At 37.3% G+C, this 144,179-nt stretch overlaps 1 protein-coding gene across 1 annotated transcript; it reads left to right on the forward strand.

Moving 5' to 3' along the window:
- The first annotated feature begins 28,416 nt into the window (after window positions 1–28,416).
- Moxd1 (monooxygenase DBH like 1) lies at window positions 28,417–107,730 on the forward strand. The gene is made up of 12 exons (XM_047557751.1): window positions 28,417–29,153; window positions 49,799–49,945; window positions 51,558–51,725; window positions 51,861–51,944; window positions 85,067–85,246; window positions 85,535–85,637; window positions 87,177–87,343; window positions 88,369–88,560; window positions 90,041–90,100; window positions 92,461–92,603; window positions 104,688–104,856; window positions 105,328–107,730. The coding sequence occupies exons 1-12, from the start codon at window positions 28,890–28,892 to the stop codon at window positions 105,490–105,492; spliced, it is 1,842 nt and encodes a 613-aa protein (XP_047413707.1). The 5' UTR covers window positions 28,417–28,889; the 3' UTR covers window positions 105,493–107,730.
- Window positions 107,731–144,179: the final 36,449 nt, after the last annotated feature.

Here is a 144,179-nt window from a genome sequence, read left to right on the forward strand (position 1 = left end):
ATTTGTAGTTGACATGATCCTGTATTTAGAAAGCCCCAAGGATTAGGCAGGAGGTGTAGCTCAGTGGTAGTGTTTGCCGTGCATGCAGAGATCTATGGGTACAATCCCTAGAACTGCCACCAAACAACAACTAACTTCAAGGATCTACAAAGAAAATCTTTAAAACTAATAAACAAATTTGGGAAGTTGGTTCAAAATCAATATACAAAAGTCTATTTTATTTTTACAATACTAGGAAAAATCTGATAATTAAGAAAATTCTTCCATTCATAATTGCATTAAAAAGAATTAAATAGGAGTAAATTTAATAAAAGTGCAAGGTAAGTACCCTGGAAAAATTTTTTAAATTGATGATAGAATATAGAAGTAAACTGGAGAGACAGTTCATGTTTATGGATTGGAAGACTATTAAGATTACAATTCTCTTCAAATTCTCCCTAGCAGAAAAATTGCAGAAGCTGACAAACTGACCTTAAGATATATATGGAAATACTAAGAAGAGAATAGTTAAAACAATTTGAAAAAGAATAAAAGTCCTGAGTTTATTCATTCATTCCCCAATATCTATCTGTAAGAAAGAGGAGAGAGGGAGAGCGTGCAAGCGCACGCGAAAGAGAGAGAGAGAGAAGAGAGAAGAGAGAGAGAGAGAGAGAGAGAGAGAGAGAGAGAGAGAGAGAGAGAGAGAGAGAGAGAGAAAGGTTGAGAAATTTGGAATTCCTGGCTTCAAAAACTAGTATAAAACTACAGTAACCAAGACCATGTAGTATTGGCATGAGAATAGGCTTGTAGATGAATGAAAGAGAATTTAAAGTTCTGAAATGAGCCCTTACATTAATGATCAGTTGATTTGCAGCAAAAGTACCAAGGCAATTCCTTGGAGGAAAAAGGATAGTCCTTGCAAAAGAAGAATTCTAGGACAAATGGTATCTCCATGGGGGGGAGGGAGAGGAATTTAGACCCTGAACTCATAACATGCACAAAAAATTAATTTGAATAGGTATAGAACAATAAGTGTAAGTGCTAAAATAATGATCTTTGCTCTGTGTTTCCTTCATTTTATACATATTTGGCATATATACCTATCCTTAAACCTTCCCACATGAGTAAAGCACTGCAAACACATCAGTTACTCTGTCAGTTAGCATTTTGGAAGTTTTTCTGCAGTCCTCTGGTCTGTACCAATGTGGACTGACTTCTTTCTGTTTCTGAGCTGTCATCTTTGAATCACCCTCCATCAAATTCTCTGACCTCTGGACCTCCCTCCATCATATTCTTTGTCTTTCTCCTGTCTAAGACCACAAATCATGACTCTGTAGGTACCGTCTTTATTGCTCCAGCATATTCCTGAGAACAGATGCATAGGAGATAAGTTTTTGAGATTTTGCTGGTATGAAAATTCTATCCTTAATTGGTAATTTAGCTCGGTATAAGTTTTTAGGTTGGAAATAATTTTCTTTAAGAAATGTAATAACTTGTTCCAAATGACTTCAGACTTCCAGGGAGCTATTGCAAAGTTCAACTTCAATCTGATTCTCACTTCTTATGTAAATATTTCTCTTCCCTGGCAAATTTTCAAATTATTTTCAGCCAGGTGCAGTGATTTCATGATGATAGTTCTTGGTGTAGTTTTCTTTTAATCCTGGGTCCAGTGGACTCTATTCTACAGTTCTGGTTACTTTCTTTGTTTATTGATAACTTAGAAAGTTATTTGATATTTTGAGATTTATTTGATAACTCTCCCCTCTTCTTAGTCAAATTACTTCACTTTCTCTTTCTGGAATTTATTTTATTTAGTTAAGCCCTACTTGACTGCTTTGGTATTATTTAAAATAGTCATTTTGGAGAAATCCAAGATGGCAGACTAGAGGGAGGCTGCATTCCTTGTCTCTCGGTAACTCGGGATTCAAGCAGAGGAATTACTGTTTCTCTGCTAGGCAGTCATTGCTGCCCACCAATCCCCTGCTGTTTACCCCATTCATTCACTGTGATCACCCACCATCTGCCAGCATATCACCTGCCTTTTGAGTGCAGATAGCTCAGTGCCTGCCATCTATCATCCTCCATTTACCAGTTTGCTTCCCTCTTGCCTGCCCATTGTCTGCTTTCACCTACCTATCACCCATCTCTTGACATTCACCTGCCGATCATCCACCGTTAGCCTGCAGACAGCCAGCAGTATCACCTGCTTCCCACTGTTGCTTGGAAGTTCATTGTCACAGTACCCACAGTTTTGGTTACACGTGTCTGTTGCCATTTTGGGACAACAAAAAGGATCTGTAGGTTTGCTGCCACAGCCACTGCCATCTCAGGGTATAGCCACCTCAGTCTGGTGACTCAGGTCAGGGCCTGGAGATATATTGGGGTGCCTGCAGGTCTGCTTGCACCTGAGGTCTTTCTGCTCAGGTGTGGTAATGGCTGCCATCTGGCTGCCTTTTAGCAGGATCACTCCTTTGTGTGGATGCATCCCTGGTGGTCTTTCCTCAAGTTGGAAGGACATTGAGATCTTGGGACTGCAGAAAGACAGGGTCTGAGGAAGCTGAAACCCAGGTCCATCAGATTGCAGCTGGGTTTGTGTGGGCCAGTCTGGGTCTGGCAAGCCTGTGGAAAGCTGAAGAGTAGGGGCAGCTGCCTGAGGGGAGCAGAGGCTGAACTGGAGACAGAAGGGGCCAGCTACAGTGGGTGGGAAGACTGTAAGAGGGCGTGAGGGTATCTTACTATCGACTTACCCACCCAACAGTCTGGCATCCACTGGACTGGAGCTAACATCAAACTTCAGACAACCCCACCTATCAGCAGGGAAGGGAAGCTGAGAAAATATTTGAAAGCCAACAGAAGCAATCATTTAATTCATTCAATTTTCCATTGAGATGTTCCTCCTTTTTTTTTTCTTTCTTTTTTTTTTTACCCTCTCTGTCATATCTCTACCATCTTTGAATCCAAATATTTTTCATGCATCAATTTACTGATGGATGAATGGGATGTCTGAATAGTATATGATAGTTTTGTTGTGTATTTTTATATTTTTACTTTAAAAAATATCTGTACATATTTTTTTCTCACACCCACCTGTTTCCTTGGATTTTCTTTCTTACTTCTTTCATACTACAGCCAAGAACTATTAATTCCTTCCTTACTCTTACTATAGATTTTTACCTCTATCTTCTCTTCCTCTCCCTCACAAACATCACGTCTTACGCTACTTCTGTTTCCTCACTGTCTATCATTTGAAATGGTAAATCCATTTAGCAAACTTACTGTTTATATTGTAGACAATAATTGAACACTTCATTTCTGTCTATTGTGACAAAACTGTAAATGCCTTAATAAGAGCCATTTGGTTTAAGGTGTATATTGTTTGCATTATGTGCCATTAATATTGGTCTGCCCCTTAACTGTGAGGTACTAGAAGCCTTCAGGGACACTAAAAGACTGCAGGGTAGAATCTGTACTGCCTCAGCTCCATACCTCTAGATGAGAAGACACACAAATGACATTAAAAAAATACAGGAACAAAATGCCTCCAACAAACCAAGATGTTCCAACAATTGAATCCATAGGTAGAAATGTCAGAGAAGGAGTTCAGAAAATACATAGTTAGATTGATCCTTAAAATAAAGGATGGTATTGGAGGCAAAATACAGGAAGTGAAAGGACACTTCAATAGACAGGCAGAGATTATAAAAAGAAATCAAGCAGAAATCCTTGAAATGAAAGAAACGATAAAACAAATTAAAAATTTAATGAAAAGTATTACCAACAGACTAGATCACTTGGAAGACAGAACTCAGACAATGAAGACAAAATATATACTTTTGAAAATAAAGTTGACTACACAGAGAAGATGGTAAGAAATCATGAAATATGGGATAACATGAACAGACCAAATTCAAGATTTATCAGAACAGAGGAAGGTGTGGAGATACAAACCAAAGGAATGCACAATCTTTTCAATGACATAATATCAGAAAACTTCCTGAATCTAAAGAACAAAATGGAAAATCAACTACAAGAGATTTGCAGGACCCCAAATGTACAAAATTACAGCATACCCACACCAAGACACTTTATAAGGAGAATGACTAACATTCAGAATAAGGATAGAATTTTAAAGGCTGTGAGAGAAAAAACTCAAATTACATATGGGGGAAACCTAATTCGGATCTTAGCTGATTCCTCAATCAGGACCCTCAATGCCAGGAGATCCTGTAATAACATACATCAAGCTCTGAAAGAAAATGGTTGCCAAGTGAGAACTTTATATCCAGCAAAATTAAGCTTCAGATTTGAAGATGAAATAAAAAACCTTCCATGATACACAAAAGTTAAAAGAATTCCCAACTAGAAAGCCTGCACCACAGAAAATTCTCAGGAAAATATTCCATGGGGAAGATATGAAAAAAAAAAAAAAGAAAAGAAAATCAGCAAAGGAAGGAACTACACTAAAGGAAAGGTCAATCAAAGGAGAAACTAAGTCAAGTTAAAAACCAAAAATAAACCAAAATGACCAGGAATATGAGTCATATCTAAGTAATAAACCTGAATGTTAATGGTCTAAACTCATCAATCAAAAGACATAGACTGGTAGATTGGATTTTTAAAAAAGACCCAACAACTTGCTGTCTTCAAGAGACTCATCTCCTAGGAAAAGACATCCACAGACTGAAGGAGAAAGACAGGGAAAAAACATATCAGTCACATGAACTGCATAAATAAGCAAGCAGGAGTTTCCATTCTCATATAAGACATAGTGGACTTCAAACCAAAGTTAGTCAGAAGGGATAAAGTAGGTCAATTCATCCTGCTTAAGGGAATCATACACCAACAAGACATACATAACAATCATAAATATATATGCCCCAAACAATGGAGAATCTACATACATCAAACAAACCCTTCTCAATTTCAAGAATCAAATAGACCACAACACAATAATACTGGGTGACATTGACCCACCTCTTTCATCACTGAATAGATCTTCCAAACAACAACTAAACAAAGAAACTATAGAATTAAATAGTACAATCAATGATTTAGACTTAACAGACATATATAGAGTATTTCATCCATCATCAAGTGAATACACTTTTTTCTTAGCAGCACATGGATCCTTCTCCAAAATAGACTATATGTTATGCCACAAAGCAACTCTCAGCAAATACAAAAGAAATAGAAATACTATCTTGCATTCTATCAGATCATAATGAAATGAAACTAGAAATCAATGATATAATAAAAATAGAAGCTACTCTAACACCTGGAGACTAAATAGCACACTATTGAATGATGAATGGATAAAGGAAGAAATCAAGGAAGAAATAAAAAAATACTCAGAGGTAAACGAGAACACCCATACAATCAAAATCTCTGGGACACTAAGAAGGCAGTGCTAAGAGGAAAGTTCATTGCATTGAGCTCATACATTAAAAGAATAAAAAGCCAACAAATAAGTGACCTAACAATACATCTCAAAGCCCTAGAAAAAGAACAAATCAACACCAAAAGCAGCAGAAGACCGGAAATACTTAAAATCAGAGCTGAAATCAATGGTATTGAAACAAAAGAAACAATTTAAAAAATTGACTAAACAAAAAGTTAGTTCTTTGAAAAAATAAATAAAATTGATAAACCCTTAGCCACAGTTACAAAGAGAAAGAGAGAGAAAATTCAAATTACTAAAATTCATGATGAAAAAGAATATATCATGATGGATACTACTGAAATACAGAAGATAATTAAAAACTATTTTGAAAATTCATAATCAAATAAAGTAGAATAACTTGAAGACATCAATAATTTCTAGAGACATATGATCTACCCAAACCAATGCAGGAGGACATACACAATTTAAACAGAACAATTTCAGGCAAAGAAATAGAACATGCCATCAAAATTCTATAAACCAAGAAAAATCCAGGACCAGATGGATTCTCAGTCAAGTTCTACAAAACCTTCAAAGAACAATTAACACCAATACTCCTCAAATTATTCCATGAAATAGAAAAGGAGGGAACCCCTCCAAATTCATTCTATGAGGCTAGTATCACCCTTATACCAAAACCAGACAAAGAGACATCAAGGAAAGAAAACCTCAGACCAATATCCCTCATAAATATAAATACAAAAATTCTCAATAAAATTCTGGCAATTGCATGCAAAAAGTATATTAAGAAGATAGTGCACCATGATCAAGTGGGGTTCATCCCTGGAATGCAAGGTTGGTTCAACTTACATAAATCAATGAATGTAATACATCATATCAATAGACTTAAATACAAGAATCATATGATTATCTCAATAGACACAGAGAAAGCATTTGACAAAATACAGCACCTCTTCATGTTCAAAACAATAGAAAAACTAGGGGTAGTTGGAACATACTTGCCCATGACCAACATCATTCTAAATGGAGAAAAATTGAGAGCATTCCCTCTAAGAACTGGAACAAGATAGGGATTCCCTCTTTCACCACTTCTTTTCAACATCATCCTTGAAACTCTAGCCAGAACAATCAGACAGAAGAAAGAAATTAAAGGGATATGAATGGGAAAAGAAGAACTCAGACTATCACTATTTACCCATGATATGATTCTATATTTAGAGGATCCAAAAAATTCCACCAGAAAAATTCTAGAACTCATAAATGAATTCAGCAAAATGGCAGAATATAAAATCAATATGTATAAATCAAATGCATTTCTATACACAAGTGACGAATCCACTGCAAGAGAAATTAGGAAAACTACCCCATTCACAATAGCCTCAACAAAAATAAAATACTTGGGAATCATCTAGCAAAAGGTAAAGACCTTTACAATGAAAACTAGAGAACTCTAAAGAAAGAAATTGAAGAAGACCTTAGAAGATGGAAAGATTTCTCATGCTCTTGGATAGGCAGAATTAATACTGTCAAAATGGCCATACTGAAGCCAAAATTATAGGTGATTGGGCCAAATCAAGGAATGGAGGTCAGTCTGGATCTGGGAAGTTGGAGACCACACCTGGGAGATTGGAATATCAATGTTACAGAGCCTGTTGATCACCAAGTTTACCTGCCTCCTCCCAAAAGACTGCATGCTGGGAATTCCTAATTAATGCCCCCTGGGCCCCTACCTGCCTGAATCACCACTTGGCCCTTCCCTTTGCCCATCTGCTTCTCAGTTTTTGGCCATCTCACCAGCATCTCCTAGTCACATAGGCAGGAAGGAGAGAGATAAGAGGAGAGAGAGCAGGAAAACAAAGGAAACTTTAAATCTATAGAAAGGGCAAGACTCTCACTTCTTGGGATACCAGAATACCAACTATGGTTCCCTTCTCCTTCCTGGTAGAAGTCTGTATTACTACCTTTAAATAAAACCTACTTTATATGCTTGCCTCATCGTGCTTCTCTGATATTCAAACTTCAACATTTGAGCAAGCAGACCTCGTCACTGATAAACAGCAGCATCGATGCCATCAAAAGTGTTACACAGATTCAATGTAATTCTTATTAAAATCCCAATGACACTCTTCATAGAAATAGAAAGAGCAATCATGAAATTCATTTGGAAAAATAAGAGACCCAGAATAGCCAAGGCAATCCTTAGGAAAAAGAGTGAAGCAAAAGGTATCACAATACCAAACCTTAAATTATACTACAGAGCCATAGTAACAAAAGTGGCATGGTATTGATATTGGCACCAAAATGGTACAAAATGGAAGACACAGATTCAAACCCACACACTTACAGTTATTTCATACTAGACAAAGGTGTCAGATATACACATTGGAGAAAAGATAGCCTATTCAACAAATGATGCTGTGAAAACTGGAAATCCATATGTAACAAAATGAAATTAAACCCCTATTTCTCACCCTGCACAAAAATCAACTGAAAATGGATCAGTCTTAAGCACTAGAACAGAGACCCTGTGCCTAATAAGAAAAAGTAGGTCCAAATCTTCATCATATCAGCTCAGGATCTGACTTCCTTAACAAGATTCCTACAGCACAAGAAGCAAAATTAGGAATCAGTAAATGGGATGGATTGAAACTGAAAAGCTTCTTCTCAGCAAAGGAAACAATCAATATTGTAAAGAGAGAGCCTACAGAATGGGAAAAAATTTTTACCACACATACCTCAGATAGACCACTAATCTCCAGGATATATAAAGAACTCAGAAAACTTAACACCATAAAACCAAATAACTCAATCAATAAATGGACTAAGGAACTGATCATACACTTCACAGAATAAGAAATACAATTGATCAGCAAACATATGAAAAAAATATTCAGTATCTCTTACAATGAGAGACATGCAAATCAAAACTAAGATTTCATCTCACTCCAGTCAGAATGGCAATTATCAAGAATACAAGCAATAAGTGTCAGCAAGGATGTGGGGAAAAAGGTACACTCATACATTGTTGGTGGAACTGCAGATTGGTGCAACCACTTTGGAAAGCAGTATGGAAATCCTAAAAAAACTTGGAGTGGAACCACCATTTGACCCAGCTGTCCCACTCCTCAGTCTATACCCAAAGGACTTAAAATCAGCATACTACAGTGATGCAGCCACATCAATGTTTATAGCAGTTCAATTCACAATAGCCAAGCTATAGAACCAACCTAGGTGCACTACAACAGATGAATGGATAAAGAAAATGTAATATATATACACAATGGAATATTACTCAACCATTAAAAAGAATGAAATTATGGCATTTGCTGCTAAATGGATAGAACTGGAGAATACCTTGCTAAGTGAAATAAGCCAGTCCCAAAAAAACCAAAGACAGAATGTTCTCTCTGTTTGGGGATGCTAACCCACAACAAGGAAGGGGGAAGATTAGAAGTTCATTGGACTAGAAAAAGGGGAATGAAGGGAAGGGAGGGGGGAAGATAATAGGTAAGACACTGCAATGAATCAGACATATCTTTCCTATCCTCATATATAAATACATGACCAATGTAACTCCACATCATGTACAACCACAATAACGGGATCCTAATTGAAACAAGTTATACTTATTCTATGTATGCATAATATTTCAAAATATACCTTCCTGTCATGAAAATATAATAAAAAATTGTAAAAAAATAAATAATAATAAAAGAGAAGGAACCATAATTTGACAGTTCTTCACTCATTCCATTGTAGGACTCCTGCCCTTGGTCTTGCCTGGTGTCTTTTCTCCCAATTAGAGTTGCTGTGTTACCTTTTCTGCAGAATAATCCCTTAGTGTCTGGTGGGAATAGAAGTGGTTACATCTGAGGAGCTGAGTTTAAAGAGAGGGATTTGGTTGCCTAACTGCTTCCTAAATTTTCAAACTCTTCTTATGTTCAATATCCTGTCCACCACATCACCTTCTCTTGCAGGGGTGCCTGGGATCCCTGGTGATTCTGTGATTTAAATCATCTTCCTCCTGAATAGTGTTCCTATTCAGATTAGTGTTTTATTTTTGTTTTTTTCAAGTTTGGCAAGCTAGTTGCCCTTAGTCCATTGGCATCATAGTTTTCCAAAGTTTACTGCTCTTTCTTGCCTTATCTTCTCCTTGTCTTTATGGATTTACGGCTCTGGAAATTGGTGTTAGTGGAGTTTGGGAGGGAGGTGAGGCAAATCAAACCCAAAGGTGGCTCAATCATCTCCCTTTAGTTACAAGCATGTGATAGTAGTCCTTATATCTTTATATGTCGAAAAGTTTTTTTAATTTAAGTTAATTCAGTGGAAACTTTTATGCTTAGAAATGTAGCTATGTTCAGGGCAAGGCCAGAGGTAGTCTGTTAGTATGGGGAGTTACACATTTCAAGAATGACACTGTATTGTCAGCATCATGCTATGGAACCACCTTTCTCTACCACAGAGAAATTACATTTTCTCCTAATCTCAGAGGAAATTACTATCCTTTTCTTGAAAAAATGTAAACAAAAATACTTCTTGGTTTTTTCCTCTTGCTCTACTTTTTCACATTTCACTATTCTTTTTTTTTGTTTGTTTGATTACATATTGAACAATGATTTAGTAGATTTATCAATTTTAGAGCAATAAAAATAACAATTTTCACATTTTAAATTCCCAGAATGAATAACTAGTTCCAAATGATTCCTTAGTCCCACAGACTTGTGTTTTAACTTCCTTACAGATGAATAGCTATCTCAGAACTCTCTCAGGAACTAGATCTTTCCATGTGGTCAGAGGTCAACATGGTGCAGCTCATTGAAGGCGAGTGCTTTGTGGGTGATGTCAAAACCCTTAGGGGGAATCTGCAAGTCTGAGGGGCTTTATTCATCCAAGTCAAATTCAAGGTCCCATGCAGTCACCATCTGAGAAAAGGGGAATAAAAAGTCTGGTTCTAATTTTAGCAGGCTCCTTGATCCCCAGGAGTGGCTGTTTATAACACCACTTGGAGGCTCATGTGGCAGACTTGGTGAAAAATTCACACTTAGTGCCGAAGCTACTGGTTTGGTTAGTATGCTGGCAAATCACATTAAACCCAGCTTATACAGGGGGACTGGGTGGGACTCGCTGGCCCAGTCACACTTTCCCTTTGCCTTTGATGTTATTTGCCCTGGAACTCTTCACCTCTGTATTTATGACTAATGACATGTAGGAGCAGACCGTTTCTCCTGGAACCCTGCTAGAGGAGTCAGCCGAGGTGAAAGGACTCTTCAAATGCTTTCCATCTTTGGGTTTGTGAAGGTTTCCTTCTGCTCTCCTGCCTTTCATTTGTAGTTGGTTGTCTGTCTGTCCACATTCTCCACAGTCACAGAATTTCAGAAGAAATCCTGCCTTTCGTTACTGGCCCATGCAAGAATGGAAACACTAGCATCTTCTAGAATGTTTATTTTCAAATATGAATTAGATGGACACAAAGGAATATTTTCAACTTCTTGAAAGAGAATACACAGAACAGAAACCATGTGGTGTGGGTAAGCAGAAAACTAGGTTCCTTTGATAATTTTGCATGTTTTTCCCCCCTGGAGAAATTATTTCTAGGAGTAAAGAAGAGTTTTATCTTTACATTATTTATTTTATTTATCACATCCTTATATGGGCACTTTGTAGTGCCTGGCTCTAAGGACCTTGCAAATTATGAGCTTACCTAATCCTAATAGTTCCATGAGACATTTATGAATTTTATCCATACTTTATAAGTGATAAAAAATGAGTCACAGAGAAATTAACTAGCTTTACTAAGGTTGTAGAGCTGATAAGTGGCAGGGAAAAGATTCAATTCCAGGAAGTCCACTATTCCAAAGTTCATGTTCTTTCTTTAAAAAAATTGATATTGAAGCCATATCTTGTTACCTCTCAGCTTATAGAGACCAATTAGAGAAGGAAAGGAGAGGGAAAGGGTGAAGGAATGGGAGAGAGAGGGAATAGGAGAAGGAGAAGAGAGAGAGAGAGAGAGAGGGAGAGAAGGAGAGAGAGAGAGGGATAGAGAGAGAGGATAGAGAGAGAGAGAAAAGAAGAAGAAGAAGAAGAGGAGGAGGAGGAGGAGGAAAGATAGTAAATTCATAAATTGTAAATGACAATAGTCATCGCCATCATCACAAGCTGAGTTTATTTCAACAGTATATGTTTAAAGAATGTTCCATTTGACCCAAAAAACTCTACACCAAGAATACAAATAATCCAATCAACAAATGGGCTAAGGAAATGAACAGACACTTCACAGAAGATCTAGAAGCAATCAACAAACATATGGAAAAATGTTCAACATCTCTAGTAATAAGAGAAATGCAGGGTTTTTCAAGATGGTGGACTAGAGGGCAGCTGCATTTCACGTTGCTCCAGGACGCAGGATTCAAAAGAGGAGATAGTGAGAGACTTGGGACCAACTCAAAGCCGCCGGGTGAGTCTCTCTCGTTGGGGAGGCGTCCTGGATGGGGCAGTAGCCCCGGAACGCAGGGAACTTTGTGAAGTAGAGTTGTTCTGCGAGACGCCCCTCCCCCCGCTGGAGCAGTAAACATGGACAACTGGAATCATCGTAGAGGAGGCGGCTCAGCACAGTGCTTGGACTCGGAGCAACCACTGGGGCTCCGGGCGGCTTCCTGAGGAGGAGCTGCGTGGCGAGCTGTTTGGACTCAGAACGACCGCTTCTGAACACCAGGGGGCTGCCCAGAGGAAGAGGAGGAGCACAGAGGGTCGCTTGGTCTAGGAGTGACTGCATCAGAGCCACAGGCGGTTGCCAGAGGAGAAGCTGCGTGGTGAGCTGTTTGAACTCAGAACGACCGCTCCTAAACACCGGTGGCCTGCCTGGAGGAGGAGAGCGGTGGGTCACTTGGTCTAAGGAGTGACCGCATCAGAGCTACAGGCGGTTGCCAGAGGAGGAGGCGAGTGGTGAGTTGATTGGACTCAAAGCGACCGCTCCTGAACACCAGTGGCCTGTCTGGAGGAGGAGCACAGTGGGTCACTTGGTCTCAGAGCCACCGCTCCTGAACAACCGGGGGGCTACCCTGAGGAGGAGGAGGAGGAACAGGGCGGGTCACTTGGACTCGGAGTGACTGCCTAGGGCTACAGGCAGTTGGCGGGAGGAGGACACGTGAAGTGAGTTGCTTGGTCTCCTAGTGACTGCGTCCGAAACCGGGCGGTTGTCCGGAGGAGGAAGTGTGTGGCGGGTCTCTCGGTCTCGGAGCTATTGTACGGGGCTCCAGGTGGCGGCTCAAAGGAGGGGCCGCATAGCCAGGCGATTAGGTGCAGAGCAGGGTCCCAGGAGCTAGGTGGCTTCTTGCTGGAAGAGCCGCACAGAGACATGCCTAGGGGCGGAGTGAAGTTTCCAGGACTGCGGGCAGATTCTCTGAGGAGAGGAAGCCCAAGGACACTCGCCTGCGAAGGGTGAGGCTCCCAGGCCCAGGAGGTAGGTCCGGGCCCCTGGGAATGTTGCAGAGGAAGACAGCCCAGCCCAGGCGGTAGTTGTAGATTCAGGGGAACCTCTAGGAGGGGAACTGACCAGCGAGACCTCCCCACCAGGTGAGTCTTCCCTGCCAGGTGAGGTTTTCCCACAGGGATGGTAAAACCAGAGACACAGGCACAAACAGGCCTTGCCTCAGCCTGCAGCCTAGTTCCCCGTTGGATGACCATTGGTCAACAAGTGGAGGCACCTCTGCCCACTAGCAGGGAAGATATCCCACCTGAGGGTCACCACCCCTAGAGAGGCAGCTTCTTTGTGGAACTCCGCATTATGAACTTCCTCCAAGACTTCAGGCTACAGAAGGATAAGAGGGGATATACTAGCAATCTTCAGGGACTTTATAAGTTGATAGAGGAAATCTGCAATATCTTAATGACCCACTGATTCCTGAACAATATGAGAAAACAAGGGAAGAAAATGCCCCAAACAAATCTAGATGTTACATCAATAAAATCCAACGACAGCATGGCAGAAGAAATGACAGAAGGGAGTTCAGAATGTACATAATTAAATGATTAGGGAAGCAAACGATGAGATGAAAGAGCAAATGCAGGCATTGAATGATCGTACCAATCAACAGTTAACAGAGCAAATACAGGAAGCAAAAGATCATTTCAATAAAGAGTTAGAGATATTGAAAAAAAACCAAACAGAAATCCTTGAAATGAAGGAAACAATAAACCAAATTAAGAACTCCATAGAAAGCATAACCAATAGGATAGAACAGCTGGAAGACAGAACTTCAGATATTGAAGACAAAATATTCAACCTCGAAAACAAAGTTGAACAGAGAAGATGAAAACAAAGTTGAACAGAGTTGATGAGAAATCATGAACAGAATCTGCAAGAACTATGGGATATCATGCAAAGGCCAAATTTGAGAATTATTGGAATGGAGGAAGGCTTAGAGAAACAAACCAAAGGAATGAACAATCTATTCAATGAAATAATATCAGAAAATTTCCCAAATATGAAGAATGAAATGGAAAATCAAGTTTAAGAGGCTTATAGGACTCCAAATACACAAAATTACAATAGACCCACACCAAGGCACATTATAATGAAAATACCGAACATAAAAAATAAAGACAGAATTTTAAAGGCTGTGAGAGAAAAGAACCAAATTACATTCAGGGAGAAACCAATACGGATATCAGCAGATTTTTCAATACAGACCCTAAAAGCTAGAAGGGCCTGGAACAACATTTTTCAAGCTCTGAAAGAAAATGGATGCCAACCAAGAATCTTATACCCAGCAAAACTTACCTTCAAATTTGACGATGAAATAAAATCATTCCATGATAAACAAAAGCTAAAAGAATTTACAAAAAGAAAGCCAGCATTACAGAACATTCTCAGCAAAATGTTCCATGAGGAAGAGATAAAAAACAAAGAAGCAAATCAGCAAATGGAGGAATTATCCTAAAGGAACTGTCAGATCAAGGAGGAACCAAGTTGTGTCAAAAAATAAATAAATAAATAAATAAAATTTTAAATATGAACCAAATGACCGGGAATACAAATCATTTCTCAATAATAACTCTGAATGTTAATGGCCTGAATTCATCAATCAAAAGACATAGACTGGCAGATTGGATTAAAAAGAAAGATCCAACAATATGTTGCCTGCAAGAGACTCACCTCATAGAAAGAGATACCCATAGACTAAAGGTGAAAGGATGGGGAAAAACATACCATGCACATGGACTCAGCAAAAAAGCTGGAGTATCCATCCTCATTTCAGAAAATGTGGACTTCAAGCCAATGTTAGTCAGAAGGGATAAAGAAGGACATTTCATACTGCTTAAGGGAAGCATAAATCAGCAATATATAACAATCATAAACATCTATGCCCCAAACAGTGGCTCATCCATGTATGTCAAACAAATCCTTCTCAATTTTAGAAACCAAATAGACCATAACACGATAATACTTGGTGATTTTAACACGCCTCTCTCACCACTGGACAGATCTTCCAAACAAAAATTGAACAAAGAAACCACAGATCTCAATAACACAATCAATAATTTAGACTTAACAGACATTTATACAATATACCATCCAACCAAGAGCGAATACACTTTCTTCTCAGCAGCACATGGATCCTTCTCTAAAACAGACCATATATTATGCCACAAAGCTAAAGTCAGCAAATACAAGAAGATAGAGACACTACCTTGTATTCTATCAGATCATAATGGATTGAAGTTAGAAATAAATGAAAGAGTAAAAAACAGAAACTACTCTAACACCTGGAGATTAAACAATATGCTATTATATGATGAATGGATAACAGAAGATATTAGGAATGAAATTAAAAAATTCTTAAAGGTAAATGAGAACAAAGAAACATCATATCAAAATCTGTGGGACACTATGAAAGCAGTACTTAGAGGAAAATTTATTTCATGGAGCGCATTTAATAAAAGAAGTCAAACTCAAAAAATAAATGACCTACCACTACAGCTCAAAGCCCTAGAAAAAGAAGAACAGACCAACACCAAAAGTAGTAGAAGGCAGGAAATAGTTAAACTCAGAGCTGAAATCAATGAAATTGAAACCAAAGAAACAATACAAAAAATTGACAATATAAATAGTTGGTTCTTCAAAAAAATAAACAAAATTGATAAACCTTTAGCCACACTAACAAAGAGAAGACGAGAGAAAACCCAAATCACTAAAATTCGGAATGAACAAGGAAATATCACAACAGACACGACTGAAATACAAAACATAATTAGAAGCTATTTTGAAAATCTATACTCCAACAAAATAGAAAATTTCGAAGACATCAACAGGTTTCTAGAGACATATGAATTGCCTAAACTGAACGAGGAGGACATAGACAATTTAAATAGACCAATTTCAAGTAATGCAATAGAAGAAGTCATCAAAAGCCTACCAACAAAGAAAAGTCCAGGACCAGATGGGTTCTCAGCCGAGTTCTACAAAACCTTTATAGAAGAGCTCCTTCCAATACTCCTCAAAGTATTCCATAAAATAGAAGAGGAGGGAACCCTCCCAAACTCATTCTATGAAGTCAATATTACCCTGATACCTAAACCAGACAGAGACACATCGAGGAAAGAAAATTTCAGACCAATATCCTTAATGAACATCGATGCAAAAATTCTAAACAAAATTTTAGCAAATTGCATACAAAAACATATTAAAAAGATAGTGCACCATGATCAAGTAGGTTTCATCCCAGGGATGCAAGGTTGGTTCAACATCAGGAAATCAGTAAGTGTAATTGACCATATTAATAGACTTAAAGTCAAGAATCACATGATTATTTCAATAGATGCAGAGAAAGCATTTGATAAAATACAGCACCCCTTCATGCTCAAAACACTAGAAAAAATAGGGATACTGGGAACATTCCTTAACATTGTAAAGGCCATCTATGCTAAGCCCATGGCTAATATCATTCTAAATGGTGAAAAACTGAAAGCATTCCCCCTAAAAACTGGAACAAGGCAGGGATGCCCTCTTTCACCACTTCTTTTCAATATCGTCCTTGAAACTCTAGCCAGAGCAATTAGACAGACCAAAGAAATTAAAGGGATACGAATAGGAAAAGAAGAACTCAAATTATCCCTATTTGCTGATGATATGATTGTATACTTAGAGGAACCAGGAAATTCCACCAGAAAACTTTTAGATCTCATTAGTGAATTCAGTAAAGTAGCGGGATATAAGATCAATGCACATAAATCTAAGGCATTTTTATACATAAGCAATGAATCTTCAGAAAGAGAAATTAGGAAAACTACCCCATTCACAATAGCTTCGAAAAAAATAAAATACTTGGGAATCAATCTCACAAAAGAGGTGAAAGACCTCTACAATGAGAACTACAGAACACTAAAGAAAGAAATTCAAGAAAACCTTAGAAGATGGAAAGATCTCCCATGTTCTTGGATAGGAAGAATTAATATTGTCAAAATGACCATACTACCAAAAGTTCTATATAGATTCAATGCAATTCCAATTAAAATCCCAATGATGTACCTTACAGAAATAGAGCAAGCAATTATGAAATTCATCTGGAAGAATAAAAAACCCAGAATAGCTAAAGCAATCCTTGGCAGAAAGAGTGAAGCAGGGGGTATCGCAATATCAGTTCTTCAACTCTACTACAAAGCAATAGTAACAAAAACGGCATGGTATTGGTACCAAAATAGAAAGGTGGATCAATGGTACAGAATAGAGGACACGGATACAAACCCAAATAAATACAATTTTCTCATACTAGACAAAGGGGTCAAAAATATACAATGGAGAAAAGATAGCCTCTTGAACAAATGGTGCTGGGAGAATTGGAAATCCATATGCAACAGAATGAAACTAAACCCATATCTCTCACCATGCACGAAACTAAACTCAAAATGGATTAAGGATCTCAGAATCAGACCAGAGACCTTGCATCTTATAGAAGAAAAAGTAGGTCCAGAGCTTCAACATGTCGGCTTAGGACCAGACTTCCTCAACAGGACTCCCATAGCACAAGAAATAAAAGCAAGAATTAATAACTGGGATAGATTCAAACTAAAAAGCTTTCTCTCAGCAAAGGAAACTATCAGCAATGCGAAGAAAGAGCCTACAGAGTGGGAGAAAATCTTTGCCAATCATACTTCAGATAGAGCACTAATCTCCAGAATCTATAAAGAACTCAAAAAATTCTACACCAAGAATGCAAATAATCCAATCGACAAATGGGCTAAGGAAATGAATAGACACTTCACAGAAGAAGATATACAAGCAATCAACAAACATATGGAAAAATGTTCAACATCTCTAGTAATAAGAGAAATGCAAATCAAAACCACCCTAAGATTCCATCTCATCCCAATTAGAATGGCAATTATCAAGAATACAAGCAACAACAGGTGTTGGCAAGGATGTGGGGAGAAAGGTACATTCATACAGTGCTGGTGGGGCTGCAAATTAGTGCAGCCACTCTGGAAAGCAGTGTGGAGATTCCTTAGAAAACTTGGAATGGAACCACCATTTGACCCAGCTATCCCACTCCTTGGCCTATACCCAAAGGACTTACAATCAGCATATTACAGAGATACAGCCACATCAATGTTCATAGCTGCTCAGTTCACAATAGCCAGATTGTGGAACCAACCTAGATGTCCTTCAATTGATGAATGGATAAAGAAAATGTGGTATATATATACAATGGAATATTACTCAGCCATAAAGAATGATAAAATTATGGCATTTGCAGGCAAATGGATGAAATTAGAGAATATCATGCTAAGTGAGATAAGTCAATCTCAAAAAACTAAAGGACGAATGACCTCGCTGATAAGCGGATAATGACACATAATGGAGGAGTTAGTGTTAGGGTTAGGGTTAGGTTTAGGGTTAGGGTTAAGGAGGGTAGCAAGAATGGAGGAAGGAAGGACTGTATAGAGGGAAAAGAGGGGTGGGAGGGGTGGGGGGAAGGGAAAAAATAACAGAATGAATCAAACATTTACATTATGTAAATGTAAATGAACATTTACATTATATTTACATTACCCTATGTAAATGTATGATTACACAAATGGTATGCCTTTACTCCATGTACAAATAGAGAAACAACATGTATCCCATTTGTTTACAATAAAAAAAAAAAAGGAATGTTCCATTTGAAAGTGCTTCTGAGGTACTCTCATGTTTGCTGCAGAGAAAAGTGTGCCTGTATTTGAAAGCAGTGAAGTGACTCATTAAAATCTGAATCTGTTTCACATCAAACATTTTAACTTGTGGAGTGAACTATGATCATAAGAGAATAAAGAGGTTACTTCATTGTATTTTTAAAGATATTTGGAAACTTCCTCATAACTTACCATGAGAAACTATGCTTGCTGGGGAAAAAGGTCCCAGTTTCTGCTATGTTCCTAAAATCGCATTCTGTTCTAAAATGCAGACTCAGAGACTAAGTGGGTTAAATAGATATTTGCAAAGTGAATTAAGTAGACTTTAGTGGGATGCTCTATGTCACATGTGTTTCCTAGACAAATATAGCTATCGTATAATGTATGGTTTTGAAATACATTATAAAACATGGAGATGTGTCTTTAACTTTGTGTATGGGTGTTGGTCCATGGCTTCCAGAAGGTTGTCAATCTGTGGAGGAAATAATGCTGAGAAGTGAAGCTGGAACAGTGAGGCTCAAAGAATGACTACAAATGTACCTCCAGCTGAGTAAGTACAAGAAAAGAGGCTGAGAATGCACATGTAACAGCTGGCAATTCAAAGTGTCCCAGGCATACTCAAGCATTGATTTGATTGACTGAATTCCCTTCCTAATAAATTGAGATGTTTAAGCATCTTTGCTTTGGGTACCACATAACAAAATGCACTGGCATTTCAGTCCATGGTGAAGACTGACCTCAAACCCCATTCAGAAGGACACACCTCCACTTGTTTCTTTAGTACTTGAACGCATTACTTCTTTACACTGGCTTAAACTTTGTGTCTTGGCTCCATGAAGGATATCCTGATGTAGTTCTTTCTTATGTAACTTCTCTTACCCCAAAATTTTTGCTTTGTTTTAGTTACCAAGTTCCAATAATTCCTACCACATGGAGAAAACACTTCAACACTTTATTTATTTAGAAGAATGAGATCCTCATTTTGTATTTTCTTTTGATGAAACTCAAAACGAGAAAATGGGTAATATTTCAAAAGTGATTTTATATTAAAGAAAAATGTGTTCCATATCCAGTTCAAAAGGGAAAAACCCTGTTAGTTTTGTGACCACCTATATTTTGCCTCTTCCTTTAATGCTTACTAAGACACTTAAATCACTAGATTGCAGGATCCACCAGGGGATAGAATGAGTTTTGTTTAGCACTAGAAACCCACAGGTACACAACAGGTTCTCAAAAGTATTTCTGAATAAATGAATAAAGTAACATTCTGGAATGCAATCTAATGGAAAAAGTCATGAATTTCAAACAAATAAAACATATAAAAGGATTAAGCTCAATGGATTAAGGAAGTATTCGTGTAAAGAACTGTGGAAACATGAAATTTTTAAGAAAGGTTTTGCTTTATTGTGTACTTAATTTTTAAGTTTGCTTGTTCAGAAGTTTTCTAGTCATATGAAAATCAGCTACTCAGAAATGTGGAAATTTATAAGTCCTGTTAACCATTCTCAAAAAACTGGATTGTTTTTTAAAAAAAATCACCTCTTTTTATAGAATGAACATTGTGAATGCTTTCTTGAGGTAAATATTTGAGTAGTGTTTCTTAAATTGTTCTTTCCATAAAAATCATGATTTCTTAAACTTTCTGATTTTAAAGTTCAGGTGCTCCCCAACCTGAAATTTGTCCTTTAGATGGAAATCTTTTCTTCTAATCAAAACCATAGAGTTGACCCCCAACAAATCTGACATCTCTTTTTCATATGTGATTAGTATGTAGTAATAATAATTACATTAGTATATAAGTATATGTTTAATTTTTATTTTAATCATCAATGTCCCTTTTTAAGTTGGCTATGGAGATAATCCCTCCCCTACAATCATCTCTGCAACATCTTATTTTCCCACTCATACGTGTCTCTCTTAGTTTTGCAGAGGTTTCTTGCCCTACCTACTTAGGACAAGTTCTATTTTCTTTTGAAACAACTGAAGTCCCTGCACAGCTGTGTGATGAAATGCCACAAACTAGCCAATCGTTTAGGGCAGTAATCACAGCTAATGGAGAACTACCTTGAAATAAGGTGCTGTGGGGAAATGGAGTTCATGTGAGCTCAGGTCCCAGGGTTCGTGTTGGCAGGACTCTGAAATTCAGCCATCACCATTGTCCATTCCACATGTCCCACGCCTCTGACTGGCCCAGAGGGGTTCCATCTTTTGCTTTATTATAGTTCTCTCTTTTTCTATCAGCCACCAAAGAAACACACAGAATATTTTCTGTTATTTGTTTCAGGTAATTTCTTCATATTAATGGGGCCATTTTCTCCATTCAGTAGAATTTACAATAAATACACATTAAGAATGATTATCATGTGATTAATCAGTTTGTCACATTTGAGTGACCTGCTGTTTATCCCATGTCATTTACTCTTCCTCATCATGAGTTAAAGAATTCAAGCTAATATTCCTTACTCTACTTTACTTGTTATTCCTTTGGGAACTAGATTGATCTAGGAGTTTCTCCAAGACTGAATTAAGACATCACTTTTTCTTGAAATACTTTTATTAGTGTGTTATAGTTACACATTATAATGGGATTCATTTAGACATAATCATATATGCATGAAATTTAATTTGCTTCATTTCAGCAAGTTATCACTTTTAAAGAGGAAGGAAGAATGGAGCCAGATGGTCTGTTTGGGTTGGTCATTTGGCTTCCTGATTGTGAGGGGGGGCAGATCAAAGCAATTCCCACAGGTCAGGTCAAAGCCCCTTCCATTGAATATTTAACCTCCAAAATATTCTTTACATGGGTAAACCTCATAAAAGTAGATAGTTTTCAATCAAAACATTAGTTCTACTACTCATAAAAGGTTTTTAACACATTGGTGATACGGAAATAATGTTTGGATTTATCTGGTTTGCATTCCAAAGGATGATACTTTTTGACTGCTTTGGGTTTGATTTCTCTGATTTTTATATTCTTGCAATATAAATATCAATAATCAAGCATTATTTTGTCAGTTTTTAAAGGAGACAAGTTCTTTTTTATTAGGATTTCAAAATATTTCATATCCACTGACAGGTTAATGCTGTGTCTATAATTATGGTCTGAATTACCTACTTGTCTTTACTTCCTGATGTCACCAGAGGTCACAAGATAAACCCACAAGTTTAAAATATGTGATCATAGCAATTTCTTCATAACTTTTTGCTGCTGTGAATTCTAAGCACTGATTATATACTTGGAAAAAAAAAGAACTGGATTACTTATTTTTTGAAGTTGTTCCTTGGAAGTTATCCTCTCATTGCACAATGTTTTCATTTTCAACAAGTCCAGTTTTCTTTTTCTTAACATCTGAAAAAAGGAGAAAAAAAATTGATTCAATAATTACATTCCCCTCGCAACAAGAATAACAGAACCACTTACTACTTTAATTTGTGTGTGTGTGTGTGTGTGTGTGTGTGTGCGCACGCGTGAGTGATGGGGGTGTGTTTGGGGGGTGGGAGTGTGGAAAAGAGGAGGTGGGGAAAAGAGAAATGACAAGCTTTCTTAAATTTTGCTCAAACTTATTTCCCCTTCTACATCACTACATCATGCATTTCCCCACCATGAACTTGGTACATGCTCCATGGCCATTAAACCAATTTCAGCATATGGTAGTTTCTTTGAGAATTCAGTAACCATATAAAGCCTTAGAAACATGTGTCAAGAAAAACTCTAGACATGTGTAGCAAATTGTGTCTCTGTTCTTTATTGGTATCCAACCAAAATACCACCCATAGAATTCTTTGGTAAAAGATATAGAAAGTTTTCTAAAACATGTAGTAGTTCATGGTATTGAAAAGTATTTAAAGTTATTAGAAATTTCTGTCTTCACAATTGAGAGATGATCCTCTGATTTTTGCTCTTAGAGAACTTGGAAAACAATTTTCTTCTCCTGTTTCCTCCAAATGAGAGAAGAACAACACTGACCTCCTGAAGTTGCTGTGTAACATAGCTGCAACACTGGGTGGCATTATTATTATGGGTTTACACCTATGGCTTACAACTCTTTTCATAGCCTCCTCTTAAGAGTTATTCTTTACTCTTTTGGCATTTCAAGTTTACTGTTGGATTGGAGTTTACCAAGTATTAAATTTCATTAATAGGTTAGGAGGGGAAAGAGCAGAGAGGAAAAGGGCCTTATGAATACAACGGTTTTCTCCCAAGCCTAGGAATCTTAGTACTGGTCCTAAGGTTATGTCCCTGTTATCCTCATTACTGATGGGCTTACTCCTAAGGCAGATCTTCTAATCATCTAGAGTTTGTATAAACCCTGTCTGGGCAAACACTGCTTTAAGTGAAACGAAAACCCTTATCTGGTCCATTATAACAGTGATACTCAATCTGGTGATTTGGTTTAAAATTTGAAGTGTTTAATTATCCAAGTAATGAAAAGATTCTTTTTAAAAGCCAAATTATATATATGTGGAACTAATTATCTAATTTGGATAATTAAGTGTAGAAATTTCCAAGGAATTGAGACTAGAGTTTAGATGTTGAAATGAGAAAAAATAAAATCTTACAGCATAGGAAATAGCAACCACATTTTAAAGACCTTCAAAGTCATAACACTCATTCCCAGAATATGTCTTATATTTGTTACTTTCCATATGAAAATCATCACTTAGTAGTTCAATTGTTTCCTCTTTCTCTACCTCTTCTTCCTCCTCCTTCTTCCCTCCTCCTTCCTCCTCCTCCTCCCCCTTTTTTTTTTTTTTTTTTTGGTTTGAGGAAAACTCATTGTCTATTATTCCTAGTAATGATTGCAATGATTTAATTAAGTTTGGATTATTATATTTTATAATTACTAGTTTTTACATTCTTTCATTATAGTACAGATTTCTTTAAGTTTTCCAAAACCACACGTGGAGTTTTGGAATCAATGGAATTCTACTGAATCCCCTTGTCATTCTTAGTGTGGAGTTATGGATGTATCCAGCTTTGCATTGGTGCTGGTAGTTCATTTGATTAAGCCTAGATCTTTCTTGGAATTGATGGCCACAGAAGTATGAAAGTGCCAAAGCATGTATGTGCCAACCTTATTGCATAACAAAAAAACCTGATAGCTAAGGGGTCCCAGCTTGAGGAGAAAAGCACTATTTTCACAATGCCTTTTTCCTCTCCCAATATGTCTACTCAAATTTGGTAAAAACCAGTACCAATGGTAGACTTGGGACACACAAAAGGATTTCCTTTAAGGGCTGGTGTGGAGGAGTTGGGCATTGTTGGTAATTGTGTCAGGCAATCAACCAATCTTCCTTCTTACATTCTTTAAAAAAAAAAATTGTAACCTGGAAGAATTCACTTCTCTATGCTTCACTTCATTATCAGGAAGATAAGAGTTTGGAAAAATTTCTAAGGTTCTCTGCAAGGCTGACAGTCCTTTAACTGGGCATATTTCATAACCCATCTTTGGCCTTCCTATAGTCACTGACAGCTTTAATTGCTTGGTCTCTCAGAAGGGAGCTTTGCCAAAATCTGAGGAAATGAATGTTTTTCTTGTACTGAAGATCACTCTGATAATGAGCACAGTGCCAAGGCCTATTACTATCCTCAGGTCACAGACAACTTTTTAATCATGGCTTTACAGTAACACAGCTTACTACTTAGTATTAATCCATTTCTTCACTGCCATATTATTGTATACATCATGCTTTCCTGTAAAGGGAAATTCTGATACATGTCACTAGTAATAGAATATGGCTTGATCTTTTTCTTTCCCAGGGTTTTTCAGTTGAAACAGTTTTATTTCAGAGCATAGTTTATGATAATACTGAAGTGTAGGTTTTGTGCAAAGTGGATTGTTTGCTGCGATTTTCTAAAGGAAGAGTGCCAACTGGCACTGGATTTCAAAGTAACCTCAAGAACTCAACTAAGCATGTCACAGTTTCCTAATAATAAAAGCAAATGTACTATAAGTTCTCCTTCTCCATTCATGCCACTGTCATCAGCAATTGCATCCATTATTAAAGTGAGGGGTTTATAACATCCACTAACAGTGGATCACAGTATGTCCTTCATGTGAAAAGTATCAGCTCTTTTGAAAGAATGCTTCATGGTGATCATCTGGTGGCTTTACAAATTTCTTATTTGTTAGTGGAGATGAGGTGAAACTTGAGCAAGTATGTAGGAGAGAGAAGGGGACGGGACCAAAGTTCTGTTTTTGCTTTTTCCTGCCACTGACTCATTGCATGAACTTGAGTCACAGTCACCTATCCACAAAAGTGGCTTAGTTTATAGAGTAAAGTGAGAAAATGTTTCAGCTTCCCCATTTGAATGTTGGAGAGCTGCTAAGATCACTTATATAAATATTTTTCTTTGAGTTCCCTAGAAGACAGGAACTTTATAAATATTTAGTATTATTGTTGCACCTTAGGTACAAGTAGACAGGAAAATTATGATACTCCCAAGAAGAAATAAACTATTTCAGACCATCCGGGTTCATACCAAGAGACTACGTTGGCTCCTTCCCATCTGTCTGCTAGGTTTTCTTTTTTCTTCACCCCTCCCTGCCCCTTGCAGTTGACTAATGTAGAAATATAAATAAATCTTAGCAACAGAGCATTTGGAGGTGAGGAAGCTCAGCTTGGGTACAGTCACACTGGCTGATCCCAAGCTGTGTATCACAATGAATGTGGAATAAAAATAAATATTACATTTAAAATCCCTGATTGAAAAGTGTGAGAAAATGATTCATTTTAAGAATGAGTAATTTGGTTTAATATCCTGAACTTAAGTTTTCACTGAATCTCTAGTTTTGTTTGTTTTGTGTCTTTTATCTATTCATTTGTCCCAAGGATATCAGGGGAGAAAAGAAGCCTAAAAATGTGATTTGTAACTAGAGTGTTTAGAGTCACTGTGTTTACTTCAAGTGGAGCCTTACAAAATTAATTCACTAGTTTCTTTGTAAATTCTTGCTCAACAGGCTGTTACTCTAACGCTTTAATGGAATTGGGTTCTGGAATGATGTTCTGGGAATGCATACAAGGGTTATTTTTGGACAGTGGAATTTCAGGTAATTTTTTTTTTTTTAGTTTACTTTCTTATTCACACTTTCCTGCATTTCCTGATGTTTTTCTTTAAATTTTAGCAAGTTTCATTTTTATAAGAATAATAGTTTTTCAATAACAATTTTGAGATCTCTTACTATTGATTTCATTCTCTCTTCCATACGCTCTGAGTTGTTTTAGTGGTATTAGGGTTGAACCCAGGGACACTCTACCACTGAGCTCCATCCACAATCCTTTCTATTTTATTCTGAGACAGGATCTTACTAAATTGCCCAGGTTGTAATCCACCTTCTAAGTGGTTGATATTGCAGGCATGCACCATAGCCTGATTTCTTTTCTCTCTCCTTTTCTCTTTAATTGACAGTGCTGGGAATCAACTCAGAGCCTCGACTAAGAAGATGCTCTACCACTGATTCACATTACAAGTCCCCTTCCTGCTTGTCTTACAAATTTTAAGACAAGCAGTAATACTGTCATTGTTTTCTAAATGGGGCAACTGAGTCCCACATGCAACTGGAGTGTAGAGTTGGTTTTGATCCAGGGAGTTCAGTCCACAAAGCAAACAGACAAAATTTTCTATTTTGTCTTAAATTACTGGGTTAAGTCAAGCCAACATAAGAATGGGTCTCTAGAGGGTGAATTTTGGTAATAATATTTATTGATATAATCTCAAGATAAATATATTAGTCTTAACATATCTCAAATACTCAAAGCTTCTAGAAGCAATGTCAGTCACAACGAAAGACAATAAATCCACACTCAATGGTCTTACTTGATAAAATTATTAAAACAATTTGCAACTTTCTCTTTTGGGCAGTCTATTCTATTTTGGTCTCAATACCAAATGCAGAACAGAACATTCAATCATGTGGGGCCCAAGTTTTCCCTCCATACTCCAATTTTGTTGCTTCCAGAAGGATCTGCGCATGCATCTATTCACTCTTCCTACAAATATTTATTGAGCACATCTTGTATGCCTGTCTGTGTTCTGAGCAACAGAGTTAAAACAAGGAACCAGATGTGGTCCCTGACTGGGAGGTTACTGGAAGAAAACAAGCATGTAGACAAGACGTGCAGTAAGTGTCTGGGTGCCATATGACTCTGGAGAGAACATTCCTGACACAACCACACCACTGTGGAGTGTGGAAGAGGGATCAGAAAATACTCCAAAGGATGGAGGGGAGAAAGGACAACCGTGGTAGAGCAGACAATCTGAAAAGGCACTGAGATGTGAGACAATGTGGCTCTTCATGTGTTCAGAGGCCAAGGGGTGAGAGAAGAGTGATGGGGGGGGGGGAGCCAGAGCAGTAAATGGGGGTCAAGTTCTAGAAAACCTAACATCATTTTGTTTTTATAAGGAGACAGAAAATACCCTGGTGGATATGAATTTGAGATTTATATAAGGAACCCCAGGAAGCAGGTAATAGTCATTTACTGGTTCCAGGCTCCTGCATGCTAGGAATAAGGAAAGTCCACCAAACAGGAGGTTTGCCTTCGATCACCCTGCAGTATCATGAATGACCTGAAATTCCTGCTTAGAAGAGTGAAAGGCTGCTAAATATGAATGTGCCTCATCTGGCACCAAAACCCATTCTTCTTGACCCCAGTGCCCACCATTTTATTTCTTTTTCTCTCCACATCCTCTCTCTTTTTCCAAGGCTGAATGAAGCCAGTAGCAGTGGTGAAGTTCCTAGTGCACAGGGAAACCCAGTTCCAGGGCTGCCATCCTTAGATTGCCATGTGGATGTTGCTGCCCCTGATATCCCCCCAGTGGGTCCTGTTGGAGCAACAGCACCTGGCAGCTGCTATTTCATATTCCCAATTCCTCTGTTCTTTTAAAGTGTCAAGGCTGCTATTTTCTCACCTTATCCCCAAGTTTCAGGATCACTCTTCTCTGATATTGGTACTGTCACAGGATAAACCTGTGGACCTTGATCCATTCTCTCCTTGGGACAAATCCTTTTCTAGGAAAATCCCTGAAGCCCCAGGTAAGTAGATTTGTGTAAAGGTTGCCTTTGAGACGTGGTCACATGTGCTCAAATCCTTAGAACAATTTAGATGCCTGCGGATACTTTTGGAAAAGTTATGGAGAAAAAAAAATAGGAAGAGAAATCAGGAACCAGAAAAAACAGGGTGGAATATGATAACTTGAGGACAGAGAATAAGAAGTACAGGTAACTTTGTGGGCCTCCAAATCCAAAGTAAATAGTAAGTAGTTGTAGTATTCCTCTTATCCATGTTTTCACTTTGATGCCCTCTCACTTGTTTTATATTTTGTTGTAAATCACCTTAGAACTTTTTTCCAAAGATGGCAGATTATAATAAATGAATAAAGGTAATTTATACCTGCCATATGGAATATTCAGCATTCTGAAGACATGAACATTGTGTTGAAAGGTGGACGCAAAAACAAAACAACCTTTTGGTAAAGATGCCTCTGACCAGAATTTGAAATACCAGAAAAAGAGATTTTTCAAATGAAAATCAACCCTGACCTACTCTGCGCATTGCAAAGTAGACAGAATGTGTGCCATCACAACCAAATTGAACCAAATCATAGCAAAACAAGCCCAGCAGGAAAGCAAGCATTCTGATGATTTGATGTGAGGAAAAAGATTTGGGACCCCAGGAACGAAAGCCTGAGAGAAGCGCACTGGGGGAGGTGCACAGCTTCATCCACGCGGGTGGGGACATTGTCGAATTCAATGGTTCTGGAAGATCCACCTCAAGGATACCAGGGAGGGGACTTTCAACTTTCTCTCCATGACACCCAGGACTATCTCTTTTGCTTATTCAACTCCTTCCTCCTCTGCTGAAAGTGATTTTCGATCTCATCAATTTCCCATTCTTTCCCCAGGAATCCCCCACCCCCACCCCCCACATTTCTTAAAAGTGCCCAGGTTCTTCCCAACTAGGGCTCTCCCTCCTCCTTTTTCCCTCTGTTCCTGGTCCCCTAGTCTCAGCTTCTACCTCAGCTTCTACTTCTTTTAGGAAGTCCCATCGCTTTCCTTCCAACCCAAAGGGGCCAAGTCAGGGGTGGGGGGCGGCAGGTGGATCTAGGGAAAGGCCAGGCAGCACCAGGGTAGGTAGATAGGACTGGAGGGGACCGGGCGCGCGGGGCCCGCACCCGGGGTGGGGAGAGCAGGTCCTGCCCTCCCGGGCGGGCGCGCTCGGCCGGCCCCAGGGGCGGTCCCAGGCCTCCCGCTCGCTGCCGCTCCTCGTGCCTGCTCCTCGTGCCTGCTCCTGCTGCTCAGTGGCTGGAGCCCAGGTGCCGGCGGGCAGGAGGCGCCCGAGGATGTGCTGCTGGCCGCTGCTCTTGTTGTGGGGGCTGCTCCCCTGGACGGTGGCGGGTGGCTCGGGCCGGTACTACCCGCACCACACAGTCCTGGACTCGGAGGGCAAGTACTGGCTGGGCTGGGGCCAGCAGGGCAGCCGGCTCGCCTTCCGCCTCGAGGTGCGCACCACCGGCTACGTGGGCTTCGGCTTCTCGCCCACCGGGACCATGGCGGCTGCTGACATCGTCGTGGGCGGTGTGACCCACGGGCGACCCTACCTCCAGGTAAGCTCGTCCCCTCCCGGCTCCCGCCCCGCCGGGGTGGTCCGGTCCCTACCCCGAGGATGGCGCGAGTGCAGGCTACCACTAGGTCTCTGGCCCCGGGCGAAGTTGCAAACCCTGGGTCCCTGGAGCCCCGCGCACTCTCACCTTCACGGTCAGATTCTGCACCACCGGAGCGGAAGGTGCTCGCGCCCGGACTCCCCACCTCCCTGGCGCGCGGCGCCCGGAGTTTTCGCCTCAGGAAGCTGAGCACGGTGAGCCCTGGCAGTTTTCCTTCTCTGAACACTTTTCTGTCCCAGCGCCCCACTTAGTAAATCTCCCACGTACACACCTGCCACGCAGCATCCCCATTTATACCCGATGGGAAAGGAGAGGGACCCCCGACCCCGCTTTGGACACCTAAGGGACAGCTCTGGGCGGGGGTCCGGGGAGAAAGCTTGGTATTTTGCGTTCTTGCAGTTTAGGGCTGGGAATCTCAGAACGTCCCCATCGCTGGCTGTTTTGGAGCCTCCGGACTCGGGGCTGATATCAGCTATATCATCCGCGAGATGAGTGAAAGGTCCTTAAGAATCGTATAAGGAAGTTTGTTATTCCGAGTGTTGTTTAGGACGCTGCAGACGCCTTCATTATCCAAGACCCTCTGACAAAGCCCCCTATTAAGCGGTACAAAAATTCGCTTATTTTAAAGAAGAAACAAAGTGTATTGATTTGCTTCGCAGTCGATTTGCTTTGAGGGGGGTGTGGAAGTGATACTGCCTATTCATAGGAGCCTTTACGCATAGAGGAAAGAAAGATCAGAACAGTTAGAATGATTAGGTGGTTAGGTTTCCAGGACATCGTTGTTTGATCCTGATTAACCTTTGGATTGTTGTGAAAGTACACTCTGTGTTACAAAAATGATCACAAAACACTCCCCGTTGCCGGAGAAAGTCCATATGAAAATTCCAATTGTCCTGACACTGTCTTAAGGCTTTGATAGTATGAAAATTAACGTTCTTGATGGACTTCTGAATATATTTCTCAGTAAATTTATCTGCAACTTCTAAGTTCAAGTTCCACAATGTGCTGCGGTGCCATCACATTTGGACCCCTGGGCTGTTGACTTTAGCTAGAAATAAAGTGACAGCAATAAAAAGCTCAAAACCACCCTATTGTCTATTTTTTCATAAATTAATTGTTTCCTCCCAAAAGAAGTAACGTGACTCCAATAAAAGAAAGTTATGAGGACGTCACTCTGCTGAATGTATACATTTTCTTCTTCTAAAGTATCTCAGACAGTAAATTTGTGAACCAAGCATTTGACCCCCAAATATGGGCCGCATGGACTGACTTACTTTTCTGTGACATAAAGTAGACAATACCTTACTTAAATACCTATTTTAGCCTATTGTAGGGTGAGGAGTGTATGTGCCCAGCAACTACCCTTGTATGTTCTGTAGAAGAGGGCATGAGAAATCTTAATATGGTGATATTGTACAAAAGGGCATAGTTCAAAAGTTAACTTGATATTATTTTTGTCAAAGAGTAGCATTTCTAAAAAGCCCACCCAATTTGATATTAAACACAATATTAAACACAATATTAATATACTGATTCAGTTTGCCTTAATGGACCCTCCACAAACAGACTTTGTTAAACTACAGAATATTTTCACATTGCTGGTGGTTCTTTACAAAGATTGTGTAAGACTTAATCAGTACTTTTTAGATTGATGTTGAGACATGGAACTTTTTTTTAAAAATTGTGAATATATACCACCGTGAGAATTGAGAACTGGGCACTTACCCAATATACTTAATGAGCAAAGGGAAAAAAATGAGTTTTCTTCTTTATCTTTATTTTTTATTCCACATGAAATAAAATCCTGAATTTCATATAGAAACATTATTTTCTTACTTGGTCAACATCCTTTACCATTCCATTTCCTTAAATATTCTAGCGATTTTAAATATATAAGATTATGCTAATTAGTTAAATGAAGTGTTTACTTAACATAGTTAAAAACTCTGATAACATGAAAGATACCAAATAATATAAAATAAACATGCCAATTCCAGCAGGATCATCCAGGCTATGTGATTCCATTTTCCAATACTTGAAATTGAATCTTCTCCTTAGAAACTATTTGAGATTCTTCACACACTACGATGAGAAGATCATCTTTAGCGACTACGCCAAAAATAAATAGGATTCTTAAGTACAGTGTATGTGATTTTGTTAGTTGACTTTGGATTTTGTATAATTTTTCTCCCAGCGAAAGCAGACTTTTTGTGGAACAATGAAAAAGCCTTAGCTCCCGGGGCATCAATATAAGTGCAGTAGCCACAGAAGGAAAATGGCATCAGGCTATGTGATGTGACCCAAGTTGACATCCCAGTCATGCCATCTTGTGGCTTTTCCACATTTTATTTCGTCATTTCTTACATAATTTTAAACATCATTTTAGGTTTTTTAAAATTGTTCTTTTCTTTTTCTAATGAGAGACGCTAAACCTGAAAACTAGGTAAGAGCAAATTCTAATTAACCACGTAGAGAATGGTTGACTAAATAGGTGTCACAAGCCTAAATGCCTCTAGAGGTCAGCAGAGAAATGGGTGGCATGGGATTGACTGGATCAGGCAGACTGTGACAGATAGTAGAGAGCCTTGAGGGAAAGTTTGGCAAGTGAGTTACTGTTACCGGGGCATATACACCCAATATTGCTAGTTTTTTTTTTTTTTTTTTTGAGAAAAGACAGAAATTCCTGTTGTATGTGTGTTTGTATGTGTGTGTGTGTGTGGTGTGTGTGGGGGGTGAGGAGCAAGAGAGAGCCAGCACAAGATAGAGACAATTCCAGTTTGTACAAAGTGTGAACATACACACATACAATTTCAGTTGGAATATATCCCATAGACAACGTATTCTGGAACCAAGAGGAAAAAAGCTAAGATTAATAAAGAATCAACCCAAATTATGAAAACCCATGAAAGGCAGAAATGAAAGTCCTATTTCTTTTTAGACCAGGTTCATTCTGTCAGGAAACAAGTCCAGTATCAGGGGGTTTGCCGGTTGTTTTTGCTATCCATTCTTATATAACAAACCACCCCAAAACAGTATTTTTAACACAATAACTCTTATTTTGGTCTCAGATGTGTAATGTGAGCAGGGCTTAGTGAGCAACTCCAAAAGCAGTGGTTGAAGGTACCTGCCGGCTGCTCACCTGAATGTCTGATGGGCGGTTGATGTCTTGGTGGGCGCTCACCCAGATTTGCAGTGGGATTGTGGTCTCTCCATGTGGCTCATTAACATCCTCACAGCATAGTGGCTGGTCCCAAGAGTGAACATCCCAGGAAGCCCAGGCAGAAACTGTATAGCAATTGATGACTTAGCCTTTGAGTCATACTGTGTGTCTTCTGCTCTTGCCACAGGCTCACCAATTCAAGAAGGAACACAGACACCACCTTAGCATCATGGGAATGGAATATATTAGTGTGGTTGTCCTTGGAAAATACCTTCTATCACACCCATCCTTACTGCTTGCCAGTCTCCTTCCCACCACCACTTTTGAGTGCCTGTGTACATGTTTCCATTTTCTTTCCATTCCACTTAAATTGAGAGGCAGTGTTTACTTATTCACTGGTCCCCTGACTCCCTTTCTTTCTTTCTCTTTCTCTCTGTAACCTATAACCCCCTACTCTCAAGAGTTAGTGAACGGTTGGTAAGTTTTCCACTGTCCTATTCCATACTCCCTTGGCCGCCTCCCCTCATGCTCTCCCCCAAATAAGAGTTCTGAACTTTGGCAATCCCATAGTTTTCAGTGGTGGCTGGTCACTAGTTAAAGGTTAGGTCCAATGAGACTCCCTGCAGAGGTCAGTGTGACATTTACCAGCAACCCTAGAGAGTTAACAACTTTATTTCAAAAAAGTTTTGCGGTACTGGGGAATGAACTCCAGGCTTAGCACAGGCTAGGCAAGTACTCTTATTCTAGGCTTGTGGTTAAAAAAATCAGATTTTGAATTTCCTTCCATCAAGGCAGCAAGCGTGGCCACCCTGAAAACTATACCTAGAAGCCTGGCATAGTTATGAAAATTTGCTCTGCCCATTTTGTAACCTCACTGACCCTGCCTGGGGATAGTACCTCAAAGGGTGGGTGACCAGATGACATCAAATGGGAAAGAAAAGAGAGAGACATTGCAGGTGTGAGGCCTGTCTTGGCATAATCTACCCAATAGATTGTTCTGGAACGGCATGGAAACTTCCTCTCTAGGATGCTGCAAAGGTCAGCCTGGACTCTCTTTCGCAGAAGGAAGCAGTCTGTCCTTTTGCCTTGGCTTTCCAAAACCTCACTATTTTGTCTCAGTGAATCAGCTCAACTCATTTCCCTGATGGATTCATGTCCTTTCCTTGTTCTTTGCCCCTTTTTGACAGAGCAACTCCACCCCCACCCAAACCATTAAGCAACTGTGAGTGCCCATTTGAGGCAAATAATCCGGGCAATGAATGCCCAGCCTGTGTAAGTGAGAGAAGAGAGCAGCATTGTGGGATGTGCCTGTTGAATTTGCACAAAAATGGATTCACCCTTCCTATGGGGGTATAGAGCACTCATGAATGGAGACTGAAACATATGTCATCATTTGTTACAGCCTTGCTTGTTGGCTGTCTCAAAAACTGAACCCTTTCTCTGCTGAGAAGTGTCTTCAGCAGCAGAGTAATTGCTGCTGGGCTACTCTCTGAGGAAGTGCTGGGAACTGATTTAAAATCACAGAAAACAGTGAGCATTCTTTGTGGTTAACGATGTGCTTCTTTTAAGCACACCCCAGCCAACAGCAACAAAGAAATGTTTGCAAAGCAAATTGAAAGCCGTAAGGGAAAGATGAAGAAAGTGTGCAGTCCTGACACAGCTCAGCTGCAGCTTTGTTAAGAGATATTTATAAGTCTTGGGATGATGCCCCCCAATTTCCAGATGAAGAAGGGACCTTTCCAGGCTTCATGCTTGGTGCATTAGTAATGGGGACACATGCTCCAGTGTTCGAATACATGCTGATGCTCTTCAGCTGTCTGCTTCCCCCTGGCAGAGTAGAGGATTTCGTAATTAGCCTGAGGAAACAAGTGGACTTAACAGCCAAGGAAACAATGCACCTGAATTGACAAATGGGGTTGAAAGTTTCAGATGACAAACAGCATATTTCTGGAGTCTTGGAAGGAGAAGCAAGGGTCCACTTCAAAGAAACTGAACGGTGGTTTAGTGATTCATCGTCTGTAATGGGGCCCTATTAAAATAAAGTTGCTGGCAAAAGGGATGAATTCATTACACATCATGGTATTTCTGGAAATGTTTGATCCACATGTAACAAGAAAAAAATAAAAACAGTGTACATGGATGCCTCACAATGCTTTTTATTGTAAGTTAAAACAAATACCTAATAAGGAACTTTTCAGCAAAAAAAAAAAAAAATTCCCTTAGGAAGCTTCTTCCAAATCTATATCTTGTTAACTTATTCAGAGTAGACCAAACAAACAAAAACAACAAAATTTCCATATAAGGAGAACATACAGCATATATGCAAATATTTCTGCAAAAATGGATAATTTTTATTAACATAGAATTGGGATCATGCATCTGAGTGCTTTACAAATAATGTACAGATCAAATATAATTTACTAATAAGTCTTTCTTATTCATTGAATGTAGCCAAAATTACAATTTTTATGCCACTCTTGCTTTTACAGATTAAATGTTAATGTTTTGTGTATTTACTTGCTGCCCTTTAGAACTCCAAATTTGGCAGATTCCCCTCAAACCTTCTACCCAATTTTATAGGTGAGGAAACTAAGCCTTGGGTAACTCCCAATATCTTGTTGGAGGCCACACAAATCCACAACCTGGATTTATTTCCTCTGAATCCTAGCTTGGTACCCTTTCTTCTTTAAGAAGCTTCCATCGAAACATATTCCAGTTTTCTTCTAAATAATGGAAGAACATGTATTTCCAAGTATTTCTCTTACTAATTTTTCCCACTATAAATGTTATAGAAATACATTTCTATGATATGATTTTTATGATGTTTCATTCACTAAATTCTTCATGTACACCTCACATTGTAATAAGTCCTTAAAGTGTTCTATCTCATATAATCATCACAATAGCTATTTGAGGTCACTAGCTTGTTTCTCTTGTTTTGTAGATGTACAGACCCTAGACTCCAGGTCACCCAGGATGGAAATCACTTGTGGTTTTCACATGGCCATGTCTGTGTAGTACCTATAGACAGATAATGAATATTCATTCATTTATTCAGCCAGTATTTATTGAATGTTCGTTGACTGTTCTAGACCAGGGACACAGCATTGAGTGAGATGAAATCAAGAGTATTTTGGAACTCATATTTTAGCAGTAAAAAATAAATAAACAAGAAACCAGGAATTATTAAGTGCTGTGCAAAAAATTAAACTAGAGTGATGTATTAAGGAGAGACTGTGACTATTTCAGATCAGTGTGCTAATAATCAAAACGCAAAGGAAAACACGGGCCTTAAAGTTTGAAGGTTGTCTTTGGAAGTTAACCATGGGGCTTACAATTCAAACTGTCACATACAATGAAGAAGATAATCTGGCATGGGCAACAAAGAACTCAGAAGACCTTCAATATAGGAAACTGTTTACCTGGAGAAAATATGATTAATATTTTTTCAAATGTATCCAAACTACATGAGCTCTTTTCTATTTGTGTGGCATTGTTACACTGATACTTAGTAAGCTCAACTAGAGTTTTCAAGCTCCAGAGTTGGTGATCTTGTAGTTTATTTTTTAATACTGGGTATGAAGGTTTTTCTCTATATCCCTTCTTATCTTTTAATAATAATGGAGAGCTGAAGGCCACTGAGGCTACATCAACACAACAACACATGTCTGGGAAGATTTCCATTTTTCATACAATTTTTAAATGAAAAATTTGAAATCTCCAGTTATTAGGAAAAACAGTATTGCTGCTTCTTTTATTTGCCTACAAAGTTTATGCATGAAACCACATTTATACACAGAAACCCATGGTAGATGCAGCCACAATAACAGTAGGTCTCTTGGTATCTTGTATACCTGGATCCCTTTGGACCAAGGGCCAGGGCCTAGATGGACTCACGCTGTGGCAGATTGCGGTCTAGTGATAAGCAGGCACAAATAGATAATTGAGAACTGTGAAGCATACTTCCTGTTCCTGTATCAGAAATTACCAAGCTCCTCTGCCCAGTAGAATCATTTAGGGCTCCTTTGAAAATTCCAATGCCTAGGCAACTTCCTACCTCCACAACCCCAAACCAATCAAAGTGCAATCTCACTTATTTGGACAAAAACATTAACATGTTTCAGGTTTCTCAGGAGAGTCTAACACAGAGACAAGTTTGGTAATTGCCGACTTTATGTGGTCAGACTCTGATAGGGATCCTGTGACTCAGCCTTCAGAAGCCGGGAAGATTGCTGTCCTAGGACGTGGTATACAAAGCAGGATATCATAAAGAGCCATTCACACTGACCATTTGATGTTTGGAGCAAGGGCTAGCATATGCTTGGATATATAACATCAGCTTTTTAAACAGAAAAATAAGTTGGGTTTTTCTGTCATGGAACACTTCTGAGATCAGTTTAATAAAAATGAAAGTATTTTAAGTATTTTCTCAAATTTACATGCTGAGACAAGAGCAGCAATTTTTAATCTGAGAATAGAAGTGAATTTCAAAATATACTGAAATAGGAATCTGTCCTCCCCATAGCCCTCTGCCATTCCTACACACCTTTTGCCAGCTGGTACCAGCAGCTATATTCTAAGCAAAGGGGTGTGTACCCACACAGAGTCTAAATTTTATCAGTCATGCTTGTTCGGAGGGTAACAAAGTAACATCATTTCATTTCATTAATAAATGAAAGAATCAGGTAGTTCTTAACTTGTGTTTAGTCTAGAAGAAATGTTCAGGTCTAAAGTCTTTGGTTAGACTGAACAGTAACAAAATGGACTCCCTTAGTATTTGGAAAAATTATCAAGTGTCATTCATTGCATAAATAGATACCCTTTCATTTTCTCTCCCATTCTCCAAGGTTGCTAATCAGCTGTGAAATGCCCTTGAGCTATAGTGGCAGCAGAGAGAAGAAGAGCAACAGGAGTGGTGGATAATTAGTATCTTATTAGGGCATGGATGGAACACTTGCAATCTGATGACTGTCCTTGCTGCCAAACCTTCCTGAGGTACCAAGAACAATTCCATGTGCTTGGCAGATGTTCAAGAAATACCTGCTGAATAACTGCTGAGCAGTTAAGAGCAGGAAATCTTCTAGACTTGGTGTGAGTCCCAACACCGCTTGCTGCTTATTCCTTGTGTGTCCCTTCTCAAACTCCTTAAACCTCTCGGAGGGAGTTTCCTATTGTTTGGAAGGGAGATCAGGATCTTGAACTTATGGATTATTGTGAGGATTTAATGAAATTGTCATAGAAAGCTCTTGAATATGTGACATGTCAAAAGTACTCCATAAATAGGAGGTATTATCATTGTGAATTGAAGACAAAAATTACAACTTTTCAATTTGAGAAAAAGGTGTACATTAAATGTACAGAAGGGGGATATAGATAGTTTTTGAGAGATTTCCAGGATGAGCTTTAAGTAATTGGTTTGTGAACACTTTGCAGTCATTAATGAATAGAGACCAGAATGCTGTCAATAGACAAAGTTTAGAGGGCAAAACTGCATTTCCTTTTGCATTTGATTTGCTATGCCAGTAGATTAGGGTATTAAATGTTGTATCTGAGTGATAGTAAAGTATTTCGCATTGTTTTGCATGATCACCTTGTTGACAATGGCTTAATGAAACTGAATTTATAAATATATAACACCCAAACCCAAAACATATTGCTAGACTGGCTGCATTAGGTTACAAAGTGAGGTTAAAAGCTAGTGATATAATAAAATAACAAATGAAAACTACAATTTAAAAATTCATTTTGAACTGGACATGTCTATAATTCTAGCAACATGGGAGGCTGAGGCAGGAGGATCATAAATTCCAGGCCATCAGTCTCAACAATTTAGCAAGCCCCTAAGCAGCTTGACAAGACTCTGTCTTAAAAAAAAAACAAAAAACAAAAAACAAAAAACAAAAAAAGAAAGATTGGAGATGTAGCTCAAAGAGATCCAGCACTCCCAAGATCAATCCTCCCCCCAAAATTCATCATGAATGTAAGGGAATTTCAACAAGTTGCTTCAAAAAACAATTAGCAATATATGTACAGAATGTGTCACATTGTATTACATCAGAATTAATATGTAAAGGTCTAATTATTAGTTCATTTATTTTAAGTTCACTATGATGTGGCCACTAAACACATAGATAAATGAAATATTACCTTATAATCTCTACTGTTCACATCAAGGGATGTAATATTGAAATAGCACTCCATCCTAGGCCAATCACACCACAGGATCCCTTCTGGGAACAGCATTGTTAAAGGACAAGTGGATAAATGGGAGCATTTCAAGGTTGAAATTACTGGAAATCTGAGCATCAGAATGAGACTCTACTGGCAGTATTTTGCCTGGAGAAACAATGATTACAAAGAAATGATCATTGTCTTTGAAGTAGTGGACAATCTTCCTCAAGAAATAATGAATAAATACTATGTATTATTTCCCAGTAAAATGGGGGAAAAAATAATGAATAGATCCTAAAGGTTGGAAGATTTTTACTGAATATAAGAAATTCGTTCCTGACAAACCATTGGAATTGAATGAGTTGCCTTGTGAGGCCAGGAGCTTTGTCAATGTAAGTGTAAATACTTTGTGATCTCTTTTTAAATTGTTTGTTCTATTTAGTTACACATGGTAGCAGAAAGCATTTTGATTCATTGTACACAAATGGAGTACGACTTTTCATTCCTCTGGTTGTACACGATGTAGAGTCACACCATTCGTGAAATCATACATGTACATGGGGTAACGATGTTTGTCTCATTCCACCATCTTTCCTCCCTCTGCCTCTTCCCTCCCCTCATTTCCCTCTACACAATCCAACATTCCTCCATTTTTCCCTTACCCCCTGTGATCATTTCTTTAAAAAATATTTTTGAGAGAAATCTTCCTTGGTTGGAACCAGGATTAGTCATTCTTCAGGTTCACTTCCAACTTGAGTGTGATGCTGAAAATAACTTCACTCTACACTCATGCTTTTAGGTTGCTCAAAAAGTGGACAGAAGGGAAGATAGACACCACAAAACTGTATATGCTGCTTTTAAAACTTGTTTCAAGAAATACACCTGTTCTGTGCGTGCAATGAATTGTCCCAACGACATGAGAGTATTTAATCTCCTTCCCTGTTGTAAACTTTAGTATATTTAAATTACTTATAATGGCTATGTATTAATTTTGAAATCGAAAGAATAACAAAGAATAAAAGACTATTTTACCACTTGCATATACTCAAAGCAAGAATTTGGAGGACTTCAAGAGCAAAGGCAAATGTAAATTTGGTGAGTTTCAAAGCCCCTCCCCTGCTTTCCATTGGTGCATTGCTTTGCCTTCTCTTAGACATATTCTCACTTCCTGAACTACCCACCCCAGTATTTGGTAGACTTTTCAAACTTAGTATGATTTACTTCCAACATGGTTTCTTCCTGGCCTTCCCTATCTCAGTAAATGGCACTTCTTGTTAGCTCCAGTCAAATAATAAGGGATTGTTCCTATTCCCCTTCCTTCGCCCTTTATCTAAAAACCCACCTTCATGAATGGATGAAGAAAATGGGGTAACTGTACGCAATGGAATATTACTTAGCCACAGAAGATTGAAATTAGGCATTTGCCAGTAAATGGATGGAACTGGAGACAATCATCTAAGTGAAATAGGCCAATCCCCCAAACCCAAAGTCCTAATGTTCTCTCTGATATGTAGATGCTGACTTACAGTGTGGGGTGGGGGGTGTGGAGGTTCACCAAATTGTACAGGGGAGAGTCGGGGGAAGGAAGGGAGATGGGAGTAGGAAAGACAGAAATGAATCAGACATAACTTTCCTATGTTCATATGTGAATACAAAACCAGTGTAACTCCACATCATGTACAACCACAAGAATAGGAAGTTATACTCCATGTATGTGTGATTTGCCAAAGTACATTCTATTGCCATGTATAACTAAAAAGAACAAATAAAAAATTGAAAACAAAATAAAAACCCATCTTCAGGTTCTATTGACTTTTCCTCTTAAATGAATCTAAAACATGTCCACTACCTCTCAAGCTTGAACCTATGGGACCACCACAACACTCCCAAGTATCCCATTCATATTCCTCCTCTTCATTGCGGATACAGTAGCCACAGTAGTATGGACACACCACCCCCCCAGGACAGAAGAATGGATGGAATGAGTGAGGAAGACAGGGAGAAGAAACAGCTTTATTCCTTGCATGAAATGATCATGGACAGTTAAGACAAGTTTAAATTTAGATGATGGGATAAGGCGAAGAAAAAGAATATTCTTGGAATGGTCAAACCTGAATTTGTTTTTCCTGCTGAAGTATATTGTTATAGACAAAGAATAAATGTTTTGATTTTATTATGTACCCTTGAAAATCATATAATTTAGCCAAAAAGTATGAACTTAATCAATCCGAGAACTAAAATGAGATGTTTGGCTGTGGCAGAAAATCCAGGATGTGTCTTTCATAAGGTGGCCTTCACCAAACTCCCAGGGTGCTCAAGTGCTCAGGTGGGTTCATATTTTGATATTTTGATAGATATTTGAAAGATCCCTTATTAGACCGAGAGAGTTTCTGTTTTGTCTGAAGTGGTTTCTAAAGCACAATTCCCTTCTATTTTGACATTCCATTTAGATTTCTAAGATTAACGAAGAAATGACTTTTTAAAGCTATTGAAATCTGAAGATTGTGCTTATATAGGCTGTTTATACAGCTTTATGATATTTTGAGGATCAAAGATTCTCTTTTTCATGAAAATATTTATTATTATACTATCAATATTATTAAACTACCATAACACTTATTATAGAAATAGATAATACAGACAAATGTTTGAAGTAACAAGGCTTTTGAGATTTAGAAACAGAAGAAAAACTGTAGGCACCTGTTGAAGAAAATGATGACAGATGGTAACATTTTTCTCAAGGATTGTCCCACAGCTGTGCTTACATTCAGTTCTTCAAGCTGAACCAAAGTCTATTCATATGTTTTATTACACCCATAAGAGTTTTCAATTCATCCTGTTTAACACAGCACCAGTCAAAGCTCTATTCCATAGCAGAGCTTTTTTTAAGAGGGACAGAAAAAAAGACTGACAATGAGTGAGAACCAATTTAACATCTGTGTAATCATGATTTTGAACAAGGGGTCATAGCAATCTCGCTGATTATCAAAGCCGGCTTTTTCAGTATGTTGTCTTAGTTTGAAAGTGACGGTATTCATGCTATCATGTTAAATGATAAATTTCAACTTCCTGCCAACTTGTGCTGTTGGTGACTTATTTTACAGTTGCCACACAGCATTTTAAAACCTCGATTATATATTTCATAATTTTTTCAAAGCATAAAAGATTCCAATGAAAAATGTATTTTGTGAGAACATGTTTCAGGAGAAATGTTTTTGTGACACAGCAGAATACTAACTTAATTATCAGGGGTTAGTCACTCAGATTTTCAAGGTCACCAGGGAGTTTTTTATCTAGAGAAATATAAACAAGTTAAATACATGATCAATATTTATTCCACAATGAAAGTAAAAAATAATACCTCAGTGACAATCCATGTTGAAGCTGAGCTAGGTATTTCAGTTAAACATGATTGACGTGCACATAAAGTCATTCATATAGGGTAACTACTTCACATTTCACTTTTCAGAACATTAAGATGATTTAAGTATAAATTAACATGATTCTGCATATCAACTATTACATTTACATTATTAAAAACTGACATATTTGCCAGGCACAGTGGCACATGCCTGTAATCACAAATGAATTTGCCTTCTCTTAGACATATTCTCACTTCCTGAACTGCCCACCCCAGTATTTGGTAGACATTTCAAAGAGATTTCAAAGCCAGCGTCTGCAACTTAGCAAGACCCTATTTCAAAAATAAAAAAAATAAAAAGGGCTGGAGATGTGACTCACTGATTAAGCACCCCGGGTTCAAGCCCTAGTACAAAAGCAAAACAAGACAAAACTACAATTTTTATTTTTTAACTCTTTAAAAATTTTTACAGAATCATGATCTTTGAATTCTCCCAACCTCTTACTACCATGAAGTCCATTCTCTTAATGATTCTTAATGGAAACTTTTTATTATTATTATTATTATTTTTATTTAGCTTTTAATGTTTTACAGACTACATTTTGATTCATTGTACACAAATGGGTACATAATTTCATTTCTATGGTTGCACACAGTGTAGATTCATACCATTCGTGTAATCATACATGTACATAGGGCAATGATGTCTCTCTCATTCCACCATTTTTCATACCCTCTCCCTCTCATTTCCTTCTACATATTCTAAAGTTCCCCCATTATTCTCTCATTCCCCACTCCCTACCCCCATTATATATCATTCTTTACTTATCTGGGAATACATTCGGCCTTTGGTTTTTTGGGCTTGACTTATTTCGCTGAACATGATATTCTCCACTTCTATTCATTTATTTGCAAATGCCATATTATTCTTCTTTATGGCTGAATAGTATTCCATTGTGTATATATACCACAGTTTCTTTATCCATTCACCTGTTGAAGGGCATCTAGGTTGGTTCCACAATCTAGCTATTGTGAACTGAGCTGCTATAAACATTGATGTGGCTGTGTTACTGTAGTTTGCTGATTTTAGGTCCTTTGGGTATAAACCGAGGAGTGGGATGACTTATTTGTCAATATTTTGTTATATAAACATATATGATCTATAAAATATATATTTTAATATATAATATGCATATATTTATGTGTATTTAATATTCATGATATAATTACATTTTAATAGTGACTATGACATTAGACCATTCAATGAATGTGCACTGTGATCCATGTTCCCATTTTTATTTGAAAATTCCTAGAATATTGAGTAGGAAGATGGCTGAGGAATAGGGTTCACAGAGGACATACACGGAGATCCATTTACAAAGTGAAACAGGGAGTGGAGGTAATTTTAAAGGTGGAAATCAGATATACTAAAAATGCACTGGAAAATTCCTTAAATATCTCATAAACACTACATATTATTGTTTTGTAAATATCAACTTGTAGGTGACTTTATTGGTATTTGAACACTTATTTGGTCAATGTTGTACTATGTCCATTTCATTCTTCAGTTTTGTTTTATTTTCTTTCTTAGAGAACAGTCATAACACAATAATTAACCCATTGGTTATTCACTAGAATAGCATTCTCCCTTTGTCAAACTGTCAGTAAAACTCTTAAATTCATCCAACATTTTTTAGGCTTTGCCAATCTGCATCTCAACAATCATCATTTCAAGACAGAGCATTCTTTGAGTGGCTTGCTGTCTGTTTTCCTTCTTTTTCTTCCTCCCAGGAAAAATAGTTGAATGGCATGAATTTTAGAACCCAGAATTGTTTCTTGGCCTTTTTTCTTTCCTGTTACCTCATGTAATTTGCTTTAAGATTTGCCAGTATGTACTTTTGCTGTATAATTTTGATACCATTAAAGCTGTATTTGATTGATGTCCATGTATTTTCTTAGTACCAAAGGAAGACAAAAGGTACCACTAAGGAATACTTGTGTTCCATCAAGTTAAACTGGTCCTCCACCACAGAGGCATGACTCTCAGATGACAGTTCTTGCATTCTTTTATTTTCAAAGTCATTTCCTCATTCAGGAAAAATAGATGCTTCTTTTTAAAGTACATATATTCAAAGAGCATCTTCATTATGCATGTCAGTCTGGGGATATAAGTTAGAATATATTCTTAAGTATGGTTTCTCTCAGGTTTTTTCTTATTACTCAGAATAGGTAGGCAATGCCTTCCTTGTTTGAAAGGATTTCAGAATTGTTGCATGCATAAATTCTTTTTTCTAAATACTGATGTCAGTTTCCTAAGATTCATGCCCACATAGGGGTTAAAAGGTTATAACAGCATTTCTGAATTTCAATGCCAGATGTGTCTCCATGGCAAATCATGTGGCCCCAAATTCATTCTAGCATCTGGCTAAACACATTTCACACCAGGTCTTAACCATATGTAAATATAATTGAGAGCAAGAGTGAAAATAGTGTATCATCTTGCTTTTTTGGGGGTTCCATTTACAGTGTGAACAACTGTTCTAAAGGTGCATATTTATAACTGGATTAATGAGATTAGCTGCTTCTAGTCAATTGCCACATGGTTGAGAAGATAATTCAATGTCTAAAATATATCACATGCATCCTACTTGGGATGTAAATAGAGGAATAAGGATTCAGAGAAGAAATGATTACTTCCAGTGGGAAGGATCAAGGAACACTTCACAGAGGAAATCGAATGGAGTATGAGCCTTGAATGGAAGGGATTCAACAGATGAAATTCATGGAGAGGGTGTCTCAGTTGCCTTAAGAGAGTAGGAGAGATGGAGAGGAAGGATGTGAACAAAAGCAAAAGCCTGGAAAAAGGCCTGTATTTGAGGGGAACAATAAACAGATGTTATGTGGCAAAATCAAACAATAGATAACCTGAAAGTCCAGGTCAGGTTGAATTTTAGTGAATTACAAATCTAGATTTTAAAATATACTATATATTAGTGACTACATTGCAGTAATACTTTGAGAATGATTTTCCAAGGAAGATATTGACAGAAGTAAATGGTAGAGTCTGAACTAAGATGGAAATCAAAATAAAATAGAAGCACAAAGTGTGTTTTTATTTCAAAGGAAGTGTTGATAGGAAACTTTCTGTGAAGATAGCAGTATTAGCAGAGAAGTTAAAGAAAACTGCAGTTTTGAATTTGGATAGCTGGGAGTTTGGCAGTAAAATTAAAGAAAATCTGGAAAACAAATCTTACAGGTAAAGGGTAAATATAATTTTGGACTTACTGCATTTGAAACAACAATAAGACTTACAAGTGAAATCAACTTTTGGATATGTAATACTGAGTTAAAAGTGATGATTTAAAACTTGAAGTAGGTGAGGTTACCAAAGGGTAAAATATGAATACAGAAGATTACAATGGCAAACCAAGAATTTTGTTAGGGATTGGGAGGAGATAACGGAGCCAGAGAAGAGATGAACTGTCAGAGGTGAACAACCAACAGTGGGTTTCTGTAAATAGAAAGCAGGTTACCTTGGTCCCAGGGTTTCTTCCTAAACTTGGCAAGAATTTAGTGTTTCATTATTCAGTATGATGCTGTCTATGGACTTTTTAGAGGTATTCTTTATAAGGTAGAGACAAACCTATTGCTAGATGACTGAGAGATTTCTGCCATATGTCAGTGTTTTCAAATGTTTTTTCTGCATTTATGGAGATTATCATGATTTTTCTTTTTTAGACTTTTAATATGATGAATTGTGTGATCACTTTTTAATGTTTAAATAAGTCTGCAGTCATGATATATGATCCTTTTTTATATTGTTGGATTCTGTTTGCTAAAAGATACTTCTATTTCTGTTTTTAAGAAAATCTGCATCTAGGTCCAATGAGAGGTTTTCAATGTATAATTGTTTTTTTGTGATATCTTTGGCTTTGGTATTAGGGTAAGGCTGGAGTAAAACTAATGATTGGGGAAGTGCTTCCTGTTCTTTCATTTCCTAGAAAAGTTTGTGAGGGATTGATATTATCTCTTCCTCAAATATTTGGTAAAATTCCAGGTAAATACATCTTGGCCTAGAATTTTCTTGTAGTAGAGTTTTTACCTATAGTAAGTTGTAGGGCTATACAGAGTATCTGTATTTTTTGAATGATTTTTACCAGTTTGTGACTTTCAAGGCCTTGATTTCCCATCTGAATTATCCATTTCTTTTGGCACCAAGTTATGTATAATATTGACCTTTTAATGTCTTAAAAATCTGTTGCGACGTTTCTCCTTCATTTCGTTTTCTTTTTATCTAATCTGTTTTATTTATTTTCTTTTCCTGCTTTCTTTTACATGGAGTAAGTTTTATGATTCCATTAAGGATATTTTCTAGGATATAAAGAAGCTAGGGCAGGAGCTTTCATGTATTATAGCTGAAGTACTCTCACTAAGGTGAGAGGTGAGAAGTAAGCTCAGGGTGGAGGAATGTTGGTATCCTGTAGGGAGAAGGTTTAGAAGATATGTTTTGGGAGGCCTCCTGGGAAAATGAGATTAACCTGTGAACTAATGAGGGCCCAAGTTGAAGTAAACCTGTGAATAAGCATACGGTTTGGATAACTAGATAGAGTAAGATCGAAACTGAAGCTATGTCTCCAGAATAGGCCCTAAAATTTGAAAAATGAGAAAAATTATGGTTCAATTACAGTGATGGTTAGATTAGCTCACATTGTAATTTTAGTTTTAATAAGATCCCACCATATTTCCCCTTACTAAGTTTCAAGACATCTACTTGTTTTGGACAATCCCATTTTCCTCGGAGTCTAGAACTTTGAAATAGTTGACAACAGTCTTTTAATATAAGGTACTATTTGGTTTGCACAAGGTAGATGAGCTCATGGGATTGCAGCAAAACTGAGTGAAGCTTCTTCCATTTCCCCAAAGCTAAATTATCTGAAAAGCCATAAAAAGGTAGAATAGCTGGAAGGAGTTGGTGCTGTTGAGTGGAAAGAGAATGAATGGAAAATTGGCAAGCAAGCTAGAAATTTTGTGGAACTAATGGTTTTGGAAACATTTGCAAGACTAGGATAATTATTCTACTCTTTCTACTGATTACGATTTCTCTTTTGTTTGAAAAAACTGTGATTGCATGAATAATGTAATAAAATCTGAGTTTAGTGTAAAGCATTTAGTTGATCTAAATCTTTGTTCGTAAGCATTGTTATTTCATTTCCTACTGACAATGTGTGAGATGAAAATGGGCACATCTCAGTCCTACTTCATTTAAATTGCTTTAACAATTACAGCCTGGTTCTCAGAATAAAAATTTTGTCAGAACCCAACTTTAGCTATATAAAGGTAACATTTTCTGTAAAACAAAATGAGCAAAATAAAAACAAAACAAAAAACCCTAATGTGACTTATTTCTGTAGACAGAAAAAATAAACAAGAATGAAAGGACCTATTCCATTCCAACAGTGTCAACTACAGTGTAGAATAGTAAAGGTACAACCTCAGGTCAGACTACCCACATTTAATATTGCCTTTATAATTTCTCAGCTGTAGAATGCTGGATATGTTGCTTCCATGTCTATCTGCAAAAATGGGAAAATAGTTTTATCTCATAGATTTCATATGAAAGTTAAATGAGTTAATACATGTAGTTTGCCTAAACAGGGCCAGGTATGTAGAATGTACTCGTAAGTTGTGGTTAATGTTACCAGGGTGAAGTAGTTTGTGGTTGAACATATTAAAGACCTCAGATATTAAATTTATCCACACTTGATAATTACCATAAAAAGGTGCTAAATGTACCAAATGCCATCCATTTGAGGGTGACTTTCATAGATAAATTTTTTAAGTTAAGTTTTTTTTAAAAAATTTTAGAGTCAGAAAATTTACTGATTTGCAAACATTAAGATTTTAATTAATGAACTGTAAGATTTTTTTTTAATAAAGTACTTTCTCAGTCAAGAATATTAATCAAGTCTTGGGCTGGAGTCGTGGATCAGTGGTAGAGAGCGCTTGCTTAGCTCATGTCGAGCCTCAGCACCACATAAAAATAAATAAACAAAATAAAAGTATTGTGTCTATCTACAACTAAAAATTATTTTTAAAAGAATATTAATCAAGTCTTAAAGTACATTTTAATATTAATAAAAGTACTTATATTCAGCATGTACATTCTAGAACATTTTACAATTTGTTTCAAAAACAAGGTATAATTAGGTACTAATGTTGTGCCCAGTGGCTTGAGACCCCACAAAGACCACCAGAGACCACGATCAATGCAAGCAACAAAGAGTCACTTATTAGCAAGCTAGAGCCTGGTCCTCTGCGCACTTGGTAACCGGTGACGCTAAGAGGCCCCGAGCCCGTGTTTGGCAGGGTTTTTATAATGAAAGGCAAGCAGTTTTACAGTGCTCTTTTTGATTGGTTAACATATAAAATTGCATACAAAAATTGTTATTTTAAGTTCTAGGTCACCCTGACCACTGAGAGGAGGGTGGTCGTTATTTTTAAGTTCGCTTTTGTGTCAGCAAAGTTTGCTTTTGGGTCAGCCTGACAGCTAGGGGAAGGGTGGTCGGTCACCTGGCCCTTACAGATAAAATAAGGGACGAAAATACTTTGCGGCTTTTCTGAGGGGTTGAGGACAGTTTGGGAAAAGCCTCATATTTACACAAGTGCAGGCTTTTTCTATCTTTTCACTAAAACGTATAATTAAGGCAAATTTTGCGTGTTACATTAGTGGAAGTTAACAGCAGCATAGCTCTCAGCATAGCAAGCCAATGGCACAGGGCATATGGAAATATTTTGGGGGAAAAATAAATTATGTTGCCAAAGAAGAAAGCAAATTAGCATGGAATGGGCAATAACCATGGTAGGCACTCTCACTATATTTCATTGATTTATATTCCAAAATCTAGAAATAAATATCTATCGCCATCCTTCCTTTTACTAATGTCAAAACTAAAGCTCTCAGCATTTGATTTCAACAATTCTGAAAGGCTATGTATGGAGACAGGAAGGGGACAGATCCTAGTCATTGGATCTCAAAGCCCATGGTCTGTCCATTGCACTTGTCTGCCCACCCCCAGAAGTGGTATGTACCTGAACAAGTTTAGAATGGAAACTAAGGCTGAGTCACAAAAACAAAACTTCCCTAGATTTCCCAATATCATGCAATTTGACTACTTCCATTTCTTTGCCTATTTTCTCATTACCTTCTCATAATATGCATGCTCCATTAAAGCTCATTCTGAATCCTTTCCAGGGGTCTCTTCGTTTTAATGAAGGGTGAAGGGATGCTTCACCAGGTGTAATAGTGGAAAGAGCGCTGATCTTGGGGCTGATTCTGGCTTTACTGCTAGCTTATTTCACTTTGGGGTAAGATATTAGTCCCCCTCTTCATTTGTACAATGAAGAAAAAATACTCAGTGACCTGAAATGCTCATTCTTTTTAAAAATTTTTGATTGATTGATTGATGGATTGATTTTGATGCCAGAGATTGAACCCAAGGGCACTTATCACTGAGCCATATCCCCAGGCTGTTTTTATTTATTTAATTTTTAAAGTTTGAGACAGGGTCTCTCTAGGTTACACAGAGCCTCACTAAGTGGCTGAGACTGACTTTGAACTTGCAAACCTCCTGCCTCAGCCTCCTGAGACTCTGGGATTATAGGCATGTGCCACCGGGCCCAGCTCATTCTTTTTTCAAAAATGTTTTATGATATTATAAATCTATCCTCTCTTTTCTTGGTGGGGCCCTGGGAAGTTTCTAGGACTCACAAAATGAGTCTAGATAAAACACTTTGCAGTAAGAAAATCCAGAATTGTGGTTTTAAGGTTCCATAAATTCTCTGAAATTCTTTTCACTCTGTACTTAGAATATTCATTTTTTTTAATGTTTTCGACAGGATTATTTTACAAATGCAAATAAAGAGTTGAAAAAAGATACTCAGCAAGATTACCACCTAGAGTATGCCATGGAAAACAGCACACACACAATAATTGAATTTACCAGAGAACTGCATACTTGTGACCTAAATGACAAGAGCCTAACGGTAAGGAGACATGAATGAGTGCATGCTTGAATAAATTGTATCATTATAATGTGAGACACTAAAGAATAAAAGGAATAAGTACTGAAAAATAATCATTGACCACAAAGTCACATGAATTGGAGGCTATTTCTGAAAATCTCTTCAGAAGCTAAAAAAACCCCCCTAATACTATAAATTTCAGTAAAGGTAGTTTTGTGTGATTTTAACATTTTGAAGAGCCCTTTAAAGTTTGTATAAACTTACTTATAAATTTAAATTCTCTGTAAAATTTAAAAATAGACAATAGATAAAACGTTTGATGAGATATATTACTCAAGAAAGAATTATGATTCCAAGTTCTAGAATATAATTCGTCTGATTCATAACTGATTTATCTTTGTAAATTTCTAAAATCAAGATGAATAGTCAACTAATTATAATCACCTACTGGCATACTATATGAGAGTTCTTATTTTTAGCTTTCATGCAAAATTAATATCTTTATGCATACACAAGTTAAATATTTGGAGGACATGTAATTCATGTGGCACTTTGGAAATTTCCATGAATTGCTTGCATTAATTTCATTTTGCATAGACCAATAAAAGGATCTTTTTTATTCACTAAATTTGAGCTTTAAAAATGGGAATATAAAAAATCTGAAGTCATTGTGATTAACATTCAGCAGAAGGAGTAAAAGAGGACGAAAGAACACACGTGGATTACTTTTGCGTAAAATACAGTAGTGCAATTATACTTTAATTGGAATAGTAATTATAGTCATTCACTTATTAAGAAAGAAGAGAGCAAAGAGAACATTTAAAATGAATAGCTTTTGCTTTATTGTCCATTTTCAAAGTTTTATTACAAAGATCTGGCCAAAGCACCTTTTTCTGTGGGAGGAAGGACTGAACAGTTTCTCTGTACCTGATCAAACCTTTCCCAGGACACATCCCTCTGAGCAATCTCTCCTGGTGGTTCAGTGGAAACCAGTTTCATCTGATAGTACTTTCCCTAGTTTGGTACCCCAGTCCCTCGGAAATTCCCAGGAGTCATAAAGTGACTACTGATCCACTTTGTCATAATAAAGTCCAGAATCAGAAATTCCTTCTGTATTTGCCCTTTCTATAAATTCATACACATGACTGGAAAAAAATTACTGTCAAAGGAAAAATCTTACAGTAATTTTAATTTTCATTCTATTTGGGGTCCCTGCCTTGAAATGTTCCATCATATTAAAGCAGGTTTTAATTTTCCAAAGTTCCTGCTTTATAACAAGAGTATTTGCTTTCTAACGGCTAGCTGCTGCTTTAGAATTTTGGCTTGACATGGATTTACTGTTGTCTTATTCATGAAAAGTGTAATTTGTGAGTCAATTGTCCTTCACTCTGTTTTGGGACACAGATCGTGTATGCTGAGAATGATAATTCTTTCCCAAAAGTAATTTGTCTATTTGGATCCTTAATGACTCAATCAAATTTATGAAATTAATGTCAGAGACCAGGTTGGTAACTCCAGGTGTCTTCTTTCCCCTTCTCTTTATTTTATATTTGGCTTTAAATAGAGTTCCTTAAATCAATTCAGGTAAGGAAAGTGCTTTTATGAGACGTAACATGCCATGTCTGATCACCAGGAGAGCACAGTGAGAGTGATCTGGGCCTACCACCAGGAAGATGTGGGAGAAGCTGGTCCCAAGTACCATGACTCCAATCGAGGCACCAAGAGTCTTCGATTATTGAATCCTGAGACAAACAGCGTGTTGCCTACAACCTTACCATACTTTGACCTAGTAAATCAGGACGTAAGTTTCTTTAGGTTTTATGATCATAAATGAATGGTCTTACTTAATGAGAGTTTTTACAGTGATGTACTGTATTTAGCATGACATGACAACACAATGTGACTCTATGTCTCCCTCCCCTTTTTATTAAGACAGGTCCCCATCCCAAACAAAGGTACAACATATTGGTGCCAAATGTTTAAGATTCCTGTGTTCCAGGAAAAGCATCATGTGATTAAGGTATGTGACTCACTCAGACTAAACTTAATTGGCATAGCTGGAGAAATTGCTATCCTTAAAATGGAAACAGTAAAACATATAGAAGCAATTTTCAATTATATGAAAATTATTTCAATTATATGAAAACAAAGAACTGACTTGGCTAACACACACACTGTTTTCAGATTCTGAAAACTTGGATTGTAATTAGTATTTTGGTTATCTACTAATATTATGTGTCTAAGCTAAAAGTTTAGAGGTGCATTTGAGCCACTCTAGTTGTTTCTTTAGGAAATACTTTTACAAGTAAAATTGCTGGGGTTGCAATTTAAAATAATATATTTACATATAGAATAAATCAAATCCAGGAAGGTTATTTTCCCTGTAGCTACTGTTTGAGACTCTGTTTCACTGAATATACTGAATAGTGTCATAAAAATAATATGTAGCAGTGTTTATTTTTTTAAATAGGAAGAAAATGAAAATAGGGAACTTCTACAGAATTACAAAAATACAAAATTGGACAATATGTAAGTTCAATTTGCCTGTGCCATACAATTCCCTCCTAGCCCTAACGCTCCCCCCCCACAATTTTTACATCTAGTTAGTAAATGAACAAGTATTAAAAAAAATTACAGTTCCTTGGCTCTGTACTAGTAGATGTTGGCAGTGACACAGACACTGAAGATTATGATCTGTTCTCTCAAAGAACTTATTGGGAGATTATGGGAAATATGGCCAAGACACAAGACAGAATGAGATAGAATTAGGTAATGTATACAGAAAGTCAGACTTTGCTGCTTTTCTGTCAGCCCCAGACTATTTAATGAAGCACTGTGGATGCAAGAAATGAGCAAATGTTTACGTTCTGAAATTTTGAGGAGAACATGTGGATTTGAATTGCTGGTCCACTTTTTTATCAAACTGTGTGCTCTCAGGTAAATCATTCTGGGTAATTCTGTAGGCTTGCCTTCATCATCTGTAAAAGGCAGGCAGTCACAATATTCTCCCTACGAACCTCAAACCATTTTAGCAGAGATGGAAACATTGAGCACATTCTACAAAGTGACTTAAATTTGTTACTTTTTAATATATTCATCCAGTTGGACAGATGTGCCTTGTGCTCCCGAGAAGATTCACAACTACACAGAAAGGCAAAAGGAGTGAGTTGAGGGAAAGTTCAAGTTGATATGTAGTCCTAAATATTTGTAGGATAATTTTGCCAAAGGAAGACTTGCCAAGCGTGTGACTGCAGATGAATCTTTTAGCTCTGTGCAAGAAATTATTTTATATCATACATGTGATAGGTGAATGCAAATTCTAATCTTATGTACTTATTATAGTGCCTCAGTCCTTCCCTTATACCAATGAAATGTCTTTCTCTGAAAAGACAACATTATATTTATATATATTCCATGTCAGTAAATGTAATTGTTACTTGGCATAAGGGGCAAATGTAAAACTGTAGGATCAGAAATAGAAACCAGTGTTTCACAAAATAGATCCCTTATTCATTTGTAAGCAAATAGTAATTGAGAGGATGTAAAGAACTTAACCACTTCTTAGTTCTTACCACTATTAATGCAAATAATTGAGTAGAATAAAAAATGACTCTCTAAAGTTAAGAGACACCAATAAATGTTTCTATTCTCTATGTCAGATATTTGCTTGGTACTTCATCTAAGAATTCTTAGCTAGTGTTTCCATCACAAGTGTATCAAAATACTCTGGACCTAGAATTAAGTATTCTTGGAAGCAGATTGCTATTTTCATTAGGCATTTGTATCAAGAGGGATTTTAGTGGCATGAAAGACGTTGGAACTTGCAATGGTTGGGGGTCAACTAAACACCAAAAAGTCTTTTCATTTAGCAAGAGGGCATTGAGGGAGGGACAGCAGGTTGGAGAGGAGCATACTTACCAACTTCTGTCATTGCAGGGACCAGAACTTTTGTGGCCAGAATTTAAAATTTTGGTATTACTTAGGAATACCACTAACAGGATAAATTTTTGATTTTATTTTTAAGCTCTAAAACATCTTAAGGTTCACTGAATATTATGAAATATTTTCCTCAAAAATGAATTTAAATATGATAACATACAAAAACAAGTTCTACTGGGAAACTAAATTCAGACTATTTAGGTTATATAGGTTGTTGTGAGACAGCCTATCCAAAGCCATTTTAATTTACAGCTTATGCCAGGTTACATTGAAATTTTAATAACATTTTGAAGTAAAATTCATAGGTCCAGGTTGTCCCTTAAGAAGTCATCTAATTTCCATTCTCTTGTTCCTAGTAGAGATGATTTCTAATAATTTAGGAAAAGTATATTTTTTTCATAGAATCAAAGACTTGCACATTTTTAAAAGTCATCCAGTGAGGTACTTCTCCTTATTCCTTATTCTATGCTCCACAGATCACTATATCAAAAAGCCTCAGTCCATTTCTGCTACAAAAACTACTTTTACAGAACATTGCTTCTGTATTGTTTTATGTGGCATGTCATTTGCAGTGAGCTTTAAGAATATTGATTAGAGTAGTATTGTGAGAAATCATTTTCACTGTCTGGCCTCTAGTTCAAACAAAGAAATAGTCTATATTTGCAGCTTCAGTGTTGATACTACACATTTCGTTGCTGTAATAATTATAGAACTAAACAGATAAAATATACCAGTAATTCAAGTATGAATGTGTTTAATGGGAATTGCTAAATCTAGAAACATTATATTTTTTATTTCAATTTTAATCATATAAAATTGTTTACTGCTAAAATTATGAAATAATAAGGTCAATAATTTGGTTTTTAGGTCATTTTTTAATTGGTGGATCATGATCGTACATAATAGTGGGCTTTGTTGTGACATATTCATACATGTACATAACATAATTTGGTTAGTTTCATTCCATAGAACTTCCCTGCATCAAATTATCTAAAAAATTACTGAAATTATTTAAAAAATTATCTGTGGGGAAAAAGATGGGATTATAGTAAAAAGTGCTTCCCATTTATTTGTGATTCCAATTTATTGTTTTTTATTTTTTATTTTGTCAATGTGTGTGTATGTGTGTGTGTGTGTGTGTGTGTGTGTGTGTATGTCTGGTCCTAGAAATTGGAAATGGGCACTGTACCACTGAACTACATCCCTAGCCCTTTTTATTTTTTATTTTGAGACAGGGTCTTGCTGAGTCATCCAGGCTGGCCTGGAACTTGTGATCCTCCTACCTTAACCTCCCGAGTTGCTGAGTTTACAAGTGTACATTACCGTGGTTGGCTGTATTTTTGATTCTTGAAAATAATCTTTAAAATTACAATGTGAAGATGTGTGTACTATTAGACAAGAGCATATTACACTTGCAGGTAGATATGGAAATTGTAGAAAAGAAAATTTTTGGTAATTTGTATTAAAACCACCCTTTTGATCTGAGATAATCTCTGTCACACTTGAGACCTGCTCAGCCTATCTCTCCATATGTCAGCAGGACTCTACCTTTCACAGACAGTGACCTAACCCTGAATCTAAAATTTTAATGGAAGGTGATTCTACTCAACCAGTAATGTCATTATTAAGACTAACATTAATACTTGGATATGCTTTGCTGGATTGTGGGCTTATTTAGTTTAACACCTTTTCTTTTAGGGACTTTTATTGACAGGGAATTCTCTTCATGGATAAACCACAACTCCGATGTATCTGTTTAAACATCATGTGCCTTTTTCAATTTAATAAGTGCTTGTTGACAGTCTACTATGTTAAAGAGAAAAGAAGTCTGGCAAAATCACCATCCCTGAGTCCTTTAAGGAGAAAGGTTGACCATTGCTGAGTTCTAAAATAGGATTACCTTTACTAGTAATGTTTTTACTAGTTATATGACCTCTGACAAATTATTTCTCTCTCTCTCTCTGTGTGTCTCAGTTTCCTCATATGGAACTTGGGTAATAATAGTTCCTACCTAACCGGGCTCTTATGAATGCTAAGTAGATCAAATGAGTTTAATATTTGTGAAGCATTTAGAACAGAGGTTGGCACATAGCGTCTATTAAAGAAAATTTTGTATGTCAGTTGCAACACACCATTGCTAATCTGTTGTTCATCTTGGTAAGTTTCTGGGTTGCTGAGGAATCCCAAATCAATTCTTTCTAGACATGGTTAAAAAAACAAAACAAAAACTAGATTGTCAATCATTTTCAGTTAGTGAGGTCACCTTGAAAACATTCTCCTTTGAAGAATATAAAGTTGATGTAAACAAATCACTGTCCTAATGCTTTTCTCCATCAATAGATGCAGGAAGAGAAATGCTAAATGCTTTCTAACTTGCTATTGAACAAAATATCTTTCATAACATGAAATTAGACACACTGCCATTCTCTTCTATTGATGGCATTCATAAATCTCAATGATTTACCTCAGGGAATGTTTCCTAGGACAAGAAAATCTAAGAATAATTAACACTAAGTAGCCACAGAATGTCCTGAAGCCTGAGTAGTACTGTATAGCCGTGAAATAGTTACACAAAATTGATTTCCTATGCTAGGCATATAACATGAACGTTTGGCTTTACATTCTATGTTAGATGGATCTGCTGCTGAGTTTCCCTATTGTGTTGATTTCTTTTTAAGAATAAAAGACACTGTCAAGTGGAAATTTTCATCATTTACACATCTCAGAAATGTCAAGTGTGGTAGAGGGTTTCTATTTCTGAAAATGTGTGAGCTCTCTGGGTTAATTTTAAATTGTGAGAATTTGAGAATTCTCAGTGTCAAACTACATAATTTTACAACTCTCAGAATTGGCTCTTCTCTGAGAATGTATCTCATTCACTTTCCCCCTGAAATGGTATTTCAAAATATATATTAAATGGTGTGGGATTTTTTTCCCCTAATGGAAATAGTGTTTTGATTTGTTCTCAGGATGCATCTTCACAGATTCTGTACTTCAGTTCTCGTTCTTTCTCATGTGTTCATTTCTGTTTTATTTTATCATGTGGAAGACTAGTAGGTGTTTGCTATTACCTGCTGACTGAATTATTGGTTGTGTTTTCTTCAAATCCATTCCAACCTTGTAGAAATTGTTTTGCTCACTGATGTTTCCCTTTTATCTTTTGCTAATTTAGCCATCTTCCCCAAAGGCAAATCTCTGGATCTTTAGATAGATTTAGCAAGTTGAAACAAATTAACTTTTACCATAGGCTTCATGTGAAAATACCTTTGTTTTAAATAAACACTTTTATTTAGGCTTCACATAGAGCTAGGTAATATTTTTTAAATTTTTTATTTGTTCTTTTTAGATATACATGGCAGTAGAATATATTTTGACATATTATGCATTACATGGAGTATAACTTATTCTAATTAGGATCCCATTCTTGTAGTTGTACGTGATGTGGAGTTTCACTGGTCATGTATTCATATATGAACATAGGAAAGTGATGTCTGTTCATTCTGCTGTCTTTCCTATTCCCATACCCTCTCCCCTCTCTTCGTTCCCCTTTGTCTAATCCAGTGAACTTCTACCCCTCACCTCCCCCAATTATGTGTTAATATCCACATAGCAGAAAGAACATTCGACCTTTGGTTTTTTGGCATTGCCTTATTTGTGAAAATACTTTTAAATATTTTGCAACACTGTATGTTAAATTCTTAATGCCAGTGAATTACCATCATACCCATACAAATTTTTCATCGACTGAAAAACTGATGATTCCTGACCTAAATTCTAGAAAAGGTTTTATGAAAACAAAAGAATCACGTTTCAGGAATTTGTGTTATAGAGTTTACAAATGTCAAATAATTTTATAACTTATATGCAAGTATATCTGAAGTTTATATATCTTTTATGCACTAAATAAGAGATAAAAATACTTGGACATTTCCTGTGGTCAAAACTATAACTTTAGATAGAAAAAAAGTTGGAAGGAACACCAAATGGTAATGATTTAACTCAAAGTGTGTACTTTAAAGATTGCTGACTTAGGATGCTCAGTGTTGAAAAGTTCATTCTAGATCCTCTTGGGTTGCATTGACTTCACAGAAACATCAGAGACTGCCTGGCTACATGGGTGTTCTTAACAGTCACTTGGGAGTATGAAGTAATTGAATGCACTTTGAAAGCATGTCTGTTCGTGGAAGTGACTTATTGCTAACTCTGGCACCAATTAGCTTTCTGACCCTGGAGAAAGTACTTAACCTCTCCTGGTCCTCAAATTCCTTCCCTGTAAGATAAAGGGATTGAACCAGATAATCTGAATTGGCTCTTTCTATTTCTAAATACATGTGACTTGATGAAAACAAAAGATGAAATCTGTGCTGGGGTTTGGATGTTGCATGGTCATAGTCCCTTGGCAGATCAGGGTGAAATGCCTCTGAAGCTAAAAGGCCATCTTCAGCTCTTTAGGCATGCATTTCTTAGCATTTACTTTGACACATCTCAAACCTTTCTAGAGCATAACAAAATGTCCCAGAACCCCAGGAGAATCCAGAATGTCTAGAGACATTGGTGATGGCTTGAGCTGCTAACAGAAATACTTGATGTTTAGGAAGATCTGGTCTAGAAACCATTCTTTTTTTTTTTTTTTTTTTTTTTTTTTTTTTTTGTACCAGGGATGAGTCAAATCTCCAGCCCTTTTTTGTATTTTATTTAGAGACAGGATCTCACTGAATTGCTTAGGGCCTTGCTAATTTGCTGAGGCTGGCTTTGAACTCATGATCCTCCTGCCTCAGCTTCCCAAGCCATTGAGATTACAGGTGTGCACCACCATGCCCCGCACTATTCACTTTTTTTATCTTTAAGTACCCATGTCCTTAACTGAGCCTATTACAGATATTTAATGACTATTAAGTTTCTATAATAGCTTCTTAGAACACATAAAGATAATGCAAGTTTAAGAATTCAAATTAAATCAAACTATGAAACCACAAATCTTGACAGTTTCCATATTATCTAGTTGCTGTGGCATAACTTACAGGGTCAGACAGTGTGGTTCAAATCTTGGCTCCACAACTTACCGGTGTGATCCAGGGCAAGCAGTGTAACTCCCTGGAGTTTTAGGTTTCCAACTGTGAACAGGGCCAATAGTTGTACTTATCTCAAAGGTTGGTGACCATAGTCCAGGGAGATATTGCAAAGTGGTTGTGTTGGACCTACACTAGATATCTCAATAAGTAATAGCCATACTACTAATTTACTTTGTTTTTCAAACCTCTTAAATCTTGAAAAATAAGGGTAAAAATGAAGAGTGCCCTGGTGGTAGGAAGACTGTTGAAATAGGTAAACTGCATGATGATGTGTTTTAACGCTGCTTTTCATTAGCTTCATGCCCTGGGGCAAACTAAACTCTCAGAGCTTGTATCTTCACTTACAAAGTAGGAAAAATAATTTTCAGCGAAGATTAAATGAATACAAGTGAAAACACCTGTTGCACAATAGGCTCATAATTGCTTGTTTTCTTCCCTTGAAGGGGATTACAGAGATGGATGACAAACTTCATCTAGTGTTTTCTCATGCTTAGAGTCGGGCTACTCTGAAACCATGGCAGGCAGTAAGTCTCTGTTTTATTCTGAAGAAAAGATTCCTTGGGAATTAGATTTCATAGCTTCCTTCCATTACTCCAAACCAAATGAAATTTAAGCTAATTTCCTCCTGTTCTTGTCTAAGTAGGGATGAAAACCAACTGGCGACTATCCTCTGGGAAATATTCTTTCCCATTCTTAGGTCACCCATTAGCCTTCCATTCTCTGACCTTACGGTAATGCCATTTTCAACAGACAAAAAAGAATATTTGTTTTCCTTAGTCTTTTTTTCTACCACCCTACTCTACCACCAATCTTATATATCTTTTTCAAGTATTCCCAAAGGTTGGTGACTGCATTGAAAATCACTACCTCATTTAATACTAATTATTAGCTATACAAGTGGGTACATAATTTAATAGCACTTTTACTGAAAGAATACTGATATATATGTTGAGTTCTATATGTTAATGGTACAAAAGAGTTTAGAGGAAACAATAAAATATGAATGACTTTTTTACACAAGAGAAGTATGTAGATAACTATTTGCCTATTTTTGCTACTTTAAATACATCATCTCATTAAATGTCCGCAGCCTGTTAGCAGGTGAGTTCCTGCCATTTTACAGATGAACACACTGAGGCGGAGAAATCTTCAGTAACTTATCCAACACTGCACAAATTATATGAAAGAGAGTCAATGCTTGAACACAAGAACTTCCTAGGAAAACTAGTGGAACTTTGAACAGTTTACTACCCGAGGACTTAGGATCTTTTCAACACGTATATATTACAATGAAAAATAATATATAGGAAATCTCTGATAGCTTTTCCAAAAGCTTCTCAGGTCCCAGGCTACTTTTTATTTTTTTGATAGCCTTACTGAGATCTAATCAGTATTCACATATTTAATGTGTACGATTTAATGAGTTTGGACACATGCAAGCACCCATGGTGCCATCGCCAAAACCAAGGTTAATAGTCATATTTATCACCTCCTAGGTTTCCTTGTGCCCCTTTGTTGTTGTTGTTTTTTCTAGTGAACACAACACGAGATCCACCTTCTTAAATTTAAAGTGCACAATACCAATACCATATAGAACCAGGCTACTTTTGAGTCCTAGTGGATCTGTGTATTTTCCCCAGGCTACATGAACAGACCGCACTAGAACCATCCAGAGACTTCAGTTCAAAGATCTGGGGACCTATCAGACTGAGTACTCATGGGTCTGGTGTTTTCACCCTGAGGGGTTGACAACTGGTCAGTAATAACAGATAACACATTTAAGTTTCATTTGTGATTTAGAAAGTCATTATAATTAAGATTAGAGTTAAGATGATTACACTAAAGATTATGCTTATGGGTATAAAAAGGGGCAGAATGTTAGAGACGATGTTAAGGAGAAAGGAGTTAGCAGTAAGTAATTTCAGTGGATAGAAGGTAATGAGCCTGTTAATCTTGTTGGACACATGCTATGGCATAAGGATGGTTGGAAACAAGCCAGCAGCCTCTGTGTGAGCTGAGTCAAAATCCTCCATGGAAATGAAAATAATGGTAATGGGCTGTTTGATTCCCCTTCCCAGTTACAGTCTATAAAAAGTGACTCATGAGAGGAAATGCTCACTATTTCATTTGGTGCTTATGTTTATGGCAAAATGCTTAATGTACCCCAAAACAAGAGGAGACATGCTACTGGGGAGAAAGCTGAAGTGTTAGCATCTTAGAGTGACCTAAAAACAAGCCAGGGGGTGTCCAGGTTCCAAGCCTGCTTTGGTCATTGGTCACCTGAATGTTAATGTGATTGCACCGTGGTGCCTCTCAGGAGATTAAATTTGTGTTAATAACATGACTTAAAGACTGTAAATCTGTAGAACTGAGAAGTTTAAGTGGCTGTTAACCCTCAAAATTCCATGACTTCTTTCACTAAATACTGGCATTGACAAAGCTGGAAATGGATAAAACCAATGTGTGTATATATATATATATATACACACAGCATTCACACTTTTATAAAATATGATTTAGTAAAAAGTCAAGTTCATCTTAAAAATTACAAAAAGAATGCAGGTAATTTTCATGTGTTCCCATAGGATATAATATGGCAATTTTATTTTGATGTCTATTTTTCAATGTAAAAAATTGGTACCTTTCAAAATAGGATGGCATTCATTACCCTTTTAATAGTTTTTTTTATGGCTGGAGCTTTAGTAATTAGAAAAAAATTATATATGCAGTGAGTACTCATTTTAAATAAATAATATATTTGAATCTCAAGTTTAAAAAGCTCATGAATCAGTATAGTTTTTCACACTTTTGTCAAGTTATAAAAGGCTGCACAGTGGTATTTAAAATATCAAGTCTCTCTTGATATGTTTACTTTGAAAGTATTTATGTGTCAAAAATTCAGATTATATATAAGAATTAATAATACATCTATTTTATAAAGAAAAATCTTATACTAACATATCAAAAATATTATAATTGAGTCTTGTTTCATGGAGACATTATTGATTTATATTAGAATGACCCCAATCAGATCTGTAGAGGGGAAGTTCAGGCTTTTGTGATGGATCTGGATGTTGCTATTGTTTGGAGACATTCTCCAAGTGGCCCTGAACCAAGCCCCCTGCTTGAGAACACTGATTTCTATTTATTAGAATTTTCTGGAGACTGCCTTTGTTAAATTATATTTTTTACCACCCAGTAAAATGCCCTTTTTATTAAGTAACATTAATTACCATATTTTGTAGTCATAAACTGTTTTAGTCAACAAATATTAGGAAGCATGAATACACATTGGATATCTAGTATCACAATGCATTATTTTAGTTGCCCACACATGAAGAAGAATTAAGCAGTTTATGGTTCTGACATAGTTTATTCCTTGGCACATTGCACATTTCTTTGTGGAAGTGGAGATGCAAAAACACCAGCTGTTTCCTGAAACCACAGCTGGTTTTCATTACAAAATTTGAACTAATTCAGATATAACGGATACTTTCTTCTATGAAGGAAAAAAGATTTATGTTCTAATGAAATAAATGCATTGCAGCTAACTCTACACTTTGATTCTAATGTAATGGATGCATTTTAGAAATGGTATACTAAAAGTGACCTTGCTGACTTTAACATGCCTTCCATTACCAGTAATGAGAAATCTTTTTATCCCTGGAATCTCACTGAATGACTGAATCTGAAATTTTAATTAATATTTAATTCAATATCAAGAAAAGGAAAGACCATATAAATAACTGTTAATGTGTGTGTATATGCTACTCATGGCCTCTCTGCCTTCGGGTTGGCCTGAGAAAGTCCTGAAAGCATAGAACTGTCATTTTGGTCTATGGAGTGATTTAGAAATCAGCTATGTACTCATTATGCCCAATATATATCTTAAATAGCCAGAAACATCCTTTCACCCTACACCTCTGAATTGCAAAGAAGAATCACAGAGGGTCTACTGAGTGTATGCTTTATACAGCACTCAATGTAATATCTTTTGTCAGATAAAGGCAGTATAAAACAGGCTTTATGGCAATTAAAAATAGGACTCACAGACTAGCAGGGGAGAAAAGATGCATATAAATAATAGAGAACCCCCAAAGTTAGCAGATAAACATATCAAACTGCATGACAGAGGCAGTAAAGGCAAGAAGGAAGGAGAGAGCATTACCGGTTGGGCACAGTCCCAAGCCTTTTGGGAAAAGTGTAAAGAAGTTAGATTTTAGAGTAATGGTGATACAGTTGGGATAAGTAGCAGGCAACCTCTCTGTTTATATACTAGAGGCACCAAAATAAAACTAAATGGTCAGAACCAAAACTGATCAACAGCAGTTGTACATTTTGTGGCTCATCTATCCTCAAAATAAAAACCTCTGAAGAAGGCGACATTATTATCCTCATTTCACAATATTTCCTCTGGGAAACTGAGTCCAGAGAGGTTAAGTAACTTGCCTGTTACTGACAATCCTCCTTTAGTATTCTTTTCCCTGAGGAAGACAGTATAGTCTTTAAAATGCACGTGTATTAGCACTTTTGATGGTTTGGCCTCAGAACGTGACTTTCAGATTTGTGGAAAAGAGCCATCATTGACGAAAACTAGGACTCTTGCTTCATCATTAACATTCTGAAGTTTTACATATTGATCTGGGCGGAAGCTCATTTTGACTCCACATGTGGCAAAGAATAGTTGATGCTATAACCAACATCTGCTTGTACTAGGGCCAAATAGCAGCTGCTGGCTCCACTTTAAATCCATAGTCTAATATGTCGAGTTAGAATGCAGAATCCTGCAGTTCCTTGTTGTCAGGGCAACTGCATTTTTTTGATCAGAAATGCCTTAACCATACCAAAGACCCTAGTGTGAAATACTGAAAGGGACTGCAGATTGTGGCCTTTAATACCTAAATGGTGTCACTGACTTTATCTTGAATGATACCATTGTGTGGCTTTAACAAGTTTTGCTTAGTGTTAAAACCCACAAATTGCATCATACTTTCTCAAATAGAAAGCAAGGCTACCTCTTAATTGCATGCATATGCATGTAATTGTTTAGGTCTTTAAGGTCAGGCTGCAGGCAATTTCTAGGAAGAGGAAGATGGTCTTTCAGTTCTGGTGGAAACAAAGGATCTTCCTTAGAGCCGGGAACTTAAGTGAAGTTTTTCTCATTCTCCATGTCAGTCAAAAATTATGTGACATCTCTGGCTTCTTGTAGGTGAGGTTTGTATCATTTTACTTTTCAGTTTCTTGAAACATCAACCTAAAATGTTCTTGAGATTCATGGCCCAACATTTTAAAAAGTACCGCCTTAAATTCATTCCCTCCAAATGTGTATTTGTTTCTCTTAAGTATTTAAATCTTTCATAGGTCTTCTAAAATCATTCTTATTAATGAGATCGAATATTTTTCTCCATCAGATTTGATTTTAATATGACCTTGAGGTGAGAGTAATCCTTTTGAATGAAAACTGAATACATGTTTCTCATCACAATAATCAGTATCTCAGTCGGTTAGTGAATTTGCTGCCTTTCATTTCCCCTAGCTTTTATGATCTTGGTATCAATCTATACTCATATGTAAAAATGAAACAACTCTTCTCTTTTTTTTTTTTTTTAAGTGCTGGGGATTGAACCCAGGGCCCTGTGCTTGTAAGGCAAGCACTTTACCAACTGAGCTATCTCCCCAGCCCCACAACTCTTCTCTTAACATTACTCTGAAAGTGCTTTAAAAATGTTGAACTTTCAATTTAGTGAGGCCCTAAGCAACATAGCACGACCCTGTCTCAAAATAAAATATATAAGGGCTGGGGATGTTGTCCTAGTGATTAAATGCCCCTTGGTTCAATCCTTGGTACAAAAAAACAAAAAAACAAAACAACAAATAAACAACAACAACCCAAAAACAATGTGGAATTTTAGAAAACAAATACATACAGATTGCTCATTACATACCAGACACTGTGCTTCACTTACTACTTACATCATTTTTCAGATGAGGAAACTGAGGCTTAGAAAAATATGATGTGTTCTCTAAATTTAAAGAGCTAGAGAATGGCAAATGTGGGATAGAGACTCAACCTTACCAGATTCTAATGTCTGAGTTCTTAATTTTTGCTACACATACAGGTGTTAGGAGTACTATGAACTTGAACAGTTGACTTAATTTATACATGCTTAAGTGTGAAGGGCCTTATCTTTCAGGTTTCGTAGGCCTGATTTCAAAAACTTGTTATGCCATTTATCACTTATATGTCCTTAAGTGACTTGCAGAACTTATCTGAATCTTAGTTTCCTCATTGGCAAAATAGATACTATCTATATATCAGATTACTGAGAACCTTATTTGGAAGCAGGTGAAGCATGACAGAAGTAAAGTATTGTCATTTTATTGTAACCTTTATTCCCTCCAGCAGTCTGAACCATCTGTTTGCTGTTTTCAACATTGTACTTCATGGTGGCAGACAGTGAGGTCCAGAGAAGAACCCTGCTTTTTCTCATCCAGTTTAATTGAAACTAGGATTCAAATTCAGGTCATAAATTGCTGTTATCTGTTTTACAATATGAAATATAGAACAATTTCAAGGTAAAAAATGTACTTAAGATTTATACCCCTTTCTACTGTATCATCTTTTAATAATCTATAATTAAAGAAGTTTTAGAGCTTTTGAAAGAGCTCTAAATTACTTCGATGTAATTATCCAATAATTTAGAACGGTTGGAATTTCACTTTGATTTCATTGAGTTGCCTGAGACATTTAAGAGGGAGAAAATTGAGTTATATTTGTTTATATTGAACTGAATTTAATATGATACATAAGTTCTTTTACAACCTGAAATTTATTACTTCCACTATCTTTGCTTTTTATTTCTATGTTCACTTTTGAGATAAAGTTTATTTTTTTTAAAAAAATAGGCTGCCAAATGCACTTATTTGTTATGTAAGTCAAATTCTCATTATAAGGGTTTGTAAAATTCACAAATTAAGTTTACAAGGTAAAAGAACTGAGTTTTTTTAGTGAAAAACAGGAAATGTCAGTACTGTAATATTTTCCACTCCTATAGCAACTAAATTTTTCCACCAGATTGTTGATTCATTCACATTACTTCAAACTATATTTATTCAAAGTAGTAAAAGTTATTTTATGGAATAATTTATTTTTTTCTTCAGTTTAACTTAATAATCATATGGAATTCATAAGTGAAGGGTTGTGTTCCTTGACTGGCCTTTAACAGTCTTGAAAAGAGATCACGACTGTTACACTTTTATCCCTCATTGTCTGGAAGATGACGGGTTTGTTCTGTACTCTGTTTCTCAAGGGAACACTTTATTTTAATATGAGAATACTTCTTGTGTGTACTTGCTTCATTTCCAGTGCAACATATTCTCCTTCAAACAAGTGGAAAAGTGAACAACATATAAAAGAAAAATTAGCGATGTTCCTCTTCTTCCAAATTCTACTTCCCTGAGGTAACCAATGGTAACAGATTCCTTTGTATCTTTCTATAATTTGATGCTGTAGAAAACGTTTACAACATTAATATGTTTATATTAGGTTAATCTCCCATTTTTAAAAAACAAGTTTGTGATTCCTATACATATATAAATTTGTTTTTTTAAATTACCATGCTTATCATTGCAGGTCAAAATATAATAACATTTATTTTAATATGAATATAACTTAATCTTCCATTAAATCAAAATCATAATTTTGCAGCATCTCTATTGGAGTACACTTAAGGTGACTTCATTTTTTTTTCTATCACGAATAATGCTTTGATAATGCTTTGATGTTCTTATAAGCATATCTTCATGTATCAGTAGTTTCTTTCTTTTGGGGGTTGGGGGGGTACCAGGGATTGAACTGGGGGCACTCAACCACTAAGCCACATTCCAAGCCATATTTTGTATTTTATTTAGAGACAAGGTCTCACTGAGTTGCTTAGTGCCTCACTGTTTTGAATTCTCAATCCTCCTGTCTCAGCCTCCCCAAGCCGCCATTGGGATTACAGACTGTCACTGGGCCCGGCTAGTTTCCTTTCTTTAGGATACATTGCTAAATGCATTGAGTCAAGTTATATGTATTTCAAATATTAATGTATTTGTGAGATTTGCTTTCTAAAATTCATACTTAACAATGTGGGAATATTTTCTCATTGTCCTTTAAGCACTGGATAATCTGTCTTTTAAATTTATGCATGGGAGGTTCAGTACATGGTAGAGGACTTGACTAGGACCCTCTGAAGAAGCCTGGAGTTCCCTCCCTGGGCATTTCTCTCCTCTCCCATGTCCTAATGTGTGGACTATAACCTAGGAGGCCTCCCCTAGCTCCCAGCTCTGCGTGCCTGACTCAGGGAGAATGCAGATTCTGCCTGGGTTCCTCCCTCCTGTGCAAGCCTATAAACTCCAGCAGTAAACTGAGCAAAGAGCAGGACTGACCTTGTTTATTTCTCATTTCTCAGAACTCACTCTCCTTCTTTCCCTGATATGCAGTGTCTCAAGACACTGATCAACATCATAACTCATTGAAGAAGTCCAAATTAAAGCCGCAGTGGGATACCACTACACACCTGTAAGAATAACCAAATAACCAAAATTAAATCATTGGTAAGAAGTGAATTGGTATTCTAATACATTGCTTGTGGAACTACAAAATAGTACAGTCTCTTTGAAAAAACTACTTGGCACTTTGGTAAAAATTTAAAAATATACTTACCATATATTCCAGCTATTCTACTCCTGGATTTTTATCCAAGAGTAATGAAGCCTATGTCCACACAAAGACTTGTACCTGAGTTTTCATAACAGCTTCATTTATGATAGTCAAGAAATAGAAACAATCCAAATCTCCATGAATATGTAAAAGGAGTTGGAATATCAACTTCACTTGGAATAATAATATAATGGAATACTTCTTAGTCATTAAAAAAAACTGTTAATACACAGTATGGATTAATCTGAAAATAAGTATGCAGAATGAAGTAAGACAAAATAGAGTACATATGATTTCCACTCCCTCTTTTACTGAGGTGGGAATCTCACTGTATTGCCCAGTCTTATCTGGAACTCAGGTCCCAAACAATCCCCCTGTGTCAGCTCCTGGAGTAGTTGGGACCACAGTCATGCACTGTTGTGTGGAGCTTGATTTCCAGTTTTATTTTTTTTTAAATAAGATTCTAGAAAGTACCTATTATCTATAGTGACATGAAACCATCCAGCAGTTTCCTAGGGCTGAGGATGGAACAGGAAGAGATGACAATGAGGGACTATGAGGAAACTTTGGGGGATAATGGGTATATTCATTATCTCGATTGCGATGATGGTTTATGAGGGTGTCAGAATTTATCAAATTTTACACTGATTTTAAATATGTGCAGTTCAGTGCATGTCAGTCATACATTAATAAAAGTGCTCTCTCTGGAGTCTTTGCTTCTGGTTTTGTTCATCATTTTGATTTAAGTTTTATATGGTTTTCTCTTTTACCTTTGGTAAATCTCTCTTAAATCTCTTGCAAAGTTTGGCAATGTGTTTTAAGGCATGTTTATTGTCAGTTTTGACAATGCAGGTGTTTTCCAAGCCAGGCGTGTCCAGAACATTCTAGTTATCCTTCACTAGGGACTCAAGTTCTAACAGGTGCAACTTCATTTTGCCAGATTCAGGACTTAGAAGACTGATATGCCATGACCTAAGGCACAGAGAAAAGATGATCCAGGTGATGCTTGGGGTCTTGTGAAAGATCTCAGAGAGCATGGATGGTGGGCCAAGAAGTGTATGTTTTGTGAGCTAAGGCAAAGTGGAGTTATCGAGTTTGGCTGGAGGGTGGCGTGATGTGTTGTAGAGATGTTAGCAACAGATAACTAGAGCCTGCAGTTCAGTCATACATATCAGGATAGGGTAAGTGAGAGTAGACGCAAGGGTTGTTGTGGAGGTAGAAGTTGAAAGACTTCTCAACTCATTTGATGTTAGGGGTTAAGTCTTTAATAAAAACCCCAAGGAAGTAATGGTTCCCAGGGGGGAGGAGGCGATGAGTTCCTTCTTTGGAACTATGATCATAACTTGGTTTATCAGATCTTGTTTAGATCTCTTCTTTCATCTGCCAAGAAAAGAGGTTGGCCACATTTCTGAAACTGGAAACTTTCTCTTTGCAGATTGTAAATTATGAAGGTAGACTGAGTGTGGCTTTTATCTGATTGGGAAAAATATAAAATAAATCACTCATGCTTTTTAAGTTTTCTTCCTGAGTGGATCCATTTTTAATATCATTTCTGTGGATACTGAGAATATATAAACTCTGACCAAAAATACTGCAATACTCAATTTTTAAGAGATGGTTGACATGTTTAGAACAGAAAAACCCTGAGTTTATTCCTGAGACTCACCTTGATCCCTGAGTTTGGTGATTCATTTTACCATTTGAGGACCTGGTGGGAACACACAAATGTCCTGGATCCAATAGGGACAAAGATGAACAGCAAAGTAAACATGTATTATTTATTATCATTATTTATTTCTGGGTGATGCTTATGTGAAAGATGTTATATTATTTTCTCTATGTATTAACTTATCACATCAAATGCAAACACACCCAAAGATTAATAAGACATTTGTCTTGTGCTCAAGAAACCTATCTGTATGGGAGAAGCCTTATTAATTGAAATAGCTGGAGGTAGTAGAGCCTGGGATTTGGAAAAGTAAATCATGGATCTGTTTATTAAGAAAAACAAAGATCTGATGGAGTGGGAGTTATCCGTCCTCAGTGGAGACTCACCCACAGACGTGAAGACTGGTGTTGAACGTGGCCATGGTCTGAGACACATTTCAGTTTGTTACTTTCTCTTTTTCATGGAATCATCCTGTATATGAGTGCTTTTTTTTTTAAAGGGGGCCTCATGTTTAAACACAAAGAATAAGAAAAACAGATGAGCCAGAACAACAAAAATCATCCACTTCTATACATATATTTGCCTAACTTTTTTGAAGTGTGAAAGAGTACATTTCTTGGTTGCAGTAATGATAAAGTGCAGATTTACAAAACAGATCAGTCTCTTCCTTCTCTCTCCCTCTCTCTCTCTCTCTCTCTCTCTCTCTCTCTCTCTCTCTCTCTCCCCCCACCCTCCCTGCTTTCCATTCTTAATATTATCCCCTTTCCAATCAGAGGGTAATACGCCACAAAATAAACCAAGTAATTTCTCACAACAGTACTGTAATATTACAGTCCAGCATTATTTCGATCACTATTCTAATTCTTTTTCTGACCACAGCTCCTCCCCCTGCGTCTGCACTTAACCTATATAGATAAGAAAAGTAGGCAAAGAAAAGTCACTCTGAGGCTAGCCATTGAACTCTGGGTGCAAATTCAAGCCTGCTACTTGCTTCACTGTGCCTCAATTTTAATATCAGTCTCAGGGGTATACGAAGATTAAGTGAAATTAAATGTGATGATGTGATAAATTTGTGATGTCCTTGGTACCCATAGATACAAATAATAGTTTTTATTGATATCATAGCACCTGTATTCCGGGTGGACTCATATTTTTACCTGACTCTAGACCTTAAGTCCCTGGACAATTGCACCATGCCCATCTTTGGAGCTTCGGCCGTGGGCGTAGTTTCTGAGAGTGCTTAGTAAATATTTGTTAAATAAATGAATCAAGTCTACACTCAAATCAGAATGGTGAATTGTAACAATGTTCAAAAGATCTATTTTATCCCTGGGACAAATGAACTTTGAATGAGTGACACTGTGTATTATATACTTAATTAACTTAAGGACTGAACAGAGCAGTTCTGCTGTGCTACTTACAGACATTTCATACAAGAAGCCAAAATTCAATGAAGCAAACTATAATTCAAAGTCCTGTATAATTACCAGTTTTAAAGCAACCTTTATTTTGTATATTAGAGGGAAACACTTAACATCAGTTTCTCCTACTTTCATTACTGAATAAAGTAGAATTTATTTTGCAGGCATTTAAAAGAGCAATGAATTCTGGGCCTTTGGATAAAAGCCAACATAAAATTCTTCATGAAGCAATGTTATTAATTTGTATTGTCTACAAGTAGATCTAATCGTTAGGCAATGCCTAAAGGAATAAAAAATGTCTTTGCTGTTATTTCCCTCCTCCTAGAAGAAAAAAAATGATGCCTTATTTATTAAATTTCTCCAGGAAATAAACCTCTTAAATTATGATGAATATGTGCTAAAATGATATACCTTATTTAAAACTGCCAAAATTATTATGACAAATTATATATAAACACAGGTACTAGGAATATCAGGATGTGAACAGTTTTTGTAAAGGAAGTTAGTTTTAAAACATGCGGAATTAAATTGTCATGTTTAAATTTTTTTACATATATAGTAAGTTGAATTGGGCTAAATGAAAAACTAAGGTTTTTGCTTTTTTTTTTCTAATTTGGGACTGTGTTATTTTATCCTTAGAATCATCTGTTGGCAATTAAGTTCTATCCTTTCATGGACAGGATTATTAGGTCTTGAAGTCATAAAAAATAAAATAAAATAAATATACCCTCCCCCCAACAACAACAACACAACAAGAAACATCCCAGTAACTATAACTTCAAAGGAGACCAGAAAGCAGGAAACAATCCAGGAAAATGGAAAATGTTTGATGCAGAACCAAAGCAAGGTCTTGGTGCCTGCTGGGATCCTCCCATCAGGAGCTGTGACTGGTCAGGGGAAGCTGCATGGACTGGCCTCTATCATTTGGGCTGGGAAGCCTTGACAGTGGACTTGGGCAAGAAAACTTAGTTATTTTAAGAACCTAAACCCTCTGCTGTTATGATTGGGTTTTCAGAGAAAATACATGTTATTCCAGAAACCTAACTCCAGATCCATCCTAATTAATTAATACTCTAAATACTTATTATAAATTAGAAGAGGAAATCAACTATGTTTCATTGACTCAATATTAGGGAACTTTAAATTTTTCACTTTTTAACTGATATATAAAACCATAAACATTGTACATGTGATGATTCAAATCATGTAAACCTGTTGAACCTATCTCCTCAAAAATTTATGTTTTTTTTATGGTGGAAACATTCAAAATCCTTTGTAGTTTTTTGAAATATTCAGAACATTATGGTTGTCTGTAGTCACCTTACTGTGCAAGAGCATACTAGAACTTCTTGCTGCTAACTACAACTTAGTATGGGAAAAGGTGGATCAAGGGGAATAAATATTTATGAAAGTATTTGGAGATTTGAATGTAATTATTCATGTTATTGCCTATGATGAATATAAGATAAATGTAATTTTCAAGGAGCTAACAAAAATAGATTATGAATGGGAAATAAGAGAACGGACATTTTACGAATACTTTGTATATACCATAGTTGTGGGATATTCCAGTAACTCGGGCAGCTCTCACGATCACCCCGTAAGTTAGGAAATGAAGACTCATACTGTTGATGGACTCATCACAGGTCCTTCATTTCGTAAGTGATGAAACCAGAATTTAATATAATGTACAATTATTATTGTTCAGTGCAAAATATTCAAATGTAGGAGGTTGTAAAGTGGAAAGCAAAATACCCTAACTTCTACCAATTGAGTTTTACTTTTCACAAACCACTATCAATGTTTTCTTTTTATTATTTTTCTGAAATTTTCTATGCTTATGAAATCACATACCTTTGTGATTATCCTTCTTGTTCTGTGTGTGTGTGTGTGTGTGTACAAATATGTATATATATATATTCTTGTTTTATTTTTAGACTCTGGTAGGATATATAGATACTAGATATTTTGACACATTTTAAAATTTAACAGTACATTTTGAAAAATGCTCCACTTCAGTATGTATAGAGCTATTTTATTTTTATGACCGTGAAGTTGCCCACTATCTGAATTTAATGTAATTTTATCAACAACATTAAATCATTTCCAGTTTCATGCCATTACGTTCTTCCTGGCCAGCATTGCTTACTAAGAGACTTAAAATGTTGCCAACCTGACAGGTGAGCATGTCACTGCTGTTTTCTGTTTTCTATGAACTTTCTGTTCATTTAGTTTGCTCATCAGTTTTTTTCTCTCAAGGGAATTGGCCATGAGTTTAACAAAAATGTTGCAAATAACTTCTCCATTGTTTTGGTAAAGTGATGGTTGTTTATCTTTGCTCAGCTGAGTGTTGTTTCTGATCTTTCTTCTAGTACCTTTAGTTTACTTCTCCAGGATAGGAGGATGAGTCACATCAAAGTTGGCGTTCACATACATTTCATTGCATAGTTCTGTCCCTGACATTCTGTGATGGAAACTAGGTTCCTGTAAGATATTCCTCATTTCTGCCCTTCTCATCCTCCATAACACGTTGGTCCATGTGTGTCTGTCCCGTACAGGACTGGCAAAAATTCAAATGTATTAATACCTTTGACATATTGCTGTATTGAAGAGAGTGTATTAACCAAGATAATAAAAATGAAAGCGAACATTGTTAGAAAAGCTTTCTGAACCATTATTCTGCACTATGAATCACCCAAAATTATGTTATCAATTATATATGAACTGTATGCACATTTGACTCTGTGAATTGCCAGAATTAAATTTAGGTTAACCTAAAAATCAATTCAATTTATTATTTCAAAACCCCTCACACTTATAAAGATGTAAACAACAACAGATCAAAGAATAACTAGCAAGATCTTGTCTTCATGTCATATTTATTTATACACACACAAATAAATAATAAAGGCTATAAAAAGTGTTTTCCATGTAATGGGTTGGCAGCAAATGGTAAAACAGTGAGTTGATATTCTATGGAAAAAAATTTATGTATGGAATAATTGCATTCAATAAAAAAATTATAGATGTGCTACATTGTCTAGAACTGAAAACCGTTTTCGACTAATAATCACTAAAAATTGTATGCCAATTGCTCCTTTAATTTTTATAACAGATTAAAAGTTGATTTGTTATTTCCCTTTGACAAATAAGAAAACTGAGTTTCAGTAAGGTTAAGTAATTTGCCTCGGGTCATAACTATTAAGTGGCAGACTTTGGATTCCAAACCAAATCTTTGGTGTCAGGGCACCACACAGTGCTGCCTCCTGAAAGAAAATCAGAGAAACAAGATCCACGTGAGCCAAAGGAATCAGAGAAACCATCCAGGGAAAGCAAAACCTGGGCTTTCAAAAATGAATAGGATTTAAACAAGTGAGGCTGAACAAGGGGGGATTACTGGATGGGGAAAACAGTGTGAGTGAAATCATGGTGGTAAGAATGGACATGGGTAGAAAAGGAAGGATGGTGGGGCAAGGCGCAGCCAATGAGCATGGGCCCTGAGTGTCAGAAGGCGTGGACTTGATCAGCCACGTGACGGGTGGCGTGGAGCCTCTGAATATTACAGTCTGGCTAACGAGGTGAAGAGTGCAGATTTGGGAACAGGGTCCAGAGTGTTGCCCAGAAGACAAGTAGCTCCTCAACATCCATCTTAGTCTGTTTGTGCTGCCACAAACACACACACACAACTTTATACTAAGTAACTTATAAAGAACAGAAATTTATTTCATGTAAGGGAAGTCCAAGATGAAGTCACAGGCATTATGAAGATCTGGAAGATTGGAGCTCAAAGACTCCAAACATAAAGGAATGACAGGGAGAGGGAAAGGCTAATTTCCCTGGTTTGATCAGTACATGCTATCTGCATGTGTTGAACTGTCACCCTGAATCTCATAAACATGTATAATTAATATGCAATAACAGAATTAAAAATTAAATTTTATTAAAAAATAAAGAGGCATTGGCATTGGTGACTGGTGAGGGCTGCTCTCTGCTTTCAAGATCCTTAACTGGGTAGAGTGGTGCTTGTCTATAATCCCAGGTACTCAGAGGCTAAACTGGGAGGATCACAAGTTCAAGGCCTGCCTGAGCAACAAAGTGAGACCATATCTTAAAATTAAAAATAAATAAAAAGGACTGGGGATGGAACTCAGTGGTAGAGCCCCTCCTGATTCAACTTCCAGTTTAAAAAAGAAAATGATGGACCCTTATTTCTGTGTCCTTATGGCAGAAGGGAGAAGAGAGAAGAGGAAGAGAGCCCTTGTGTGAGGGCTCTAATCCTATCCATAAGGACTTTGTCCTCAGGGTTTAACCACTCCTAAAAGGCCTCACTCTTTAATACTATCACATTGGCAATTAAGTTCAAACATATGAATTTCAGGGGACACATTCAGACCACAGCAACACTGAAGAAGGTAAGTATGGATGAAGGTTGGATGGATAGGAGGTGTGGGCAGATGTGATTGTTGTGACTAGAAAGTAACTTGAAGGAAGCTTAAAGATGAGCAGTAAGAGCTAGAGTGAGTCATATTCTTCCAGTATGTTCTAGATATTCAATGTTCTCTTGAAAAAGATTGGTTTTTTCAAACACATTATAGAACCAGGCTTAGCCATTAGTTATTCTGGGAAATCTGTTTTGTATTTTTTCCCTGACAAGTATGAATGAACAATTTTCCAACTTAATTCAGACTTGGGTAGTGGTCACCTCAGTTTCCGTTGATTGTCTAGAAAGGGGAAGCAACACATAAAGGGTGATTTAAAAAATAATTGTAACTGACTGTTACGGTTTGGATGTGAGGTGTCCCCCAAAAGCTTATGTGTGAAACAATGCAAGAAGATTTGGAGGAGAAATGATTGGGCTATAACCTTAATCTAATTGATGAATTAATCCCTGATGGGATTAACCGAGTGGTAACTGGAGGCAGGTGGGGTGTGGCTGAAGGAAGTGGTTCACTAGGGGTGTGGCTATGGGGTGTGTATTTGTATCTGGCCAATGGAGTCTCTCTCCCTCTCTACTAACTGATCATCATGTGAGTTGCTTCCCTCTGTCACACTTCCTCCATGATGATCTGCCTCACCTTGACCCCGGAAGAATGGAGCCAGCCTTCTATAGACCTCTGAAACCCTGAGCCTTCCAATAAACATTTCCTCCTCTACGATTGTTCTGGTTGAGTCCTTCAGTCACAGCAGTTAAAAAGCTGACTAAAACATTGACAATTACCATCAACCTTAAAACCATTTTTATTTCAACTGAGTGTTGCTTGGATTTGCTTGAAGCAAATACTTGAGTCCAGGGAAACTGATGTTTTAAGAGCTACTTAGCTTCACTTTGAGCTTGTCCTTAACATTGTGCTACATTCCCAGGCGGTAGAGAAGTAATGACAGACTCCTGAGGTGCCACATTTTCTCTTTCTCATCCAAGAGAAAGGAGATGATAGCTGTTAGTCACCATGTGAAGTCTGTAATTTCCTATGAGCTGGTCAGTTTCAGCTTATGTTGAGGATGGAATCACACAAATGGGTTTAGACTGCTCAAGGTGGAGATCTTTCTTAGCCAAATGATAAGACAAAGAAATTCAGGACCCTGATAAAGGTTTTATGGAGGAATTGATGCTGGCAGGGAACCAAAAGACATAATTCTCTGACCTCAGGTTCTCTACTGTTTTAGAATATGGACTACCTGATCAGCCTATTCATGTTTCAACATCATTGTTTCTACCCTCAGCACCTAACCAAAAGCACATGGTAGGTAGATATGGGGAGGGAGTTAGGGAAGGGACCAGGTAACAAGATTTGTTAGTTGAGTGCATATGTGAATGAATGAGGAAAGAGAGACAGCTCTTCAGAGAAAATACTCTTATATCATAAGGATAAGGAAAGTTTATATATAAAGCTTTATAAACTCACATGGAAAGTGTCACTGTAGATAAGTTTCTTTTGGAAAAAAGGAGATCATATTTAAGAAAAAGATCTGCAGAGAAAATGTAGTTAAGTTGTATACATATGAATTAGAAGATCAAATCCCTAATGAATTGAAATGTGTGCACAAATATTAATCTGATGATTATATATGATACAACAATGCATTTGACTCTGTCAATATGTTTTTGTTGGGCTGGGGATATAGCTCAGTTGGTAGAGTGTTTGCCTCGCAAGCACAAGGCCCTGAGTTCAAATCCCCAGCACTGCAAAAAAACAAACAAACAAAAAAATATGTTTTTGTCTAAGTATTAGTGACATACAGCCTTAAAATTAGATTTTGAAATACTGGAATTTGTTAATTGGATTACTTATGTAGATTTACTCATCAATGAGGGCACAATATTAAAAATTGATTTAAAATTTAGTATAGAACTTGTGATGATGATATCAGAATTATTGTTGGAGCAACTACTAGGTGCCTGTTGATTTTCATGTACCAGCCATCAAATTTCAAGTAATCTCAAGAGTAAGCCCTGTTATCACTGATTTGTGAAAAGGAAACAGATGGAGGAAAGATAAGCAGCTAGAAACAGAGATCAAGAGTAATAAAGAAAGACTCAAACTCAAGAAAATGTGGTCCAAAATTGCTTTTCCATTATGCTACTTGTCTTAGTTTGGGTTCCTAGAGACAGTCTTTTGAGATATGGATTAATGTGTGGATGATTTATTAAGGAAGTTCCAGGAGAAAACACTTCATGGAGGAGAGCTAGACCAGGGAAGAAGCAGCCGAACAATGGTGAAATTCCGTTGTAGTTTCAACCTCAACTTCATCCCAGGGAGAACATAGATCATGTTCTCACTTGTCCCATTTGAGGCAAGGCTGCTGGACCTTCATCCCCTGTGCCTTTCACCTGTCCCAGAGGCCTGTGTATTGTGGCTCTTCTTGCGGACTGCAAAGTGAGACCAAGAACAGATCTCTGATGAAAGTCACAGGTGCAAGTGATAAGAAATAAGGTTTACAGATCTGATGTGGGTAAGGCACCTAAAGTGATTTGGCGAAGCACCGACACTGTCCCTTCTACTGCCCTGCCAGTAAAGGCCAGTATCTCAGCACAGTGGTTGGGAGCTTGATCCAATCCAGACTCCCAGAGTCAAATCTAGGTCTGCCATTGGGCAAGACCCTTAACTTATATGCATTTTGTTTTTCATTTCTATGAAATGTAGAGTAATTCTATAAGGTTTGTTTGGAGGATTAAATGAATATCTATAGCCTCTGTGTATATAGTCTAGAGCTGGATGGAACATAAGAGCTGTGTGATGTGACCTGCACACAGTCATGTTGCACAGCTGGTTGGTGGCACAGCCTAGAAGTGAACTCACTCTCCTGATTGACAGGAGACTATTACTTCTTTCAGGCTATGTGTGTGTTCATTTAGTTTCTTAGATATAGTGATCTCTGATTTATTGAATATCTTAATTGACTGAAAATTAATTTACATGCTAATATAGGACCAAAAGTTACTTGCAAGTTCATGAATAACCTGTTAAAATTCAAAGGACAACATGTATACCGATCATGTTGTTTCAGAAAGTTTCTTTAAAGCCATTTTTTACTTTGTTTGTTATATTCCTGAGGTGTTTGACCATCTATATCACATTCAGATGTGGATAACTGTAAATGGTAATATGTCACCTCTCTCAAGAAAATTTGCATATTCATCATGTAAAACAATCTTAATGCTAACAGCCTGTGTGGAAATTCAGTTATTGGTAAACAGGAGAGAAAGACATTTGTGAATAGTAGAGGAGATGGTTATTTTCTCCCACCTAATTCTTCCAGGGAATTTACTAAAGTATTGTTGTTATTAACTTGTCCAGATCCAGTTAAGAATGGTAAATAAAAAGGAAGATTAAAATACAAGCATTTTATGTGACAGTGTTCCTAATAGAAGAGAAAAGACTATTTCAGGTAACCTGTGACTTAGCACATATATATATCAATGAATTCATGATACATACTTGAGTGTGATTGTTAGGACTTTTGGCAACAAGTAACAAACTCAAGTTGAAGTAGCTTAAGAAAAAGAATGAATGTATTGATTTAGTAATTAACGGGAAAGCTGGATAAGTGAACCACAGAATGGCAGAGATACAGCTGATTTCAGAACCAACCTAAGGTAGGTGTTAAAACTTGGCTAAGACCATCCTGCCTATCTCCAGTACTTCTCTGTGTGCTCTCTCATCTCTCTGCACACTGGCTTCTTCCATATGCTGGAAAACCTCAGGAACTTGGGACTTGCTGAACCTCACAATATCCAGCTTCTAGAAGATTCCTTTTTATAGTTTGAAAAGTAAAAATATTCCTTGTTATAGTTTGAAAAATTCCTAAGGCAAGACTGGGGGTTTGATATCCATCCCGGAACTGGTCAACTGTGGCTGGCAGGTCAAGATCAGGTGTGAAGGAGGCAGTTCCCCTGAGAATTCCAGATTGCAGTAAGGGGTGAATTATTCCCAGAGTTCCCTCTTCCTCAGTTCTTACTCTTTCTTCATTCCTTTTCTTCATCTGTGTCTGACTTGACCTCTTCTTGCGGTCGCCTTCTGGGATTTAGCTGCCGGTCCGTTCATGTTGCAGAACTGTGAGTGGATGAATTTCTGGGATACCTTGACACCACATCAACGAGTCAGGCTTTGCTTTGATCCCTGATTTTTCTCAGAGTGGAATATCTTTGGGGTGAAGATCCCATTCACTTGCTCAGTTTAGTAACCTTTCATAACTGAGAAATATTGTGATATTAGGGAGCCCCCCACCGAGTTAGGCATGAGGATAAGGCAGATGCTTCTGCATTACCATAGGCACATGAGATTGTCAATGGGATCATAAGGAGATATACCTATGCTGCTAGTTCTGGCTGGAATGTTCTCATAGGCAGCACAACTTTATGAGCCAGCTAACCTTTGGATGCCCTATGTCAGAGATAGTTTTATGGGCCTTTATGTGGACAGCAACCTGGGCCTCAGGTGGCATGTAAAGCAGGGTGCCAGGAACAAGAACAGGCAAGAAGAAGAGTGATGGGGATTTACAGAATTTCCAGCTCATTACAGATTCCACCCATTACCTCTTCCCTTTGTTTCAATTTTTAATTTATTGAGCTGAAAGTTGTCTTTGCAGAGCTATGTTTCACTCTCCCATGCATGTTTCAACAAGCAAGAAAAAACATCTTAAATGGATAGACCTGGAAGAAGGAGCTTAGTTAGGAAAATTACTCAAGAGCTGCGGTTACCTCCTGTGTTTCTCTAATAGAGTTCAGTGTACTTGGACAGGACAAGAAAGGCATTTCTCCCTCTTTATACTCCCCAATTAAAAACTGGAGCAGGACACATATATGTTTAACTACAGATAAAGACATTGTTTAGCCTCAATCATGAAGAGAAACATATCTGTGACAATACACATCACAATAATTGCAGGAACAATCTGAAGCTAGGTCTAAATGTATAAATCTGCAAATCATTAGTTCATGATTTAAAATTGGGGATGAGGGATAGATCAGCTTCCTGAGACAGCCATAATAAATGGACAACTTCAAAGAACAGAACTTTGTACTCTTTAATGGAGGTCTGAAATCAAGGTATAGACAGAGCCAGCCTCCCTTCCACAGCTGTGGGGAGAACCTTTCCTTCATCGGCCCTTTGCCATCTTCTCTGTGTGTGTCTGTGGCCAAATCTCCCTTTCCTTTCTCTTGTAAAGACACCAGTCATTGGGCGTAGGGCCCATCCTTATCCAGTATGACCTCATCTGAATCAATTACATCTGCAGAGACCCTATTTCCAAATAAGGTCATATTCTCAGGTTCCAAGTGAACATAAATTTTTAAAAATTTTTTATTTGTTCTTTTTAGTTATATGTGACAGTAGAATGTATTTTAAAATATTACACATACATTTAGTATAATCTTCCATACTTGTGGTTGTATACAATGTGGAGTTTCACTGGTCATGTATTCATATATGAACCTAAGAAAGTTATGTCCAATCCATTCTACAGTATTCCCTATCCCCATCCCCACTCCCTTCCCTTCATTCCCCTTTGTTTAATCCAATGAACTTCTATTCTGACCCCTCTTATTGTGTGTTAGCATCAGCATATCAGAGAAAACATTTGACCTTTGGTCTTTTGGGACTGGATTATTTAACTTAGTATAATAGTCTCCATTTCCATTCATTTACTAGCAAATGCCATAATTTCATTTTTCTTTATGGCTGAGTAATATTTCATTGTGTATATGTACCACATTTCTTTCTATTCATCTGTTGAAGGGCACCTAGGTTGGTTCCATATCTTAGTTTTTGTGAATTGAGCTGCTGTAAACATTGATGTGGCTGCATCACTATATTATGCTGATTTGGGGTCCTTTGGGTTAATGCCAAGGAATGGAATACTGCATCAAATGGTGGTTCCATTCCAAGTTTTCTGAGGAATCTCCATACTGTTTTCCACAGTGGTTGCACTTATTTGCAGTCCCACCGGCAATGTATGAGTGTACCTTTTTCCCCATATCCTCACCATTTATTGATAACTTTTTTCTTGATTGCCTCTGACTGTAGTGAAATGGAATCTTAATGTACTTTCAATTTTCATTTCTCCAATTGCTAGAGATGATGATTTTTTTTCACATATTCATTAACTGATCATATTTCTTCTGTGAAGTGTCTGTTCAGTTCCTTTGCCCGTTTATTGATGGGGTTATTTGGTTTTTTGGTGTTAAGTTTTTTTGAGGAGATGCTGTTCAACAATAAGTAAATTAGGTAAAAAGGACATTTCTTTCACCAGGTGCTAATGTTTTGGTAAGTGACTATTGGAGGGCTGTATATGGATTTGTAAGTTTGCTGATTCTAAGTTGCATTCAAAACAGGTCCTTTCTGAACCGAATCTATTTTTGCAGTCAGTGCTGGTGAAAGGGAACCAGCAAAGAGGCACAGTTTTGTCAAGGACCCCCTCCTTCAAAGACAGAAGGGTGGCGTTTCCCCTAAGATTTTCCTACCTCCTGTTCTGAAATGGTTTGTTGGTTTTAAGTTCTAAGGAATTTTGCAATACTTTGAAATTTTTTTTGTCTGAACCTGCTTCTCATCATTTGATTCTTGTTTCTCCAGGTCTCAACCCACTCTGTGAAGCTCCATTTAACTGAACTATCACCAAGTGCAGATTCTTTGAGTCATTTTATTCCTTTATATATTTAAAAATGAATATATAGAATGAGTTGATGGGGTCTGGAAATGTAACTCAGTGGCGTGCCTGCCTGGCACTTACAACACTCTGAGTTCAATCACCAGCCCACACTCCAAAAAAAATTCTAGAATGGATTGCTGCACTTAAGATCTTTCAATTACATTGTGTCTCTGGCATCAAGTTGCACCCCTCTCTGCCCTCACGCAACTACGCAACTACAGAATGGGTAGAAATTCCTTCCTGTCTCATCAAAATAATTGATTCATTTGCCGAGAGCAGATTAGAAAGTCTGTATAGGTTGGGAAAGGTTCAGAATAGCCACATCAGGGGAAAGGGCAGAATTCAGAACAAAATAAAAGTTGATTTACCAAGGCAAAAATATGAGTTATAAAGTTTGAGGTCTCACATGAATGGTTATAAAAGTGTATTCTCACCTTTTGACTTTCTGAGGCTGGCTTATTTCTCTTAGCATGATGTTCTCTGGTTCCATCTACTTTCCTGCAAATGACATAATGCCATAATGCTGAGTAAATCACTATGTATATATAAACCACATTTTCTTTATCCACTCATCTGTTGATGGACATCTAGGAAGAATGTCAAGGGTAATATGTTTTCTCTCATATATGGAAGATAGAGCAGAAAAGTAAGGGAAATGTATTTCATGAAAATAGAGGGGAGACCAGTATAGTAGAGAGTAGCGGGTAGGGAAAGTGAGGAGAAGGTAAAGGTAGATACAGGGAAATGTTCTAGACCAAATCAGGCTATGTACAGGCACAAAGATATCACAATAAAGCCCATTATTATAATTATAATTCACCAATAAAAAAAGAAATTTAAGGGGAAAACATTTTTAATAAGTATTGAGAAAAAGCAGCAAAGCATTTATTGACTCTGGTTAGCAGGCAGCCAAAATATTTTTTAAATGCTGTTCACAGATTGAACCTATATCTACTTAATAAAGAGGATAATGGACATAATTATTTTATTAATTAAAATTGATGATACATAATGGGGGTGGGGAGCGGGGGGTGAGAGAAGAATGGGGGAACTTTAGATTTCGTAGGGGGAAATGAAAGGGGGAGGGAGCAGGGGAATGAAAGATGGAATGAGACAGACATCATTCCCCTCTGTATATGTATGATTACACAAATGGTTTGAATCTACATGGTGCACAACCACAGAAACAAAATGATGTACCCCATTTGTGTACAATGAATCAAAATACATTCTGTAAAAATAAAACAAATAATAAAAAAGTTAAAAGGTATACTGTTTGATGCAAAAATAAAAGGAAGTGTATCTTCAGTATTCTAAGTAGAGACTGAGAAGGGCAGATGGCAGGACTGAACCACAGCTGGGGGTGTGCAGGTGAGGCGTGAGGGGTCCGGTGGTGAGTCACACAAGGGACCTTCTAGGACAAGATGGTGGGTTGATTGGAAAGGTGTGAACTAGCTGAAAATCAGGAAAGAGGGTCAGAAAGAGTTTAAGGGAGGGAAGACAGCTGGTATAAGGGTGTGAGAGTGGGATTTAGTTGCTGACATGGGATGCAGGGAAAGAACTGGAGATGAGATAATCAGGAAACTCAGAGGCAGGTAAACAAGGATCCCACCTCATGGATGCGGACTTCATGATCAATTCAGTGAACGGTTTCTGAAGACGCTCTCTGTTGCAGGGGCTGTTGTATGCCTATTTGACCTGGATAGAGAGGGTAAGAGATAATGGGATGAGGAAAACCAGTATAAATCAAAGGAGCTCTTGATTTTCCAGGTTCAGTTTTATGATCAGTGTTAATTTCCACTTTGGTCTTGCCCCTGTTTTGGTAGCTTTATGATATTGTTTCTTTCTTTTCTGTCTTACTGCTAAGACCTCACAAGTGTATCCCAAAGCTCTGCGCTGAAGTGACTTAAGTCTTTAAAAGAATCCTTCCCCTCTCTTTCTCCCCTGTGTTTTGGTTCAAGACTGTTCTTCTGCCATGTGCCATGGTTAACAGATCACTCAGAGGTGCCAGGACACTTTTTTTCTTTCTTTCTTCATCTCATCTCTCACATCCGCTCGAGTTTGCCAAGGACTTGTTTCTTCCAAGCCTTTTTATCTTCTTCCACAATCAGCACCTAGGTTTGTAGAAAGTTTCCTCGTTCTTTTATAAGTAGTTCTTTTCTCAGGAAATCCTCAGTTTTTAGGTGATACCCTCAGTTTGTTATCTGGAGGTCAGATTACAATTTAATTCTCCTTGAAGATCTTACCAGGTCTCAAACAGAGGCCTTGGTATCTGCCCTTTTTAGGGAAGGACACATTGACAGGCCATGGGAGGGTGATGGCAGTGAGATCAAGAGACCCTCAGCATAGGGCTATGAGTCTGGCACTGACCTCTGATGGCAGTGTTGTGTGGTGGTTCTTGCTAGTAGCTTGCAGAGGAACAGTACATTGCTAACAATATGGTTTTGATTTTTTTTCTCTGCAAACTTCTTTTATTTAAAAATTTTTTAGTTGTAGATGGACACAATACCTTTATTTATTTATTCATTCATTTATTTGTTTATTATTTATTTATTTATGTGGTTCTGAGGATTGAACCCAGTGCCTCACACGTGCTAGGCGAGCACTCTACCACTGAGCCACAAACCCAGTTCCTCTCTCCAAACTTCTAATAACAAAATGGTATCACTGTCATTAAAATAAAAATATCCATCATTGAGCCCTCCTTTGTGCCCAGTCCCGTGTATTTATAAAGATGAATGAGACATCGTCTGTCATCTCCAGTAGGCATGGTGAAATAACCATTTGAGGTGGAGGAGAGTGAGAATTTGTATCAATACCTTTACTTTTTTTTTTTTTTTTTTCTACGTGGGAAATAAAAAGGAAGAGGGAGGAGGAACAACACCAGGTGAAGCCTGGAAGAGAGAGTAAGCCAGTTTTGAAACAGCAGCTCTGCAGTATGGGCAAAGGGGGGAAAAGTTAATTTAAAACAAAAAAGAACAGGTTAGCGAAGTCCTGCCATTCTCAGAGCAAATGGTAACTCATCGTTGTTGTTGCTGTTGTCAGCGCAATTGTCACTGTCATCGTCACTGTCCCCAGAGCAGACTGTACTTGGACCACATAACCTTCCCATGACAGAATATTTGGTGCTTGTGGTGGGATGTCGCAGGGCGTTTTCGTCTGACGCACCCCCTCTCCTTCGTGTTTGGGTAGGTGGAGCCCGTGATCCAGAGGGGCCACGAGAACCTGGTCCACCACATCCTGCTCTATCAGTGCAGCAGCAGCTTCAATGACAGCGTCCTGGACTATGGCCATGAGTGCTACCACCCCAACATGCCTGACGCCTTCCTCACCTGCGAGACTGTGATTTTTGCCTGGGCCATTGGAGGAGAGGTGGGCTAATATTACTGAGGTGTAACACAACCAACTGATCGTGTTTCCCTCTCACATATTTGGTGCTACTAGTTATAAGTAAAGCTCTACCTACTCTTTTTGATCTGAGAGTGAAGTATTTTTGTTTTCAAAGGAAAGGATTCTTTCCTTAAGTCATTTTATTTGATCAGTGATTGACTAATGGTGTTCCAGAAGGTTGAAATGCTTTTTTAATTTTTTTTAAATGGAGAAGCGTTCAAAGGGACTTTCAAAGGACACTGTCTTATGGAGTTTTCCTATCATATTTAGGGTTTTTCCTATCCACCTCATGTTGGATTATCCCTTGGCACGCCATTAGATCCTCATTATGTGCTTCTAGAAGTCCATTATGATAATCCGACACATAAGAAAGGTGAGTTCATTCTTCTTATGTTTTATCTATGAGTTTAAAAAGTTTTGTAACTTGTCTTTCACAGAAGTGAAACAAAATAGCAACCAGTATTAGAAAAAATTAACCTGTACATTTGTCATCCAAACTAGGATCCTTTTTAGAGTGAAAGAGGGTACCTGGAACGGCAGTCATTAACCAGCACCAACCAGGCAAATGGGCACATGTGGTCATTAATCTTTCAAAAATTTCCAATAAGTTTCCAATACCTATTAGGAAGTACAATAATAGACTTTTTTTCCTTTGTGATACAAATTAGTTGCAAATATGTCATAAAACATTTTCTATTTAACTACCCATATGAAAAAATCTACCATCAATCACATTAAAAATATTAAGCATTTTGTTATGTGGTAGACAAGCCAAATATACTCAAGAACTATTTATGCAGTGCACCTGTATCATATGATATTGAAGTAGAGAGATAAGTGTAAGGACACATGTTTGATTTCTGATTTAATTCTGTAATATGACAAAACTAAAAAATTGATAAATTCAGTGTGAAATTATCAACAGAAGCAATTTCTAGTAATTGTTTTGCTTTGATTTATGTAATTATTCCAAATCCTGAACACCAATATGCTATGGATCTGAGTTGGATGATCTAATGTGAGTGACAAACTCATTGTCCTCACACATATAGAAATCACAGTCCGGTGGGAAAGAGAAATAAGACGATCATATGGATTAATATAAAATTAGATATATGCCACTTGATTCAAAAGGGAGGTACTTGGCACTCTGAGAGATTTAACTGGTGGCCTAATCTAGCCAGAGGTATGTGTGGGTAGTCTACAAAGTCTTCCTTGAAGAAACAAACTCTTCAAGGCTGTAGATGCAAACTCAGTGTTAATTGCTATTGGGAAGGAAGTCAATTAATTTCAGAGTTAATGAACAGATTTATGAATTCTCCCTCTTCATAATAACTATGTCATAGCAAGGAGTGTGTCTTATTTATTTTTTAATCTTCATAATGCCTAATGTAGTACTTACTGTTCACAGTAGTAACTATAATAAATGTAATAATTGTGTGTTGATTGAATGATTTTAAAACATAAGAGAATGGTGGCAAACTATATAGAAAGTTAAACTTTAGTAGTTTATTAGCAGATGGATTCTAGGTTGAGGAATTGTACTCCTAAATAAATGTTGTTGAACGTCATCTCAAAACTATATGAAACAAAACTTTTGGAGGGATATTCTACATTCTAATGAACGGTGGTAGAATTTCTGCTCTGTCTCCATGTTAGATAACTGTGAAACATATCAACTCAGTAACTCAAACATCTCTCCCTAGCAGGCCTGTGAGTTTACAAAGGTGGCAAACAATATGATGACCAGTGTTTGAATTTCTGTTGAATAAAGCTGATTGCTGTCTTCCGTTAATCTCTTCTTGTATTCCTTGCAAGATTTTACGGAAAACAAGTGAATCCATTTCAACTGACTATGAGAACTTTCTATTAATAATTCCAACTCACTTTTAATGATGTGTTTTTGTTCCAGGCTTAATAGACAGTTCTGGACTGAGGTTATTTCATACAATTGATATAAGAAAATATGATGCTGGGGTGATCGAGGCTGGCCTCTGGGTGAGCCTATTCCATACCATCCCTCCAGGGATGCCTGAGTTCCGGTCTGAGGGTCACTGTACTATGGAATGCCTACAGGAGGTATGCAGTGTCCATGTCTGTGAGCTACTGCCTACATATTAAACAATGCTCTTAGCAACTATGGTGTGAAGAATTCCTTGCTTGTTTATTATGGATCTTTTTCTTGTCTTCACCTTGTAAAGCCCTGATTGTCATTTCAGCATGACCTTCCACGGCCTTTGTATCTTGATGGCTACAGGTATAGAATTCAGGAGGGGAGAATAACTGCATGGTGTTCTCCTTCCTACTCTGACCTCTTTGCTTCATGTCAGACACTCATTTTCACAGTTTCTACTTTTGTGTGCAAAGCCTCTTTCTCCTTTCTCTGCCTTTTATTCACACTTCATTTTTTTTCCCTGTAATTCATTTTCATTTTTTCTTCTTTCCAACTTCCTTCCCTTCTTTCACCAAAGAGCAAGAATAACTAATGTAGAAGTACGTATTGCGTTAGAGAAAGCCATGAATGTAATAATGACTATTTCTGCTTGTAATTCTTTGTATTGAAGCATTTTAACATGTATCATACTCTTTGTGAATTCTAAGATTCTGCAGTTATGGGTAGTAAGGCAGATGGGTGAAGTGGAAAGATTATGCTCCTCTGAGCCATTTAGACCCTGACTCGCATTGCCATGACAACATTTACTAGCTGTAGAACCATGGGAAGTTCATTTCATTCCATTGACCATTCTGGATTTCTTATCTGGAAAAGGTTGGGGGGAGCGGGCACAAAATCCTCTTTTCTAGAGTTCCCATTTTCAGGTTACTGATGTGCTAGAATCTTTTTACCAGGAGTGTTGACTGCCTCTTTGAAGGGAAGGAAAAAGAAAGATAGGTGTGGTCTAGTAGGTTCCCTTTCTTGTCTCCTGGCAAATTTGCTTCACAAAGAGAACATTGAACAATCCAAATTCAAAATGCTTGGCAACTTAAGCATTTGTTTGAATTGCCTTAGCTTTTTTTCTCTGTTGTCCCTCCAAGTATGTTTGACGTGCATTGTCTGAACATGCACTTGTTTGGGCTCATCAGTTCTTCTGTGCTGTCCCCCGCAGGCTCTGGAGGCTGAAAAGCCAAGTGGAATCCACGTGTTTGCTGTTCTTCTCCATGCTCACCTGGCTGGCAGAGGCATCAGGCTGCGTCATTTCCGCAAAGGGGAGGAAATGAAATTACTTGCTTATGATGATGATTTTGACTTCAATTTCCAGGAGTTTCAGTATCTAAAGGAAGAACAAACAATCTTACCAGTAGGCATGGTTTTGTTCTTTTTCACTGAATCTTTTAAAAGTCAGGAGACATTTATCTGCTGAGATGTAGTAAAGTTTCTACCAGTGAAATAAATTGCTCACCATACCCATAGCCTTAAAGCCACCCACTGTGGGTATTGCATGACTCAGAGGGAATGTGTTTGATCTGCTTTCCAAAATCACAACTCATTTTTATTATTATTCTCAGAGGCAATTCAAGTTTTTCATTTAAAAATAAATAAAAACAGAAAACAACAATTGAACAACAACAACAAAACCTCTCAACATTCAGCAAAATCTGATTATTAAGCATGACCCCTTTTTTTTCTTGATTCCCCAGTTAGTGATTCTTTGGGTTACAATTTTCATAATGGTGAAATAAGATATTTCTTTATACTATCTTGAAGGATAGGATATATTTTTGAAGTTTCATTTCAGTAAAAAAAAAAAAAAAAGTAAGGTAATTCTTTCATTTCATAAAGGTGTTCAGATGGTTAATTACACTCTGCTCTGCAACCTGGCTTGCAGCAACAACTGAGTTTATTTGGAAGGATAGAAGAAAATCTCACATATTGCAACAGTGACACCTTTGTAACCCTTTAGTTTTATGTAGCTTCATTTTCTCAAATGTTTTATCCATGGCCATCAAGCTCAGTGGTCACACAATTTCCTGCTCATCTTCCATCCTTAAAAGTCAGATTCTTATACAGTCTACTAAGTGACAGTAACATCAACATCTCTACTTGATGCTGGATATGGGGTTTTTAGATGGTGTGAGGGGAAGGCACGGCACAAGAAGATGTGAAGGAAAAGGTGAAAAGTAGAAAAAAGTTATGAAAAGGAAGAGGGATCTATACTTTTTAAAGGATTATCCCTTACATCCAACCAGTTTCAATGTAGTATCTTAGAACTTCCTAACTGGTGTGCATGAGTAGGATATTGACCTCTGGGTCTTCTGAGTAGCAGGGAAGGTAAAGAAAATCTACAGGTCACTACCCATAGATGGCAGCTTCTGCTTCCATGACCGGTTGTTCCTTCCACTTTCCTGAATGGGGAGCTATAAAAACTTTCTCCATGTGTGTTGCAATGTTCAAAAGGTTGGAAGTCATGAAAACAACAAATCATTACAGATTCTGTTGTAAGATAAAGACATGACTAAAGAAAATAATGTAAATGAACAAGTGATAACTAGTGATAGCTAATATCTATGATTAATGTTTCATTAAATATTTAATCTCTACTACGGACTAAATATGCATATATCACTTAATAATTTCTCCATAGTTGTGCAAAATAACTCTTCAGTTCCCACATAAATTATCCAGCTGGAATATGGTAGAGTCGGACCTGATCTTCTCCTGAATGAAACTTCTCGAAGCATCCATTCATACAGCACATATTGATTGTTGGCCTAGAAATGTATTAGATAAATGAAACAGCATAAAACTTCAACCTGAAAGCTTTTACTTTTATGTTTTAGGGAGATAACCTAATTACAGAGTGTCGCTACAACACAAAGGATAGAGTCGGGATGACTTGGGTAAGAAGAGTATTTTTTATTATTAAAGTTCATTTATGAAACTGAAGAAATAACCTTTGATCTTAGAAGAACAAAAACAGAAACCATCTGGAAAGAAAAGTCTTGAAAGTCTTGTGCAGCATGAAACATCATAAAGGTGAAATTAGAGGTGTTTTAGCATTTTATCAAGACTTCAAAATAATGACTGATAGTATGGTAATAATTGCAGTATAATTTATGAACTCTTTCATTAAAAGCTATCCTTCGTCTTTTAACTTTTTCTTGCCAAATATGATAAGAAACGTGTCATTAACTGACAACTCGAGTTGGGACTTAGATAAATTCAGACTTCAAAGGGATAAACGAACCACATGATCTCAGCCCCTGACCCAAAGAGAAATCTGGTCCTAAAATGGAGTTAGTGAGTAGTTCTGCTAAGCATTTAAGAAAGAGATAACTCATGCCTTGCTCAGTCTTGTCCAGAGAACACAAAAGGACAGAACACTTCCCACCAACTCATTTTATGAAATTAGATTTGATATAATTCCAGTAAAAGATAATTTAGAATGTTTTTATGGTGTCTGCCTTTTGGTATCCTAATTAAGAAATATTCACCTAGCCACCTTCTTCTTCACCTTCTATTTTTTTTTTTTAATTTTAGATAAATGTGTTTTCATTTTTAGCTTGTACATGGAAAGAGTTGATTCTAAAATCTACTTGAAAGAGCAAAGGGTTTGCAATAGGCAAGACTGATAAAAAGAACAAGATGGGAAATAAACTACTAGTTATGAGGGTTATTTTAAAGCCATAGTGATTAATATAGTGTGGTTTAGGTTCAGTGTTAGAACAGTGGAATATAACTGAGATTCCAAAAATAGGCCCACAAATCCTGTATGTGGAAATTTGGTTTATGATGGACAGAGCATTCAGAGAAATGGGAAAGGATGGGGATTTTCATTAAAGGATGCTAGCACAATTGAGTATCCATATGTCAAAAATAAAATTAGATCTTCATCTTAAAAAAAATCACAAAAATCAATTTCAGATAGATTAAATATCTAAATGCAAAAAGCAAAATTTTAAAACCTTTGGCTGGGTACAGTGGTGCCTGCTTGTAATCCCAGCAACTCAGGAGGCTGAGGCAGGAGGATCAAAAGTTCAAGGCCAGCCTCTGCAACTTAGCAAGGCCTTAAGCAACTTGGCAAGACCCTGTCTCAAAATAAAAAAAAATAAAAGAGGCTGGGGATGTAGCTCAGCAGTAAAGTGCTCCTGAGTACAATTGCCAGTACCAACCAAACCAACCAACAAACAAAAATTGAAAGAAAAATGTTTGAATATATCTAAATTACCTTCGAGTAGTTAAGAATTTCTTAAACAATGTAATTAAAGACAAAAACCATGAATAAAAGATTGATGAATTTAACTGCCTTAAAACATTTGGTTACCAAAAGATACTCTTAAGAAAATGAAAAGACAATTTTTAAAACTGAAAATAAACATTTGTAATACACAGATTTAACAATGTATTAATATGTAGTATATAAAAGAAATTCCATAAATCACTAACAGAAGACAAGCATATAATAGAAAAGAGAAAAAGACAAAATCTTCACAGAAATTAAATAAATAATAATAAATAATTTGCATATGAAAATATGCTCAATTTTCTTTGAGCATAGGATCACACCTATGTAAACAAAAATGAAGAACTTCATACCTGCTATATTGGCAATATTTAAAGTTGCATTTCCAATGAGTCAAAACTGCAACACTCATTCACAGCTAGTGGGAGTGTAAGTTTGTAAAATAACTGAGGAAAAACAGTACCTAGTTAGAATTTTTCATATACTCTGCCTAGTTCCATTTCTATGTAGATTTAGCCTTGGGGTTACATTGGCAGAATGTGTTCCAGGAAAGAAATTTGTACAATATTCATAGTACCAGGTAACAACAAAGGAACAACAACAACAACAAAAAGGAACAGTTCAAATACCAATCAAAAGAAGAAAAAATGAATACATTATTACACAATCCATATAATGAAATAGTGTATAGTTATGAAAATCAGTTAAATAAAGTTACACATGTTAACATGAGTCTATCTGAAGAATATAGTATTGATTGAAAGAGCAGTTTTGAAGCAGTATACGTGTAATGTGATATGTATGTGAAGTTCAAGAACATACAACATTGAACCATAGATTGTGTGGGGGCACACGCTTTGGTAGATTGAATGTAAAGTGTAATGAAAAGCTATAGAAAGATGAACAATATGTTTCAGAATTGGAAAATACTTTTGTATGCCATTGGTGGCTTTTGTGTTATATGTCTCAAATTTGGTGGAATATATATTTTACTAATTAAAATGATCTCCATTTCAGGGAGGTCTGACCACCAGGAATGAAATGTGTCTCTCCTACCTTCTTTATTATCCAAGAGTTAATCTTACTCGATGTGCAAGTATTCCAGACATCATGGAACAACTTCAATTCATCGGTGTTAAGGAGATCTACAGACCAGTCACGTAAGTGGTAGATGGATGTCATGGTGGGCTTTATTCTTATATTGCAAACATTATCTGCTATGGAATGGAATTATTTTATGTGCAGTTCTTTTTGATTACTTGCAAGTGGGGAGACCAAGTAAGCTTCTTGATTGCTGTGTTAAGGGTCCCCTAAATCACCCTCAGGTTCAATGACTTTTAGGAAGACCTCAAAGACTCAACATATAGTTGCACTCGTGAATAGTATTCATGACAATGAAAGGATACAAAGCAAAATGGACAAAGCGGGAGGAGGGCACATGGGGCGAAGTCCAGAGGAAACCAGGTGCAAAATTCCAAGAGCCCTCTCCTGTAGAGTTGCAAGAATATACTGGGTTCCACCAGCATGGAATTGTGGTACCTGTCAAGCGTTGTCTCCAGGAGGAACTCATTAGAGCCTCCACGCTCAGAGGGGACTGGTGTTCCAGACTCCCAGACAGAAAGCAGGTGTTCCGCATGAACCACACTGTCTGTACAGTCTAGGCACACTGAGTCACTCTGACCATTTCGAGAAAGTTTAATATTAACATAGGAAATTATTCTGTAAGTTTCCAGACACCAGCCAGGGGTCAAACCTGGAAGCAGACCTTGCTAAGTGTAGCAGTCTTAGGCCTGCTATGTTGGCTCTTTCTGCATAGTTGCATAATTGCGTAACATAAAAACTAAGATAAAATAATAAACATATTTCTTTTCATCTTGAGATTATTGTCTAAAGTGGAAGAGAGATATTAAGCAAATAAGTGAATATAAAATTTCAAGCAGTGGTAACTGTTATAAAACAATCAAAAAGAGTGAAGAAAGTGTGGAATGGTTGGCAATCGGGCTGTGAAGGACTTTCTGCAGAGCTGGCATTTGAACCAAGATCTACATGCTAAGCCAGCAATAGAATGACATAGAAAAGTATTCTTCACAGAGAGAAGAGCCAGTGCAATGACCCTATGGTGGGCAAGAACCCACCATGGAACAGCAATGGAGTGTATTTGGCTGAAGCAAATTGAGTGAGCAGGTGGGGCCCAAGCAAGTGACCAAACCATGGAGGTTTTTATGGCAATAGAAAGCCTGTGCACTTTAGGTGCAAAAAGAACCTTCGGTGGATATAAGCAAAGTCAATTTGGCTACTGTGTTGAGAAAGGATTGTAGGAGGGCAAAATAGGACAGAATGCTACCAATCAGGAAACTATTGTTATTGTCCTGTTGAAAGGCAAATGTGCCTTTGGTGATGATGGTAGCCCTAGGATTCAGGCTGCCCTTTGAAAGCAGCACGCACAGGACGGGTCGACTGCATCATAGAGAGACCAAGAAAGAAAGAAAGGAACAAAGCTCAATGAAGGTTGTTAGGGGAGGAAGATACAGAGAATGCTGCTTAGGATATATTAAAGTAGATGTTAAAAAAGGACTTAATCTGTTCTTAGTAATACCAGTAAGAAGAATTAAAATGCAGGTGGAAATTTTGGCATGATAAAATTTTGTTTTTATATAAAAAAGAATTTTCTAATAATTTGGACTTTCAAAATAAAAGGGACTGATCTAATTAAACAAAACTATACACAAAGATTTTCATAGAATGTATTTAGGAACAATAAAAAACAATTTCTAAGGATATGGGCAAATGTAGACAGCTAAGGAAAATATAAATATGGTCTCATTTTTTTCCTAAATATTATAGGGATTATAAATTATGAATTAAGGACATTCTTTTTTAAAATTACTCATTCATAGAATTCATAGACATGTTTTGCTCTATTCAAACAGTCCCAAGACCACCAGAACAAGAGTCTGTCTAGTAAAATACATTTTAAGTAAATGCTTATACAAATTACTGTGTAGTCTTCTGTTTTCACATGCATGTTTTCATTTAATTTATTTTTACACAATTCTAATAGGTAGAACAAGACATATAATCTGAGTTTTATAGAAGAAGAAATAAAAATTAAGAGAGTATGAAACTATTCAACATCATGTAGCGTTAATACTCTGGTCTTTTCTATATGTATGTATATATATGTACATATGTATACACACACTCATATATATGATAGTTTCTTGTAATTAGGACATTTCAAAATGAGACTAATGTAATTAGTCAAACCACACCCATAATAACTAAAATATTAATAGAAATTAAAACAGCACATAAAGTGCATTTCTAAAAATACTAGGATAGAATCTTGTTTTCGTAATAGTCGGGTTTTTGTTTGTTTTGTTTTCTTGTGCCGGGGAACAAATCCAGAGCTACAGCATGGTAGACAAACGATCTACCACTGAACCACAACCCCAGCCCCAAATATTGATATCATATTATTCTTTCCTTAGATTTAAGTAGTTTTCTTCCTTCAGAATACTTTTTTGCCTATTGAATAAGAACTTTTCCTAATCACGGGTTTATTGGAGAGAATGTTAAAAAGGAATAAACCTGCAAAGCTGTATGTTTACTATATGAATGAAATGCTCTCCATGGCCCCCTTTTATGTTGGACTTTGTAAAGCCTCTAAAAACACTTGGCTCCCATTTCCTGACAAGCATTGCCAATGTCCATGACTTTGATCATCCCCAGGAGAGGCTGAAGTTGGGTTTCCATCGCTTGGAAAGAGGGAGAATTGTACCACAGAACACAGCCAGTTTTGAAACTGTCATTGCTCAGAAAAAAACATTTAGCTCTGTGGTTAAATTTATTCTTTGAAAATATGAATTTTTTTAAAAAACCCTCTATTTTAAATAGCATATTTTCATTTGTAAATGAGACTTTCAAATCTAGTTCATCATAACAGTGACATCAATGATCATGAAGGCCAAGCCAACCTGGTGCTGGCTAAAGGATCAAAAGAGAGAAATGAGTTAGGTGACTTTTTCTATTTTGCTGGAAGTAATATAACTGAAAATTAATATTAGTGAAAATTAATGTTGCTGGACCTTCAGGATACAGTGTTTAAAATGATGTCATATGACACAAGGTCACAAACCTACTTTCTTGTGCTTTCAACATCATGACTAATTAGGTACTGCATTTTATTTTCAACATTTTGTAGTAATCATAGGATTTAGAGGGTGGGTTGATAAAAAATAAACAATGACATCTTGTCTTATTATTATTGTCTATTCTGGGGATTCAATTTTTCTGCCTCCTAACAGGCCTGGCAAGGCATTTGGAAAAACAAAAATTCACACAGATCAAATAAAAGAATAGGTAATGAATTTAGGCAAATTCTGTGTTCTCTGTTGTACCAAATTTTAAGAGTATGAAGCTCCAGTGAGATTTGTTCTATTCAGAAAAGTGTAATTGGTTCTAGTTCTAAAAGACAATCCAGAGACTTTTCTTTTTGTATTTGCAGGAAAATTACTTTGTGTTTTTACAGTTTAAAAATTACACTGACTTATTATACAGAGCTCAGGTAATACAGAGGAAGTATTTAAAAAGAAGGCAAAGGCCATTGCCTCAAATTCCATTAGAAATAAACATTGCTGACATTAATTGAATGTTATGACAGAAAACTTTATATTGATATAAAGATGTATGAATTAAATATCATTAAAAAGGTTATGTTTGTACATTGTTATAAACAAAATATTGAATTTTAATTTAGTCTTAATGTATCCTCAAAAAGAGAAACTAAATTAAACTAAACATTGGTTGAATTTGAACTAAATGTTGTTTATTATTTTAAACATGAGATAATGTTTTATAATGGAGATCTCAAATGTTGAGGGAATAGATCACAAGAGACATTAACATGTTAGATTTCCCTTTTTTGATTACAAGTTTCATGAAAGTTGAGGACATTAATACCTTCATATTTCTCCCATCTCCCTTTTCACACCACCAAATGCTTATTATTTATAATTTTTGAGTTTTTAAGATTTTTAAATTATATACTTAATTCTAAGGCCACAATTTCTATACTATTTAATATAATATGTACATATTTAGATAGAGTCAATGAGAACCCCTGTTGCCGCCCGCAGCAACAATTGCACAGGTATTTATCGGAGGGGCCTGGAAATAAACTATTTTTCCTATATTCACTAAATTTATAGAGGAAGAGAGACTTTGAGAGAAAGATAGGCTTTGCTTAAAGGAAGAGAAACTGCTTATCAGGAAGAGACACTTTGCTTAGAGGAAGAGAGACTTTGCTTAGAGGAAGAGAAACTTTGCTTATCAGGAAGAGAAACTTTGCTTAGAGAGAAAGTTTTAGAGAGAGACTTCTACGCTTATCAGAGATCTATTTCTTCTTAGTTCTGCTGCTTCTTAAAGGTGCATCCTGCATCCTGTGAACTAAGGGTGCGTCTATCTGAGGTGCTTCTTAGTGATGTGTCCTGCGTACTGCGATCTATCTATCTGTGATCTAGAGGTGTGTTCTCAATTCTCAGCTCTGTGATCTGCCTTCCCCCGCTGCCTGCTGCTCCTCTCTGCAAGCTGCTTCTATCTGCTTGCTGCCTTTTCTTCTGCTAGTGGCTTCTACTCCGCTTCTTTCTGCTAGCTGCTGCTCTTACTCTCGTGCCCCCACCCACTGCCCATTTATATTCCCTCCAGGAGGTGGAGGGTGGGGCCACGCCAGTTGTGATCAGGCGAGGAGCCAGCTGCCCCATCACGGCAAGGGTTAAAACGAGCAGGCCCGAGCAGGCGCGCTGGGGAACACCTGTGCATGCGTTGTGCGCATGGACTTAACTGAATTCGGCCAGTGATAAATCACCTGAGTGTGCTTATGTTAATTAACCTCCTCACTGCCAATGTGATCAGGTGCCATTCTGGCTGGCACAGCCCCCAACAAACCCCTAATCTCTGTATGATTTCTATGTTGAGTTCTTTAATTTGAGACCTCAGGATTTATCTTCTGGTTCTGTAATCAAGAAGGATTTCCAGATGCTTTGAAACCCAAATTCTTTCACGTTTGAGAATTTCTGCACTTTTATGTGAACAACATTTTGTCTGGATATAGTATTTGGGGCCATATTTTGTATGCCTGGGGAAATCACCCTCGATGAAGGGAAGAATTCTTCTTTTGCCTGAAGGACTCATAAGTTAGATTACATGTACTTGAGTGCTGAGCATCTGAATCAGATTTTCCTGAGATACAAAGTGTGCTTTCACTACATATATTCACTTGTTTTTCATTTCAGAGAATTTTTCTTGTATTATATCTACATATTTTTTTCTAATCTATTTGAGATTTTTCTCAAGCATTTTCTTTTTAAAAATTTCAGAGTTCTTTTCTGCTTCTCATTTTTTCTAATTAATTTGATGTAAAATGTATTTTGTCTTAAATTTGTTTCATTTGCTCTGCAATCTCCCTTTTGATTTCATTGTTATTTTGTCATCTTGTATTTGAGCTTTCATATTATAGCATCCATTTGATCAGATAAGTTTAAAGCATGAAATACTTGGCATAATTATCTTCGGTAAAATTCATTCCTATTTTATTCTAGACTCACTTTTCTTGTATCTTTACAAGCCATATATTCTCTTTTTGTTCTTTTTTTTCCATGGTTGTCTCTTTTCTAAATTGTGCTGACGCATTCCTATCCAAAATTTCTACTAAACACTTCTGCCTAGTTTTCTTGCTTTCTGTTACCACAGTTTGAGGTTTGGGTGATTTATTTATGTATGCATATTTTTATATTTTGAGAGTAAAGATTTGTGTGTAGGGGTGGCACTCCATGTTAGAACGTATGAGTTGTTTTCTTTCTCAGATTTTACTAAAAATCTGTTCAAAGGAGTTTTTAATCTGGTTGGGGCTGAACCACTTTCCATGGGGAAATGGCCAGGCCTTATGTGAGGCTGTCAAGTCTTCTGCAGACCTCAGGCCTGCCCTCTCTGAGAGAGACTCACTGCTGCGTTCTTTCCAAGAGTCATCTACCTGGAGGGTGTGAAGAGGATTGGGAATTGCACTGTGTTGATTCAGATCTTCTGTTCCCCTCTTTACCAAAGAGATTGTAAAGTTTATGCATTATATTTGTCTCCTCCTCCTCCTTCTTCTTGTCTGCCTACCGATGATATGTTTGTTTCTGTTTCCTGTTTATCTTTTATAGTCACATTGCTAGAGGTATAACTTACATACAATGAAGTGTACCTATTTTAAATATACTGTTAGAAAGTTTTATCATATATGAACAACTATATGACTACATCACAAACAAGACGTAGAGCATTTCCAGTACTCTTAAAGGTCTCTCATATCTATCTAGAGACAATCCTACCTCCCTCCCACATGAAACTCCAGTAAGTTTCAAATTCGTTTTATGTCACTATATATTAATTAGTACTTTTTAGGTTTTATATAAATGGGATTATATTGTATGCACTTTTTTGTGTTTGGCTCTTTTACTCAGAATGTTTCTGAGATTTATGTATGCCTATACATGCATCAACAATCCATTCTTTTTTATTACTGAGTAATATTCCCTTGTGTGGATATACCACAATTAATTTATTGTTTCATCAGTTGAAAGACATTTGGATTGTTTCTAGTTTCTGGCTATAATAAAGAAAGCTGCTATGAACATTATTATTTTAGTCTTTGGACACATATTTTCAGTCTTGGTGTTACTGTTTCTCATGGAGTCATTGGATTATATACTAAGATTATATTTACACCATAAGACTGTCAAAAATGTCCTCCAAAATTATTGTATCATTTTAAATTCAGAATTACTCTTTTTCTGATTTTTTAGTTTCTTCTTTAAATTTAAGTTCCAATTCTGTGACTTTTTATTGCTTTTTTTATTTGTTCATTTTAGTTATACATGAGAGTAAAGTACATTGTGACATATTTATACAAACATGAAGTACATCTTATTCTAAATAGGATCCCAGTCTTGTGATTGTACATGATGTAGATATTCACTGTGGTATATTTATATATGTAAGTTAAGTCAAATTCAATCTTTGAAAGTTTACCCATTTTAATGTGTTTGTCACTGTATCTTATTGTGATTTTTATTTTCATTTCCCTTATAACTAATGGTTTAGAGCTTCTTTTCACATGCTTACCAGTTGTTGTGAAGCAGGTTTATTGGGTACTGTTTACCAGCTGGTAAGACACAATAAAATCATATGCAACAGATTGCATGAAATGAATTATTTACAGATAAGAAGCAAGTGTCAACAGAAGCCTAGGTTTCATTGCACACCAGCACCCAGGGCTAGAGATAGCTGCTCTTCATTAATGTAGCTTAATTGCACCTGCCTTACTTTATCTTATACTGTGGTTGAGACCTTGAAATGCAGCTGATCCTGGGTTTTATACCCAGGGTGTTGTGATTTGCTGAGCTAAAGCATTGAAGGACTTTCTGTTACTAAGAGAGTATCTTAATCCATTTGAACTGCTACAAGAAATTAACTTAGTTTGAGTAATTTATAAACTGATTTATTATAATTGTGGAGTTTGGGAAGTTCAAAATCAAGCAGCAGATTTAGTGTCTGACAAGGGTTTGTTTTCTATTTCCAATATGGCGCCCTCTTGCTAAGTCCTCCTCTTGTGAAAGGGATGAAAGTTCCTCTCATGCATCTTTTATAAGGGAACTAGTTCCATTTGTGAGGATGGAATCCTCTTGACTTGAGAACCTCCTAAAGACCCCACCTCTTAATATCACCACAGCATGAATTTTGGAGAGACATAAACATTCAGACCACAACAGAATGTTACCGGGACAAAGCCTGTACTTTTCCAGCCAGTCTCTCCCTATTTCAGGATATAGCATTCCCATCACAATCTACAGTTATTCTTTAGAACTACAACAAGAAAGAGGGGATGCCTCATTTCACCCAAGACTACCTGGAGAATTTTTCTGCAGTAAAGTGTATGTATTGTACGCCTTCTTACTTTTTGTGTATCGTTTAATTGGATTACTGTTTTCTTATTGTTGAATTGAAAGAATTCTTTGTATTTTGTAAGAGTTCTTTATATTTTGACTATTACCCTTTTGTCAGACATATGTTTATATGTAATTACAAGTCTATAACTTGATTTTAATTTTTATACTCTATTTATTAAAGTTCATTTCATCCTTTTTTGGTTTGTTTTGCGATTTTGACATCCTTTCTGAGAAATCTTTGTTTATCCAAGGTTGTGAAGATTTTCTCTTTTCCTATTCCCCAGTTTTTTATTTACATTGATGATTCGTTTTGAGTGAATTTTTAATGTGTGTGATGTGAGGTAAATACAAGATTGATTGTCATATGAGTGTGAAGTTGTTCAAGAGTCATTTGATGTACTTTTTAATATTGAATTTCTTTGGAATATTTGTTGAAAATGCATTTGATCATATGTTGATTCTCATTTTTTTGTTACCAGGGTTTGAACCCAGTAGTGCTTTAAGCACTGAGCCACCTCCCCAGCCCTTTTTATTTTGTATTTTGAGACAGGGTCTCACTAAGTTGTTTAGGGCTACACTAAGCTGCTGAGGCTTGCTTTGAACTTGTGAGCCTCCTGTGTCAGCCTCCTATGCCACTGGGATTACAGGAATGTGCCACAATGCCCAGCTACTCTTTTTCAACTTTGTATTTCACAGATAGGCATGTGTAGCCTTACTTTAATACCACACTTGATTATTGTAGTTTTATAGGAAGACTTCAAGTAAGAGAATGTAAGTAAGTCTCTGAACTTTGTAATCTTTTTTTTCCTTTGTGATGATATGAATTTACAAATATAAATTGCTTTTTTGTTGGAAAATGAAAACTTATGCTGCACCATTGTGTATTGCAGTAAATTTTTCTACCTTTGAAGAAAAACTTCTCAGAATTTAGATTGGATTTATAAAGGAAAATTACCCACCAGTATTTAATTGCAATATTAACATAATTTGTTTCTATCAACTATAATAATATATAAGTAGAATTTTTTTTTTTACTTGTGTATCAGAGAAGGCATTTACACAATGCTCAGATGTGCAGAAATGTAGCTGCTTTCATTTCTATAGCATACTTAACATTTCCAGCTAAACCTTAGTCCCAGTAATAGCAGAAATACTTGTTCCTTTAAGGTTACTTCTTTCTGGTTTAAAGCTTAGTCTTTTTGAGTAAAATATTTAGAATAGTCACTTTTTCAGATTCCTCATCTTTCTTCTCCTTCTCTGATCTCCAGGAGTCAGTCTGGAAATGTGGTGTTAGAACAGTTGGGTTGGTTAGCGATGACAGAGAGAATTTGTTAATATGATATTATCGTAGAGTGGACCTCAACTAAGTTGTAGGAATTGAAGAGACAAAAATATGAGACACAGATATCTTCTCAGAGTCGGTGGCCACATTCCACGTCCTCCATCTTAGAGCATTGTCTCCATGTATGAGCCATTGAGTTTGTGCTACAAGTTAACAAATGTGATTACGTCTCTTCTGTCACTTTATGCTATACAATTTCAATAAATACTAGTTTACTGATTTATTATAGAAGCGTAGTTCTTAGATTTCTATCTATACATAATGGTTGCAGTTATTACTCTAACCAGCAAGTCTGCAAAAAATTCAGATTTATCTTTCCTAAGCAACCTTAGTAAATATTCAAGTGCAAATGCCCTCTTGTGGTGTTTTATGTGGTTGCAGACATAATTTCCCCTTTCTTCCTCCAGCATTTCTCTGAGTGTAAAAGTTGATTTTTCCCTTTTTAAAATAAGCACCTTATCTTTTAAAAATTAATTTCATTTTTTGGGCAGTACAGGAGATAGGTTCCAGGGACACTCTACCACTGAAGTACTTCCCAGTCTGCTTTAACAAATATTGTACTTTAAAACAGGATCTCATTAAATTGTGTAGACTGACCTCAAACTCACAATCCTCTTCCTTCAGCCTCCTGAGTAACTGGTGTTATAGGTGTGTGTCACTGTGCCCAGGCACCTATCTTTGTAAAAAGTAAATTTTATTCTAATATTTGATTTTAAACTATTTTATATTTAATAAAACCTATCTGTAGCTTCTAGTGTATTTAAGCAACATTGTCTGCAAATGTAATGAGTATCTTTCAAGTTTTTGTTTTTATATTAACTTCAGATTATATCTCTATATGCCAGCACAATTTAATTAGGAAATGTCTAGATTTGGGGTCACTGCTAGATATGTTTAAGGTAGTGTGATGCTGATTGCTTTTAATTTGTGGCACTTAACTTTAAGATCCCATATAAAACAATGCATTTAAAATTCAACAAATATGTTGACTCTTAATTAAAGGAAAAATGAAATTAGGGATTGAAGAATATAAATATCTTTATATATCACCATTGTTTGTCTTATGTTCTCATTTGTTACAGAATAAAAGAAATAATTTTCAATTTCGACATTAACATTTACCTTCATAATTTCAAGAAATTAATAAAGACTATCTAATGTACTCAAAAAGATAATTTTAGTGCCCTGAGTGGGTTATGCATGTAAGAGAAAATAATGACAGAAATAAATAAAGAGATTGAGACATCAATATTTAAAATGTAGATTCCTCAGTGACTGGCTAATTATTTGGTGATTACTGGAAATCACTAGACCATCTTCTTGGGGTAGTCAAGTTCCTACTGGTCACCCATAATAATCTCCGGTAGTGTCCACAGATTAATATACATTTTTTAAACTATTTTTTTATTTTTTGTAGACTGCAGTTTGATTCATTGTACACAAATGGGGTACATCATTTCGTTTCTATGGTTGTGCACGATGTAGATTCATACCATTTGTGTAATCATACATGTGCATAGGGTAATGATGTCTGTCTCATTCCACTATCTTTCATATCCCCCCTGCCTCTCATTTCCTTCTACATAATCTAAAGTTCCTCCATTCTTCTCTCACACCCCACCCTCCCATCTCCATTATATACCATCGTCCACTTATCAGGGAAAACAGTCAGCCTTTGTTTTTTTGGGACTGGCTTATTTCACTTATCATGATATTTTCCAATTCCAATATACATTTTTTTGGTCTGCTAACAACTACACTTTTCCTGTCTTCAGAAATCAATAACATAAAATATTTAATGAAAGATTTCACCTGAAAAGTATCTTTTTAAGCTATTTCTGTGATTTCTTCTTTCTTTTGGACATTTAGCATGTATTTTTTTAGAGCAATAAATAGAAGCCAAGCATATTTGGTATACAGTTTTCATACTCAGTAAAATTTTAAAATGTTTTATTGGTGCACTATAGTTATACATAACAGTGGGGTCCATTTTGACATACTCAGACATGCATAGAATATGATTTGCTCTATTTCAGTCCTTAGTACTCTCTTTCCGTCCCTCCTCCCTCTCCCAGTTCCCTGTTCTACCAGTCTTCCTTCTATTTATTTATTGTTTTTAATTGGTCCTTTCTATAAATACATAAAGGTGGAATTCACTGTGGCATATTCATGTATGTGCATAGGATAATTTGGTCAATTTCATTTTGCAGCCTCACTAAAATTTTCTAAACCACTGATTAAAATTCAGATCTTCTCAGGTGAGCAGACACAGCACAACCAGCAGGGGTCAGGCTTCTCCACTGTGTGGATTTGAATTTTGTATCTGTAAAGTTTCTTTTAAGAACCTCAAGTTTCCTTTGTTACATTATGAGCATCACACTCTTCAGAAATGAATACTTAGCAGTTATGTTGTTAACTAGAATCGTGAGATGCTAGGGAAGCTTTCTCAGGTCATGTTATTTGTCTAAAAGTAATACCTGAAGCACGGTGGCACATACCTGTGATCCCAGAGCTCGGGAGGCTGAGGCAGGAGGATCACAAGTGCAAAGCTCAGGAACTTAGATCCTAGCAAGGATCTGTATTTTGAGATCCTGTCTCAAAATAAAAAAAATAAAAATAAAAATGGCTGGGGTTGTGTTTCAGTGGTTAAACATCCCTGAGTTCAATCCCTGGTACCAACAATAGATAGATAGATATAATACATACTTCTACTCAAACAATAGGTGTAGTTCTTTGAAAGACACGTTTTGAAATATAGTTCTAATAACTGACTAATGAGTTTATAAATATTTGACATAGAGTTATCCATGTGTGTAAAAATGAGCAAACATGTCATCTATATTAGAATATTGAAAAGTGAAAGAAATACAAAATGTACTTGTGAATGTAATTGTGGTTGTTTGATGTAATTTCAGGACATGGCCTTTCATTATCAAAAGCCCCAAGCAGTATAAAAACCTTTCTTTCATGGATGCCATGAATAAGTTTAAATGGACTAAGAAGGAAGGCCTCTCCTTCAACAAGCTTGTCCTGGGCCTGCCAGTGAACGTGAGATGTTCCAAGACAGACAATGCAGAGTGGTCGGTGAGCCCAACTTGGTTTAACTCGTGAGAACCTAGGTGGCATGTTTTGCATGGATTCACAATAGAAGAATCTCAGGATCAGACACCACATCCATAAATCCAATGGTTCACTTGTCCTTTGATATGTCTGATAATCTGTTTTTGTTCCGTGTTTATTTGGGTTGACTTAAAACTCCAGATTCCTGAAAACTCCCCTTGAAGAGGGAAATTTGTTCTAAAATTGAAGTTGTTATAAAATAGGAATAGGCTGGTGAGCACTTCAGAAAGCACCAGGGCCTGCCCTGCTGTTCTTTCAGCGGGGCCCCTGGGCCCTCTGTTCAACATCCCTAAGCCCCGGGTTACTGACATGTTTGACTCTGCAACCATCACCTGCGCCCTGTGTCCCCTGAAGAAATATAGGTGGCCAGCAAGCTTGGCCCAGTCCTGCTCTTAAATCACAGGTCTTCTGCATTGTCTGCTCTTTGCTTTCCAGATTCAAGGAATGACAGCCTTACCTCCGGATATAGTAAGGCCGTACAAAGCAGAACCTCTGGTGTGTGGAAGGTCTTCCGCCTCTTTTCTGCACAGAAATTTCTCTCTCAAGTTGCTCCTGTGTTTTATGTTACTCGGCAGCACGCTGGGCACCAAGTGCTTGTGATCACGACTTGAAAATACTTGGTGACCGAGTGACCAGAAAATATTCTGTGATCCGAAGCTGTCATTTAACGTAAGGTTGAAGACTGTGTCCACTTAGCTGGGCACAAAAATCATGGAGACTTGGGTTTCATATACTCCCTTCATCCCCTTCCCTCTCCTTCCCAATCTACCTGAAGATGTCAATGGGGTTCTTTGCTTTTCCTCAGAAGTGTCTAATGTTCTGTACAGATGGCCAATAAAATAAAACTCACCTGACTGAACATAACCACTTAAAAAGATTGGAAAGTCACAAAAGAAGAGAGTTTTTAAATTCCTTCCATATCCATTTTATTTAAATGTTCATTGTTTCACTTGACATCCATATTTCTTTAAAAAAAAATGCTTTCATCGTAATAGTATAAAAAGAAATATATTCCATTGTCGTCTTCTCTGTTGCTCTTTGGGTATAAACTTCCAGGTGTAATGACAGGCCACATCTGTTTTTAACATGGCCCAGTGCTGGTCTTCTCCTGGAGCCACCCATGGGTTCCTTATGCAATGCCTTTTGATGATGCCTGCTCTGGTCTCCCCACTTATCTGAATCTGTTGGTACCTCCAAACCACCCCACATCCATCTCAAAGTACTTTTGCCCCTTCTCTGCTGAGAAGTGGCCAGTTAAGGGTTTCTTTAAGCTCTGTCACTTAAAAAGAAAGATGTTATGAGAAATATAGAAATGGTAGTAGGTGACCGAGTCTGAGGAATGTAGCTGTCCATGATTCCCAGGTGCCCCAAGGGGTCCTTCATGAGATTCCAGATCAAAGCAGACAGTGCAATCTCAACCAGGAGGTGTAAGGGCTGCCCGGCTCCTCACCAGAGGCACTGGGAGCCCAACACATGCTGCGCATTGGCTCAGTGTGAGTCATGGTTCCTTTTGCCGATTTAGTTTTATTGTAGTCGACAAACTAACTAATCGACACCAATTGAAAATCTTGTCATTCTCTTGGTTCTCTTTGTATAGTTCTGCCATATCTGGTTTTATGTCCCATTCTTATTTCTTAAGAAATAAGCTAAATAGGATCTTATTAATAAATTAAAATAAATTAAATTTTTGTGTAGTTCTCATGCACTCCTTGAGAGAAGCATGCTGATGATGTTCAGTTAATTCAATGAAGAATGTTGCATTTTTCTATTCTACTCTTAAGCCCTTTCTGACACACATAAAATGTTGACATAAACAGTATTGTCTTTTCGATAAATATGTTTTGGAGTGTTTCCTTCTTGATTTTTAAACTTGGTCCATTTGATGAAATGTTTGAAATATGTTTATGAGATGTATTTTATAGTTTACTTTTTTGTTGTGTAAAACTGTATCACCTGGATTTTCCATCCAAATATTTGTATGTGAAGTATGACCATCCCAGAGGCCCTGTATTTAGATTTCATGTTTTTTTTATTTTAGAATTTCTGAACGTGTGGTGCCAAAGTCAAAGGATTTCCATTGGGAATTAAGTAATGTTGTTTGTTTTCATTGTGCTTGGTAAAGAAGGTGAATACACTAACTGGAAAAGAGTAAAGAGCTTTGGAAATTTACATTTGTGGAGCCAGCCAAAGTCTGTATTCCACTGATGTTACTAAGAAGAAAGGTGGCATTCTTTTTCTCCTGGGGATGCTCATGTGTATCTGTGGTTTTGAGAAACTGACTCTTGGTTCGAAATGAGGATAGGTCATCTGTTGGGATTCTGTGGAGTCCCCATTACGTGCTAAGCTATAGGCTCTTGCACTGAACAGCCCTTCCTGACCACCTCAGGCTTCTTATAGAGCCTTTTCCATAGACTTTATGTTGCTGCCTTGCATTCAGTCAGAATGCCTGCTTCCTGAGGTCATCAGTCAGGAGTGCCTAAATCCTGAGGGAGAATGGAATCTCCACGTATCCCGGTGCCTGGTTTGATCCTGAGAGGAAAACACATTGGAAGTCAACATTCATTAAGATTCAGGGAACCTTGGGTGATCACTTTTCTAAAGGTGACTGAAGCAGTTTCAAAGGAGGCCTAGCAGTGACAAGAATAACGAACGAACATCAACAGAGGTGGACATATTAAGGGCTTTGACCTTTATCCTAATGGAGATTGGAAGCAGTGTGTAATTTCACTGGACAGTTTACTCTAACAAACTCTTATTGGACATGAAGACCTTTTCTAGTTTTTCAATATCCTAAGTATTGCTAACATTCTTATAATAAAAACGTTTTGGTATCTCCAAGTATTTCCTTACAACTAAGTTACTATAATTTTAATTACAGAATAATCATGCATACTTTCAAGAATTTTCATGAATATTGCTAGTTGTTCTTATTTTGCCCTCAAGTGGTTCAGTGGGGAAAAATCTATCACGTGTAGTCCGTGTACACAGAGAATGATAGTTTATTTAAATAGAGTAAAATGATAATTTGGAATTTTAAAGAAAGTAATAGGAGCTCATTGTACCACTCTTGCAGCTTTTTTTAAATTTAAAATTATTTCAGAACAAAAAGTTGCACATGCAGACCACATAATGAAGGATCCAGCTGGAGTAAAGTAATCCAGATGAGTCTTCTTTCAAAAAACGGTACCCCTCCTTTTGGGGTGATCACTCCCTAAATGTCCAGGGGAGTGGGGAAGGATGACTTAGTCCCAGTTGTGACTAAGATAAGTGTTTTACCAGTTTTGAGGACTGAAACAAAGGGCTTGAAGATCCACAAAAACAAAAGAAAGAAGGCTTATAGCTGGTAATCATTTTTTTAAAAGAAAAAATTATATATATACACACATACATATATAGTGTTTATTTTGTTTTCCCCTTGATTATAAATCTAATATATAATAATAATGCATAGTAATCTCTAATCACTGAAGAAAATTTAGAAAATATGGTGATTTGGAAAAATAAAATCTAGCAATTGTATTACCTGGATGATACCACTTTTGACCTTCTGGTGCAAGTGCTTCTAGTATATGTCTGTGAAGATGTAGTTTTGTGCACATCCATATATAAATGTGGATAGAGATGTTGGGTAACACCATCTTCTGAAACAAATTTCAATATAACAGTGAATGAATTACAAAAAATTCATTTTGCATTTGATAAATAGATCAATATTTGTGATTCATGTGGTGATTCATGATTGCCTTTCTTTTTTGTGGTGACTCAAGGACCCAGACTTCTGTGGTCCCATCATCCTCAAAACTTAAGGATACTTTGTATTCATCCCTGCTAATGGAGAAAGATTGGGTCAAGAAATGACATAAATAAATCACTTCCACTTTCATTCTTTGGGTTAAAATTAGTCACATGACCCAACTGGAGTACAAGAGGGACTGGAAATGTTATCCCCGGGCACCACGGAAGGGAAGCCATGTCCACAGCCATATATATTTTTAGTGAAATTGACTTTAATTTAGTCCAATGATTTCCTGGATTTTTCCATTTTAGAAATAATTATGAGACTATATCAACTATGTATTTTGCAAAGTAAGACATAAAGGAAATAATTACTGTTTAGTTAATGAATTTTGGAGCCCGACTCTGAACTAACAGTGTTGGGCTTACAATTGTGAGCAAAATTGGATCGTCTCTGCTATGAGGGAGACTATAGAGTTTCGTGATGAAGATCATAACTGAGTAAAGTAAAAGCTATCTCCAACATTTCATCTTTTTTAAAAATGGAAGGATTCAGAACAATCCATTAAATTGAATAAATACAGCTTTATAAAAAGCTTCCTTATACAAAAAGCTTACTCATCATTAAGGACCCTCAATTTTTCAGTTTATTTGGACCATAAACCTACTTAGTCTCTTTTGATCATCTTAGCCCTATGAGACCTTGATTGGCAGTTGTGTCCAAATCCAACTATCAAATTGGTATTTTATGACAAACCATCAATTAACTAAACTCATGGTAGCATCAGTGCCCTGGTGGGAGCTGTGTTCCATGGAAAACATGAAGAGTCATGGAAAGTTGTTACAAAGTTAAGCAGGCTGACTGTAGGCTAACTTCTGAGAATTGCTAATATGTGGGTGTGCATTTAAAAGTCCAGGAGAAATTGCATACTGTGAAACATTCCCCAGGTTCATTAACCATTGCACCACAAACAAAGTCTGAGAACAGAACTGAGTAGAACATATTCACATTTGTGTAACAGGTATTCTGAACCTTCCAAGCAACGTGTTCACAGGTAACCACAATATGACAACCCAACATAAGCCTTCCACTTGGACTCATTGGTTCATTCATTACTTATTGTTCTATTATGCCAACAAATAAGCAGTCTAATTTATTAATCTAGAGTGACACAATAAACAGGGAGAGAAAAATAAGAGAATTTACTCTTCCTAAAAGACTGTGCAAAAATGAATTATATGACATGAATAAGGTATTTCAGAAACATTAATAATAAAACTAAATATCTTTGGAAAGTTTCTGTCCTATAGATAACAGCTTGCTTTTATTCAATAAGTAATTTTAGTCCACAAGAAAAGACAATTTTAAAATCATGCTTTATTTCCTAACAATGGGAGGAGAAAAGACTAAGAAATAAAATTCATGCGCTATGTCCAAGTGACTCACCAGTCACAACTTTTCACCTTCTGTCTGTATTTTATCACTAAGAAGAAAATATTTCTATGATATCTTTTGTCATCATCATGCAACTGAATTGTTTCCCACAGGGAGCCCTTAGACTAAACTACAGCTATTCCTGAATGTCATTTTGTTAGAGTTCCATTCATTGTCCTCTGACTAATTAAAGCATGAAGACTTTGTGGCCCCAATTTAAGTTTTAATGAAGACATTTGTTTCCATGTTTATTTAATACTTGAAACAGAATTGATAGAAAAATACTGAATGGTGGGGAGTATAATCTATAAATGTAGGATATGAGCCTGAATTGAACCAGTTTCCCCAATAACCTATGAAATATTGTCAATCAAAATATTGTTATATACAGTGCTTTGGAATTTGCAAAGTGATTTCACAATATTTCTCATTTAATGCTTAAAACCTCTTTTGCAAATGAATGATTATTTTTAAAAAGCTAAGTATGTGGCTTATTGTACTGCAATAATCTTGGGAGACCTAAGTTCCAATCAAACCACACATACATAAACTGGATTGAAATTTCAAATGATTATTAGGTCTGAGCAAATTTGGCAATCACTCTCAAAAAATAAAAATAAAATAATTCTTTGATGACTGGTTGAGTACTTCTTAGGTCTCTTGTTTCTTGAAAAAAATATATATTTTGCTCTTCTTTTTCCTTTTGGAAATAGTCTGCCCTCATTGAAATGAATAAAACTTAAGAGTCAAATTGAGTCAATGTGCCTTTTGTCTTTAATATGATAAATATTTTATAGGGATAGCTTTACATTTTTGCTATAGATTTTATTGCTTCATAAGACTTTCCGTTCAACATTTGATTAATTTCTCTTCACCTCACCTTGACTACTTTGTAAGATGCTTTATTGGGATATGTCTAGAAAAACAGACTTTTCCAAATAATCCTACCAAAGAAAATGATATTCTATTAACTAAAACAAGGAAAGACATGGGAAACAGAGAAGGGAGGAAAGATGTTTTTCTCCTACGGTCACTAGAGGGCACTTGTGTGTCTGGTACAAATCCTGCCAATCAATGTGGGACAGCGCCTGGAGGTTTTGGGTTGTTGAGACCTGCCCTGACACTTCACAGTTTTGACTCTGCTACCTCCTTACCTATTACCTTTATTTTTTGCTAAAATTCTAATTCAAATTATCTTAGGGTTAAATTTTATTTTTGAAGGTTTATTTCTAAGACCAACCTTAAGTCTCATAGTTGTCTACTGTGATGATTCTAAGCCTCTTTTTAAAATTTCCAAATTATTATTTTACTGTAGCTTACATTTTATACTTTACCTGGTATTGTTTTGGGAATATTTAGATCTGTGACTTTCTGTTTTCTTATGTATCATTTTTTGTTTTGTTTTGTATTGTTTGGGGATATTGGGGGATGAACCCAGGGGCATTTTACCACTGAGCTGCATCCCCAGTCCTTTTTGTTTATTTATTTTTAAAACTTTGAAACAGGGTGTCACTAAGCTGCTTAGGGCCTCGCTAAATTGTTGAGGCTGACCTCAAACTTGCGATCCCCCTGCCTCAGCCTCCCAAGTTGCTGGGATTACAGGCATGCACCACCACCCCCAGCTTTGTTTTGGTTTTTAATTTCCAGTCTTAGTTCTGACCTAATCATCTTAATCATTTCTTTTGGTTCAACTCTTTATTATTTAATCCATTAGTTCTCTATTTTAAGAAGATATGCTTCTTCAAAGACAGCTTGAGGAAGCACTCTGAACAGTAGTGAGAATACGCTTTGTAAACCAAGAAAAGTGGACACATTTTTCTTCCCTTCAGTTATCACTGTAAAGGATTTCCCAAGCAAGATGAGATACTGTAATTCTAATGAACTTGCTTGAAGTCACTTGCCAGGGAGGTGGGGTGAGGGAGTGGGGCCTGCAGAGCAGATGTGGCCTGTTCTGTGTTGGATCTGATTTTGATTTTGTGTGTCTACAGGAAAACACATGTACTTGGAACTGTCACACAATATGCTTATTCTTTGAAGAATGATACTTTTTGGTACCTATTTTAATGTAAAGAACTGGCTAGAATCTTGGCCTGCCTTCATTACAGAGAACAGAAGATTGATTCAAAGTTGACTTAAGTTCAGTCCTGCACTGCACAACAGTGATTAGCCAACTACAGTGGTCCACCTGTTGGTCCCATAAGATTATTTCACGTAGTGATGTCGGATATCTTGGTTTGTATAGGTACACTCTATGATGCTTGCAGCTTATTTTAAAACTGATATTTTTTTTCTGTCGCCTTGTCCCTCTTCCCCTCCCAACTGCAGATTAATATTCTTCCTGTCCTCTGCCAAGTTATCTGCCGTTCCACTCACTGTCCACAGAGTAAAGAAATGCCAGACCCGAAAACTGGATCAATAGCTCTTTCAAGGATGTGTTAAACATTAATTAGACCTACTTGGATAAGGCCAATTAGATCTACTTAGATGATACTTGGGAAACACTTGTATCCCTTTTGTTCCCCTTTTGAAACCCTCTGCTCCCCTGGCAGTTAGTGATGCAGCCTCTGTGACATTCATTAATCCATTGACATTCTCCTTTGCTAGGGAAGCAATAAAACTTCTCTTTCCTTTTTCTCAAATCTTTGTCCTTGTTATTGGAGTGACTTCAGTTTTAAGGGCCAAGCTTTCAGTACAACATGACTACAGTGAAGCAAGCCAGAATAAAATGTTAAAATTTTATTTAAATGTTTATTTTAAAATTCATGTCTATTAGATTGTCTTGAGTAACTTATGAAAAGTGTTCTATCATTTTTCTTCAAAACCCAAATAAAGTTTAGCACAGCCAATTGCATATAGTAATTTGATTATAAATATTAGTGGTTTTAATCTGAAATGTAGAATTTTAGATTATCTCCAATGATGCTTTAAGAAAAATTTTAAATAGGCCATAGAAAGCACAATGGAATAAACAGGCTTAAAAGAAATATGCTTTTTAAGACTCCTAAAATTCGAATTTAGAGTGTTTTCCCCCAATGTGATATAGAGCATGTAATGTCAGACTAAATAAATCAAAATTTTCTGTGTAAAGTTCTTTCATGGGCTGTCTTATTGTTGGTAGAAAAGCTCAGTAAATAGAACTATAATACTGACTTAAGGCTATGTCTTATAGGCAGGGCTTGCTTTGTTAAAACTGAACCCCATTCCCGTGATTTTTCGGAACTCAGAAGCCTCTGGGATGGAAGGTAAAGCAAACCACTTGGTGGCTGCCTCCCAAGATTCCAAAAGTGGAATATCATTATTTGGTAATGGAAAAGGTGATGCATTAAATCTTATTGTAACTCCTTCCTGAGAAAGAAGAAATACACTGGGAATGTGGTAAGGCTGGGAGGGTTGGAGGAGATAGACTAGTTGGTGTATTCAGGTGAAGAATGAACAAGAGTGCCCAGAGAAGAGATTGGGCCCTACGAGGAAGTTTAAGATAATCTTCTCTCCTGTTTCCTTAGCACTACAGATGTGAATGGACTACACTCTCAATATTTTTCAAGAAAATTTTTGATGCATTCCCTCTTGCCACCCCACAAAAGCAGCATAATATTTATACCAGGGTAAAACAGAAACCTGTGGTTTAACAAAAGGAGAAAATTTAATTCAGAATTTAAAATACACTTGCCCCCAGGTACAATAACAACATTTTCTTTCAGTCTTCTGCAACTAGAAATTGACTTGATTAACCAAGAACAAAGTTATGGGCTAGGAGATCAAGGGGTAAAAAGAGCTCTTCCTCCCCTTTAGTACCACATAAGACCTTACCAAAGAGTAGAGGGGGCCAGGTGCGGTGGCACATGCCTGTAATTCCAGAGGCTTGGGAGGCTGAGGTAGGAGGATTGTGAGTTCAAAGCCAGCCTCAGCAACTGAGCGAGGCCCTAAGTAACTCTGTGAGACCCTGTCTCTAAATAAAATATAAAAAAGGGCTGGAGATGTGGCTCAGTGTTAAAGTGCCCCTGACTTCAATCCCCAGCACCAAAAAAAAAAAAAAAAAAAACAAGTAGAATAAAAGAGGTGATACATATTGAGGACCTTGTTCCATTTTAAAGGACATGAGTACCGTGTGAGAGCAGGGGGCCAGGCACAGTCCTGGAGATTCCAGCAGTCTGCTCTTACCCACAGGACAGCGGCCTGGAGTTTAGCAAACTGGCCCCACAGGCTCCTCACCCTTCTTCCTTCCTGGTTCTACCCCCCGCCCCTGTGCTCCATTTCTCCCTTCGTTTATTTGTTCTTTCTAGCATCCTCTCAAGCAGATAGTACATATTTATTGAGCACCTAACTATGCCAAGCCATAAAAAAGGATCACTGCCTGAACTTCTGGAATTGACGGTCCCGTTGGAGAGAAATATGCTGGCCAATAATCACACAAATAACATTATACGTTCATTCAAATGGCTAAACATTTTTTAAATACTTGAAACCTGGTGATTAGAATGTGAAGCAATAATGCACAAATTTCTTACACGTTGCTGGTGAGACTATCAAGTAATGTAATCACTTTGAGAAAAGTTTTGTATTTTCTCTTTCTTCCTTCCTTCCTTCCTTCCTTCCTTCCTTCCTTCCTTCCTTTCTTTCTTCCTTCCTTTCTCCTTTCTTGGTACTGGGGGTTGAGTCCAGGGGTACTTTACCCCTGAGCTACGTCTCCAGCCCTTTTTAGTTTTTATTTTGAGACAGGACCTTGCTAAGTTCCTTAGGGCCTTGCTAAATTATTAACTGGCCTCAAACTTGTGATCACCCTGCTCGGCCTCCAAAGCCACTGGGATTACAGGCGTGTGCCACCATGCCCAGCAGTTCTGCAGTTTCTTATAAAATTAGGTATACATTTACCACACGACTTGGCTATCACACTTCTGGGTGTATATACTGGAGAAAAGAAACTTTATGTCTACATAAAAACCTACATGAAGACCCACAGTAGTTCCTTAAATAAAGCTAAGAATCTGCAACAGCTCAAATGTCCTCCGATGGATGAACGAACTGGATTAGGTGTATACCAATTAAATATTACTCAGCAACAGAAATGAATGAATGAATGATACACAACTCCAGTCTCAGAAAGTTACATAATGTGATTCCATTTTTACTACATTATCACAATCACACAAATACAGTGATGGCCAACATTATCAGTGGTTGCGAGGAATTAGGGTTGAGCTAAGGTCTAACTCTAACCAGCTAAATGAGGAAGTTCCTTTATGGTAGAAGACTTCTGTGACCTGACTGTGATGCTAGCTTTGTGAATGTCTACATATATTTGTGTATGTGTATATATGCAAGTGTGTATGTGTGTGTATGATAAAGAGAATGTATATTATATATACACATGCATATATTCATTTATGTGTATATATATGTGTGTATACTTACATATGCATATGTGTGTATATGTATATATACTCATACATACACATGTATAATAAAAATTTATGGGACTATATACTACTTCCAAAAGTGCATAAATATTCTGATGAAATCCAAATATTGTCTGTAGTTTGTTAACTGTATTTCATCAATGTCAATTTATTGTTTTTGACAATATGACAATTATATAAGGTGTAATCATTGGGGCAGGCTGAGTGAAGAGTATGAAAAGGTAGAATGAAAGCAATCATTAGGTATTTGCTGAAAAAAAATCGAACAGACCATTGATTTATTCAATCATGATCTGTCCTTAATGGAAAAGTAGTGTTAGGAAGATGCTTAAATTCAAGATAGGAGTTAGAATCTGGGACATTGCTGATCACACTTACATGATCATCTCCTGTCATCTATCCTGCCATATTAGGAACAGGCTGGCACTTTTATGTAACATGTTTTTATATACTGAGTTAATATTGGCTAGTGGTATGTATTTTTCCACTCTTATTTTTAAATAATGTCTACATTTATGTTTGTTTGGGGCAATATATACATTAAGTGGAACCTCTGCTCAGGGACTGGTGAGAATCCCAAGAGTACAGTGAAAATAGCTCTCTATTTCATTATTCTAACATTTGGCCATCTCTAACCAGAAAATGCCCCCCCCCCAACTTTCCCAACTCACTCTCTCTCTCTCTCTCTCTCTCTCTCTCTCTCTCTCTCTCTCTCCTTCAGTTTTGCAGCAATTTTTTATAAGTATGTAAGGAGAAAGCTAAAATAACAATTACAGTGTTTCTTAATAAAGCATCAATTTATGGAACCCATTTTCAACATGACAGCTTTCTGGCAATACAAAGATCTAAAACATTTGACAACTGGTTCATGGGGGACAAAGGCTATAATTGAGGAAGATGCGCCACCGTGCGGCATGAATGAAAAATGACTTTAAGATTTGACCAAAAGTTGTCACGTTTGGTTTCTTGCCTTTGGAACTTTTGAGCTCACAATGGCTTCTTTGTTCTGTCTCTAGCCACAAACAATGAACAAATACAATTGTTCCTGTTGCAACAACGAAACTCTGCGGGATGCGCCAGGACTGCTGGCGTGTCTGCCAATGTTGGTTCTTTTTGAATGCGCTGGGAGCACAGTGCCCTCTTGTGGTAGATCTTTCATTTTGCAACGATAGTGGTACTTTCTGTGAGAAAGCAATTCAGGCTTGAAGAAGAGATTCTAAGTTACAGTTAAATAGGAGCAAAAAGATGACAATAATGTTCTGTACACATAAAAAATTAGAATAAATGATTTTGAATATTTTCACCCATATTCAAATGCTAAGTATCTGAATAGAGAATAGAGACAATAGAGTTTAAATCTCTATTGATTTAAACTTGATTTAAACGTTTCACAATATATTACATTTAATGAAACAGCATACGGTAGCTCCCTAATATGTAGTTTTGTATGTTTTTGTGGTCAAATAATGTGTGGCAAAATTTGATCCTGCAACATTAGAAAGGTTTTTTTGTTTGTTTGTTTGTTTGTTTTTGGTTTGTTTGAATTGCAGGAATTCTACACATAGTTAAATATTTATACTAGTAGAAATTTCAATACTACTTTTTAACATGTAGTTAGTACATGTGATATGCCAAGTATTTTGCTAAATGTTTAAAATACGGCACCTAATTTAGTGCACACAAGAATAATTGGAAAGATAAACTAACTATCATTAGTTCCATTTATGGATTAGATGAAAACAGAGAAAGTAGTTAAATAACTTGTCCAGGGGAAAAACTGCCCCCGAACATTATAAATCTCCATGAAACCCAGGTGAGCTTCAGTTCATTGCATTTCCCAAACATATTTAAAGGCAGGACCCTGTTTGTATAGCAAATTATGAGAGTAGTTTCTTCAGGACTAATGCCACTGTAAAATAGAAGTAAATATTAAGAAAAAGCATATTGCTGGTCCAATATTAAATGCTTTGGAAAGAATATATAATTAGTCCTTGGGAATTAGTCCAATGTTTCATAGGGTGAACAAACAAGGTCTTGAAATAGGTAAGGGACTTGAATAATACTAAAAAGCAACTGAGAAATAGGGGTCCCAGAGTATCACTTATCTTTTCTGCCACATTGTCCACTAGTAGGCACCAATCTTTGTTGCTCTGACCCAACTTCCTGCTTTCTAGGAAGCAGAATCTTGTTTTGAAGGGTTCCAGGAAGACCCTAAAAGGTGGAGAGAGCAGATCAGAATGCACCAGTGCATGTTATCAACAGGAAGACAAGACCTTAGATCTGCATGGGATGTAGAACAGAGTCTAGTAATGGTGAGGCGAGGGCAGCGGGGCCAGGTTTGAGCAGGTGGGAAGTGGAAGTCACTTCAGACAAAACAGAGAACTAGGTGGGTGATCAGATTCAAAGTTGATGATTTGTGTGGACTTGGAGCCAGTCTGGGGTACCTGACAGGAATACCTCTGCAGTCTTACATGGCACTAGTGTCTCTCTCAGATCAGGTGACATTCATGGGGAGCTAGCAGCTGTGACTGTCATCATATGAGGTGGGTGTCCTGTCTGCTGGGCCCCTCTGCACGAGGCTGTGTGTGGTGTTTTGGGGCACCTCTAAACTTGTTTCAGAGGGTCACCCTTTATTTCCAATAAATTTCCTGTAGAGGGGGAGTGTGAAGGAGGCTGACAAAAAACTGGAGCAGTCAGAAGCATTTTCCTATGTATTTCAGAACAATAGAAGAATAGCAGATACTCACAATGCTATGGTTCATATGTTGAATGTCTTCCAAAGGTCCAAAGTCTTGGTTCCCAAAGTAGTGCCATTTTGGAGGTGGTAGAACCTTTACAAGGTAAGTCTATAGGCCACTGGGAGTGTTCTTAAAGGGCTTTGTGGGAACCCAGACTTCTCTTTTGCTTTTTGTTTCCTGGCCATGTGGTGAGTGATTGTGCTCTATAGCACGCCACTGCCTGGATGAGTTGCTTCACCACAATCCTAAAAACCATGAGTCTACCATATGAAGCAGTGGAATTGCTAAAATCATGAACCTAAATGGACCTTTCCTCTTTATAAATTTATTGTGTCAGACATTTTGTTATACTAATGGAAAACTGACTAATATAGGAAATTGGCATTGAGAAGTGTGGCTGTTGACTGTAACTATATATCTGACAATGTGGAGGAGACTTTGGAATTAGTTTATGGAAGAAATTGAAAGAATTTGGAGAAACAGGCTAGAAAAGCCTGTAATTTTGTTTGTGCAGCTTAATGGGTGATTCTTGAAGGGGCTCGGAAGATCAGAATGCTGAAAGGAATCTGGATGGTAAAGACTGTGCTGATGAAGCTTCAGATGGAAAGAAGACTCTATTGGGGATGGGACTGTTGGCCACCATGGCAAAGAATTTGGCTATATTTTGTTCATTTACTGAGATATTATAGGAGGTTTAACTAAAAGGTGACAGATTAGTTTATTCAGTGGAGGAAATTTCTAGGCAACATAGCGCTCAGTTGGCAGTATTTGCTTTTAGTCAAATTTACAAATGAGAATAGGAAGCAAAAAGGAGCAGAGCGGAAAGTTTTAAACAATTTGTAACCTGGCCAAAATAGGAGGAGACTTTACAGGTTTAGACAAGGAATGTACAGTTCTGCCATAAAAAAGAAGTTATGTGCCATTGGGATAGTAGGAAGGATACCTGGAGCATATCTCAGGAATCTGTAGGGGCACCACTTTCATCACAGACTTAAAGGTGTAGAAATGAAAATTTTCTAAAACATTCTGGAGCAGAATCATTTGGGAAAAGAGCTTCCAGGTGCCCTGCTGGTCAAGGACCATGAAGGGAGTAATTTTCTTGTGTTTATCTGGTAAGGCCCCACAGCAGGTGGCTGGGGAGATAGCTCAGTTGGTAGAGTGATTGCCTTGCATGCACAAGGCCCTGGGTTCAATCCCCAGCACCACAAAAAAAAAAAAAAAAAAAAAAAAGGCCCCACAGCTGTTGCAGCCATAGTTCAGTGACCCAGGTACAGCCCTTGCTGGAAAGAATCCATAGTGTCATCCATGTGACACTTGTTTTTGAAGCCTGCAGAATACAATGGTTATTGTGTCAGAGTCTCCTACCAAGATTTCCAAAGGTCAGTTAGCATATTTTAGGATTAGGCTCCCTGCCAGTGGCCCGTGATACCAGTGATGCATAAAGCTGTAGGAGTGAAGCCAAAGCTTCAGTGAAGACCCGAGAAAGGTAGAGATGCCAGCAACATACCATAACAACCAAGGGAATCCGTAGGCAATGGGAAAAACCTGCCCGAGAGAGACCACGTGTTTCGCAATGTCTGTAAGGACAGGCTGTTTGTGCCCTTGGTGGTTCGTATTCCACCACACCTCAGATACCAGACATGGAAATTTAGAATTTAATGATTGCTCTTCCGGGTTTCAGTCTTGCCTTGAACTTCCCTCCTTTCTATTTCCCTATTTCTACCTTTTAGCATAAGACTTTGTCCTGTATCTTTCCCACCACTGTATTCTGGAAGTATGTAACTCTCATTTTGATTTTTACAGGGGTTCACAGTTGAGTGTGCCTTGTCTCAGGAGAGATTTTGGGCTTTTAAGCGATACTGTAACAGTTGAGACTCAGAGACTCCGGGATTTATTGAATGCATTTTGCATGGCAAGGTGGGTGTGATCCTTTGGAGGGCAGTGGCGGGAAGATGTGGTTTAGATCTTCAATGTCTCCCAAAGGCCTGTACGTTGAAGTCTTGATCCCCAGAGTGGAATTGTTGGAAATTCCAACAAATTGTTGGTGGGAACTTTAAAAAATGAGTCCTATTGGGAAGATTTTAAGTCACTGGGCATATCCTTGAAGGGGATAGTGGGACCCTGCTGGCTCTTCCTCTTTCTCTTTTAACTTCTTGGCCATGAGGTGAGCAATTTTGCTTTCCCATATGCTCCTGCTATCATATATTGCTTGCCATAGGCCTGAAAGCAATGGGTACCCCTTATCATAAACTGCAACCTCCAAAACAAACCTTTTCCCCTTATAAGTCGATTGTCTCAAGTATTTTGTAATAGTGGCAGAAAGCTGATTAACTCTCACATAATGACCATGTTTGTTATACTGGGTATCGCATACTCTGAATCGATCATGATAGAGACCATAATTATAAGACATTGAGAGTGACTAAAGAGGCTCATGGTTTTGAAGGTTCAAGTTTGGGCCCCTTTGGTTAGGTCTCTGGAAAAAGGCTCCTTGACTGTGTTACCACATAGAAAACAGAATCATAGTGGGCAAAAGGGAAAGATCATATGGCAAGAGAGGAAGCCAGAGAGCAAGGAGGTACCAGTCTTGCTCTTTCATAACAATTTACTCTCAGGAGAAACAACTCATCCTGTGAGATCAGCATCAATCATTTCCATGGTACCAATGACATAATTACCTTGCAGTAAGCCCTGCTTCTTAAAGGTTCCATCACCTTTCAACATCTCCACATGGAGGATCAAGTGTCCAACAGATGAGTCCTTGGGGTTCCCACTCAAATTATATATAAATTATAGTAAATATTAACTAGAAAGGACAGATATTAAGAGATTTTCAACTTTATTCCTATATGGTGTTTTAAAAAGAAAATACCAATACAATACCAATACAATTGTTTAAAAAGTGAGAGTTACAAATTTTATTCAAAAGCAGTTACATAAATACATTATTTTTTGTAGTTGGATATACAATGGCTATTATATGCATTATAGTTTACAGTTACATTCAAAATGGAAAAATGTTTTTATCAGTAGTATTTCATCTACAATTTTATATTCACTACTGAATATCATGTAAACTTCCTCAGAAAAATAGTTACTGGTCATCAGTAGTTACTTATCACTACCCAAAGTTTATTATTCTGTTCTAACATTGAGCAAAAAGAATTTTAACTTCATTTCTGATTGACCTCCTTTATTTGTACTAGAAATTTTATCTTTTAGGAAAAAATAACCTATAACCAATGTTCTGATACAGTAGGATTTTTGAATGTTAGTATACCAGATTATTTTTGCTTTAAAACAATGTATGTGTCCTATGAAACAAAGCAACTTCCTCTCCCCACCTACTCCTTCCTATTCTCAAAACAAACAAACAAAACATGTTTTCTGTACAAAAGTGTGTGTGTGTTCATTAGACAAATAATAGGAGCTGTGAAATTACATTAATTATTCAGAATCAACGCATTGATAAATTTCACATGTAGAAACTTTGAGAAGTGCCGAAGGAGTAACAACTGTTCTAGAAAACACATTTTCAATTTGATTTTAAATATCTCAACAGGTACTGAACTTGCTGCCTGATCCCTACTCTACAAAATGAGCCCCTAGAGGTAGGCAGTGGGGCGCTAGGCTTGGAACGGGAACAGAATAAGGATGGAAGACTGGTGACCACTGATCAGCTGTGTTTATCCACACTGACCTAATAAATACAATGTAGGCAGTACTTCAGGACTTTGGTACATTACCAGGTGCACTTGGATAAAGAGATAACTCAGGGACACGGGAAGAAGAAACGCCAATATTTGCTCTCAACATCTGGCTGTTAAAATAACTTACGCAAATCACATTGGGTTGAAAAAGAAGAGTCCAAAGGGCTGAGCAGAAGCACAGGAAAGGAAGTGTCTCAAGTTTTCACATCCTGTTAAACTTGAGGCTAGTGTTATTTTCTGCAGTAAAGCTATGGAAAATACTGGAAGTTCTGGGCAGGCAGTTTGAAAACGAAAATTGTACTGCCTGTAATTGTACGTCTGCCTCTTTGCCAGCATATGTAGAAGAGAAACAGCCCAGCTGAAGATCATTTTCTCTAGCTCGAATGCCCATTTGCAAGATTGATTTTTAAAGGTCACTGGGATTGTCTGCCAGCACATTTTTATATGAGGAACCCAGCACTCTGTTTTGACGTGAGTCAGATGTGTATGTGGCCCCGGAGGAACAAGGAGGAGACGGGGAAGAATCAGATTCTCTTGGCTCCACTGCTGGCAAATTGGAGACTCTTACACATCTGATTTGGCCTAGATATCCCCCCAAAAAATAATAAAACAAACCCCCAAAACCCAAAACTCTTTTATGATATTTCTATACCACAGTCTTAAGTTTTTACCCTTTGATTTTTTTTCCCACTCTTATAAACTCTTCCCTTTCTTCCCTTCCCATTTCTAATACCTCTCTCACACTTTCTCTGTACTCTTACTACATGTGTTGGGGAGGAGACATTTGAGCATATGAGTTACCAAAATGTCACAGTCTTGGTATCAGAGTGTTTACAATCTAGCAGAGATTTGAAAACAATTAATAATATCATGACCACATAAATACCAGTAAGAGGGTTAGGTACAAAGTGCCATGTGTCCTGGAAAGTGACCTGCAAAACTTTAAAGTTGATATGAATTGCTACTGTAATAAAATTACTTTTTCTTATTGATCCATCCATCTGATTAACAAGTTCTTGAAATTTTTGGTTTTTAATTTTTCTTTCTTCTCAGAAAGCTTACTTGTATTACCTTGACTGATTGAGCTCAACCAATATTTATTGAATGCTTATCAGGTGCCAGTCAGGCACACATCTAGAATTTGGGAGTCACCAAAATGAAAAGAAAAGACCCCTGACTGAAAAAATAGCTCATGGTCTTATCGGTGAGTTAGATTTTCAAAGCAGTGCTGTAATTTAGGTGGTAATTTTAGAAGTTAGGTAGTAAGAACTACTAGAGCACACAAAAGAAAGAGGTTACGCTATGCCAGTGGACTTCCTGAAGACAGATGGGTCAGGTGAAGTCACAAAATGGAAGGACATTTGAGCTAATGCTTGAAAATGACTAAGAGTTCATCTGATCAATCTTTGACATTGGGCTTATTTCAGATTTTACCAAAGTTCAGGTATATATAACTGAATTTTTATAGTTATGGGAATGCAAACACCACAGAATTAATTATTGCCCACCCTTGTTCTTAGGTCTTTGTGTTATCCCGATGACTCTAGTGATGTTACTCAGTCCCCTGACCCTTTCTCAAGGTTTCTCTTACCTCACCTGACTCCTCCATCTGTTGACCTGAGACCCAATGGGGTCTTACCAGTTAACTCTGCCACTCACCCCTGAGCCTAGTTTTCATCTCCAAAAGCTCCATTAATTTGCACCACTCAACAAAGAATCATCTATTGAAAGAACTTTGAAATGTCAGCCTTTCCCCCTCTCCAGCAGGATGAACACTTATTTTGCCACTATTAATGATTCAAAAACACCTTCAGAAATCACCAAAATCAAATTTTATTTTTATTGTCAATTGTTAAAAATTCCTGTGAATTACACTTGACTCCTGACCTCATACTTCCCAGGTATTGTATACTAGAATCAATCGTCCTTGTTCATATGTAAGCTCCTATTTCAGTCAGCTCTTTCATCCCTGTGACCAAAACACCTACAAGAACCGTTTAGAGTAGAAAAGGTTTATTTAGGACTCAAAGTTTCAAAGGCCTCAGTCCACAGACAACTGACTCTATGGCTCTGGGCCTGAGATGAGGCAGCACATCATGGGGGAAGGGCCCAGCAAAAGAAAGTTACACACCCTGTTGTGACCCACCCCCTCCAACCACACTCCACCTGTCTACAGTTGGTTCCACCCAGCAGGCCGTTCTAACTAGGATGGCTAGATTAGATCAGGGCTCTCCATAATCTAATCATTTTCACCTCAGAATATTCCTGCATTAACAGGAGCTTCTGGGGGTCTTTTAGTCAGTTTATTTTGTTGTTGTTGTTTTCCTGAAATCGCTGCAACCAAAAGACCAGACAAGAACAATGCAGAAGAGGAAAACTTTAATTGGTGCTTATGGTTTCAGGGGTCTCAGTCTATAGATGACCAACTCCACCGCTCTGTGCCCAAAGTGAGGTAGAATATCATGGCAGTAGAATGTGGCTGAGGAAAGCAGCTTAGGACATGGCAATTAGGACACAGAGAGAGCAATTCCCTTCACCAGAAATGAAATACAAACCCCAAAGTCATGCCCGCCAGGGATCTACCTCCTCCAGCCACACCCTACCTGGCTGTAGTTACCATCCATTTAATCTCCATCAGGAGATCAAGGCACTGATTAGGATTAGGCTCTCATAACCTAGCATTTCTCCTCTGAACTTTCTTGCATTGTCTCACACATGAGCTTTTGGGGGATACCTCACATCTAAACCATAACAGCGCCTCATGTCACATCTCCATAAATAGGACGTAATTACAGTCACTGAACATCCCTCCAGTTCATTGCAAGCCAGTCACTCTTGATAGAGATACTGCTTATCTAGGGTTCCACTGGTGAGCTCCATTTTCTTAAACAGAAAGCCCAGAAGGTGTAACTGAGCCTCTAGAGTGAATGTTTTCTAGACTCTCAGAATCAGTCCTGTCTGCAAGATATGGTGACGACAAAGGACCAAGTACAGATCAAGATAAACTATTTACTAATAGGGACATAAGTGGTTGATGATCTATGCTTGATAGTTGTAATGGTAAATGTAGGTAGTTACAGCCATGAATTCTTCTGTTGCTTTTGTTCTTAAGAGTCTGAAATTTAGACCAGACTAAAGACAGCCAGGTTTTGTTTTGTTTTTAAGTTCTGAGAAGAAGTAAGCCAAGTCCATTTTTAGGGAGTCTGCATTTTCTGAGCATTTCTTCAATTTTCTCTTTGAAAGTGGAGAAAATATTACTTTCTGAGAAAAGGTATGTTCTTGGAACAACTGCATAAAGCTAAAAATAGTGGCAGTGGAACATATGAATGCCTGGAGGCAGGAGAGCCAAGCTGTAGACTCTGTCACTACATTTGACTAAGAACACCTCCAGGGAGGAAGAAAACAAAATCCTAGTAGGTCATATTAAAAACATGACCAGCGTAACTCCTCGTCATGTGGAGATGGGGGTCCCTGAGAGTGAGGACGAATGATGTCTTCCCAGTAAAGAGACATTGGAGACCAGGCTCAGAAGGCACAGATCCAATTTTACTTATGATTGTACAAGACATATGTAGGCACATTATCCAATCAGGTTAAGACACTTGTTAAAACATAACAGAACCAACCTATAGGTAAGCTATACATTGTACTAATGTAAACAAATGAAGGATCCCTAAGTGATTCTTTCCAGCAACAGTCTGAGACAAAGGACTGGGGGAAGGGCAAGCTCCAGCACACAGCATGAGTCAAGGCTGTACGGGCAAGCTCACATCACAGCTTGCTGTGATGCCTGCTGAGTGAGGCCTTCCCTCAGCTTGTAGCTCAGCCTCAGTAACTGCAAAGGCCTGCAATCCATGGCGAGTCTTTACCATTTCCTCAGTTTCTCCATCCAGACTGTTTGATTTATTTAAACCATGGTTTTAGCGACTGCTGTCAAATAAGCTTGAAGAATTTCCCTAAAGTCATGTGCAACCACAAAAATGGGAATTTATATTCCATGGTTGGATAATATGCCAAAATACTTTCTACTGTCATGGATAACTAAAAAGAACAAATAAAAAAATTTTAAAAATACAGTTGGTGCATTTTTGAAAAGCAGTTATCTTTTATGGGCAAGATTTACTTATCTTAAAACAACACATTATGTTGTATTAATTAAGAGAACTCAGTATTGATTCAATTGGCTTAGAGTGTTAGGTATTAATTGGTTGGATAACTAAACAGTTTTGTAATCATAAAATAAAAATCATAACATCCTACTACAAAGTGTAGATTAACTATCTTCATGATAGCTTCATCATCTTCATGATTTTTAGGAATACAGGATTTCCCTTCAGTTCATCAATGTCATTTTCTACATAGAGCACTTGAGGTTTCAAAAAGCAAGTAGTAAGTGCCAATTGAAGGTGACCACAAACCACCATTTCCAGCCTTGTGCTCCTTTGGAACAAACTGTTTGGACATTAATGACAATAACACATTTTTATACATCTCCTGGGCAACATCCGAGCAGTCATTGTTCTAATGATGAACCCAGATATATATATATATATATATACTTATTTACTCCTTCATCTAAACTCATAACCTTTCATTTTGAAGATAAGTAGCATTAATTACACTCTGCTTCCAAAGGTCCAAATTTAACTGTAGGCTAATCCACTGGTAGACATTTACAGATATATTAAAGTTTTTACAAAGATTTACTTAGAGAAAGAGTAAGACTCCCTCTCAGTCTTCACAATTACTTTCTCTCCATTCTTTTCCTTGGAAAAGTCTCCCTGGTTAGTCTACAAAATTATCAACCTACCCTTATGGTTCTATATTCCATTTTTCTAATCGTATTATTCCATTTGATCTTCTCCATAAGTTATCAATAACTGAAAAAAAAATATTAACTTTTCTGTTTCTTGGCCATACTTGCCAATCTTCAAAGAGAATCAGAGCTTGTGTACCAAGATGCCCAGTTCTCACGAATTTGAAAGAAAAAATCATATGCTATATGATTGAGAAAATTGCATTGTTTACTTGTTTTACAAATATTGTAGTGCCAAATTATATGCAAAACACTATGTTATGTGAAAGAGAATGTTTAAAGAAGGCAGCTTCAAAATAAGTCTGTTCTCCCAAATTAAAAGCAATCAGTCAAATTATTTAAAATATTTTCATATCCTTAATCATTTGAACGAAATCCAGATTATTGTCATGTTTCCACTTTCAATCCAAAGTCCTGAAATTATGTAATGTTGTCAGTGACATTGTAGAACACTCCATCTGTATTAGTTATGAGCAGTACTCCACTTGTAGTATGTAATTTAATAATTTGCAGCAAACCTAAAGGATAGCTATCCCCATTTGACATATTGAACAACTAAGGTGACATGACTCAGACCAAAACTATTAGCCAATGTTTTGTACTCTATCAACTTTTTGCTGTCCAAATGTGTAGACACACTATATTATATAAAGATTAGTACTTCAGTAATACATAATATGTTAAGGGCAATTGCTCTCCTGATCAGACTCTGATCCTAACTTGTAGGTCATCAATCATAGAAACAAATAGGAGCTAGCATCCTGTAGGCATAAGAAAACTTTCCATGTTGTCTCTCCCTTAGATCACATTTTAGCAGCATTAAAAAATGGATTCATTGTACATGAAAAATATAATCATGCTTCCAAAAAGCTGGGAAATGTTTCAAAGTGTGTCAAGCTTAAGCCTGCAGCAAACCCTTCTTTGACATCACCCAACTGCAGATGTCCCAACCTGTCTACCTCTGTGGTACTCAACAGAGTGATGTGGCCAGTAGAATACCACACGCTGTGGAGACATACTGAGTTCCAAATGGCACTGGGCCTTTCTCCACACTTACCCTTCAAGTGCACATGCAATAGTTGTATAAAAGTGGTGAGAGTTCAAAGGAGAGAGAATTTTTATTTATGCCTTGACAAGAGGGAAATTCTCCTTAACTCCATAGGATAAAATTCGGATGTAATGTTTTTCTATTTACATAAGTGAAGTTTCCATTAACATTCATGACAGAGAGATTTAAACAGATAATAGTCACGGAGAAGAATGGCTTTGTTGGAACTGAGATTTGCCAAGATATCCAGAGAAGGCTTCATTCTGAGCCTGGTCCAGGGGTTTCTTGTGCAGACGAGAGGAGAGAGTCTTCAGTTGCTACAAGTCTGAGAGTAAAACAAGTTCAGAACTCATTTACAACTGATGTTTAGTATCACATTCTGCTGAAATCTCCTCATGTGACTGGCCAGAAACCCCAAAAGAGTTCTTGTTGCTTTATTTACCGGGTCACCTGGAGGTACCACACAAAGTAGTTTATCTCCTAGGTGGATCAGAGATTTTGAGTAACTGACACGCTCCCTTCAGCACAAAAATCTACATATTATAAGCAACCTAGAATAACACATCCAGGTGAATCTAGATTTAGATTACTGTCACTGTCCCCTTTCACTTCATTAGCATTATGTCAACATGCTAAAATCTCTTCCCCCAAGAAGGAACATCTAGTGAACAGGAAATCTGAGATTTTTGACTTGTCCCACACTGCTTCTCGTAAGCCATGGGCAACCTTGGTTAGGTCTCTTCATTTCCTCCTCTAATGAATGAGACTTTGGAAATCTCTTTCCAAATCTAGACATCTCTCTTTTTCACTTCCTTTGAATTGACATGTCCATTTGCCCATGAGCACCTTCATGCCTTTAGAATTTGTTCATATCCCTTCTCTTCTGACCTAATTCAAAAGATGTAAAGTCTTCAAATTCGCTCATTCTCTACAGAGACTTTATGTTTCAACAAAGACTATGTTTTTCAAGTTACTAAATCTTTGGGAACGAAGTCAAGTCTGGGATATATCAATTATTCATAGAGTTTTTATTTGAAGGGAGGGAAATAATAATAAAACCATGATTGTTATAGACTATTTGAGAAAGAGGAAAGCAGAAGTGCAACTAATTTCTTTGTGCTTCCTGGTGATCTGTGAGAATGAGGTTCTGAACCACATTTGAGAATAATGTTCTGAGATCCTAAGCAGAGCCCAACATGGCCAGTATGGTAGACCCCCTCATCTGCAGAGGATATGTTCCAAGACTTTTAGTGGATGCTGAAATCAAGGATACTAGTGAACCTCAGATATACTAAGCTTTTTTCTATAGAAACATACTGATGATGAAGTTTAAAATATAAATTAGGCAAAATAAGAGAGTGACGATAACTGATAACAAAATAGGACAATTATATCAATGCACTGTCATCAAAGTTATGTGAATGTAGCCTCTCTCTTCTTTTGTCAAAATGTCTTATTGTACTGTACTGTATTTTCAGACCATGGCTGACCACAGGCAACTGATACTGCAGAAAGCAAGACCAAGGGAGGACTACAATTTTGATTCTTTCTCCACATCTTTCCTGATATTAAATTTTTATATTGCTATTTCTTATATTTATTCTTATTATTGATTCAGTGATAGTCCTAAGTTTCTTGATTAGAAAAGATTTGTATATAAAAGTTCATCGTTAATCATTAACGTAATGCTAAGAATGCACAAATGTTATTATAAGGTATCATTAGCAATAACTTAGGTAACTGAAGTGCAAAACAATACATGTTATACTACTGAATGGTTTAAAACAGATTTGAGTTATCTTAAATGGTTAAAAACAACTTGTTAAATTAGAAAAGGAAGAGCGACATGAAGGCTTTTGGGAACACTTGTGAGTCAAAGAAAGCAACAAATAAAAACCACACTCTTTTAAAACATATTCAGATTTTGCCACCAGGTGGCGCGAAGAGTCCAGTTTAGCTTGGTTGTTCTGTAGCTAGGAGGCACCCAGGGAGCTTAAGGGGAAGCTGCAGATAGGAAGGAAAGCAGAGAAGAGGAGCCACAGGGCTGGGGCTGGGGAGGAGAGCAGAGCCTGTGCTGGCAAGTCAAGAACCTTAGGACGGCCGTGGAGGCAGTGAGTACTTTCTTCAGAAACTAAGTTCTTCCCTCTCTTCAAGACAGTAGCTCTTCTCCTGACCTGACAGCTCCCAGCTCCTCCTGTTTAACTGATATGAATCCTTTTTCTTAACCAAACTGTCCTCAGAGATGAGTTTTGTCTTTAGAAGGAAACACAACACTTACACCTTAAAGGGCAACTTTTCTTCTTCAGCTATAAAACATGTATGCGTTACAAATCCACGGATATTTTAGAACATGAACTAAGTACTGAAATCTATGACCCATACAATTAATCTATGTCTCTCCCTTCTTAACTTGAGAGATTTGGAAGCATATGGAAAAAAGTGGAGTAATAGTAAAAGGCTATTCCGCAGGCTTGGCTTTCTGGACCAGCACCCTTGTAAGTGTTTCAACATTTTCCATCTGGGCTGTCAACACACACTGCCAGAAGAGCAGGGCAACATTGGCGGAAACCAATCTGGAAAATCCCCTACAGGGTATTGATTTGACTTTTCCCAGAGAAAGGTCTGGGCATGAAAGGAAAGCCCTGCTGTTCTTACTGAGAGTCAAATTCTTTGGAGTGGTTGGTTTTTCTACTGGTTTGCAGATCTGAGATTTAGTGGTCCAAAAAGGCACTGAGAAAACTTTATTTTCCTGGTAAACATTATTTACTCCCAGGACAAATTCTGCTCTGTAAGACTATCATTAATCAGGGACATTCCTCAAGAAGTAATTTATTTATAAAATTTGAGACAAAGAGTTGCCTAAAATACAAATATGTGTCTCCTCTCAATTCACAACTAGTTCTTGATGATCGAGTGCTGGTTTTTTAAGTCCTAGTGATGGATACTACAGTTTTTGCCCTCTACAGAGTTGTTTTCTACTGTGAAGATGAGTCAGTATCCCCATGACTGCAGTTGTAGGTACAACCACATAAGCACCAAAAGAAAAGCAGATCAAAGTTGCTGTAGTATTTTAAAGGAGGGTCAGGTATATCTGGAAAATGTCTTTGCAGGAAGCTGAATTGCAGAGGGAGCATAGATACTAAGCATCTGTAGTGTCTCAACTGAACACAGAGGATCCACAATCCTACGTTTCTTATCATAGCAATGATAATGAAAGTCAAGATTTGTTTAACATATAAATATATGTGCTTTTATAGACTACACATATTTAATCTTCACAATAGACTCAAGTTAAGAGTTAGATCATATATATATATATATATATGTGATTATATATATGATCCAGTACTGAGGATTGAACCCAGGGTCTAACACATGCTAGGTGAGAACTCTACTTTGGAGTTACATCCCCTGCCCAAGTGAGATCATATAATTACTTATATTTTATAGATAAGAAAATCATGGCACAGAAAGGTTAAGCAGCTTGCCAAGTCACATAGCTACTAAATAACTGAGCCAGGATTTGCAAACAGCCTGATTAAGAACTAATATCTTAATCACTACATGATGTAAATTCTAGTCGGAAGGCTGAAGATGAGCATAATTGTCCAGCTAGAAAATAAATAAAATCATCACTTGAGCACCTAATCTGTTAAAGAGCTCCTCTATTTGTCAATTGTATGTATTCAGAATACAGTTGCAAACCAGGAAGCAGAAAATAAAGTAGTTTGAGGGCAGCTAAAATGTACTTACCACAAAGTCAAGACACAGGTACCAAGTTCTGGACAGCCATACCTGGCCTTCAGGGCAACTGTATTTCCTGCTACTGAATGTTCATCGTGCATCCATTATTACAGTATCATACAACTTATCCATTGTTAGTGTAGACACAGTGGTTTCCAAATCCAAGGCAATTCAGGTTTGGTCATTGACACTGACATCTATAATAACAGCAGGAAGTGAACTCATACAGGGTCATTTAGTGCAAGGGCCTAAATCCTTGGCGATTTTAAGAAACCCTAGAACCATCTCTCTTTCCCTGCTGCAGAGCTCATTAGGAAACGTTCATGCTGGTGACACTTAGCAACAAAGAAAGTATCAACAGAATTAATATAATGTCTCCCATGCAGATGAACAAATGTCCCAATTTTTAAAAATATATCAAGCTGTATTTGACTATTGTTTGAAGAAGAAAGGATAAATATCATTTGAACAGGTGAATGAATTTCTGTTCAGATTAGTTAATAATTTTTGAAAATGAAAAGTACTACTTTAGAGAGGAAACACTCTACTCGAACCCAAATTCATCTAGCCATAAGTGACATTCCCTGCAGGGTCCAAATGGTTGAGGTTGATCCCATTCTTTACTTTTGCAAGTTAGCATGACTTCTGAAGTGCTAAACCTCTGAATGTGGAGAACTGATCCCTACTGTCACCCAGTCCCATCTCATAGACTGACATGGGGAGCAGCCCAGGCTTTTAGAGTAGGTCCCGTTCACAAGGCTGGCTAGGAAGCAGGGCTGATGGGGCTGACTTTCCTTTCTACAGTACTTTAACATAGCTTATTTTACCATAACAGATGTTTTAAAATATGAATATGATTCACATATTAGCAAACAATGGTGTAAAAAAATTTTTTTTGATTAAGTGTTTAGAGTCCAGATCTGTCTTGGTGACACCTGATGAAATGGTGAAATTTCAATTAAATCAATCTTTTTAGTAATGGACCAGAGGTTCCTACCTGAGAAACAAAAAGATATACAAGTACCTTCCCTGCCATTACTTTAAAAATCAACTTTGTACTGAACAACTGAAGATCTTAGTAGTTTATCTTTTATAGGAGATGAGGCAAAAATGTGAAAAGCATTCCCTCAAATTTCTGTTTGATTTCTCATACTGTGATCTCTCAGTTTTGGAAAATAAGCACTTCTTTACTAATAGCATCAATTACATCAAAATAACAGTTAAAATCTGTTTTCTGTTTTTTTTTTTTTTTTTTTTTTTTTTCCATCATAACTTTCTCCAGCTTAAAAAACAACAGTAAAATGAAGTCACCCCTGGAAACCTTGGCTGGCAAAAGTAGAATTAGAAGGAACACTTCTTATTAATATGTCTTTATGACATGAGAAAACCTTGCTAACAAACTGAAAATGAAGCCTTGGATACACAGAAAGCCTTTTTGCTCTGGAGAAGAGATCCATGTCAACAAACACCAAGGACCTAGATCCATCCATTCGTATGTCATTGCCAGAAGCAGACACTGTTGAGGAAAAGAGAAACGGGGGAAGATCTCAAGGAACTCAGAATCTAACAGGGAAACACAGAGATTTAACAACTAACCAGAAAGTGCTGTTCAAGGGTAGTGGTGCTAGGCAGGAAGGAGGGGAAGGAGAGGAGGGAGCCGTGGTTAGGGTCTCTCTTTCTGGATCAGGCAACAGGCTAAGACTGCCAACCTACCCCTACTACTTAACTAGTAGTGGGCCTTGGGCCCGTTGTTTTTCTTCTCTGTGCCTTTTCTACCAAGTGGAAATAATCACAGCTGCTTCCTTCTTGCAGTGTTCTGAGAATTATATGAGATTGTGTATAGAAAATGGAAGCCCAGTGTACAGTTGCCCTTAATAAATATTAGTTAAAAACAAAGGAAAAAAGGGATATTTCTGCAGAGGAAGAGACCTTGAGTTTGGTAGAACACCAACTAGCATATTATTTGTTGGGTATGTGAACTAATAATAGCAACAATAAAACAATAGTCACCAATATGTAAAGTCCTTGAAGAGGTAAGCGATTGCAATAAATTATCTCCCAGTCTCACATGAATGCTGAAAGAGTCTATTGGCAAGTTTATAGTTTTCAAAACTAAGGTTCAAAATGGGTCAAAAAGGAAGCAAATGTAGAATAGGAAATTTGAACATGTGTCCTCTCCCTTCAAAAAACATAAGCCTTTTGAACTAAAATACATCACGTATTCCCTCACTATTTTTCCTCTGGATACCTGAGGGCTTTTCTTATGTCTCTGTCAATAAAGTACTACTTTTATCTATCTTAATTGTGCATCTAAAAATGACCTCCTGCTTTACCTGTCAAATTTTCTTTCTTATTTCAAAACTGCCCTATGGGAAAATTCTAGATCTTGAGTCTTTAGAGGTAAGTCAATGGTGGTATACAAAGCCACTGATTGTTCTCTGTGTAACACTAAAACCACTTTGTAATGTTGTAATGGTTTTAGTGACATAAGCCTTGGGGCTCAGGCAAACTATAGCAACTGCAAAACATTAACAGATATAAATAGATTGTATCTTTAAAAGAGTTAACAGCAAGACAGATGCTAATTGGGTTGTTAAAATTCAGAGTAACTAAACTTTTATACTTAATTTGAAGATTAATACACTGATGTCACTATTTTCTTTTTAAAGCAACCTATTATTCCATCAAAGTAGCTAAAACCATTAATGACTTTAAGAAGAAACATATGGATTAGGGTGAGTCAACATTTTGGATTACAGTGATGGGAGAATTTTGTTCATCCAAGAATAAAATATTAATAGTACATAAGTAAGATTTTCTGTATCTTGCTTGCAGAAATGACTTGAGCCACTCTAATTAATTCCTGAAAATTTGATTTATTGGACAGTATCCAAGACATGCACTATGAAAGAGAAAAGAAATTTAAAAATGCAGAAGTTAAATTTACTTCTCATTTTTGATTCTCACTTTGATATTTTGATAACATAATCACATGAAGATGAGAGGTAGGAAAAAATACAAAGATGAATTAAACACTCCCTAGTTTTAGCTGAAGTCTAACTTACAAGAGGAGATGAATGATTGTAACCAAAGAGATAAAACAGAGAAATCAGTGCCATAGTAGGATAGCAATGAGGGCAGCAGGGTCTCCAAACCATGATCCAGTCCGCAAGAAACTCAGTGTCCTTTCCTTTAGCATGAGGGATGTCAGTTGGTTAATAACAAGTTTTAGAATGATAAGGGTTTCTCTCTTTGGTCTGGGAAATTTAAGTAGGACCTACAGTTCTCACAAAGCATGTCAGTGGCTTTGTATACCACCATTGACTTACCTCTAAAGACTCAAGATCTAGAATTTTCCCATAGGGCAGTTTTGAAATAAGAAAGAAAATTTGACAGGTAAAGCAGGAGGTCATTTTTAGATGCACAATTAAGATAGATAAAAGTAGTACTTTATTGACAGAGACATAAGAAAAGCCCTCAGGTATCCAGAGGAAAAATAGTGAGGGAATACGTGATGTATTTTAGTTCAAAAGGCTTATGTTTTTTGAAGGGAGAGGACACATGTTCAAATTTCCTATTCAAAGACTGAATTATGCATTCCTGCTAATGCTGTGCTTGCAGTGACTTCTCTTAGTTTCACTATTCTTCTTAGAAGGCCAGAAGTAAAGATGGGGAGACAGTCAGTGTAGGTAATAAATGATTGAGTCAAGTTGGGGAACCTGGAGGCTAGTTCTAAAGAAAAGGAAATAAAATGCTAGTGCTTCCAGAGCCCGTCCCCCTCCTCCACCTGTTGTCAAGGCTACCTGCCTCCAGGGAATTGTTCTTCCCCTGAAGGAGTTGTTAATGAATGAGCGCCCCCTGGGCTGCTCCCTTCCCACCTGAGTCCTTGGTGGCTTTGTTCTTGCCATTGGATCACTCTACCTTTTGGTCCACTTTTTGGTCACTGGTCTCCTAGGCAGGATGGGAGAAGAGGGCATGAGAACAATGGAAATCTAAAATGTATAAAGAGGCAGGATACCCCCACTTCCTGGGACACCCAGCTCTGGACGTTTCCTCTGCGGAGAAGTCTGTCTCTATTCTGTACTTTAAATAAAACTTACTTTCTACTCTTGCCTCAGCATTTCTTGGGTGTTCAATGTTTACAGCAGGGAAATGGGACTCGGATCTGATTCTCATCACCAGCATCAGAAGGATGTCTTGAACATCAGGACATTTCAGCTGGCCATTGGTTCAACCTTAACAACAGTTCTGAACTTCTTTCAGGAAAGACTACACTGGTTAAGGAGATACATACACTAAACTGAAATGAAGACATTTCTAAACTGTATGAACTTAGAGGATGACACAGTTCAGGTGTGATTCAGTAGTTCTACCTTGTGATAGTGAAGATTTATTTGTATCATGTTCTTTACCATTTTAACTTTAATACTGTGCTAGTCAGATTTGCATTTCTGTGACAAAATACCTGAGATACACAACTTTAAAGGAGGAAAGAATTATTTGACTCAAGGTTTCCCAAGTCTTAGTCCATGGTTGGTTGGTTCTGTTGCTTTGGGACCTGTGGCAAACAGAGCATCATGGCAGAGAGCACATGGTAGAGCAAAGCTGCTCACAGCATGGTGGCCTGGAAGCAGAGATGCAGAAGAGACCAGGGTCCCAATATCCTCTTCAAGGGCATGCCATTGATGACCTAACTTCCTTTTAACTAGGCCTGACCTCTTAAAGGTTCCACCACTTACCAACAGTAACATTACCTGGGGACAAAGCTTTCAATACATGGCCTTTGGGATTATTTAAGATCCAGTACATAACAGATACAAACCCTATCCTCCAGTTCTGACTGCAGAACTCAGTTGCTCATGCCACAGAACTGGGAGTTATTCCATTTCTTCCTTTTCCTTAGTTGTTTTCAGTTGGGAAATGGTTCTTTATTGTATCTTCCATGTCTGAAAATCTTTCAAGCAAGGCATTGAGCATCCATTGTTCATTATAAGGATGATTGTAAAGACACTTGGTACAGATAGTATTCCTCTGCAACAGAGTACAGATTTGCTTAAAGTCTTGTAAGATAGAGATAACATCTCTATCCAGAGAAAAGGGCAGGCATGCTTAATGTCCATGATGAAAATTTGGGCCTCCCTAAACTTAGAGTTCTTTTCCTGTAATTCAGTCAATTGTGTGTTAAAGGGTCATCTGGATTTTCTTTTTGTTACCTTGTGATCACAGAGACTCAGGAAACTGGCACAAAAGTGCAGACATTCTAGGTACTGCTATATTATGAGTTATAAACTATCTTCTGTCTCTGGCCCAGGAGATTTGTGTCTACTGTCAGCATCCATGAAATGGTGGCAGGCTAAATTGTTAACTTTCATATAGAATATAGAGCTGCTATATAGTTCTTGATATTTCTTTCACTCAAGTACTTACACCTCGCACAAAGTGGGCTCAGATCTTTAGAGTATTTCTTGTGGAGAGTATGACAGAGGATGGGAGAGCAGTGACTAAGGTTGGGGGTCTCTGATGAACTCATGGGTGTGGCATGCCTGGTGCCTGGTAATGCTCCTGTGCAAGGGCATAGGATGCTTAGCTGCTGTGGTAATGCCCTGCATAAAGGGGCTCTGTGCAAGAGCCCTATCAGCTCTGGCTTTGACCTCAGGCACAGAGCTCCTGGGAATAGAGGAATTCTTATGCTAGGCAACCACCATGTTTCACCAGCTCTGCTTCTCCTGAGCCCACCCGTTTAACAGTAATTTTTAAAAATGGACTTTCTTGAGAGCTACACAAAGCTTCTAACATTGCACTTTGCAACTGTGAATTGCAACACAGGAAAAGCTATATTGTTGTTCTAGTTTCTGTAACTTTCTTGAATACAAAGAATAATGCTTACATAGTCTTTAACCTGATAATGATAAATAAATAATGATTGCTGGCATAATTCTTTAGATCTGCATATTCATCAGAGAGCAGCACTCCACCTGATCCCAGCAGTTTATCTTCAAAATCTGTGTTTGGAGCATTTATTTTTCTAATCCTCCATCACCCCTCACCAAAACTCGTAAGTTTGGCCACACTGGTCATGGAATTTCCCCTTCAGAGCTCTAGAGTTCTTCTTTACTTAGCCATTTAATAACCTCTCTGAGGCTCCCTCCCTCATCTTGTTCCTCTCTTCTTAATAGTCCCCCATGTGGCTTCTAAAGTGTTCTTTCTTTCTTTCTTTCTTTTTTTTTTTTTACAGTTTATTTGTTCTAATTAGTTATACATGACTGTAGAATGTATTTTGACACATCATACATAAATGGAGCATAACTTCTCATTTTTCTGGTTGTACATGATGTAGAATTACACCGGTTATGTAATCATATATGCACGTAGGGCAATAATTTCTGATTCAATCCACTGTCCTTCCTAACCCCATACCCCCTCCCCCACCTTCGCTCCTCTCTGTCTAATCCAAAGTACCTCCCTAACTACCCCCTCAAAGAAAAAACTATGGACCATTCTCCTGATGGAATATTGCATTAGCTTCCCCGGGAAGTGATATTGTCAGAATAAGTTACAAATTCCATGGAGTGGCATCAAAGTTTTCATAAATAATGATTAACCTAAGTCTTCCAACTTAACTTCTAGAATCTCTAAAGTGCCTACTTTACTCCAATCATAGCAAACTAAGTATTCTTTAAACTTTCAATACTCTTTCATATTCATGCCTTTGCATATGTGGAATGAAGCACCCCCATCCAGGCCTGTTAAATTTTATCCATCAGTCAGAACTCAACTAGGTTTCTCTTCTATAAGGAACTCTTTCTTGACACCCCACTTCCCAGACTGACTTAGATATATATCAACTGTTCTTATTGCCCTTTCAAATTATATTTGTAGCATTGTATTATAATTATTCTTTTGCTCATCTGTATCATTTGCTAAAGGAGAAAGTCATATATACTTGCCTTCTATCCCAACAGATCACACAGTGCCCCAGAAAAATGTAGGTGCTAATTCATCCTTTCTTAGATAAGTGATTGAGTATATAATTGATGAGTGAATCAGAATGTAAATTTGTTCTGGCAAGAAATATATACTGAAGTTAGAAATATATGGGAGAATATATCACCGTTAGTATATACAGAATGTCAATCAACTTTTCATTACCTGTTGTTTATTATAATTACTGATCCATCATTATACAAGAGTTATAAAATATCAATGAATTAGCCATTCAATAATTCCTTGGGCTCTGTTGACACAGCTGGCCTTGGTCGAAGTTATTAACTTTATGCCAGTCAGTTTGAAAACAGTCAAAACAGCGATTGCAACAACTCTACATGAATGGACCCAAGTTTAATAGTGAAAACAGGATCTTCCTGAGTTGCGCTTGCGGGAAACCTGAGAACTGCATCTGGGAAATGTACGATAAAAACACCCAAATTCTGCTCCTGTTTCACCTCAGAGGAATGTCACCCGGCAGAAAGAAGGAGAGCTCTGTGGCTGCTTCCTAGTGGATTTAAACACATCCCTTTGCTTCCTCCCCAAAGTTTACCTTGTATTCCCAATCGGGGCAAGTCAAAGGAAGCAGGAGTATACCTTATTTGGGGCAGACCTGCCAAAAGAGGAAAGGCAAGAACAAGAAATCAAAAAAAGTTATGACTTTGGGTCCCAGAGGAACAACACAAGCCCTTCCTCCTCCTCTCCCTCCTGTGTCTATTTTCATAGCCTCTCCGTTTCAGTTCACTGGCAGCCCCAGGAATGAGCGCCAAGTGGGAAGATGTGAGTGAGTGAAGAACCGAGTACAGTGGTATGCCTGGCCTCATGGGTTTAAGCTAAGGCAATTTCCTTCACCTCCAAAGTCCAGATCATCCCAGATATCAGCCCACAGGCACACTCCGTGTGGCACCCTCCGAGCCTGGGCACCAGAGGGAACCTGTGATTAGCTAGTGCCACCTCATCAAAGCGTAAGAAGAGGGGCTGGCAGTAGCTACTCAAAGGAGGGAAATCCAACCAAGATTCCTACGCAAAACTAAAGGTCCGTTCTCTGGAGCAGAGATGGACATGGGGACAGAGACTTCCTCTATGAGACAGCTTTGAAGTTGCCCCTTAGTAAACATGCCTCTTCTCCAAGCTCTGCACACACACTGAGCTGCCACCCACAATTCTACCTCTGCCACCCAGGAGAAACCCCTGGTGGGATGACTTTCCCTCATACTAATGATGAAGAGGAGGACCACGGGAATGCCCATGACCTCCCGGTGTTGGGCACTGGGGGTTGTGGTGCTGGTTTGCCACTGCAGAGAGCTGTGCTGGAAGGGTCTGCACTGACTTTGAACTGGCATATTTCTAAAGCTTTTTTTTTTTTTTCAGATGAAATATTTATAACAGGAAATCAGGTTAGACATTCTTGAAGCTAGCAAGAGTTTATGAACACACTGTCCTATCCTCCCCGGACATCTAAATGCAGTTAGTATTTTGAAGGAAGACCCAAGTACCTCATTCCTTTACATTTAACTTGAACCACTGGAGGAATGCAAACATTGATTTGGAGCCAGGCCTCTGGTAAAGGATTACCATATGCGGCCCACACAAGGAAATTACTCCCTGCAGCCAGAATTCATACTGCTGAGTGAGCTATGAATAGAAAGTTTGTGCATGGTTATGAATATGGATCAAATACATCACTCATGGCCAGGGAATGGCAAGCAAAATTGAAAACACATATTTTGGATCACAGAATATTTTCAAAAATATATTTAAAAGAAAATAAACACAGATTGTGTGTATTTGTATTCATTTATTTTTTAAGGTACATTTCGGGGAGAGACAGCAACAACATTTCTTTCCAAATCGTTTACTCTTCCTTGTGCTTTTCAGCACAGTTGGACCCTCCGGGAAGGAACAGGGGTCTTGCAGAGTGCAGGGCAAGTGGTTTTACTGGCAGGCATTACACCCCCTCCCACAGAAGACAAGGAGTGGCGTCTCTGAATATGCTCAGAAAGGAGAGTGTGACCTGGGCGGATGTGTTCATTTCTTTCCTATGAGGCCTTGTTTACTCCTCTTAGAACCGGAAGGATTCTGCTGGCTTCTATATATTCTGCTTTCACCTTTATTTTTTCTTTTGCAAGGTTATGCACAAGCAAGCATCTATATTTTTAAACATCCAGAGGAAAACCATAAATTTGCCATCTTGTGTCACACAAAAAGGACAGGTCTCTAGTAAAATTAAGAAAGGGGAGAACGTGGTTTTTGTATCCACCCCCACTTGGACAACTGCATGATAGCAACCTCTCCCTCCTCCTTCAGGGACTCCCATCTCCTAACAGGACCTTTATGTTCCAGAAGAATCGCTCACTTACCACCACCTAGATGGTATGCCCTCAACCGATTGGACAGCTCACTCTATATCTCCATTTCTTCACTCTCCTACACTTCAGTTAAACTCACCTACTCTTTCCCATTGCCTGGGGACCCTGCGGGCCACCATAGGACAGCTCATTGATCTGATAGTCCAGTCACTGGCCTATGGTAGAGTCCAGAGGATTTATTCCAGTTACTGCCATGCTCAGGTTTTTCACTGGCTCTCCTCCTCACATCCTCATTCTGAGAAACACTCTCACCTGGAGCAGTTAGCTGAAGCATCGCGAGCCATCAGACACACTGCTCTGCCTGATTAGATAAGGCATTAATATCTGGCCTAAGGAAGAGCAATCTGCAGTCTGGCCAACACCCTACAGCATCATCTAACACAGACTCTGCCTAAATAGACCTGGTGTCAATTTTATTATTTCTCAGGAACTTTAAATAAGAAGCCCAATTGTTATGATCTGAACCGAGAAGTGATGTTGCGGCTGACTGGTGTCTGGGAGTAGGCAGGTTTAATTTCCAATTCTCTGGTTCAGTGCACACGTGACCTATCTATCCATTGCTTTGGGGTTTTTTTTTTTGTTTTTTTTTTAAATCTTGATAGCCTGCCTCTGAACTGGAGGTTTCCTTGTGAGTAAGACAATATTGATTAGAACAATATGGATCTCCTCCGGATGGGGCCCAACTCTCAGGAAGGAATCTGTCTTGCCTGCGTCAACCTCCACTCTGCTGCAAAAAGTGTCAAGGGGTTACCTAAGAGTTCTCAGAATAGTTGAATAAAGGAAAAACATCTGGGGCAACTCTGAGGTCAATGAAAGTTTGTTCCTATGTTAGTGACAACGAAGTCAGTTTATGACCCATGGAATGTGATGGGCAATCAACATATCAGCTTCTTGTCCCTTCTGTAATTATAACACCACATTCTGTAATACTAATTGTTGATTATGAATGGACACATATAGCATGTGTGGGTATTATATTTATACATTACTTTATAAATATTATATACACATACTATTTTATAATATGAAATATAAATATTTGCACAAATATTAGGTATTCATTTGCATAAAATTAGATGTACTTTTGTTAATATGTGCCAACTTCATCTGCATCAGGTAGACTCCAGAATAAAGAAATAATGTCTTTATACTTATTTTGCTTATTATCTGACCTGGTGGTTATTCCTATGAGTGTTGAATAAAAGTCAACTGAAGGTGCTCATGCTAGTGCTATCACTGTGTGTGATAATGATTGTTGATAAACTTTAAGATGTGTTGCCTGTAATTGTAGCCTATCAGTTTATTTTAGGTCTCTTCTACTAGAAAGAAAGACCTGTGTGAACAAAGACTAGTTTGTTACTGCTGTATCCCAAATGCCCAGAACAGTGTCTCTAATGGAGGAGAAACTTGATAAATATCTGTGAATGAATGAACCCTTAAAGATTATTTTTAAAAATCCTTGAAGAGGAAGTAATTTCCTCCTTTATATCCAAACTTCAGTGTTTGGTCTACTGCAGACAAAGTGCTTTTCTCTGTACTGTGCCAGACCTACTTTTTCTTGACATTAGACTGGACCGCTATTACCCAGACTTTAATGAATGGTTGACCCACTTGGTACAATATTATTTTTTTGATAATGTGGTATTTTTGGAAGGCACACATACCTGATAATATTTCTTATCCCTGACACTGATGCGGTAACTAAAAAAATACATTCCAAATATGTGTTCTTGTTGCTAAGTAATTTGCCAATGTTTGAATAGGCAGCAAAGGAGGATGTTTTGGTAGTGTTTAGGAGAGACAGCAAAATAAACTCTCTTTTCCTCTCTCAGATCTGCCTTGTTCTTTTACTGATAAATATTATACACACATGCATGACACATACATAAACAGGTAAGTAGAAAAAAAGTGGCATCTACCTTCATTTATCAAGTTTATCATTTCCACAAAACTCTTAGGAAAATTAATTAAGGGAGAAATATCTTCCAGATAGCTTCAAGGTCACATGGAAAGTTAGCTGTACGTGAGAAATGACTTAAATACTGAATTCAGTTCATTTTTCTATGAATTTTGTTTTTATAGGAGTCAAATCTGTCAAATTGTGGTTTATAGAGGGGTTTTCATTTTGTCTTACTATTATTTTTATCCAAGAGAACATTTCTTAAAATCCACTCAAATTTCCAAAACTTAATAGCTTTTATTCATTTTGTAGTAATCACTGAAAAGAAGCGAGTTGATACATTTAAGGATCAAAATAACATATGGGTCTTATTGAGTATTACTGTTTCCCCTGTTGTTTGGGAAAAGCATTTAGAAGTAAGAGAAGGAGCATTATTTTAGGCTCGGAAAGGAAGACTCACAAGCAAGTTGGAATCATTTCAACTATTTTATTTGATGCTGTGACTGTGACGGAGGCAAACTTGTTGTGGTGTCTCTGGCAAAAGGATGTATTCATGCACGCCCCGTGGTGGTGAAAAGTTGTAGTCACCTTATGACCAGCTCGCTGGTGCCTTTTGGCATCTGAAGGTATCAATATTTTATCGACTGTGACAAATTGTTTTTAAATGTTATATTTATTCCATATTGGAAGGAAATAAGATTTTCTCAAAAATAAGCCAAAACATCCAGTCTGAAATGTACATCGTACAGGAAACAAAAGGTACATGACTGGCAAATAACCTCGCTGTCATTTTACAAACTGAAATCTTTAGTCACAGAGGAATTGCCTCCCTCACAGATAACCCATTGTCGCCTAGACCCACTCATTAAATTTGTCGGGCTATTTTTATTTCATACTCTCTACTTTCTTTTCAGTTAGATTCTGGCCTATTTTTATAAATGGATCAAATAGTCAAACTATCTTAAATTTAAGGAGGAATTGTAAAGGAAATTCACCCTTTTATAATTTTTCAAGATAATAATAAAATGATATTTGGATGGATTTAATACAACAAAACCAAGACCTCATACATAATCACTAGACTATAAATGTTGCAGTGGCAGGGACAACGGAAATGTTGTTTGTCATGGAATGCCAAGGGCCTAGCACACTACCTGGCGTGCAAGATGGCACAACGAATACTTGTTGACAGATTGGAATGTAAGGAATACATTCTGACAGAAAAAAAATAAATAAGGTCAGTTCAGGGGTGTATCCCCAGCCAAGGGGCAGGGCAAACACTAGCAGTGCTAACTAGCAGCAATGTCCTCAAGGAAATGATGAAAAGCAGATACATAATTCAGAGAAGTTAACACCTTCAAGAATTTTAGAAGAGCCTTCTGTGTCCACAT

Source organism: Sciurus carolinensis, chromosome 7 (genome assembly GCF_902686445.1).
Source record: "Sciurus carolinensis chromosome 7, mSciCar1.2, whole genome shotgun sequence".
Taxonomy (NCBI): Eukaryota; Metazoa; Chordata; class Mammalia; order Rodentia; family Sciuridae; genus Sciurus; species Sciurus carolinensis.

What these genes read in the sequence shown, in the direction of transcription:
- Moxd1 (XM_047557751.1), top strand. Translation starts at nt 28,890, where the DNA reads ATGTGCTGCTGGCCGCTGCTCTTGTTGTGGGGGCTGCTCCCCTGGACG. An exon ending in AAAAGCATCATGTGATTAAG is followed by an intron (nt 51,945 to 85,066) that starts GTATGTGACTCA and finishes GTGTTTGGGTAG; the next exon opens with GTGGAGCCCGTGATCCAGAG. An exon ending in CAGACAATGCAGAGTGGTCG is followed by an intron (nt 104,857 to 105,327) that starts GTGAGCCCAACT and finishes TTTGCTTTCCAG; the next exon opens with ATTCAAGGAATGACAGCCTT.